Source organism: Carettochelys insculpta, chromosome 1 (assembly GCF_033958435.1).
Source record: "Carettochelys insculpta isolate YL-2023 chromosome 1, ASM3395843v1, whole genome shotgun sequence".
Taxonomy (NCBI): domain Eukaryota; kingdom Metazoa; phylum Chordata; order Testudines; family Carettochelyidae; genus Carettochelys; species Carettochelys insculpta.
In genome coordinates this window covers 286,589,593-286,733,425 of record NC_134137.1, presented here as the reverse complement: position 1 = coordinate 286,733,425, position 143,833 = coordinate 286,589,593, and the positions used below count along the sequence as shown (strand labels likewise).

The window sequence follows — 143,833 nt, the reverse complement described above, 5'->3', positions numbered from 1 at the left end:
AGTAACTTGTTAAGGAAAACCACTTGTACTAGAGATAAGGTGTTCTGTAAGCAATGAGCGGGGACACTATGGAACCTTTTTAGATTATTGGCTTATTGTGCTCATTTCATCTTGCTGCTAGGCTTATCCAGGCTTGGATAACACCCATGCTGTAGTTTCCCTCCCTCCCATCCCCCAGCACATCGGCGTCCTATATAATCAATTGTAACCTATTGTCTGGCAATGCTCCACTGACTCCTGATGGGCGAAGTGGCACTCCACCAGTGCCCCCAACTCAAACCACTGCAACGCATTATTAAAGACCTACAACCTATCCTTAATCAGGATGCCACACTCCAGAAGGCCCTAGGTGACAGGCCTGTTCTCTCCTACAGACAACCTCCCAGCCTTATGAGGATTCTCACCAACAACCACAGACTGTACCACAGGAACACCAATCCTGGAATTTTTCCTTGCAACAAGGCCTGTTGCCAACTTTGTCCACCTATCTATTCTGGAGATACAAGCACTGGACCTAACCAGGTTATTCACAGAATCACAGGCACATTCTCATGTTCCTCAACTATGCCATCATGTGCCAACAATGTCCAGATGCTTTGTATATTGGACAGACTTCAAACTCTCTTAGACAAAGACTTAATGGGCATAAAACAGATATAAAACCACTCCTGATTCACAAACCTATCAGCCAGCACTTTAATACAGTGGACCATTCTGTTAATGACCTGAAAGTCTGTGTTTTACTGAAAAGGAACTTGAACGGCAGTTTGGAAAGAGAGGCTGTTGAACTCTGTTGAACTCTCTTTTATATTCAAATTCGACACATTAAGACGTGGTTTGAACCGGGATGGTAATTGTCTAGCTCATTATAAGGACTCTTTTACATACTTTGCTTTATCTAATTCTTGACTTCCCCCTGCCCTTCTTCTGCCTCTCTACTCTCTGATTTGCTCACCTTGATAATAATTTTTCTGATTTTTCAACCTTGATTACTATTTTGGGTTCTCTGTGCCTTAAATATTGAGTCTGTTCTGGTATGGCTATGGCTGAAAAATTGAGTCTGTCCCACAAAAGCTCATCACCTAATAAATTATTTTGTTAGTCTTTAAAGTGCTACTGGACTCCTTTTTTGTTTCCACCAGCACTGTATGTAATAAACCCTCCTGCTTGCTTCTTACACAGTGTTCAGACTTTGTTCCAACAATTGGAGGGTTGTCCAGGATCCAAGCTCATGAGCTGCATGGGAGCCAGAGACTGATGTCCAACAAGGGGTGAGTATGTTTACTTTACCACCCCACTAGGCCAGGATAGAAGTCTCTCTCTCCCTGCAGACACATCTTGGTTCTGCTTTTCCAAATTTAAAGCAGAAGGAACCTGGACGTGTGTGATCCAAGCATGGAGTTAGAAGTCGGGGGAAGGGATATCCATGAAAAGGGGAACGAGTGCGAGAGGGCCGTATAGTGTTTAAGCTAAAGCATTTGTTACAGAGGGAATGGATAAACCACCAGGAATCAATTAAGCCGCATGTTAAGCCCAGGACTGGCTGGGTGTGCAAAGTGACAGGCAGTGTGAACTGGTGGTCCCTCTCCCTCTTTGCACACAACATGCAAGTCCTGATGGAAGGACCCTGACAGGCACATTACATATACTCCTTCAAATAGTACAAGTCTCCATTAAGGCTGGCATTCTGTGTACTAAGACCACAGTAAAACTCTATACATAAACATCTATATAGAAAGGGGAAAATGTGCATCCCCATCAAAACCAGACACTTGATCTGGGAAGCCTGAGCTCACATGACCCAAAAAGGGGAGGCAACACAGGTCCCCAAACAATAGTCAAGACAGACAGAAGTCATGACATGTAAAGTGAGAGCAAGAGCTGACCCACAAGAGTATTTAGAGTACAAACACATATGTACTCAGCAAGCGGCAGCTAAGAAGGCAGGAGGAGGAGGATTTGATCAAGTGGTGGACTGCTCAGAAAAGGGACAAAGCAGATCAGGCAGTGATAACATTACTGGATATCCTCAAATTAAAAGAAAAGGAAAAACTCCTCAAACTCCTAGCTACACAATAGGTAGCAGTGGTCTCAGTGGCTGGAAACACAGGCGACCCAGGGATGTTTCTAAATGCATGAGTGGGGTGGCCAGACATGCAAAATGTTAATAGACACCAGAGCCTCAGTATCGATAACCAGCCAAGACCTTCCCCTTACATCCCATTACATATGGCTTGAAGGCACAGGGGAGGTGAATTAAAAGCCACCCTAAGCCAACCAGTAGAAACTGAATTTGAAGATGTAATTACTGTGAGTCAAATGTGGGTCTGCCTGGTACAAGGAGACCCAATGTATGGCATAGATCTCCTTATGGAGCTTGAGGGAGTGATCAACCCCAGAGCCAGCAATATCAAATGGACATTGGGGAAAGCCGCACAAACGCAACAACCCCAAGATATTGCTACTATCTGCAGTAAAGTGACAACTCCGAAGTGGGGGAGGGGGGCTCATAGAAACCCTCTGAGCCTTCCATCCTGGGGTTTGGGCAACAGATAAACAATATTGTGGGCTAGAAAATGTGAAGCCTGTAGTTGTGAAAAGACCTACACATAAAGCCCTAGGCAGTACCCAATCAAGCCAGAGGCCTTAATGGCAGTTAAGAGTATAATCAAAGACCTGGAATCCAGAGGAGTGGTCTGGAAGACTACCTCTGCTACTGACTCTCTGATACAGCCCATCCGGAAACCTGATGGGACACAGAGATTATCCACAGACTACACCCACTTTAACCAGGAGACCCCCAAGGCTCAACCTGTTGTGGCAAGCCTGACCACTATCCTTAATTTGCTGAGCCTGAGTCACTCTGCATATACAGTCCTGGATGTGGCAAATGGATTCTGGAGCTTTCCCCTTGCCAAAGAAAGCCAGGTTAAAGTTGCTTTCACCATTGGGGACCAACAGTACACCTGGACTTGTGTACCCCAGGGCTATCATGGCTCACCCTCCATTTTCCATAAAGCAATGGCAAAAACGATAGCGCTGGTCCTGCTGGAAAGAGACACAGCAATACTGCAGTATGTGGAATGACCTGCTAATAGCCAGCTCCAGTGAGAAAGATCATTTAAAAACCCTGAACCAGCTATTAATGCACCTCCAGGAAGCTGGATTCAAATTAAGTGCCAAAAAGGCTCAGCTGCAGCAGCCAAGAGTCCTGTATCTAGAACATGAAATATCACAGGGAAGAAAGGCTCTCATGGTGGACAGAAAGCAAACCATCCAGGAGTTAAAAAGGCCGCAGACTGTTAAGGAAGTCCACAAGGTACCGGGACTCTTAAACTACTGCAGATCATACATATCTGAATATTCACACAGAGTGGAGCCGATTCGGGCCCTCATGAGAGGAGGGAAGCCTGCCAATTAATTAGTACAATGGGGAGAACTCCAGGAGGAAGCATTCTAGAAAGTGAAGCAAGTCCTAGGCTCTGCCCCTTGCCTTGGTTTGCCAGATGTGGAAAAAGAACCATTCCACCTTTAGTGCAATCATAGTAAACCCAATACTCCACAGTGCTGACCCAACTCCACGGTGACCCACAGCAGCTGGTAGCATACATGTCTAGCCCAAGACCCCCGGTATCGCCGGGATTACCGGAGTGCGTGGCTGCCCTGGACTGTGCAACTTGGTCTGTAAAAGCCTGTGAACCATACACCCTTATGGGCACCCTGATACTGCATACCCCTCACATTCTTATTGATCTCTTCAACAGCAGGAGATTAAAATCTGTAACGGATGCCCGCTGGAGTCAGTGGGAATCAACCCCAAGCATGCAAAATTCCAATTTCTCCACAGTAAGAGACAAAGGAATCAATGTGGCCCAATACTTAAACATAGACTGGAAGTGCATATGTGTCTGGTGGATAGAGAACAGGAAGTACTGGAAGGGTTTAAGGAAGAGCCCTTAGAGAATCCAGACTTAATCCTGTATGTAGACGGATCCAGGAAATATGAAAATAGGGTGCCAGCCTCTGGTTGGGCAGTGGTACTTGGCGATGGGGCAATAGTTGCCTCAGGTCAGCTGGACAGTTCAAAATCCATAACATCACCATTTCTGTAATGGCTGAGAGCCCAATCATTCGTTGGTGCCAAGTGCAAGAAGTTATGGGACCCAGTGGGAATACATGGGAGGAGTCATGGTGTTGCCCTGGCCCTCCATTTAACAGGAAGGATACTCATGAACCCTGCTATGGTCCCATAAAGGGAACAGTAATCCCAGTCAATGCAACCAGCCTCCAAATCACCTATACGGGAAACAAATGTGCACTAACATTGAGGTGGAATACAAGGCCCTGGGACTGTATTGAATCAAGGCTGGCAGATGCAGTAATATCCAATGCCCATGGAGGACTAGACACCAGCCAGGCCAACAGACTGATCCTAAGTAGCCTCAAGGATTTGTCAGATTCGGTGTCTACCTTGCTAGGTATAACAGATTACCTAGACCAAAGGCTATTATTGAATGGCACTGAGGAAGAGGTACTCGAAAGGAATTGCTAGCAAATAGGACAGACTCTAGCTATCATCACCCAGGGTATTTTAACAGATCTCTTAGATGGCTGGGTCCTTCCAGCCCTTATGAAGGTGGTGAGTCCCCATTTCCCCAATACCCTGCAGGGGAATGGGGACACAGAGAATCGATGAGAGTCCAGCAGCCCACGTGGACAGGATATAGCATAACCTTCAGTCTCCTGGTACCCTTGGTCATTCCCCACTCACAACAAGCTAGAATGATAATCTCCCTGCCTGTGCAGCGGAAGGGCCATATTACGAGAACAGAGGGTATTGCTTACTCTGAGAGTACTGGAGGCACCTTGTACTCCAGTTAATGCTTCACCCATTCCGATAGGTAGATTTTGTGTACATGCCCACATAATGTCTTGACGAATCTGTCTAGGTTGGAAGTGGTTGTCACCAAGAACCAAATGCATACAGAGCTGGTCCAAATGAACAATAGCTACTGGTGTTTGATTGCCCAGACTGACCACTCCATCAAATTGAATGGAAAGCCCTGCCCCTCCACATACCCATCTGTGTGCATGATGGTCCCTCACCAGGCAGCCCTAACCATTGATGGGATAAAGCTCCACTGTATTCCGGCAATGACAGGTAACCTAACATGGGATCCTTAGTGGCTCAGCGGAAGAAAGAACCTAGAGGAGGGTCTAGTGGCCCTGCAGGCGAAGATTGAGGAGTTGGTGGCCGAGGCACAATGGCATATTGGGATCGGCTGTCTGAGGTACACAGAGATAGAGGAAACCGTGGACCAGGCGAAAATCAGATACTCTGAGGCACTCAACCTGGCAGTAGAGGTCAAGACAATGATCATGGGCAGTGCCTTCACTGGCGGTGGCATTCCCTGGGGATGGATTTGGGTGGTGTTTTGCCAAGTTATGTTGGTAATGTCTATCCTGACATTCCTAGCAGAACTGGTGCTGTACCACCACTTCCGAAATAAATGCAAAACACTGAAATTGTTGTATCTAACCTGGAGGGTTCATGACCTCTGAGGTTAGGAGGAGGAACCGAAGGATGAAAATATCTGAGGCAGGCCACGGTTTTGCTTAAGACCCCCTGTTACTGAATGTCTGCATTGTTTAAGTAACTTGTTCAGGAAAACCACCTGTACAAGAGATAAGATGTTCTATAAGCTATGGCGGGGACCCTAGGTAATCTTTTTAGACTATTGGCTTATTGTGTTCATTTTGTCTTGCTGTTAGAACCTATCCAGGCTTGGATAACACCCATGCCATAGTTCCCCCATCCCCGCTCCATCCTGTATAATTAATTGTAACCTATTGTCAGACAGTATTCACTGAGCCTAACAAACGAAGTGACACTCCACCAGCACTGTGTGTAATAAACTGTCCTGCTTGCTTCATACATGGTGTCCAGACTTTGTTCCAACAGTTATCCAAGCCTGGGTAGTTTCTAGCAGCAAGACGAAATTAGCACAATGAGCCAATAATCTAAACAAATTACACAGTGTCCCCGCCCATAGTTTACAGAACATCTAGCTTATCTCTTGTACAGGTGATTTTCCTTAACAAGTTACTTAAAGAAAGCAGACATTCAGTAACATATATGTGTCTAATTGGATGAATGATACACCCACAAGTGTAATGATGGCACCTTCACATGGGCACATCCAGGGGTCCATGTCTAGAAGATGAGCGCAAAAAGACAGTAACAGCATAGAACAATAACGTGTTTGTTTAGAGTACCAGTCTGGGCTAGCGGAGGAGAGAACGCCATGTCTCGGTTCTCATACACAGGGCCTCTCCTTGGAATGCAGTTGCTGGACAACTATTCCTCCCTCCAAACTTCAAGGCCCTGTTCAAGTTGGCACAACGTTCCCGGGCTCTTGCGAGTGCGAAGGGGGTGGGGAGGGGCCAGCTAGTGTAACTTTCCACTCATGCTAATTGGGTTTCTGTATTATAGGTTTACAGGTCTACTCCAGATGTTAAGGTTCAAACAGCAGGTCTTAAGCAAAACCATGGCCTGCTTCAGAAATTTTCATCCTACAATAACACCCAGGCTGCAGTTTCCCCCCACCCATCTGCAACCTATATAATCAATTGTAACCTATTGTCTGACAGCGTTCACTGAGCCTAACGAACAAAGTGACACTCCACCAGTGCTGTGTGTAATAAACCATCTTGCTTGCTTCAGACACGGTGTCCAGACTTTGTTCCAACAGTACTTGAACCATGGAGATACGCTCACAGCAGGACCCTATCACTGTCCCTGACAGATTTTTTTTTTTAATCTAACCTGCACCAGACCTTAAAAGGCCTGTCTTGGGGATTGACCTCAAAACTGTGGGTTTACAAGACCAAAGTACTAACCCCAAAGATAGTCTTCTCCTCACCCATCTGTACACAGTCTCCATCCTCTTGTTATCCAACTGTTATCTCACTGTCTCAAAGCTCATGAATGGCCATTAATGACACTTGTCTTCCCAATACATTTGGGAAGTAAGGAAGTATCAGCCCAGGCATTTTGCAGGTGGGGAACTGAGGCACAGTGCAGATTAAATAATTTACCTCAGCTCACTTAGGAAGTCAGGATGGGTGTGGACTCCACAGATGGGATTTAGGCATCCTGATGCTGAACATCACTACACCTAACTTTTAGGCCTAGAAGCTCATAACTTCAAGAAAACTGGCTTATGAATATAAATATGCATAACTTGAAGTTGCTTTTGTATCGAAAACTAATCTATAACATATCAGTTTGGATGACAGGAGAGGGCTAACTTTGATGATTACCTATTCTGTTCACTCCCTCTATGGCACCTTGCATTGGCCTTTGCTGGAAGACAGGATACTGGGTTAGATGGCCTTTGGTCTGACCCAGTATGGCCAATCCTATGTGCTAATTTTAAAGCTACAATCTGCTGAATCCTATCTTTGTGCATGTATCATTCTTGTATGTGAAGTTAGACTTACGAATTGTGAATCTGCTTTTAATTTTGAATGTGCTAATGAGCGCCATTAGTGATAATTTAAGAACTTAATGACTCAATTCTCTGATCCAAGTGTTTGATAAGAATGTGGTGTGCCACCATGCAGGGCAGGGAAACATCTTAAATGGATGTTCAGCTGCTTAAGTTCTGTGTGTGGGGCCTGATCTCACAGGCTTATCAGATTGAGCTCCCTCAGGTGAATTCACACAAAAAAGCTGAGGTGTGCTCTTGTCCTTATAATCTTTAGTCCCATGGGTTAGGCACTCATCCATGATGTAGGAGGTATCTAGTGTAGGTCCCCTCTTTGCCTAGAGAGAAGAGATTTGAGTAGGTCTCTGCTATCTTTGGGAGAGTGCCTTCAGCACTAGGCTATGGAGTTCTTCTCATGCTTTTTCTGGACCAATCAATATTTAATTGAAGTGGGACAGTTTCAGTAGAAGAAACTGAGGGAGACTCACATCAGACTATTCCCAGACTTTAACAACAGGACTGAAAGTAACTGTTAATCAACAATGGAAAAGCCATAGATGGAAGTAAGTTTAGTACAGTCACCATTTTATTTTCTAAGCAGGATTCTACTTATCTGAATTACTAACCAAAAAAGGAAAAAAAAACCAACTCATATCTCCATATTAAATGTATTTATTCTATTTTTAAAATATTATGAGAGGGTTCAGTGGGCTAAGTAGTTTCAGGTCTGGCTAATATTTTCCATCTGTACAGACTCAGGAAGCCTGGCAGTGGGATCTCTATACCTGAACGATCAACAACTAATGAAAACTGATATTTACAGTGTCTCTTATCCAGAGATCCCAAAGCAGTCAACAGACTTTAAAACCATAACCCCAGTCATGAAAGCAATCTGTGAAAGACACTACCACTAAACAGAGTGGGCGTTCTGTGCAATCATATAGCTGATGATATAATACAATATATAATGACAAAGCAAATGCTGAGATTATCTTTATTTACTTTTATTCTGGTGAGTCATTTACTTAAAAGAATTATGAAAGGTATTACTGTGCGGTTCATGACAAAAGATGAAGATGCATTTGCTCAGAGGTAAAGTATCATGTTCTTATCAGCCTTTTATGTTTCCTTAAATTAAATGCAAACAAGTATTATGTTGTCTTTCTAGCAGTTTAGCCAATCAACACACAACGGTCTTTATCTATTTTTCATATGTTATTCCGTTCCATCCTTTAATAGGGTTGGGGGTTTATTTTGGTGGTGGTTCCTCCTTGAATTTTCTGCCACTCTACCAATATTTCTGGTGTACAGCTGACTAAAGGCTAGTATTGTAGGCAAATTTCACTATTGCTGTACACGGTGGGATAAATATTTTTGGACTACTTTGGATTACTTTAGACATCACTTTTGGTAGCAATACAAACGAAAGTGTCACTGTCCTTTTTGTAGCAAGAATACTGCTGAGAGAAAAACAGTTATTTCCATTACCTTGTTTGTTCTTCTGTGGCAGAGGGTGAGGGGTCAGCTAGTTCATCATCACTTTGGATAAAAGTTATTGGATAAAAGTCACTCCCACGGAGAGGGTTCACAGAAGGGCTGTGCGCTCCTCACATCCCACGTAAGTCATATTTGAGGCTTTATCTAGAACCTATGTCAGGCATAGGTTCTGGGTGAGCCATCTGACTGGTCCAGAAATCCACATTAAAATCCACTTACAAACAAGCCTACACTTATAACCACTCTATTTGGTTATCATAGGCTCACATCATTATAGATCTATGCAGTAACTGACCCAGAATTGCTTGTCAGAATATTTGGCTAATCCTCTGGTGACAAGCTGGAACCAAGCGAATTAGATGCCTAACCCATTCATGCATTTCTGAGAGTCCTGCTGGACTCCTACATGCATCTTCATGAGCCTAAATACCTTTGAAAATCTGGCTCCTGGTCTCCAAGGCCCAGATCTTCAACTTCTACTGAAATCAGAGTGAGTGAGATGACTTAGAGGATGTGGGCCCAAATAGCTTGATTGTCAATGCAGTGTCAAATCAAGCCCTACATTTGCAAAAGTGATTAGTGATTTTTGGCACCCCTAAGTAGATGCCTAAAAGAGGCATGATTTTTCAGAAGGGCTCAGCATGTCATAAAAAACAAGCTCCACAGACAGTCTTAAAGTGCCCCCCGACAAAATCTGAGCCCCACCCCCAACCACTAGCAAAGATTGAAAATTTAGGCCCCGTTCTGCAATGCCTTGTGAAGTCCCACCTCCCTCGCAGGCTTTTAAAGCATCTGTTTATTAACAGAACATGCTTGATATATACAGTTTATGGACTGAGGCCAACATTTTAAAATGTATCCGCCTAACATTATGCAACTGAATAAAAGTGGTCTGGTTTGTTTTCAGAGGAGCTAAGCACCCAGAATTCTCCCTGAAGTCAAACACTCAGTACCTCAAAAATCAAGCTACGTCTACACTAGCCCCAAACGTCGAAATGGCCATGCAAATGGCCATTTCGAAGTTTACTAATGAAGCACTGAAATACATATTCAGCGCTTCATTAGCATGCGGGTGGCCGCAGCACTTCGAAATTGACGTGGCTCGCCGCCGCGCAGCTCATCCCGATGGGGCTCCTTTTCGAAAGGACCCTGCCTACTTCGAAGTCCCCTTATTCCCATCTGCTCATAGGAATAAGGGAACTTCGAAGTAGGCGGGGTCCTTTCGAAAAGGAGCCCTGTTGGGACGAGCCGCACGGCGGCAAGCCGCATCAATTTTGAAGTGCCGCGGCCGCCCGCATGCTAATGAAGCGCTGAATATGTATTTCAGCACTTCATTAGTAAACTTTGAAATGGCCATTTGCATGGCCATTTTGAAGTTTGGGGCTAGTGTAGACAAGGCTCAAGTCACTTTTATTTCAGTACCTAAGTGCAAAGTTAGGTGGCTAACATTTGAAAAAAAAATGATATGTATGATTTTCCAGCTCCTGAGTCCATAGAGCTCTGTAAAGTAGGATAGAGGGAAAAAGGTATCATCCTTACAGAAGAAGTGTAGCTGGCAATCTTAAGGAAATGGAGATGGGGCAGTGGGGTAACGGGCTTGAGTCAATATCTCATCACACATGGGTCACAACACAGCCTTCATCAAAGATCTGAGCAGAACTTGACCCAACATTAGACTTGAAAGGCAGCTGTATAATCCATAACTGCCAATCTTCTGAGGCATCCAACCCCTCACTCATACATGTGTTACTTTAGTCAGTCTGACAGTCTCTCATCGATAAAGTCTTGTAGAACAAAGACGGATAGAAATCTGTGTTATTTTTTTGTGGAAGACGGCTGCTTCCACGGAGCTCTCCTGCGGATATACATCCTCCTCCTCTGAAAAGGCAGTCTCCTCAGCTGCACACTTCTGAGCCTCTGGCCCCTCAGGGCATTGTATCGGACAGGAGACAAGGTCCTGCTCATTACATTGAGTCGTTCGTTCAGCTCCTCCAGCCTCTTCTTCATGGAACGTACTTGCCTCACAAGATCATCCAGCGCCGCAGAAATTGGATGGAAACTGTAGATAGAAAGGGCAGTACAGGGAGAATGACTACAGCCCTGGAACTGCTACTTAAGAGAGAAAGTAAAAGTACTGCTACCTTATACTTCCATAGTGTTTTTTATGATGGCAGATTCCCAAATGGTATATAAAATGGGCTCCAAAGTTTCAGAAGGGACCAGTGATCTACAGTCTTTCAGCTTTTAGGTGCCCAGCTTGAGACACCGTAAAGGGGCCTGAATTTTAGAAGAAAAGTCCTCAGCACTCTCTTATTATCAGGCTCCTTTATGATGTCACAAGTCAGGCTTCCAAAATCACTAGATACTATTGAAAATTTAGACCATATATAAATGTGTGTGGTGGGGTTGGGTGGCTGTTTCAGTGGTGAGTGAAAGGATATATGTCTCCAATTATGAATTTTTAGAGAGCTATTCCTTCACTCACCGCTGAAACACAGCTGGCTGGATTTGGACTGTGACAGGTGCTTTAACAAACACACTAAAATACGTCACAACCTTTTAGGGCAGGAAGTGAAGAATAGATTCTGCCACTGGCACTGCCAGAGTAATTTGTGTGGGCGGAAACCAGCCAAGATAACCAGGCTTGCACTTCTGTTCTTGTGCATGTTTCAAAGCATCTTTAATAGGCACAGGTATTCCCAGGCCAAAGTTTTTCATCCTGTCTGAAAGACAGCCCCTCAACAACGTATTAGACCATCAGAATCAGTACAGATTTAGAGGGAAGACAGCTGCACTGAATCACTAATGCTGCTACCTATACCAGCTTCTAGCTTCTTTTGGAGGTCTTCCATTTAAGTCTCAACCCTGCCTAATGGGATACAGCTGACAAACTCTAGAGTCTGAACTGTTATTTATTATTATTGCTATTAGTAATCCAGTGGCAGCCACCATCTGTTCAATTGTTTCCCCCTAGACATTTATGTCACAGTCCCTGCCATGAAGAATTTAAGAACTGTAAAATCACGCTTTGACATTGGAGGGGGGAACCCCACTATTGATACCAGCTTTCAGGGAAAAATTCATGCCCCTGTAAAAAGCCCACAAGTGATCTAACTGCGAACCAAATACCACTTAAACCTTAATTTGAATAGACATCATACAGGCTTTCAGCACAAGTGAACTTCATCCTGATACCTAGAGCTGGGCTGAAATAAAATAAATTGGAAATACAGTGATGATATTTTTGTACAGTATTTCCTATTTTTCTGACCAGCTGTAGAGCTTGTCAGTTGTTTTCCTAAGTTGGTATTTTGACAACACAGTAAAGCTGGGAGAGACCAGTTCGTAGATCCCTACCACCTTTTTTAACCAGCTCTGATACTAGCATTTCTTAGACAGCTATTTCTCATCGGAGAAAAGCTTCAGCTATGAATGAGAACCCTTGTTCTTCATTCTCAACATTCAGTAGCATTGGCCTGAGTGAGAGTGAACTTTTGATACCTTGTTCTAGTTTAGGGTTACCATATGAAAAAGAGGACACCCCTGAATGGGAGTGAATCTGTATCAGTATCAATGAACTCACCTTGTATTAATATGTTATAATATAGCTAGTACACTAATACAAGGTGAGCTGGCCGATACTGATACAGCTACACTTTCTCTCAGGGGTGTCCTCTATTTTGAAAGTTTCAAATATGGTAACCCAGTTCTAGTTTCTTTCCTCTTTCTCTCTTTCCTATGGTTAGACTCATGCTTCACTCTCTTTCAGCAGGGTGAGGCTATCCCAACTTATGAAGACTATGTTCAACTCATCGTCGTTAGCAATTTTTGAAATACAAGCTGGGAAAGTGCGAGTTGGTGAGTTGGAGAGCAGTTTTGTGCAACTACACAAGTTACATTTACTAAAACCATATAAAGAGTCCAGGTCAGCTGGTCTCCCCTTCACTGCCCCCGGCTACATTTAGATTTTCCTTGCAGCATATTCCCAGCTCAACTACTTTGTCCAACCCAGTTTTGGGTGTCTCACATGATGGGGCTTCCTGCTCTTTAAGATAATTTTTCCACAATATAATAATGGTTTTTAGGAAATATTTAGTAATCTTTAACCTCACCATATTCAGCTATCCAAAAAGTATTCAGGAAGAGTTTCATAGTAAGTGAAATTTTCTCCTGCTTTGGTACGAGTGAGGTGGCTGAGGACAGTGAAATGATGCTGTTAACTAGTGAGAGTTACCTGGAGAACTCTGGCAGCAGAGTGTTCGGGTGACTCAGCAAGGAATGTTTCATTTGCCAAAAGATGCCGTTCCCCCATTTCTCCAGCATGCGTGTGACACTATTAATGCCGTGGATGTTGACTTTGTCTGCTGCATTAGCAGAATGCCATGGGAGAGGAGAGAGGAAATTTGAGCAAACAAAGAAATACATGAACCATTGGTAGGAAGGTCATTTACTATTTCTCCCCTTAACTCTGAGGAAGCCCTGGATGAGACCCACATGCTCATTCTCAGTAAGCTACAGTGATGTACTGAATAATCCTCTTGAGAGACTAAATAAATATGAGTTAACATCTCCCCAGCAACTACCTTCCACTGCCTCCAGCTGCTTTAGCCTCCTACTGTCGCCAAACACTACTCTTCCAGAGCTACACTGCATTGACTAGTCACCCTACAATCCCTGCTCTCCAGAACGTCCCATACAAACCTCCCCTCTTCAGACAAGCACCTCTCAGCCTGATTCCCAGCTGCCAGGGTCCTCCTGGCCAAAAAAAAAAAAAATTCTTCCCCAATCTCTGAGTTCCTGTCTTCTAAAAAGTGCTCTACACAGCACTCCTCCTGGATGCACAAACTCTCTTGTTATCCTCATGCATGGTGAATGGTAGATATTTTCCTCAACTGCAGGTTTCTCTGCATTGTCTGCCTGAAAGTAGAGTAGTGTTCTCAAGGCTACTTGCCTCTCTCAAAACCCCTGCATCAAACTGAGCCATCATCCCAGACAAAGGGGCCCCAGTTCATTCTAGCTTCTCAGAAGTTTTATGTTTGTTCTGACCATTTAAGGGATTTGTAAAGCATCCATCCCCTGGAGAATCCCTTTTATATAAGCAGAGTATCAGACAGGTCTGGTGTCAGTGGATCCTGGAGTAGTTTCTGGGGGTGTTCCCAAGAGGACATAGATAAGTGTAAGCATTTCTTTTCCCCAGCTATTCCCAGCTGCCAGAATAGCTAGAACCAAGAAATGCAGTGAAACCCACACTATGGTTGTGCTGGGCATGGAGTGAGGGGTATTGTGTTCTGAGTGAAAAATTATATCTGTTCATGTTTTTAATCATGACCACATCTCTCTGGTTCCTTTTGATAACCTCTTGTCTACCCTGCACCTTCTTCTGTCAGTAAGGACCCTAAAAAGAACAGTCCAGATTGAGGATTGAAGGTTTTACTAGAGGTAAAATAGAACTAACCTAAAACTGCATCAACCACTTGAAGAGAATCTTATCCATAAGCACTCTGATTCCCCTGTCTGTGTGTCTTACCTCCTTCTCTGTAGTTCCAACTCTGAAGCTCATTCAGGAAGTCTTTTTGACAACTACAGCTGAGCAGGAGCAGGAAGAAGAGGAGAACTGGGAGAGCACCCATGATGGAGAGTAGCCAGGCCTTCATCTTAACTTCTGCAGTGAGACAGATTATATCATTCATCCCTTTTATCCATCTTTCTCTCTTCTCTTTTGGCCCCTCTGATGGTGAATCCTTCAAGAGAATGTTGAGGTCAGTTCTGTTTGTGTATAAGCAATGGGGGCTGTCCTATTCTCAAACATTTGCGGGGTACGGATATCTCTTAAATATTCAGTAACAGACAACATTTTTTCTTAATAAGTCTTTGCAGTTAGATAATACCTTCTAGCCAAGGTCCTCAAAGAGCTTTAAAAATACTAGTGAAGTAAGTCTCAATTAGACCACCAGGAGGTGAGGAAACATTTTATCCCCATTTTATAGTTAGGAAGATTAAGACACAAATTAATGAAGTGATTTGTCAGGTTTATAGAAGAAGATTATGGTAGAGGCAAAAGTGCACTTCACATCTTTTGGGGACTAACTTAGTGTCCACTGAACCCAATAGGATCTCTTCCATTAATGAATTTGGGTGCTCAATCAAGCCCAGCATTCCCACATTATATTTTACCCTCTACATTGTTCTTCCTACATGTAGATAATCTGAACAATGAAGAGTAACTGTAATATTAAGTGTAATTTAATGCTGGTGAAAAGTACTAAGAAGCCCACCTCTGAAGACCAAAGTCCTCAGTTACTCTCCAGCATATATATATGACTACAGGATGAACCTCTCTCTAATCCAGAACTGGCATGATTTTAGTTAGCGGGTGAACACTTACCATGGGTGTGGCCAAGTTTCTTGTGGCCCCATAAAGTTTGTTTACAGCCATCAGTCCTGGCTGTCAGTGTTCTGTGCTGTTACTTAGCTGTAATTTACCCCTAACTGTCTTCTAAGAGCCCAGTAAGCAGTGGAAGTGTTGGTAATGCTGCTAGACAATAATGACCTCCTGTGATCCAGAAAATTCTCTCCTTTGGCACTGGTCAGGTCCCAAGGATGTTGGACTAGAGCGGTTCAACCTGCAAAAGATTTACCTGGTGGTGCTCAGGCCCTTAACTCAATTCATTTTTGGTTTTTGGAAAATAAAATGGAAATACTTCATTTAAATAATTGCTCTGGAGTAGGGTTGGGGATGAGGGGTTCAGTATGCAGGCTGCCCAGGGAGAGAGGACTATCCCAGCACTCTCTCACCACAGCAGGTTGGAGCCAGGTGAGAATTGCCTCTCCATGGCTGCTGTAGCTCCAGTGGGCACAGCTGGGGGAAAGATGCATGTCCCCCACTTGGGTCAGATCCAGGTTCTGCCTCCTATGCTCCCCAGCCAGAGTGAGGATTGCAGGAAACTGTGTACTTTCCCCTGGCTCCCTGATGAAGGGGAGCAGCCAGCGATGTTCCTGTAAGAATGGGGTGGGGCAGAGATTCAGGCTTCTGCCTGCCGCTCCCTAAAAGGGCACCAGGGGTTAGAGGCTTTGGCCTGGGTCAGTCCTGGATGGGGAGTAGGCCTCAGCCAGCCCCTTTCACCTGCCTGGTGTTCTGTCTCTTTTCTGTATGATTTTATGAGAAGAAATCCCATTCCAGGCACATCCCTTTTTCCTGGCACAACCTTTACCTTGCTTTCAGTTACAAGAGGAAGCTGCATACCGAATTTGGTGGTCCTACCTCTTACTGTTTAGGAGCAGTTATTGAACAGACAGACACATGGACATTCTCACAAATGTTCACAGATATACAGTAGATGTAGAGAGCAGTGGGAAAAGCTCCTCACATTGCTTCTCTTCCAGGGTCTTTCCCAGTCTAACTTAATTCATCCCTAACCTATAGACCTTATTGTGTAGAGATTGTGAATAAATGTAAGTGAACAAATCAGTGTCTATGACCTGTTTATTCCACACCTTTGTGATGCTGATAGTTTTCGTAACATAGCTAGAAATACCAGTTCTGTGTAGATACGCGTATGTACATAAAATAGAAATCTGCTCCATTGATGTAATAGTACACACCCAAGTTCGCATTACCATTCAGGATTACTAGCAACGATTTACATAATCTGTAGCCTAGATCTTAGTCATAGCCATGGAGCTGCCCATTTGAAAAGTGGGAACATTTAGAAAGCCCAAATTACTGTGACATTCAGGTCATACATCAAACCTGAGACCTTACTGCAAGCCTTGATGAAATTACATTACCTTTCCAGTGACATATAACCTTCCTCTCCTAATAGACTGGGAGGAGTTCCAGTCCAACTACTTAGCATGTTCCATGTATTTTAGAAATTGAGCTGAAGAAGGAAGCATCTGAGTGCACCATTTTATTTCACTATACTTAACTACTTATTTTAAATTGTGCGTATTTTTATGCATGTAGTCATATTAGCAATATAAATGCAGCAATATTAATATTACAGTTATGCACTATTTTAAAATGATACATTGCACGTCAGGGACATATTTTGTGATCAAAATTCATTCTCTTAATAATTTTAAGGGGGGAAAAGTACATTTTCCTCCCCATAGCAACCCCCACATAGGCATGCATAGAACTATTCTCAACAAAGGCAGCCAAAATGCAGAACTCTTTTAAAAAACATTATTTTGTTTTATCAGAAATGCATCACTGAGACCTGTGGTAAAAACAATTTCTCTGGCCTTCTCTGCACTACTCAGTGTTGGAACCCTGGTTCCCCATCTCTTCTTCCTGAATGAATGAGCCCCAGCTTTTTGAGCTCACTTTTTTATTGTCAAAATAAGAAAATCTCTGTTTAAGCATTCCCAAAAGGAAAGCATTTACCAACTCTGGAGCTTCTTGTTCAGACTGTCTTACAATGCAGCCCAAATCAGGGAGGCTGGCTAGCTTTCCAATTCATTTACAAACACCCCAAAGAAAATCAACCATTACAATCCTTATCCTCAGCCTCTGCCTGTTTCTGTACTGGGTTACTTTGATCATTTTATATGTGTGAAATATACTCATCTCACATCTGGTATTGAAAATCCAGCTTGTTTGATTTCAGGCTCCTAGAAACATCAATGGTTCAAATAAAATTAAAAATAAAACAGATGTTGTATTTCCAGGGCCTTTTAGACTAGTTCTCCTACCTTACTCCTTGAATTCTTGAGAGGCAGCTATTACTGATTATCCTTGTAAGTATTATTTCCTAATAAGAAATATTAATTTAGGGTCAGATCCTTACCCATGTAAATAATTTTTACTCCCTTAGATATTCCCATAGAAATCAATTCACTAGTAAGGGTTACTTACATGGGTAAGAGCTTGCAGGATCATACCCTTGATGGGCCCAAACCAAAGAGTTTCGCAGACATGGCTGTGGATCAGACATTGTATTCTATAGGAAAGCATGCCCAAGGTAGAGTTAACACCATTATTGTTATAATTTAAAACAATGTCAGTAGACTGCTCTATTTATAATAATAATATAATAATTAATACATCCCTAAGTGCTAGAAATTCAGAAAATTTCCTGTAAGATTCCAACTCCAGCCTTAGCCTTCATCCTTTAGCCTGACCAGCTTCCACACCTGCCCTTTGTAGCATGGTGTGTGTTGTGGGGGAGGACGGGACCCAATACTCTTTCTCTGTACATGATGATATAACCGTTCAGCCTACACCAGGCCTGGGACATCATCTGCCGTGTTTCACAAGGGAGTGAACATTAATTGAGGACAGACCATGCAGCACACAAACACCCCCACCCCCACGCCTCTTGGTTTCGTAGCAGATACCTTAGTACAAAATGGATGGCTACCAGTGCCACTTGGAGGGCACAGATTGGTACAGGCAGGTTGTGTCTGGCTTGAATTCAAATTCCTTTGTTTGATTTAATGATTGATCTGAGAGACTGGACGTGGGGCAGATGAGCACTGTCAGCCACACTCTGCCACAGGTGCAAGGAGGGTTCCAAGCAGTGTGAAAACACTCACCATCTCCACTCTCTGCTCCAGAAAAGGGGCAAAAGTAAAACACCCATTTAAGGGTAAGGGATACTCTGAGGTTTGTTAAGTGTAACATGGACGAGTCAGAGAGGGCTGTATCTGAGGGCCAGGCACCCCAGCCTGTGTTAGGAGAATTAACACAGGGATTGGTAGTGTGCCCATATGGGGGTGGGAAGGAAATGTTCTCCTATCCAGTCTGCGTACAAAGGGAGGGTGAGGAAGGTAGACTGAGCTCTGTAGCCTACAATGAGATAGCAGGGAAGAGGGAGAGGGGCAATGGACTATGTAGGAATGGCAAGAAGCTAAATGTTGTAGCCTCTGGGTATGTCTACTCTACCAGGAAGATCAACCTGGACAGGGTCGATCATCCAGAGTTCGATTTCATGTGCCGAGTAGAGATGCATGAAATTGAACTATCTGGGGTAGACAGTCGACACCTGTACACCTCGATATCGCAAGTTGACGGGAAGTTTCTCCTGTCAACCTCTGTCTGTGTAGACAGCCAGATAAGTCGATTGCAGATAAATCTATTCTAGCTATGCAATTGCTTTAGTCAGACTTGTGTATCTGCAATCAATTTAACTCCCAAGTGTAGACCAAGCTTCTTCTATGTACTGCCAGGGTGAACTGGTGGAGTGTTGCAACTGTTCCACATGGAGTGCCGGGGTGGGTGTTTCCTCCATCAGGAGGCAAAGTGTGGTTGGTGGTATGCACAGCTTGGGGCCATAATGAGAACTGGTAGCTGAAAGCCACTGCTGTCACACCAGTGTAATTTGTAAAGACATCAGTGCCAAAAAGCCCCAAATAGCTGAGAACTTAAAAACTGGCCAGTAACAGATCATGCCTGAAATTTTATTGTATAGGCCATAAGTGACCAGCGTTTTAAAAAGGGCCTCTCAGTCAAAGATGAGTAGTGATGCAGGATAGAATTAAAGGGCTATTACGCTGTCAAAAGTGCATTGTGAATGCCACGGCTATTGTCTGTCAATGACTCAATTTAAAACAATTGTTAGTGTGGAATCATCATCTAATGGCAGCGTGTCTAGTATGCACCCGCAGACATCTGTTCCTGGCCTTTATCAACAACTTGCAAGAAAATATAAGCCGACTACTGCTAATATTTTCAGGGGTCACATATTAGATTACTGGAGCAGTAACTAATGATTAGGACAGGGAACTTATAGAGCAATCTGGATTGTTTCATGTGCTGGGCTCATTCCCATAACATGTTTAATAGCATAAATACACATCTGGGAACAAAGAGTGTATGTCACATGTACAGGGCCATGGAAAACAGCAATTCTGAAAGGGTGTTAAGAAACATGGTGGATAACCAGAACAAGAACTGCCAGTGTATCACTGTGATCACTGAAGTATATTTATAAACAGATTAAAGTCTCTGAGGTCCTTGGATGAAGAGTATTAGTAAGTGCAGAGTGTTTATTATTAGTAACAGAGAGGAAGCCGTGCTAGTCTATACACTATCAAAACAAAAAGCAGTCAAGTAGCACTTTAAAGACTAGCAAAATAGTTTATTAGGTGAGCTTTCATGGGACAGACCCACTGAAGAAGTGGGTCTGTCCCACGAAAGCTCACCTAATAAACTATTTTGCTAGTCTTTAAAGTGCTACTTGACTGCTTTTTGTTTTGATAGTGTTTATTATTGTTGTTTTGTTTGTTGATATGTTCTCCATCAGTAATTACAGCCTATTCTGCTCATATAATTAGATAGACTGAATGATCCAGTAATAGGTCTTTTTCACTTACAGCTAAGGGTATAGGTACACTGCACTTTATCCCCTGTGGCTGGCTTGTGCCAGTTGACTTGAGCTCACAGGACTTGGGCTGCAGGGCTGTAAAATTGTCTCGGAGGTGTTTGGCTGAAGGCTGGAGCCTAAGTTCTGGAATCCTTCTCCCTCATGAGGTCCCATAACTTGTGCTCCAGCCCAGTTCAAGTATCTACATCTCGGTTTTACAGCCATGCAGCCTGAGCCTGGTGACCCTTAATCTGCTGACACAGGCCAGCCATTTAGGTATATTGTAGGCATGCCATAACGTATCAGTATCCAAAGAGCAGACATTTGTGTCCAAACATTAAACTTCAATAATCTCTCCTGCTCTCTGGCTTCCAAATTCCCCATCCCCACATGATCAGAGAGCTGTGTGAGCTCACTATCTAAAAAAGCAGCACTTCCAGGATCAACACTTGGCCTCTCCAAGTCTCCTTGAAGTCATTCTCTAAAATAAATTAATGCTGCCAGGATTTTAGTTTCCAGACCCATGTTTCCCACCAATTCACTCATTCTTGTTTGCTTTAAACATTAGTCTCCAAGATACTGTATTCCATAGCACAAGACTCTATGTTTTGGGAGGTTATTTTATTTAAAATTTCCCAGGAATCTATTGATGTTTATTACAAAAAAAAAATTAAACGAGGTGCAAAAAATTAACACCAATTTTCTCGGTAAATATTGAGATTGAAACTCTCTAGTCTAGCACTCTCTGGTCTGGCAACATCCATGGTCTGGCGTGATTTTAGTTAGCTGGATATCCACTCATCATAGATGTTGCCAAGTTTCCCATGAAGTTTGTTTACAGCCACCAGTCCTGACTGTCAGTGTTCTGTGCTGTTATTTAGCTGTAAGTTACCCTTAATTAGTTTGTAAGAGCCCAAGAAGCAGTGAAGTGTTGGTAATGCTGCTAGCCAATATTGACCTCCCACAATCTGGTAAACTCTCTCGTCCGATCCTGAGGGTTCCGGACTAGAGAGGTTCAACTTGTACTAGGAGATGGGAAGTCGGGAAAATAGAAACAAATAGACAAAAGTAAGAGTATTTCTGATCCTGCTCCCTACTGTGTAAGGAGAGATGGCAACTCGACAGCTGGGTAGGGTTACCAAGCCACCATTTCTCCTTCACGGGCAGTTCCAGATTAAGCCCACAAGTGGAAGAGAAGGGGGAGATAAGAGTGCCATGTCTTCATGCTGCCTCCTCCACCTCTTCCATCCTTAGGCCTGCTCTGGAAGTAGAGACAGGAATTTGGTTACCTGGACTACTCACATTAACAAGCCACCCTCTCTCTTCCTGCCTGAGCAAGCAGCCATGTCTGGGGAGTTCTGGCACCCCATTTTTTTTCAAGTTGAGCACTAACATATACACATGTGCATGTGTCCATCACTGCAGTGTCTTGCTGAGACAGACAGCCTCACATTTTCACTCCAACTAATTTATTACTAAATGTACTAATTTATTGCTATCACTGCACCTCACAAAAGTCTCAGGCGGGTAGCCATGTTAGTCTGTATCTTCAAAAACAAGCAATCCTGTGGCATCTTAAGAAATTAACAAAGGTACCAGATCATGCACTTTTGTGGGTAAAACTCTCTGCACCTCCTGTAATGACTGGATATTCTTAACATAATCAGTATATTCATGTATCTGAGTGGTCCAAAATTTGAATGCAAATGGGTAAAAAAATGAAAAATAGCCTTTTTAAAACCCAGGAGTTTTTTGGTAAAAACTGCTTTGTTTCCTGCTTCAGTACTCGTTAAATATTAATTGTAATAAATATCATTTTGTTATTGCACACACACACGTGCACACACACACCATGGAATACTTTATTGAGTTTAGGTGGAAGTAACATCAGGTTTTGGAATTTCTTGAATTTTAAGGGCTTGCCAGTTCTGTGTTAATGGTACGTTAAAACTAATGGAGGGTTTTGCATTTAATTATACATGAATTTGCTCATTTTACTTATGGTCATTTGAGAGCAGAGCTGTCTGATCCTGCAAAAAATAGACTGACCATCCTGGTAACCATACAGATCACCAGACCTTAATGGCAGACCTGCCGGCTGGCAGCTAGAGGAACTGATGCTTCAGGCAGACAGGCATGCTGACTGAAAGGAGTGAGCTGTTCTGGTAGCAGCCTGGTACCAAAAGACACTGCTGGATAGTAAAGCAGGAGGGAAAATATTGCTGCCCTTCCAGTGCTGAGGATGTGTTCACAGCTTCAGCCCCTTCTTCAAAATATGGACACTTTTTGCAGAGTGCATGTTCTCTCTCTCCTGCAGAACACAACATTTTAGGTCTCAGAACATACACACACAGACTCTTTCAGAACTTGCACTCTCTCTTTCCCTCTCTTTGGAATTTGCACACTCTTTTCTTCCTCCTTCCAATCAGCACATTAGCACAGCCTGCACCCCTCTCTTCCCCCGCCCATCCAAGCCAGAAGCACTTATACACCCTACAGGTCTAAGTCAGTGCCACACAGGCACAGGTATTGAGACACATTTTCTCTCCTTTTCCTGCATCTTCTTGCAGGTTCATTTCCCCTCTACCGACCAGGCTTTTTAGGAACTCGGCTGTGTATCCCAATAGAAGGCAGAACTTCTTCCTGGTAAGGAAGGCAGAGAATTGCAAATAAACTTTACCTGGACTCCAGATGGTAATCCTCCTGAGACGAGACTTCCAAATATCTTCCCCCTTTTCTTCTCTCCTCATCACCCTCTTTGGATTTCAGTTTGTAATGTGTGACGTGTCCCTCTTCATAGCTCTGCTTTACACATTTCCCCAGTATTTCTTTGGAACCTATTCTAGCTGCTCCTTCTTACCCTCCCCTCCCACCCATTCAAGCTGAACTCCTCGCACACATGAGAGCCTTACAGCAGTGAAAACATCAGTCATTGGCCGTGGAGACCCTTTTTAAAGTGGACCCTCTGTTGCCAGGCCTCCTCTAATCCGTGCCCCAGGTTCCTCTGGGGACTGGCCCTAGCTCTTTGGCACCCAGCACGGCTGTGCAACCTCTCTTACCATCCATAGTTTCCGCTATGCCGTGTTCCTGTCTGGCAGCTTGCACCCCTGTGCTGGCCAGCCTGAGATTGGCTCCTCAAGTTGTTTCTGTCTTTGAACAGACTTGTCAGTTAATTCTCTGCAGATTAGCTCAATCCTGAAACACTGTGCCAAATCTATTCTGGTCAGCGTAAACAAGGAGGATACATTGTCTGCACTGTTTTTTCTGTGCTTCCAGGTTAATTGGCTGCCAAGCCAAACAGTCAGGTTTGGACAGTACTTGACTTAGAGACCTCCAGAGAAACACCAGGTGTCACAATAAGCAATGCTGGTGACTTAGTAGGTGGTGATCTTGTTCCTCCCTGTGTACGTATTGAACTAGTACCATTTTAGGATGTGTTACACTACTGCACACACTATCCCTTGGAGAAAACACCATGTACTGGCTTCCTGTGATTAGTACCCTATCCATGGCATGACTGGCTAGTTCCCTGGACAAATTTGATTTCTGCCTATTATTAGTCCTACAGCATCAATTCACTGCAGTGCTTTTCTCACTTCCAGTGCTATACTCTTTGGTGGTGTTGCTGTGTGCTCTTAGATAACTGCATGCTCCACCCCTGCTGCAGCTGCATGCCCGTGATAGGGACAATGATCCCCTAGCATAGAGTGAAGCACTGTATGAATGTGTGTGTGTGTATGCACTTGAGTATATAGGGTCAGATCGTGAACTGGTGTAAATCAGCATAGCTCCTAGCCTGACTTTAATGTAGTTTTGTTGAGCTACACCAGCTGAGAATATAACCCATGGTTAATAAATCAGTGAAGTGCTTCAGCTTCTTCTGGGTGCAGACATTATAAATGTCAGTCATTATTATTACCATTGTTTAGTCAGCAGGTCAAATATGCTAAGCATCAGTGGGGAGGTGCCCCAGCAGAGAGCAGATCGTGATTACAGAGGACGGGCTCTCAGAGACAGTACCAGAGACACATGACTTCAGCTGTTTACCTCACTCCATCGCTTAAAAAAATAGTGCTTGCATGAGAAGTGAGGCTTCTTTGTAAATGTTATAGTTCATTGCACTGGAAAAGCAGGACACTTTTACAGTTATAAAACACCAAATACATAAAGCCACTCACAAGAAACTTTAGGACTGTCCAGACAGCGTCCAAAAGTGTTAGCAACCCACGTTGTCAGGGATAAAAACAAACAACAATTCTACAGCTGTAGCCCTAACATTAATTGGTATCACGTGGATTTCATACAGCTGTTCCCATTTGAGAAAGGATTAGCACTGTCCAGATGCACTATCACGACACTTTAATTGAAAGTAGAGGAAACAAACCCCCAGAAGGACTCACCACTTTAAAGCTCAGGGTATAGACACTTGATAGTTCAGTAGACTGGGAAAGGGACCAGGCGAAGTTCTAACGATTCACCCAAGTCCCAGTCACTTTTTTTTCCTAGTAACTAGTGCCCTTGGTACCCAGTTGGGCTCTCTGCAGAGTCAATGGCAAAGCTTCCATTGATTTTAGTGTGCAAGTCTTCAGCCTCTAAATTACCAGTTCAGATGCAGCCTATTAGTGAATCAAAGTTAGCTTTTGGCCCTTCTGGCTTTGTGCAATTAATTGGTAGTCTCTTGCTATTGTACATCGGTGGCTCTCAGCCTTTCCACATTACCGTTCCCCTTTCGTATGTCAAATTTGTCTTGCATACCCCCAACTTTCACCTCACTTAAAATCTACTTGCTTACAAAATCAGACATAAAAATACAAAAGTGTCACAGCACACTACTACTGGAAAACTGCTTACTCCTCCTCTTTACTATATAATTATAAAATAAATCATTTGGGCTATAAATATACTCTTCCATTTCAGTGCACAGTATATGAATCAGTACAAATCTGTCATTATCTGTATGAAATTTTAGTTTGTGCTAACTTTGCTAGTGCTTTTTATGCAGCCAGTTGTAAAGCTAGACACATAACTAGAAGAGTTACCATACCCCTGGAACACATCTGCCTCTGTGCACATCTGGGGCTACGCATACCTTTGGTTGAGAACCACTTGGTCGAAACTTCAAAGATTCTGCCACTACCGCTGTACAAGAGCTACATCAGCTGAGCCCCATAGCGGAGATGCAGTTTATACAGACAAAAGGATGTAGTTAAACCACATCCCTGAACGATGCAAGCTATACCAGCAAAAGGACACGTTAGCCGTCCAGGTGGAGGGATTGCTGTCATAGTCAGGTCCATACAAAGGGTTTTTTTTCCATACCCCTGACTAACACAGCTGTGCCAGCAGACATCTGTATTGTAAACCTGGCCTCAGTTCAGTTCATAGCACATGGGGTGTCCACATAACAAAAATCCCAGATCTGTTCTCCTGTTCTATACATCACTGAACTGACTCTGTAACAGCCATCACCCATAAACAGCCTGAGCAAAGAGGTCAAGGATCTTTTTTAAAAAATCTCCACGTGTTTTTTGCTGCATAGTGGTGCTATAGTGGTGCATAGTGCACAGTGGTGAAAAGTGGTGCTGCATAGCAGCTCCAGACGCTTTGTTCTGCTCTCCTTGGTGAGGCTGGCTGTTTTCAGAAATCTTTGTGGCTTAAGTTGAAAGGTAGTTTATATGTTCTCTCCTCCCCAATCTACAAAAACTCAGAAGAGTTCTTTGAGTGTGATCTCTTCAGGGCAGGACCAGTGTCTTTGTGTGTGTGGTACATTTAGCACAACCAAGCCCCAAATGCTGACGGGAGCCTCCAGGAACTACTGTAATACAAATATTAAACAATAATAACTTTAGAATTCATAAATGGTGCAGCATTCATGAGGCAGAACTGTCTGCAATTACAGGGTGCATACTTGTTAAAACCCCATATGAACCAAAAGGGAAGTCAGTATTAAATATGTCTACAGCCACAGGTTAGGACACTCCTTGAAAGTCCACTCATGAGTCACCAAGGATGTTTACAGAATTGATAAGTTCCACAAAGATTCTGTTTATGTGAACCTCAGGGTCTACTAAAGTCTTTACAGACATCAAGTGCTTTTTTGTGAAGGAAAAAAAAAAGTGGACCTGGTACTCAGCTGGCTCCCTACCCCTAGTCACCAAGCAATCTTGCAGCTGAGGCTGCAGAGGTGCCTAAAAAAAAAAAAAAAAAAAAAAAGAGAGAGAGAGAGAGAAAAGAAAAACCACTGGAAACATCCCAGGGCTGTGCAATGTGTTTATGATTGCCTCAGAAAACCCTCCTTCTCTGCTCCAAGTTGTAACAATTCTACCTACATTAGTGATGGGCAACAAGGGAGAAACTATAGGTAATATGGATTCAGTGCAAGCCACAGCCCCATGAGTTATCCCTGCAGAGACATGGGACCCATGCGTTAATGACCCATTCTTATCCCTAAAGGCCTGGCCTTAGAGTAGGGAATGTGGAACTAACTGGATGTTCCAGGTTCCAAACACAGGGCTGTGGGCTGCAACAAGGCTATGGGTTAAGCACTTCAAGAGAGCAACCCGGTGTCTCCGTGCATACCTGGAAAGAAACAAACGCAAAAATGGCAGCTCTTTGTTGGGACTGGATTTGGAGTGATGCCAAAGGGCACAAAATCTGTCACCCAAAACCAAACTCAGTTGTCAGGAGAGACTCGGTTTCTTTCATGTGCAGTAAATAGGGGCTTCTCTTTAGGCAGAAGAGAGTAAGGGCGGGTAAGGATGAAGAGATGAGCATTGGTGATGGAATCTGAGCAAACATTTTCAGACTTTGTGGTATACTTTAGTTTTATGAACTGCCTTCTAAACTCCCGACATTGAAACTTTTAACTCTTCAAGCTTAACTGCACATTTCTTGACTTTCAAACTTTTTTGAAAAACATTTTAATATTGTTGAAAATTAATGGCCTGTTTGCATCCTTACTGTTATTTCAGCAAAATTTGTTGCTTGGGCTCAGTAAATTAGACATGTTCAATTTATATGTAAATCAGTGCATATCACTAGAACACATTCACAATGTAAGGTCAGTAAACTTCATTTTGCATGCTTGGTATATCTCTAATGTCCCGAACACTATACTCTGCCATCCATACATCAAGTTGCATGGATTTGCAGCACAAATTATTTGCTTTTGCTGGAATTTGACCCACATAGCACTCCTGCCTAACTCTGATGTTGGAGAAAGCCTTTTTTGCATTTATATAAATTTTGGAATACTGCCCTATACATTGACATGTATAGTAAACCAGGGGATTTCTGAGGGCAAGGGAGCCAGATGTCCAGAACACAAAAATAAATGGTCCAGATTCTGTGACCCTTCCATCTGGCTGCCTGCTGCTGCATTCTTCCTTTCAGCTCCAATCTGTTCCAGAAGCTTGTCCTTAGAACGTACTTCTCTGCTGGAATGGCTTTGACCTTATTTATCACCAGTTTTCCTAAAGGGTACAGGATTGAATCTGTCAGAGTCTCTTCAACAAAGCCCTACTTTTCTATGGCTGTGTCATTCTAAAAAGGCTTGCATAGCCAGAAGACTGTCAATGCTCTTAAATCAAGAGGGGAATGGGGAAGGAGCATATGAAACTGTATGGCTATGTCTACACTACCTCCCTAGTTCGAAGTGAGGATGGTAAGTAGGGTGTTGGGAGTTTATTAATGAAGTGTTGTGCTGCATATGCAGCACTTCATTAAGCATATTCCCCCCCGCGGCAACTTCAAAGTGTTAAATTTTGAAGTGCTGGCTCGCGTCTAGCCGTGGCTCACCCACCGGTACTTCGAAGTCCCTTTACTCCTCGAGGAGTCATCCAGACTCTGAATCATGTGCCCACATGCTCATGAGGCATGGGAAATTTACATCCGCCCCTCATTAGTATCTTCTGGACGGCTCATTACCATGCCACTTCCGGAAGAAGCAGCATGTGCAGACGTAGCCTTAGAACCGAGGAAGCTTATTCTGTCCTACCTCTTGTACAGCCAATTGCTCAAACAAACAAGTTTGTTTACATTTGCAGGAGATAATGCTGCCCACTTCTTGTTTACAATGTCAGCTGAAAGTGAGAACAGGCATCCATATGGCACTGTTACAGCTGGAGTTGCCAGATATGCTAAAGATTTATATGTCTCTTCAGGCATCAACCACCATTCTAGAGAACATGCATCCATGCTGATGATGAGTTCTGCCAGATAAGAGTCCATAGTAATGCTCATGTTCATTTTCACTGGAGTTCTGTAATTTCTGCATCAGAGAACTGTGGCTTTAAGACTTCTGAAAACATGCTCCACACCTCTTCATTCTCAGATTCTGGGGGGCACTTCAGATTCTTAAACCTTGGGTCAAGTTCTCCATCTCTCTTTAGAAATCTCGCAGTGATACCTTCTTTGTATTTGGTAAACTCTGCAGTGAAAGTGTTCTTAAGCATGCTGAGTCGTCATCCACGACTGCTATAATATGGAATACATGTCAGAATGCAGGTAGAGCAGAGCAGGAGACATACAATTCTCCCCCAAGGAGTTCAGTCGTAAATGTAATCAGTGTATTCTTCAAATTAATGTTGCCAGCATGGATTGGCCTACTGATGCAGGGAGTGTGGGCGGTGGCAGTTTCCCCGGAGCCCAGTGATTCAAAGGAGCCCAGGGTTCCAATTGCTGCCACTGCTGCAGTAGCAGCTTGAACCATGGGCCCTTTAAACTGTTGCCAGAGCATCATGCCATGGCCGTGTCTACACTAGTCCAAATCTTCAAAATGGCCATGCAAATGGCCATTTCGAAGATTATTAACGAGGCACTGACATGCATATTCAGTGCCTCATTAGCACACCACTGGCTGCAGCTCTTCAAAATTGCCACTTTTCACTGCCGTGCGGCTCATCCAAACAGGGTCCTTTTCGAAAGGACCCTGCCAACTTCAAAATCCCCTTCTTCCTATCTGCTGGAATGAGGGGGTTTCGAAGTTGGCAGGGTCCTTTAGAAAAGAACCCCTGTGTGGACGAGCCATGCGGCAGTGAAAAGTGACAATTTCGAAGAGCCACAGGTGGTGGCATGCTAATAAGGTGCTGAATATGCATTTCAGTGCCTTATTAGTAATCTTCAAAATGGCCATTTGCATGGCCATTTCAGAGATTTGGGCTAGTGTAGAGGTAGCCCATATGCTCCCAGTAGCACTTGATGAGGAATAAAGAAATGCTGCAAGATGAGTATATATACTAGGGCAGGGAAAAGGGTGGGGTAAAAGGGGGTGAGTGAGAGCCTGAGAAAAAGGGAGGTGGTGAAGGCCAAGTGAGAAAAATAATGCGGCCTTGGAAGAAAGCTTATCAGGAAGCAGCCGGAGACAGATGCATTTAGCTCAGCATGAAAATGTAACTGGAAGACTGGTTTGTGCCAGAAGATTCAAGCTTCCATATCTGTGCAGCCCACAACGGGACTATTGTTGTATGGGGTATATAAGGAAGACTGTACTTTGTTTTTTTTAGAGAACTGGTCGCCCCTTGCCTTTTCTCCCGTGGCCATGTTAAATAAAGCGCTTCTGTTACCCAAACAGTGATCCTGTCTGAATTTCTACATCACACTAAGGGCTGGAACAAAGCATGGGGCATTGTACACTCTGGGCAGCTCTGAGGGCTGGCTGCCTTCTGCCCCACCCCTTCTGGGAGTGCAGAGCCACCCTCCCTCCCCGCTGCCCCCCACCACTTCAACTTGCCCAGGTAGCTGCAGAGACTGTGTTTTCCCCTGGGAATGGAAGCATGTCCTCTTGATTGGAGGCCAAAGAATGAAGTGGAGTATGAATGTTTAGCACATCTGGCACGTAAATACCCTGCAATGCCAGCTACAAAAGTGCCATGTGTATGCTTCTTCTTACTTTTTGGTCACCTTGTAAATAAGAAATGGGCAACATTATCTCCCATAAATGTAAACACACTTATTTTTCTTAATGATTCGCTGAACAGGAGGTAAAACTGAGTGGACTTGTACGCTGTAAAACTTTTTGTTGTTCTGGTTTTAAATGCAATTATTTAACAAAAAATCTACATTTGTAAAGTGCACTTTCAGGATAGATTGCAATACAGTACTAGTATGAGGTGTATTGGGGAAAAAATAAAAACAAAAATCCTCTTTCTACTATCACTTCCATAGCCCTAGACCTCATGGGCATGGAAAATCCTGGAGAATAGGAATCCTCAGGCATGAAAACGTGGAAGGCGAATACAAAGAACTTCATATTTCCCCTCCAATTCATGATTCTGGAACGCTTGGGTCCGGCCCTGCTGACTGATGGGGGAAAACGTGACTCTCACTTAGCACGATCCCAGGGGTCTCTCCACGCTCCCGCTGTCTGAGCTGTGCCCGGCTGTAGAGAGCAGGGAAGGGCTCAGCAGCTGTGCCTCTGCAGCACCTCGTACAAGGCGGTCTCAGAGCCGGGTCACGCTGAGAGCATTCCCACGTACTGTGCAGCTGCTGAATCTCCCGCTCCCTGCCCCGCCTTGCGTGAGCCCTGCCTGAGCCGCCAGCAGGAGAACTACATTTCCCAGCAGGCCTTGGGCTGTCGCGCCTGCGCACCGGGCGCTTCCAGCATGGCCACGGTGCTGTCTCGCGCGTTGAAGCTGCCAGGTAGGAGCCCGGGGCCCAGGCACAGGTCGGGGCAGCTGGGCGGGATTGACCCGTGTCTCCCTCGGGGGCCAGAACATCCGGGGCTTTGTGTAGGGAGGGAAAAACTCCCCTCTGGGGTATCCAGGTCTGGGCATCTGCGGGGAAGGTGTGTACTGCGGGGCGGGGCGGGGCGGGGCGGGGAGAGGAGAGAAGGGAGGGGTCACTACTCCTGGGCGGGAGGGAAGTGGGGGTGGTCACTGCTTCTGGGGGAGGGGAGAGAAGAGGGGCTCATTGCTCCTGAGATGTTACTTTGGAAGCAGATGGAGGGGGCCGCTCGTAGTACCCCGATACTGCTTTTGTGAAGTATCACTCTGCGCCCTGTCGCGCCCTCTTACAAACACTTGCACGGTGACAAGTATCAGAGAGGGACCCGTGTTAGTCTGTATCTTCGAGAACAACAAGAAGGCTTGTGGCACCTTATAGACTAACATATTTTCGTGTGCGAAGACCTGACACAGTGGGCCTTTGCCCACAAAAGTTTATGCTCCAAAATTTGTTAGCCTATAAGGGGCCACAGGCCTTCTTGTTCTCACAAACACTGTGTTCTGTGATGAGGTAACAATGCATTTTTGCATATACTTTGCAGTACTTTGCTCTCTTATTTCCTACTGCACATATTATGTTGAAACATATTTGATTTTAATAGACTCAGAACAATGTTTAAATTTGTGTCTTTCAAATATCTTTTGCATAAACTGATGCACGGGGGGGGGGGGGGGGGGGGAGCCATAAATAAATGGAGAATGAGAACAATCCAAGATAGCAAAGATAAAGAAATGTTTGTCTCATCCTCTGGTATGTGTCATTCCTGTAAATAAGCTGCTTTTGGAAACCGGGCTCCAAGTTCAATTTCTGTCACTGCATTTATCTGAGTAAATACGAAAATCCTGCCAAATTTTTGTAGTTTCTAGTAATACCCATTTTATCACCTGTGTTAAAAATGTGGGGGAGAGAAAATGTATTTACATCCTGGTCATAATGTATTCAAGCAAAGGGGTTGCCTTTTGGAAAAGGACATAGTGCAGAGACATAGAGGTACAACCCATTTCTGTGAGGACTTGAAAAAGGAATCATACTGAAAATACATCCGGAGAGTCTGTATTGTGCTACAGATTAGGCTGCCAAGGTTTGCTAGAAGATGGGTGGAGCCAATGCAGGTAGCAATATTAAACCAATGGGAAAGTGCCTCGTCAAGCTTCATGTCTATTGCTTGCATGTAGAAAAATCCTGGAACAAAACTAGCACACCAGTTGCTGGTGGCTGCAGCTTGGACTCTGTCTGCTCCCTCCTGCTAGATCTCACCAGTGTCTTTGTGCTCCCATGGCTTGGAAGTGGAACCCGCATGGCTGCCTTCTACTGGTCCATGGAGACTCTGATGGCTCTTATCAGCTCTCATCTTGAGCATTAATCTAGGGCAATGTTGCCTTAACTTTTTGAGAATGTGAAATACCAAACAATATTTATTATGCGAAATGCCTATGAAAATTTTCTTCCAAAAAAGAATTGTCAGACTAAAAGAAAAAAACCCCAAACAACAACATATATGGCTAAAACAAAATGAAGTAATTTAATCAGATATCATAGCAATGAAGAAGTAATATTTTATCTGGTTTTAATAACAGAAAATATAGACCATCGTATGATAACTAAAAAGTGTCAGATTATGACAGCACACGTATGAGTTTGTCACAGAACCCCAGTGTTCCAGAGAGTATAGTTTTAAGAAACACTGTTCCAGGGTGAAGTCTTCCACCAAACTGAAGAAGTACTCCAGTGATTTTTTCCCAGTTACAGAACAGTTTGTTCTCAATAGGTTGTTGTTTTATTAAAGAGGATGAAACAGCTGTTTGAAGATGTTTTAAGTGGAAAAAATAAAAGTACAAATTATGGGAGTTAAGCAGCATTGTGAGCAAAGGGGCACCGTGCAGCTGCAAAGACAAACTTCTCCCTAAATATCTTGACATAACTAATAATATATATTTGTCTGAACCTGGAAGGCACTAACTTGGGTAAGCAAAAGAAGTTGTTTTCACTCGAAAGGCATTGGTTGAGATGAACTTACACAAAATAATCCTCATATCTGCTCAAATTAATTTGTACACCTAACCTCTACTTGTGAGACAAACATGTTGTCAGAAGTTAACTTTCAACAGCAATGAAAAATCTGAAATGTTTTACCTATGGCCGTTTTCCCTGTCACTTTTAATTGATTTTGCAAATATGTGCAATCTTATCTCCTGATATAGGTGAAGTGCCCAGAAAGCAGTCAGCCAACTCATAACAGCAAGAAAAGGAAATATGACACCAAAGAGGGTTCAAAGAGTATTGGAACCAAATACTTGCATTTCTTCATGATTATAAATGGGAATTTAAAATTGTACTGCGCTGAAGTTCAGGATTTGCTCTATTCCAGGGGTGTCCAATAAGAATTCAAAATTGCTGCACTTGTCATCGTCATTCTTCCATGTTCGCCACAGACTCTCCTGTTCTAAATAAACACGCTCCTCCCTGCCCCCCCTCTGAGCCAGGCACTTCCACCTCCCTCTAAATAAATGCCCTCCCCCAGACCCAGGCACCCCCAGGCCCCTTTTCTAAATAATGCTGGTGACTTGCTGGAGCCACCAGAGCTTCTGCGGCAACCACCAGTGGGGATGCCAGAGCTGCTGCCACCGGAGTGGCCCAGCCACCGCCACTGAAGCCTCTGGGGCTGCTAGAGTGGCTGCTGATGGGGATGCCGGGTCTGCCGCCATGCACTTCTCCCACCAAGCAGTGGGGCCTGTGTACTGAGTGAGCAGACACCACTCCCCTCATGCAGCTCTAAGAGCCACATGTGGCTCGAGAGCCAGAATTGTCATACTGTGCAGTGTCCTGTTTGCCACGTCTGGCAAGTGGCGAAAGTACTGGATGCCGTGGCTCTGTTCAGTCCAAAAAGAATGCTAAAAAGCACTGCTCTTGTGGAAGAGATCTGTGATAGCTTGGTATCTCTCAAACCGGCACACTCAACTTTCCATGTTGTTGACATAGTTTTAATGCAGGCCTTAATGGATGTCCCCACCCCACCCCCACAATTTATAGTTGCATGGAGCACCTTTTGTCTCATGTGGGGTTATAGAACACCCCTATGACAACCGTAGCAGTGCCCTAGAGTGAAAAATAATATTAGGAAAGTAGGAGATTTTTAAAAGTACAAAGGGCTGCTTGGTGCCCAGATCCCACTGAAAATCAGCGAGTTGAACACTCAATGCTGTCTTTTGCCTTTGAAAACCTACTCCTTAATATTTGGTAATTTTTAGTATGGGGCGGGGGAACACCCAGTAGCATATAACCAGTAACTTGGCTCCTGACTGTTGCAATTGGTCTATGGTCCACAATTGTTGAATTTCTGCTTTATATAATTGGAAATATAAGACTCTTTTTTATATCTGATACTATACATTTTCTGGTCCTTGACAATCCAACCTAGAGAATTCTAGATATTTCTGGGAAGACCAGTCAACTTCTCCAAGTGCTGGTCCTTTACAGTAATAGGAAAGCAAACAGTTTGATCTCTGAAGAGCTTCTCAAAAAATCGTAATTCCTTAAGTGGGTGAATGCTTTAACTTATACAAATCTTAGAAATATTTTTGTCTTTCTGCTTAAAGTTCAGATGGGGACTTAAACAGACGCCCTGAAAGCAGGGCTCACCTACTTGTTTACACAAGTTTGGTCATCTGTTGGGTTTTACATCTTTTAAGTCTGGTGAGCTGGCAGTGTAGCTGCACACATGATCTTACCTGAATGTAAAACCCAGGCATATCAATAGGAAAATTTGGTCCAGAGTTGCTGATAACCTTATAATACTTTAAAACAGCCTGGAGAGCAGCAGTCATATGTCTGCTGCAATAAAATCAAAACACTGACAAATTATAACAATATAATTAGAATTAGTGTTTTGACTTTGTAGAGCATCATATTTCATTAGTAATGGAAAAATAGAACCTTTCACCTTCAGAGTGGATCCTGGTCAGGGAGCTAGTTGATGGCTCAAAGGGTTAAGAATGTAACATGGAACTTGTAACCTATAGGTCATCATTTTTTTTTTTAACCTAGGTAATGAATTTGAGCTCTTAATTACTGTGTCCATTAGCCTGTGTCAAATGAGTTGGGGACGTCAGACCAGTTTGTAGCAAGAAAGGTGTGCCCATCACAGAAGCTTTACCACAGTTGACACCTCTGCGGGCACATCTAACAGGGAGCTCATGATTTGGCTATGAGCTCTGAGGTCTTCTCTGATTTCTGGAAGTAGCCCTTCCAGGACGAAGATGACTGAATGGAGAAAGCTTGCACAGCCAGTGTTGTAACTGTTTAATAGTTTTCAGTCTCCAAAGTAGACAACGTGAAACCTTTGATCAGCCCTAAATTCTCTTTAAATGAAGGACCCGTTGGACTGAAGCATGGCATCAGGCACGACAGGAGATACATATTTATATTTGTGGAACTATAAGTTCCTATTCTGCATTTAGATATCGGTGCACTGACTGCTTTGCATATACAGAGCTCCATGGCAGTCAGTAAGGCTCCATACCAATGCCATTGGAGAACTGGGGTGTAAGAGATAGTCTCTCTACGGGCATGCACCAAAGTGTCCACAGGTGTGAGTGAAAAGTGATTTAGTTTGGTGCACATCTGTGTGTGGACGTGCATAGGTCACAATAGAAGTGGCTTTAGAAGTCAGTTTAGATAACTGACCTTAGCTAAATGTGACTTACCTCCTTTTGTAAGGATACATCACATAAAGCAGTGGCAAAAATACTAAGTTAGGACAGAGGTCATGTTGCTTGTTAGTATGTCCTCCTGTGGCTGAACAGTGAGTTGAGCAAAGCTCAAACATCTGAATAGTAACAGAGAAGGAGCCGTTGTTAGTCTATATACTATCAAAACAAAAAAGCAGTCAAGTAGCACTTTAAAGACTAACAAAATAATTTATTAGGTGAGCTTTCGTAGGACAGACCCACTCCTTCAGACCATAGCCAGACCAGAACAGACTCAATATTTAAGCCACAGAGAACCAAAACAGTAATCAAAGTTGACAAATCAGAAAAAAAATTGTCAAGGTGAGCAAATCAGAGAGCCAGGGGAGGAGTGTGTGTCAAGAATTAGATTAAGCTAAGTATACCAAAAAGCCCCTATAAGGTCCCAGAAAGTTTGCATCCCGGTTCAAACCATTTGTTAGTGTGTCGAACTTGAATATGAAAGAGAGTTCAGCCGCTTCTCTTTGTAAAGCAGACTGGAAATTCTTCTTCAATAAAACGCGGACTCTTAAGTCATTAACAGAATGGCCCGCTCCATTAAAATGTAGACTAACTGGTTTGTGGATCAGGAATGTTTTGATGTCCGTTTTGTGCCCATTAACTCTTTGTCTGAGAGCGTTTGAAGTCTGTCCAATATACAAAGCATCTGGGCATTGTTGGCACATGATGGCGTATATGATGTTAGTTGAGGAGCATGAGAATGTGCCCGTGATTCTGTGAGTAACCTGGTTAGGCTGCCAGCTTTGTCCACATATGTGTTCACTTTAAAGACTAACATATGTCCACATATGTGGACAAAGCTGGCAGCCTAACCAGGTTACTCACAGAATCACGGGCACATTCTCATGCTCCTCAACTAACATCATATACGCCATCATGTGCCAACAATGCCCAGATGCTTTGTATATTGGACAGACTTCAAACGCTCTCAGACAAAGAGTTAATGGGCACAAAACGGACATCAAAACATTCCTGATCCACAAACCAGTTAGTCTACATTTTAATGGAGCGGGCCATTCTGTTAATGACTTAAGAGTCCGCGTTTTATTGAAGAAGAATTTCCAGTCTGCTTTACAAAGAGAAGCTGCTGAATTCTCTTTCATATTCAAGTTCGACACATTAACACGTGGTTTGAACCGGGATGCAAACTTTCTGGGACATTATAGGGGCTCTTTGGCATACTTGGCTTAATCTAATTCTTGACTCCCCCCACCCCTCTGCTCTCTGCTTTGCTCACCTTGATAATTTTTTTCTGATTTGTCAACTTTGACTACTGTTTTGGTTCTCTGTGCCTTAAATATTGAGTCTGTTCTGGTCTGGCTATGGTCTGAAGATGTGGGTCTGTCCCACGAAGCTCATCACCTAATAAATTATTTTGTTAGTCTTTAAAGTGCTACTTGACTGCTCTTTTGTTTTCAAACATCTGAAGAACAGCAAATGCACAGGGAAGGTTGCCTGTGAGATCTTAACTCAGCCTTCTTCCTCTAGTGCCCCACTAATATGCATACCTTTGCTTGCCTGCCCCACGGTTGCTGAAATGTAAAAGTGGGTGAAGTACTTGCACAATCCATTTATTCAACCACTAGATTGTGTATAATGCTGTTGGTGGAGGTGTGGGTGGGGAAGGGTTTTCCATTCCACCTTCCCTCTACCCTCTTTCAGCAATAGGTAAATATGTACATACTCACAATAGTCCTTGACACTGTCAGATTCAGGAGCCTGCAGATTTTGGTGTGCGCTTACACACTTAGCCAGCTCCCAGAAAGAATGCCATGTTCAAGAACTACTCCATGGCCTTTTAGAATTCTGCTTGCTCACAGAATGCCTTCTCAACCTAATCTTTCACTTGTTAGTATGAGAATCCCCTCGTCTTCCTTCTCATTGCTGGTTTCAGCTGTAATCAAAGCTCTGTACAGTTTTGCACAGCAATGGTGCATCCCGCATGCTGAAGGTACACATGTGCACCTCTTCCCTTTCCTCTCACACGAGAGGGTGCTAAACATGGTACTTCTCATATCACAGTCACTGATCTGTTACATATCCCAAAGTAATCCACAGATCTCACAAACACCTCTCTACCAAGCAGAGCTAATCACTGCCTCCACCGCTTAGTTCAGTTGCATCTGACGCGCACACTACCTGGCATGCACACAGATGATAAATACTTAGACTGCTGTCGTGTCCCAGCTTACTGCTAATAATTGCCTTCTCAATAAGACCCCTGTGCCCTGCTAGCTGTAACATGTACACAGTTCGGTATTGCAGTGATGCATACTGGATCCTGAAGATCATGTGTAGCTTTGGAGTGTATGTGAGTGATTCCCATGGACGACTGCCAGCTCCGAGGGAACAGAGGAAAGATGATGAGGGCAACATTACTTGTTCTTTAATCATTTTGTCAACTGGAAGGTTCGAACAGTAAAAGTATGTATGTTAATGGTGTATTGGGGCATCGCTGAAGGAAGGCAGAATTAAAATTTCTTGGGAAAATTTAACACGGCATTTCCTATGTTTCAGACGTTTTGATTTCTGCTTTTGAATTGTTCTGGCTTTTTGAACAGAAAACAGAAGATGTTAGTCACGTAGGCAGTTTTGCCTGTGCCCCATCCCTTTACCTGCACTCCCCATTCCAGCTAGGCTCTCAATCCACTACTGTACCCAGGATCCCCCCACCACAAGCAGAGAAAACATACCCCTGAAGTCTTTACTCCCAGGTATAAGAATATTTCTGCTATTACTTCCTCTTCTAGTATAACGCAGGGCAGTGCTATGTTATGGGCTGGATTCACAGATCAGCAGTCAATCCAGTGGAGGTTGATTTATTGCATCTAGTGTAGACACGATAGATTGACCACCAATCACTCTCCCATCTACTCTGGTTCTCCACCTCAGCGAGAGGCACAAGGGTGCACACACCGTGGTGAAGACACTGCAGTAATTAGACAGATTCACCCCCCTATACACACACCAGTGTAGGCAGATGCTCGGTCAAATCAGGGAAGACTCTCACAGGTCCTAGGTTTCAGGCCAATGGGAGCTGCGATAATTGGGCTGGGGGCAGTGCACGAGGTCCTTCCTCTCACCCTGCCTCCCCTCCCCTCTGGCACGTGGCGCAGAGAGGTACATGGAACAGCCAGCCACTTTGAGCAGCCTCAGGCTGTGGCAGGCCAGGAACTTACCTCAGGGTCTCGGTGGGGTGGACCACGGTCAGGATCCACAGGTTTGACAGGCCGAATGTGGCCTGCAGGCTGTATCTTGCCTGCCCCATGTTAGACACTGCATAGATGGCAAAATATGGTGCCCAGTGCAGGTCACCTCTTTCCACCCAACTTGGTCCATAATCTGCAGTGCCTATGTTATGGTGTATTTCTTGCTCTCCCATAAACTGAATGAGCCTTGCACCAGAATCCACACTCTGGTAGCCCTGACAGCACACACATTTCTTTACCTTCAGCAGTTAGGGTAACTGCCATCCGTCCCAGACCTCCATGCTGTGGTTCTTGGGAAGCACCACGTTAATCTGCTCTGGGATCAGGAAGTAGCCACTTGCCCCTTTTTTTTGTCTAGTAAAACACACATTTTCACAAATCCCCGATGCAAGGATTGCCTACACATATCCTCAATTCCCACCTCCTCCAAAGCAGCAAACTTTACTGTCTATTTCCTGGGTTTCAGAAGTTTTGAGTTTTGCTCAACTCAGCATTTTCTGCAAGGCTGAACATCTCATCAAACAACTGTAACTGTCTCGTTAGCTGCCTGCCACTGAATTTCCTAGTTTTTTGAAGAGGAAGAGAGATGCTAGTGATAGGAGTTTGTAGGAATTCAGGTGTTTGTCCACAATACGCCCTGCAGTTGGCATACTGACCCCAGAGAGGCAAAACCTTCCATATCCCAGCTCATACGGGGGGCTTAAACTACCTGGATGGTGCAAGATGTCCCCCTTCCCCCTGCAATCTGAGCACACATGGAAGGGAAGCATGTGCGGCTGACAGGTGCCCTTACCCCTATAGTATCCCACTCCTCTGTCATGCCCTCCCAAACCTTCTTCCCAGTATCCCACACCCCCCAATCTGTGTTCCCTGTAAGCTGTGCACTTGTACAGCTCTTCAGGAGAGATTCAGATGCCACCCAGCTGATTAGCAAATGACCCACAGCTAGGTATTTTGTTTCTACTGGTGGTGCACAATTTTTTGTGCACTGAGACATGCAAAATTATTCTGCACATGGATGGAAAAAATCTGTACATGGATGGAAAAGATTAGAGGGAACATTGCCCCAAACTCCAGGTCTCCCTCACTTGAGACCCCGACCTCTCCCACTGTCGTCTACCACTTGTCCTCATTTAGCTTCCTCGCTATAAATCTGCTTTCTTTGCTACAGCCTCCAGTCTTTACCCATCCACCACCTCTCACCCCGCCCCACATCACGACAATATTCAAATAGCTGTTTTTCACCTTCAGAAACTTCCATTAAATTTCCTCCAAAATAAAATTCCCATCAATGACTCAAATTGTAGCATTCTCTAGCCACGGGCTGCAAAACGCCTTTGGTGTTAGCTGGGGGCTTGTGATTACTTTATGCTTTGCTATGTTAATTGAAAGGTTAGTTGAAAGCCGTGAATGTCAGTTAGGTCTGTGGTTTATCCAGGCATTAGTACCTCTCAGTTCAAACAGTACAAGGCAGAAAAAGGAAACTGGATTTCCAGGAGAGCCTGTAAATCAGGAATCCTTCCGTCAAAGGATCCCAAATTTGGGTCACTAACCCAATTGTGCATACTTCCAAGGTACACCACATTTCAAAGAAAGCTGATGAAACGCTTGGATTTTAGAGGACTGACTTAGAAATATCAACCTTTAAACAGAATTTCAGATGCAGTTTCAGCTTTGACAGGACTGTCATGTCACTATAACGTTGCCTTAACTAAAGCTGTTTCCATTTAGAGTGAAGCAGTTAGACTTAAAAATGACTTAACTGTGGCTTAACAGTGTTGTTTACCTTTACATTACAATATCCTATAGTTTACATTGAAGTTACATTTCAAACATAGGTGAGGGGAGGAAAAAGTGAAGGTTCGTTTATGGTATAGTGAGAACACTTCCAACATTTCTACTGGTGGGAGACAAATTACTAATCTGGCTGCTCAAACTGCTACAATCTTTCCTAACTGAAGAATTTAAGTTTGGCTGCTGCAATATGAATTCTGCTGTGTAGCACATGCACAAACTGCACATTTTCTACAGTTAACAATAGAACAGGTGTGAACTAAGTTGTGCTTTTACGGAGAAGAACAGAAACAGGAAAAAAACTACTTCTGTGCCATATGGTCGAATTAACATTGCCATGAGAATCCAAAACTTTCTAACTTCTCCTCTTTGGACCATTCCCTTTTATCATAGTATGAGAGTGCATACAATACGCATTTTTGCAATTAGCACAATGTATTTTGGAAATATTCCTGTAAACAGCTTGAAGCACATTTTAGCATGTGGCAACACAGCTGCTTCCCATGGAAGCAACTATGATGTCACAGAAATGTGGTTTGTGACATCACTGTGGAGCAGGGATGAGGAGCAGATGAAAAGTATGATGCAGAGAGAGGACCCTCCCATGGAAGGAACCTGCATGATTACAGCTTTGACTTCGGAGGTTGCAGAAAGGATAGTCCTGGGACTTAGGTATGCAGGGCGTGAAGCATGGAGTTAGGTAGGCTTGGCAGAATCCAATTTTTTCTTTTAAAAAACATTTGACAGGTGATATCCATGTTTATTTTTAAATATTTTTATTATCAATTTACATTTCCTAGTTGTGGAAAATTATAGGGAGGTTGGACCGGAGGTTGGACCATAGTGCATGTTCAGTAATAAGTGTTTGACACCTAGATGTTAACATTGGTTATAAAGCTTTACAATCTTCATTCAAACACAAATTGTGAACATTGCATTAAAAATACACTGAGCGTAAATAACCTTAAATCAGATTCTAATACAGTGGTGTCCAGTAGAATTTTAAAGATCTCTATGCTTGTGATTGTTGTCTTTCCATATTCGCCACATTATATTATTAAATAAATAATTATCTAAATAAATGCTCATCCCCAAGCCAGACTGCCCTAGAACCAGGCACTCCCAGCCCCCCATCCTAAATAAATGCCCCCTCTTCCTCAGAGCTAGGCAACCCCAGTCCCTCCCTACATTCTGATTCCATGCTGGCAACTCACCAGAGCTGCCACCGGGGCTGCCACTGGTGCCACCACGTGCTTCTCCCATAAAGGGGTGGGGTGAGTGTGTGGAGCAGGCAGATGGTACTCCCTGTGTGCGGCTCTCAGGAGTAGCTGCATTTAAAGCTTACAAGAGCTATGGGTTGCCCCCCACCAGCCATTTTTGCCACAACAGTGTCCTATCGGTCGTATGTGGCGAGTAGAACACATATTGGACACCGCAGCTCTAGTAAGTTTATAAGTAGTTTTTTTTTTCTCACTTTCCCTCTCTGTGAATTTTTAGTTGTGAATGGAAATATCTTTTCATGAGTTTGTTGTGTGCGATGAGATCAGTGCTGCTTGATGTATGCCAATGAGATTCTAATCCGTCCAAGTCTAAATATATAGTGCACTAGCTCCAGGGAACTGGTTCTCATTACAGATCCAGACAGCGTTAGAGGAAATTAAGCACATCCTCAGGGGTTTGTTTGGTTGGTTTGCCTTGAGAAGCGAAACTGTGGAAAGTTCTCGTAGCTCCTGGTGGATGTGCATTGAGCCCACTTTCTCCCTTACACCACATCCTCTCCACCCGTGCCCATCACCTGGGTAGACAGAAGACACAGACATCCTGTCTCCTCTCTTACGCTCACCCTTGTTTGGAACCCAAAATTGCGGAGAGCTTGGTCTCGCTTTCATTCCTATCAGCTATGCTTGATTCTCTCTCTTTTTGCTTCTCTTCTCAGGGAAAAAGAGCCCAGACCTAGGAGAGTATGACCCGCTCACTCAGGCTGACAGTGATGAGAGTGAAGATGACCTTGTACTCAACTTGCAGAAGAACGGGGGAGTCAAGAACGGGAAGAGCACACTGGAGGAGGTGCAGGACCCAGACTCAGATGTGGAGGTTGAGGTGACAAAGCAGCGGCTGGCAGAGAGTGCCCCAGATAGGTACCCTGCCAAGGCCACTGGCAGCCTGGAGCAGAAGGCAGCCTCTTCCCTGATGCCTTACCTGCGCACAGCAGTCTTTTTGCTTACCATGGTTATCTCCATGATTCTGGTGCTGGTTTGCGCCTTCCTCATTCCCTGTCCTCCTAGAGACTTGCATAACACCTGGAAGCGTAACCTAGGCCAGGAAGCAGGTGAGAAACCATTAGGAGCCGCATCTGTCTATGATTGGGAAGGGGGTCGTTCACGGGCTAAGGGTGGAGCGAGACCCACCTGGGAGAGCCTGTTTAGAGAAGAGGAGCACAAACTTAATCCTCTTCACCATTACAAGCACTCTGAGGCCACAAACAGGCATATGTCTGGTGCACCCAGCCTGCCTCTGGTTCCTGTTAAACACGGTCCCTCTCAAGTGCTAGTAGGAGATAAATCTGTTGTCTAATAAAGACTTTTTCCAGAAAATAGCCTCTTGGTTGGGGAGAAATGACTTTTTACTTGTGTCTACAAATTGGCTTGACTAACAGGATTTCCTCTGCGTGTTTCTCCCCTTGTGAAATCTGTCAATCAGTCATTTAAATGTGCTGAGATCTTTGGCTCTCCTCCAACAGTCACAGGATAGCTAGCTCATCTGTGGGATTGTCTAACATGCTTCTGCTCTTGGTATCTCCACTGAGACATCAGTGATCTGTGACATGATTCTGTGAGGCCCAGATGTGATTCTGCTCCTTTTCCTTCTTTCCTCTTCCCATTTCTGGGCCCTGAGAAGTCAGGCAGAGGTGTGGGGCCAGATCATTGGGGGGGGTCCAGATAACTCATCTCTGCTGGCTCCCGCAGGCCCTTGCTGGATCTTTGGCTGAGCCCGGCACTGGAGCTGTGCTGTGTGCCGAGGTACATAGCTGGGGAGCAGCACTGCTTCAGTGGTCTCCTATGGATGCCATGATGGTTGGTTGTTCAGACCCCTGTTGTTTCATGCTTGTCCTCATCCCCGTGGTGCGGAGTGGGTCGGGCAGCCGTTCTGCTAACAGCTCCTGATTTGCTTTGAATGTCGCAGGTGGGGTGCTCTTCCCGCTGGAGCTCTCAGACGTGAATGGTGATGGGCTCCCGGACATCCTGCTCTCCTTCACAGCCCTGATGAATGCTAGTGTCTTGGGTAAGATGTGAACTGCCAACTGCGCTTCATCAGGAATTCCTGCCTGGATGGCTCTTTGGTCAGATTGTCCTTTTTTTTCTTATTTTCTGCATGCCAGCCTTTACGCCTGGGCATTGTCCTACCTGTCTGCAGAGCTACCCCTCTGTCCTCCTTCAGACCTCTCCTTAAAGCAGCTCACGTCTGCTGTGACAGTCCTGGCAGGCATTGATTACTGATTGACAGTAGTAATATTACTGCACCAGGCTCTTTAATATGAACCGGTCCCATGTTACCTCCTCAGGCTGCTTTTCATTTCTCTGCTAACCTTTGCCTGGAAACACATGGGAGAACATGTGAGAAGCATAGAAATAAGTTGGCTTGTCACTGAGTCCGACTGGTTTCCCACTGCTCCGAGCTTCATGTGTGTGGAGCTTCCCAGCTGCCATTTCACTGCATCTCTGCAGCTTCTTTTCACCTCACAGTGAAGTGAAATATATTCCAGTACCAGAGACAAAGTCAATGAGCCAGGACTTATTTTGTTGGTGTGTACAGTCTTCCCCTGCCTTACGAGGGTAATTCGTTCCTGAAAAACTCCTCTTAGGGCGAATTCTTATAAGTTGAAAATGTAATTACCATTCATTTCAATGGGAAAAAATTTTATGCGTTCCTGAGCCCCAAAATTAACACCCACTTAGGTTTACCTGGCAGAGGGCACAGCTGTGTAGAGCAGATGGTGGCGGCCCCCTAGCCGCCAAGGGAGCTAGCGGCAGGGGCGGGGCCAGGATGGACTGTGTGGCCAGCAGCCTCGTCTCCCAGGAGCACCTGGGAGCCCGCAGCTACCAGCTGGGCTGGGGCACGCTGCTCCTGCAGTGCCGAGGTGGAGACCAGCCCAGCTCCAGGTAAAGGCTTGGCTGGGGGTTCCAGGAAACCGCCGCCAGGCGGTGAGCAGTGTCCGAGGCACAGCTGTGCAGGGTAGGCGGAGGCAGCCCCCTCACCGCCCAAGGAGTGAACGGCAGGGTTGGGGCCAGGATGGGCTGACTTTCTCCAGCTGCAGGGTGTCTGCATCCTGCTGAGGCACTCGTAAACTCGACTAAATGCCTCGTAAGGCGAAGAAGTGGTCCTTAATCAAGCTGCTCGTAAACTTGAATTCTCGTAGCCCGAATGGGCGTATCTCGGGGTATGACTGTATTGGAAATATATGGTAATAAAAATAATATAATTGGAGATGCACATCTCCTAGAACTGGAAGGGACCTTGTGAGGTTCTCTAGTCCAGTCCCCTGCCCTCTTGAGAGGACCAAGCACCATCCCTGGCATCTATTTGCCCCAATCCCTAAATGACCTCCTCAGGGATTCAACTCACAACCCCGGGTTTAGGAGGGCAATGCTCAAACTTTGTGCCTCAGTATTGCAGTGATTGGTGTAATATGAATACAGATAGGAAGGAAACTTTCCCTTCCTCGTGGCACAGGTCTGTACCTCATTACAAACGAGAAATAAATTCCACAGCAGGGTCCCTGGAGTCCAAGGGATTCTGGTGCAGCAGATAGAAATCTGATGGCAGATTAGTTTAAATTAAAACTTGTGATTGAATGGAATAAAATATGAAGATGAATAATTCAGCCTGTCCTGTACTCCCCATGTTCTTTATTTTATACTGTTCCCACATTTCCAGTTTTCAGCATGAAGCCGACTTTTGTACTAGCCTCACATTAACTGCACTTTAGGCGCTCTTAGGGAGAGGCCCTCTGGATAAGATGCATTTGGGACTCTTAGCACTTTGAAATATGGGGGGGAGTTTGTTTGGGGGTGTGACATCAGCATACAAGCTGGAAGTTTCTGCTAAAACAATCAACAGTATGTCTGATGCTAGGCTGATGTTAAAGTTATCATTAAGCATTTGATTAAAACAAATTGGGACCTGTCATTCTCCTTTTAGCTGCTATTTGGTGCTGCCTGCAGACTCAGGAAGACAGCACATTGTTTGATTCTGTTTGGATGATTTTCAAAACAAGAAAGGCTGGAAACAGTTTGGGTTGGGTTTTTTTTTTTTTTTGTTTTGCTGGAAAAAAGGAAAAACACTTAGCATGTGGAGCAAAATCCTGCTGCCACAGAATCTTAGAACATGCTGGGTCTTGTGCCTAATTAGCCAGATACTTTACAAATGGTAAATCCAACTTCTTCTAAGCATTAAACATTAGCCAGCAGAAGGATGAGCATTAAGAGGAACAGTAGTGTGGTATGACTTCAGGTAGGGTGATGAATGTACCTGTGGTGGATTGAGGAGAGTAAATATTGTTCCTTTGCCAACTAAGAGCAGAGACGTAGCATCACATATTTCTAGAGATAGTTTATGTCAATTCCAGTCGTGTGAGCTAGCAAGGAACTGCATGGGAGTCTTGTGAATGTGGCTGCTTTAAATTTTTTCCACTTGGGAACCAGCACAGACTGGTACCATAAGTGAACAGTAGCCTGAGATAACTTTGCCTCATTTCTCTCTCTCCTTTGCTTGCAAGGGATCTCACTTCCCCACTTGTGTGTCTACAGGTGTCTCTAGGCCGTGGGTAACTGTGATGGCCCTTTCGGGTGTGAATGGCAGCACCCTATGGTCCAGCCACATTCCAGAAGAGGCACGGAGCGTGCAGTGTAAAGGACTGACTCTCACGGCTCCGACTGAGCCTGTCTGCCTTGTGACTGGAACATCCAAATTCCTCAGCCTTCTCCATGCCTCCTCAGGTAATTCCAGACATAAATGTGGGGATGAACTGATCACCTTGAATAATTCAATTCGATAATTCAGTAATAACTCCTGATGGTAGGAGCAAGTCCAGAGCTAAAACAAAACTGAGAGTACTAATACAGAAGATGTCCTACTCATTAATGCATATCAAGTTACAAGGACAGTAACAAAGAGCTAGCCATGCTAGTCTATATTCTATCAAAACAAACCAGCTGTCACGTAGCACTTTAAAGACTAACAAAATAATTTATTAGGTGATGAGCTTTCGTGGGACAGACCCACTTCTTCAGATCTGAAGAAGTGGGTCTGTCCCACGAAAGCTCATCACCTAATAAATTATTTTGTTAGTCTTTAAAGTGCTACGTGACAGCTGGTTTGTTAAGTTACAAGGCATAATACATAAGTTAATTTTTACACTTCATTGTTATAGCCTGTACCATCCCAGTGATATAGATTAAGGACATAGGAGTCATTTCACCTGCCACTGAAATGCAGCCACCTCTTAAGTGGGATGCGGCAGCTGTTTCACAGAATCACAGGGCTGGAAGGGACCTCAGGAGGTCATCTAGTCCAGCCTCCTGCTTCAAGCAGGATCAACCCCCACTAAATCATCCCAGCCAGGACCTTGTCCAGCCAGGACTTAAAAACCTCAAGGGATGGAGACTCCACCACCTCTCTAGGCAACGCAACAACAGAGAAGCACTACCCATCTTATCTAGAGAAGGAGGCAAGGAAATATGCTGTAGCCTGTTACATCTTGAGGAGAAATTAGGTTGATGAAAGTATTTACTAGATCTGAAATAATATTGCATTTTAGTCATGTCCACAATCTTTTTGTGTTTACTGTTAGTGGACATCCTCTGAAGTGAATTTGCTAGCAGAAGCATTTGTGGGAAGAGAGTACTTTACGCAAATGTTGTAGAATATTTTTGGCGCTATAATGAGTATTTGCAGTGGAACCATGGGTCAAAGGTGGTTATATTCATTCAGTTAGGGAACATCGAAATGTCGCATGAGTTCTGTGCCCAATGAAAACTGACCAACACAGCATGACTTTCAAACAGTTGTAATGAATGAATCTGGTGAGACTGGTCAGATACCCAACTGTTTGCTATGTCAGGCCCTAGGTAGTCTCATTTTACTTAATACAGCAAACTCTTTCATAACTGGCACCCCTGGGACCAGGATGATGCTGGATGTTCAAATGTGCCAGATGGTGGAGAGGTATCCTTGCCCAGTCCCTGACACAGCTCCATGCCTGCCTGCAGGGGGGTCTCATCCTGCTGCAGCATGGTGGTATCACTCAGCTCCTCCTCCTCTGCCTCTTGGCTCCTCCTGCTGCCAGCTGCACCGCTGGGCTGCCCTTCTTCACCAGCGCCTCCTTCTCCTGGGCAGCCTGCGGTGGGGCCTCACTGTGCTGTTCCCGCTCCCGTTGTGCCTGCCCCGAATGGTGGGGTTCTTCCCTGCTCCTGAGGTCAGAGTGCTGCTCTCAGCCACCTCTAGCTTCAGTGCAGCCACGCACTTGGGGGCACTCATGGGAGTCTCTGGGACCCTGGAGCAGCCCGTCCCACCCAGTAAACAGAGAGCCTCCCCTTCGGGGGGGTTAGCTTAGGTGTGCCTCATCACCAGGGGCAGCGGCTGGATTCTGCTCCGTGTTCGACCAGTGGGTAGGAGAGAAGTGGGAGTGGGAGGTGGCTGTGAGCAGCACAGCCCCCTGGAGGAGGAGGCCTAGGTGCCAGTTGTTTGAGAATTCTGGTAGATTGAATACCACTTAAAGAGCGTTTACTGCACTGCTATTTGTATGAGTACAGGCATGTTTCTGCAGGACCTAGCCCCAGCTTTGCCTTGTCGTTTAGGCAGGTGGGAATGCTTTCCTTAGCAGAAGGGGGAAAAAGCATTTGTAGAAATACGATTGTCAGAGTAATTGGCAGAGGGACCCAGAGGGCAGATGGAGCATCTGGAGCTACTTTGTACTTCTTTTTAAAATTTGTTAGAAAATTTGTGAATTCTCGTTTATGGGACCCTCATGCAGGTTCCCCGTGGACTGACAAACTGTGTTTAAAATCGCATGCCTTTATTGGAAGCTTAACTAAGACATAGATTTTCGCTTCCAATATCCATCCCTCCAACTATGAGTTCCCTCCCATCTATTGTTTTCTCTCAGGCTGACCTCAGCAATCAGGCTTTGTCACTGGCCAGTTAGGACAGCAGTTGCCCTGCAAGGCTTTTCTCTTATGTAGGATCTGAGCCTGCCAGTTGAACTCCAGAAGAGTTGCAGACCGTGACAGAGATTCCAGGATGCTAATGAAGCAAAGCAGCGAACTGCGACTCGAGCATTTTGAAGCAATGGGGAGGAAAGAATTCTTCTCTCCGCTGTGTATGAATTCCACAGTCACCTGCTCGCGGTTGGGTTTATTTCTCATGCTGTTGGGCCGTAGTGCCTTCTCTTGCTTACTCCTTTGGGAGATTTCATTGGACTCCCTGGGGATTCTCATGAATTCTGCTTTCTTGAAGTGCTGCAGTGCTCAGATGTTCTCTCGTCCTACAGGAAAAAGCATCTGGACACTGAACCCAGCGCACCTGCCGAGTGGAACCCTGGCTGCCCCAGCAGTTATGTTGCCGGATTTGGATGGGGATAAGGTTGGAGATCTGGTGGTTCTGGCCATTGGAGAGACCCAGGTATAATACATCCCCACCAGAGCTCTGACTTGGCCTGGGTCTATGGACGGGGAACAGGGACGTGGTCAGAAGAGAATGTAGTATGGGAATGGCATGTTCAAGTAGTTTCCACACCTCTGCTTCCCCTGAGCTACAAACCTGTCGTCTTTCTCTTGGTTTGGAGAGGAGGCTCAAGCAGTAATTACATTGCCTGTATCTTTTATCAGCTAACAGATTAATGTCATTGTGGAATTAATCATTGCCCATTGGCTGAGACGTGAGAATCACTCTCTTTTTTCCTGTGCTTCTCCCTTTAGCAGTTACTTTTTTGTTTTTAAGGTGAATATTTAGCACCAGTGAAAGCTGACTCTTTGATAGCCCAGGAGAACAGGCTTAGCTACAGAAGAGAAGCCCCTGACTGACGATAATGATATACAATTCCCAGTGGTGCTGCTCCTTGCACAGTACCTTTTAGAAGGTACTGCCCTTAAAGCTCCAAAGTCCATTCATTCACTGGCGCCTCTCCCGAGCATGTTCAGGGGTTTTCTAACAAGGACATCTTAACAGAAGGAGCTAGACCAAATGGAGGAGGTGGGCAGGAAGGAGAGAGATGCCAAAGATTCGTCACTTGACACATGTTGGTATGGGGGGAAGGAATGGCAGGTTTTCATTCTGCGGCAGAGTGGCTTCCTACTGTGTGAGACACAACTCCCAGAATTCCTTGCATCTCTGTCTCTCCTTCACAGCCAGACCTGTGCTTTATCCTGATATCGGGTAAGACGGGAAACCCGCTGGGTGGGCCTGTGAAGTATAGCATCAATGGAGAAGGAAAACTGATTGGCCCTCAAGCTCACATTACCAGCCGAGGAGCCATCTATATCCTGTTTGGCTTTGGTAAGACGGGCCACTGGCCACTCCCACTTCCATTTGATCTCTTTTCTAAAACACTTCAAATCTGGGATAGCTGTGAGCTCAGCCAGGATGTGCCCTGCATGCCTTGCACTGGCCCAGGCTGAGAGTGGAGAAGATGGGCGCCTCCCACGGCCAGTGTACAGAATGGCACAGGAGCACGGATACCTGCTTGGAACACCTAGGACTAGAGTGTCTTGGAGTTTCCCAAAGCCACTGATGCTCCCTACACCTCTTCCTAGACTGTCTCCTGCTGCGAGAGGCCAAGACTCTCCTGCTTTTGTATGATCACTAGCCACCTGCAAGCAGTCGCAGCCTCTTGTGCTCTCAGGACTCTCATCCAGCAAGCGGGGATCTCAGTCTTTGCTCTTCCTGTCACGTATCTGCTAGGTAATGTCCAAGCAGTCGCCTTGAGGGACCTCTTTGCCCAAGCCAGAAACCGTGACAGCTTCCCTCCTATGCTGCAGCGAGAGGAGCCTGAGTGGGAGAAGCGCAGATCTGTCAACTTATCGGAGCTCATTGACATTTACAGGTGGGTGTGCTCTCACCAGTCGGGTGACAGGCTAAGCCGTAGTTTTGCTGGGGCACTGTGGGCAATTCTCCTTCCACTTGAGTATCTCTGTCTCTCAGAGTTGCCTAGGCAATGCCTGGGACACCAAGAACTTCAACTCCCTCCCTGTCCCATTGACTGCACTGGGCAAATGCCTTGTGTTATAAAGAGCACTTCTTGTTCCTCTGGGCCTTGGTGCTCCCCTTACAAGCACGTGTCCAGAGGGTTGTGCCTGCACTGAGAAAAGGCATGTTTCTAAATAATTAGGAGTCCAAGCTAGCAGTTCTGTCTGTGCACAGCAGAGTGGGTGGGGAACATATAGGCCCTGGGAGTCCCTTTACTTGCCATACAGTGATTCACCTCCCAGCAGGGCCTGAGAAGTTCTTTCGTGTAGCTGGGAACAAGGCGAGAAAACAGCAGGCCCCAGTTTAGATGGGGTGGTGACGTGAGGATTCAGTCACAGGAAGAAAACTAGAATCCCCACACCTCTGTGGATTAGGCTCTTCCATATTCAAAGTTGCTTTGAGCTCATCATCAGCTTTTTACTTAAATAAGCAAGTAAAATCTGGGAAGCCCAATTGCTTCATGTCCACTTTCCGCCTCTCTTAGCGGGGGCGTTGAGTTCCTGCAGAGGGTGTTGGCCTCAGATACCAACTGCAGTGACCTCCTCATCGCCACAAAACACAGCCTGACTCTGCTGCGAGGAGACGACCTGGAGCCCCGCTGGAACCTGGAGCTGCAGGATATCCACAGGTTCGTTCGCTTTTGTTTTTTCTGTGTCACATTTTTCCATCTCTCTCTCTCCTCCAGGCACACCCGCTCTGGTGGGAATCATCTGTAGTTACTCTCCAAGTTCACAGGGATACGAGGGATCATGGGCATGGTATGTCTGTCTGTGCTGTGAGGAGGGGTGAGTGGGTGGAAGAAGGGATGGACAGAGTAGTCAATATCATACAGCAAAAGAGTAACATACATCTTAGTATGTCGAAAGAGAGAAACTTATGCCTGTCCAGGCAGCCAGCATGCAGTCTGTAGCAGTTACTGCCCTCGAGATGTTGGTGCATGTGCTCTGTGATGGCCCTCTGCACAGGGATATATTTATCTCACAGAGCTGGAAGGGAACTCCAGAGGTCATTGAGTCCAGTCCCTTTCCCTCTTGGCAGGACCAAGCACCATCCCTGACAGGTTTTTCTTTTATAAATCTATTTGCCCCAGACTTCTAAATGGTCTGCTCAAGGCTTGAACTTTCAACCCTGGGTTTACAAAGCCAGTGCTCAAACCACTGAGCTGTCATTTCTCTCAGAGAGCATAAAGAAGCTGCACAATCTCCTGGGACAATAACAACAGATGGTATCAGCAACCCCTGTGCTAACTGGTTGAATGTACACCTGGGCATAGTTAGCAGAAGTTATTTATTGACCTTCTAAACAAGAAATTATTTTTGGTACCTACCAAGGTGGAAACAACTCTGAACTTACTTTTAACTAATAGGCAGGAATTTATATGGAGGCCAGTGTAGAATCTTCATTAACTGCAGTGATTGCTGGACTAATGGTTGTGATATCCTAATAGACGGCAGTATGCCTGTGGGGAAATGGTGATTACTTGGAAATGGACAGATTGCAAAACGTACACAGGAAAAGGATAAAGAGGAAGTGAAAGATAAAGGTGGAAAAGTAGTTAGATCGTAAAATCATCTTATAGCCTGTACAGAACTATTGTGCTAAAAGTCCAGATTGGCTGTTTTTTCTCCCTGAGTAGACACAAAGAGTAAAAAAAGGAATAAAACCTGCATCGTAAGCTAAAAAGAGGGATGAGTTTATTCGGGATGAGAGAGCATCACTTAGTGAATGAATACCCTGCTTAAACATCACAGTGCGAAGTACAAACTCTGCCATGAAGTGACACACAGGAAACAGCAGGGCAGGTGCTGTCTCACACATACAATATTTAAGTCCGACAACTATTCCTGAGGGGTTCAGGGTTGTGCAAAGGGGAGCAAAGGAAGGTCCTGGGGCTTACAGCCAGTGTTCCGTGCAAGTTATGCACTTGGACAGTCACTCACAACAGATTCAGATGCCGCCCAGCTCACTAGCAGAGTGCCCACAGCTAGGTTGTGTTCCTGCTCGTATTTCACATTCACACATGCCATGGTGCACGAAGGGAATGTATTCCATTCGCGGATGGGGAAGAGTCCACACAGGGATGGAAGAGATTAGCGGGAACATTGGGGACCAGCCTGGAAGCCTCAATGCGCTAATGAGGATAGTTATAGCCAGGGGTTGGCAACCAAAATAGCAAGAGGAGCCGTTTTTTTCCGAATTCATTAAAAAATGCAGTAATTCAAGAGCTGCAATGCATGTGAATACAAGATGGTCCTTAATAAATAACATCAAACCATATGTTCTTCTTCGAGTGTCCCCGTGGGTGCTCCACAATAGGTGTCGGGCTTGCCCGGCGCCGCAGATCGGATCTTCCAAGCAGTTTCTGCTGGACCGCGCATGCGCCAGTGCGCGCCGCTCCCTTGCGCGCTCCTGGCCATGTGCGCGATCCGGTCCCCGCCAGTTCCTCTTAACCGCCGTCGGCTGCAGACAGAATCCGAACTAGGCTAAGGCCAAGTAGCGTATTCAATGACTTTAACTGTTTTTCTTTAAAGTTTTTCAAGTACTTAGGCTACTACAAGTTAGCCGGTTGTTATTTTTGCAAAAAAAAACAAAACAAAACAAAAGCAACAAACAAACTACAAGCGGGACAGCTTCAATCCAGTCCCAGTAACAAGCGCCGGAGGCCAGGAGCATAGGGCCATCAGCCCTCCTGCTGCATCAGGCCATCGGAAGGGGAAAACAGCACAGAGAAGGTGCTAAGTACCCGTTTAACAACTGAAAGACTCACCAACAATGTCCTCTTCAGGATTTAAAAAATGTGAGTCCTGCCGAGAGGCGATGCCAGCATCTGATGGGCACAGTCTATGCATAAGGTGCCTTGGGGAGTCCCATGTTACACAGAAATGCTCCTTCTGTGCTAAATTAACAGCCAGAGCAAGGAGAGACAGGGAGATGCGGCTTAAAATGCTGCTTTTTGATAAGGCCCTCCAGCCAGACGTGCCGGAGCGGCCGCAGCAGGAGGGACCCTCCGGGGCCCATAAAAGGAAAGCTGCCTCCCTCACCCCATCAGCGCAGAAACGGAGGAAAGCCTCCCCAGCCCGATCCCTGCCGGCAGCAACAGCGAGCGGGACGGGAGGAGCGAGCAGCCCCCAGCCGCAGCAACAGCTGATCGGCGGCGGCACGGAGAGCCACGTGGAAGCGGCTCAGCCTCCAATAATCAGCCAGCCGCCCCGCACCGCAGGCAGGGCGGCGGCTAAACAAGCGCCGGTACCGGCGGCACCGCAGGCAGCGGCACCGACCCCCGGGGAACCGGCGGTGCAGAGCGCGCAGGCACGCGGCCTGCAGGCACCAAAGGACACCGCACGAGCGGCACCGCCTTCGAGCGTGCCGAGCACGGTGCGGACGGGGCCGGGATCCCCTGTGCGTCAGGGGGCGGAGTTACCTCCTCCAGGGAGGGGGAAGGCTGCACACAAGAGGAGGCATTGCAGCCCCTCTCCGGACAGGGCTGTGGAGTTGCTTTCTCACAGCCCTCCGCTTATGTTGCAGACTCCAACCAGAAGGCAGGGGTCCCCCCTAGCCTACCCGGAGCCCCCTTCTCCATTTTTGCAACCAGCCTCACCCTGGCTGGGACCACCTTCACCCTTCCTGGGGTTTGAACCGCTGGACTATTATGCAAAATCGCTCTCTCCAGTGTCTCGACGATCTCCCTCCCCCAGACTCAGAGGGTATGCACCAAGGGAGTGGTCTAGGTCACCTTCCCAAGAACAGTGCCTATACTGCCATGGTCGCCCCTACCACGCGGGGCATAGACACCATCGGCAATCTACTAGGGAAAGATCCCCACAGACGATCTCGTACCCCCGAGGGCAATTGCGACCGGGGACAGAGACTCAAGCATCTCAGGGGGGACTGGTTATGGAACCCCAAGTTTTTCCCTCGCAAACCTCTAGCGAGAGGGTGTACCATCACCAGCAGGAACCGGAAGGGTCCAGAGAGACGTACCCCAGCGGTTCCTCGCTCTCCTCCCCGGACGAGGCTACGGCCCCGGGGGACGTCCATCCTCCGGACGATCTCAAACAGTTTCAAGAGCTGTTTAAGAGGGTGGCCTTCACGCAAGGCATCCAGACAGCAGAGGTGCAAGAGAAACACCATAAACTCCTCAAAAATTTGAGACCTCCGGCCTCCTCCAGAGTAGCAATACCGCTTAATGAAGCGATCTTAGAGTCCGCCACTACGATATGGCAGACCCCTGCGACTATTCCGCCTGTCCAAAAGAGAGCGGATAAGAAATACTTCGTGCCGGCGAAGGGCATGGAGTTCCTGTTCAGCCACCCACAGCCAAATTCCTTGGTGGTGGAGTCGTCGCAACAAAGATCAAAGACATCTCAATTCAGGACAGGGGGAACAGACAAAGATGCCAAGAAGCTAGAGCTGTTCGGCAGAAAGGTCTACTCCTCCTCCACTTTAACGTTGCGAATGGCAAATTACGCAGCACACTTAGCGAACCATAATTTCGACAACTATTCCAGGTTAACCTCCCTCATGGACTCGCTTCCAGAGGACAAAAAGCCGGTGCTCAAGGCCATAGTGCAAGAAGGCTACGCGGCCTCGAGGACGGGAGTTCAGATCGCCCTGGATGTTGCGGACACAGCAGCACGTTCCACAGCAACGCCCCTCCATACACAAAGAAAAGGTACTACCCTCAACAAAGACGGTACCAGTACCAGCAACAGCGCCCCCAGTACCACAGGGGTTACGAGCAAGGGCGACATCAACAGCACCAGCAGTACAGAACTCCCAGGCGACGTTCACAACAGAGCCGTGCGTCCTCGGGGCGGGGCCAAAGGCCACAAGTTTGACATACAGATCCAGGGCTGCGCCATCACTACCATCGCACAAGGTCATCCGAAGCGACTATTCCACCATCACCTCCGACCATTCTACGACCAGTGGCAAAGGATCACCACAGACAAATGGGTGCTGGAGATCATAGCCACGGGGTACGCCATCCCCTTCCAGTCGCTCCCACCGTCACGACCTCCACCCAAGCCCCACCTCCAGGAGGCCTCCCATGTAGCGAGGCTCAGGCAGGAGGTGGACCATCTCATGCTCATAGGGGCAGTGGAAAGAGTGCCGGAGCAACTGCAAGGGAAAGGGTTCTACTCCAGGTACTTCCTCACGGAGAAAAAGACAGGAGGCTGGAGGCCCATCTTAGACCTTCGCAGCCTCAACAGGTACCTGCGCAAGCAACGTTTTCGGATGACCACAATCGCCTCCATCCTTACAGCACTGGACGATGGAGACTGGTTCGCAGCCCTCGATTTACAAGACGCGTACTTCCACATAACTATCCATCCGGCTCACCGGCGATTCCTCCGGTTCATGGTAGGCAACGAACACTTCCAATACAAGGTCCTACCGTTTGGCCTCTCCTCGGCCCCCAGAGTCTTCACCAAGACCTTGGCAGTGGTGTCAGCCTACCTGCACAGACGGGGTATTTATTTTCCCGTATCTGGATGACTGCCTGCTCAAAGGGGCCTCGAAGGGGGAGGTTCTGCTCATGATACGTGTCACAGCAAACACGTTCTCTTCACTCGGCCTGGTTATCAATCTGGCAAAATCGAAAATAGACCCCACACAGGACATAGAGTTCATAGGGGCTCGCATAAACTCGGTTACAGCGAGAGTATATCTACCAGAGGCTCGCTTTCGGGCCATCGGTTCCCTCGTGCAGGTCATCACCTTCAGCCCTATGGTGCCGGTCTTGACGTGCTTGCAGCTGCTGGGCCACATGGCAGCGGCGACGTTCGTAGTACAGAACGCCAGGTTACAGATGCGCAGCATGCAGCACTGGCTGGCGAGTGTATACAAACCGGCAGTACACACCGTTCACAGGGTGGTGTCGCCCACAGCCGGGGTGCGCAAATCCCTACAATGGTGGGTAAACCCCAGGAACCTGCTAACAGGGGTACCCTTCCACCAGCTGCAAATATCGGTTTTTCTCACTACAGATGCCTCCCTCATAGGGTGGGGAGCGCACATGGGCGAAGAGGTGACTCAAGGTCTGTGGTCACCCACGGAACAGTCACTACACATAAATATACTGGAGTTCAGAGCAGTGTTCAACGCCTGCAGACACTTTCCAGACCACATACAAGGCAAAGTCGTCGGGATCAGTACAGACAATACCTCCACCATGTTTTATATAAACAGGCAAGGAGGAGCTCGATCCCGTGCCTTATGCGCGGAAGCAATCCGCTTATGGAACTGGTGCATCGCCAACAATATAATCTTGAAAGCCTCATACTTGCCGGGTGTGCACAATGTGAAGGCAGACCAGCTGAGCAGGCGTTTTGCACTCACACACGAGTGGCAGATCCGTCCCGATCTGCTACGGCCGATTTTCCACGCATGGGGTTTTCCCCAAATAGACCTGTTTGCCACTCAGCACAACAAGAAGTGCCCACGATTCTGCTCCAGGGCAGGACTGGGATGGGGGTCCCTGGGGGACACGTTCGCGATCCCGTGGAGGGGCCCCCTGCTTTATGCGTTTCCTCCCACAGTGCTGATCCACAAAGTCTTGCAGAAAGCCAGGAGGGAAAGGGCCCGGATGATCCTGATAGTCCCAACGTGGGATCGACAACAATGGTTCCCCCTACTCCTGCGCATGTCGGACCGTCCACCGATGCCTCTTCCGGTGGCGCCGGATCTGCTCACGCAAGCCCAGGGGTCCATAGTGCACCCGCACCCCCAAAGCCTGCGACTGCAAGCGTGGTTAATCCATGGCTCAGCTCCCTAGAGAGCACATGCACAGTGGAAGTACAGCAAGTCCTAGAAAGTAGCAGGAGGACTTCCACCAGGAAGACCTACAAGCAAAAATGGACTCGCTTCACGGCTTGGTGTTCTACCAAACAGCTGGCCCCCCTTTTGGTGCCTATACCTACAATAGAGTATTTACTGGACCTCAAGAGAGGAGGACTCTCGCTATCCTCGTTGAAGGTCCACCTTGCCGCCATCTCAGCGTTCAGACATGAGGAGGAAGGGCACACGGTGTTCGCCCACCCTATGGTTACCAGGTTCCTCAAAGGGTTGGTAAACCTATACCCCCCTCGGAAACCAATTCCACCTTCGTGGAACTTGGACCTGGTGCTTACCACGCTAATGGGACCACCGTTCGAGCCCTTGGCCACGGTTCCCCTCCGCCTCCTTACAGTAAAGACGACCTTTCTTCTTGCAATTACGTCAGCTCGTAGGGTGAGCGAGCTCGCGGCAGTCATGGCAACGCCACCCTGCACTGTTTTTTTTTCCAAGGAGGCGGTAACCATACAGCTGCATCCAGCCTTTGTTCCCAAAGTTTCTTCCGAGTTTCACATTAACGAACCTATTGTTCTACCCTCGTTTTATCCAAAGCCTCATAACTCCAACGAAGAGGCGCGCCTACACCTCCTGGACGTGAGGAGGGTGCTAGCCTTCTACGTAGACAGGACCAAGTCCTTCCGGAAAACGGATAGACTCCTAGTCTCCCTCGCTCCCAAATCGAAAGGAGAAGGTCTCTCATCGCAGAGAATCTCAAAGCACATTGTATCCTGCATAAAAATGTGCTACGAGCTCAAAAAGACTCCTTTATCGGCCACTCCCAGGGCTCATTCCACTAGGGCGGTGGCGGCATCAACAGCCTTTTTCAAGGGCGTTGCGTTAAAAGACATTTGCAGAGCGGCGACCTGGTCATCCTACGACACCTTCGCCAAACATTACGCCCTTCACAGGGTATTCCAAGAGGATACCCGTCTCTCGACAGCGGTCCTCTCGGGGACAAGCTGCACATAATCCGATTACCCACCTCCTATCTTGGGTTACTGCTGGGTAGTCACCTATTGTGGAGCACCCACGGGGACACTCGAAGGAGAAAGACAAGTTACTCACCATAGTAATGGTGGTTCTTCGAGATGTGTCCCCGTGGATGCTCCACCACCCGCCCATCCTCCCCGCTTCGGATCTCTGTTAGTGTTTTGCAGGGGCACCCGAGGTGGTTGGTCGAGGAACTGGCGGGGACCGGATCGCACACATGGCCAGGAGCGTGCAAGGGAGCAGCGCGCGCCGGCGCATGCGCGGTCCGGCAGAAACTGCTTGGAAGATCCGATCTGTGGCGCCGGGCAAGCCCGACACCTATTGTGGAGCACCCACGGGGACACATCTCGAAGAACCACGGTTACTACGGTGAGTAACTTGTCTTTATGTAACCGCTATTTTAAGCCCAGCACACACAATGGTTTGTAACGTGATACGTGTTTTCTGCAGGACATTCACGAACTTTTTACATATCTCATGGTTGCATTTTTTGTTGGTGGTTAATCTCTCGTTGCAAATGAGACACAAAGGGAGCCAGCCAAATTGAATATAAAGGCAAAGGACTGGGTCCATCCCATTTGACATTCTCTGTCTTCAGCTTTGATTTTCATCATTTTTTGAAGCCATTCCAACCCTGCTTCAGTTATGCCAATTTTATTTCATATTTCAGTTTTCTTTCTTAATGTGTGTTGCCCTTCTCAGCAGGAGTGCTGCAAGCTTCCTTTTCCTTTTCAAAATCAAGGGCTTAATAACAACATGATCAAAACACAGCTATAGGATCTTATCCCACGATGCACAGCACATTATTAAAGGGGCAGTTATCCAGCGTTCTGAGAGCACATATTGTTTGCTATTTAGATAGTTGTTGTTCATTTTGGAGCCTTTGTATGTTCACCATTTATCAAACACAATCAGGAGAGGTTTTTTTATTTTGCGATTATAGCTTCAGGAACCACACAGAAGTCCTTATAGAGACACATGCAGCTCTGGAGCTGCAGGTTGCGGACCCTGGTTGTGGAAATGCCTAAGTCTTGTCTTCATTGGCACTTGGCTCCAATTGCAGCTGCCAATGTAGCCCTACCAACACAGTTGCATGGGGGAGACAAGCTAAGCTGCAGTTTCCAAATGTGCCACTTACACACCCCAGGTTCAGTTATGGACAAGCTCCACAGTTTATAGTGCTTTGGCCATTCACACTAAGGTTTGAGTACAGGTGCAGCTACACTGGTGACTGGAGTCAGCACAACCTCCCAGTATGGACAAGACCGAACAATAAACTAGTATGGGTTCAACCTCCCTGGTCCAGCACCCTCGGGACCTGAGCCACCCCGGACCAGGGATTTTTTCAAACTGGGGTGGTCACTTCGGCCCCCTGCTGGCATTCTGGCCCCTGCTTCAGGTCTTCCCTCCCCACTGTCACGTGCAGTTCCTCGACTCCACTCCCCCGGAGGCTCCTTGGCTGCCAGCTCACGGCTCCAGCCACCGTTCCCCAGCTGGACCTTCCCCAAACCCAGACCCAGCTGTGGCTTCATGGGGCCGCAGCTTCCTGCCCAGCCCCTGGGATGAGCTGCCACTCTCAAGCCCAGGGGGTTTCCACTAAGCCCCTACCAGGGCTTCCCCGCGCTGGCTTCTATCTCAGCCAGCCCTCACTACTGCTCCCAACCAGGGTGAGGGTCTCTCACTGCAGCTCCCTGACTGCTGCTGCTGGCTCCCCTCCCCTCTTGCCACCAGACTAGCTGCGGCTGCCCTGGGCTCCTGTCTCTAGTCTGACTGGCCCCTCCTCCTCCCTAGCCCTGGGACCCTCTGATCCTACAAGATCTGTGGTCCTTCTGGACGAGGGATATTGCCAGACGAGAGTGCCAGATTTGGGAGTTTCAACCTGTAGTACAACTTGGACAAGTGTCACTCAGTAACATAAAACCCTCACAGCTTCTGTAAGGGAAAATCTTGGCCTTTGGGGGGAAAAGCAACACATGCAATCATTGATAAAGGGGTCCTAGCTGATGTAATTTTATTGTTTTTTCAAATAGTCTGCGATAAGATTCTTTAAGACTGTAAGGGAAAATCAGTAGTCAGAAGGTGTGGGACAAGGTCTGGTGGAATAGAAATTGGCCAAGTAATTGAAAGTTGTGTTGTAAATCTCCAGAGGAGCGAAGGAGTAATAGCAGGCTGTCGTAGGAGTTGGTGTTCTGACTGAATTGGTTTCTTACACTACTGACTTGGAAGAGGGAGTTGATGTCGACTGATGCATAGAGCCTAAAATATACACTCATCCCTCGCTCTATGAGCACAGTTGGTTGCCAGCTTTATGCTCGTAGGCAAAAACTCTTAAGAGGGACACTAAATTCTCATTAAAATACAATGTAAAAGTCTCTGATTGGTTCCTAGAGCTCAGTGAAGGAGTGGCAGAAGGTGGTGCTGTTTTTGAAAGGTAAGTGAACCTTGGGTTTGGGGGTGGGAAAAGGTTAAAGGCTGGGGGCAGTTTAGGGCCATGAGCGGGAGGGAGGGTTAAAGCCTGGTGGCTGGTTGGGTCTGTGGGGTGGGTGGGGGATTCAGGCTGCTGAAGGTTGAGTGTGTGGTTAGGGTCAGGTGGCGGGGGGGTCAGGCTGCAGCAGGGCCAGTCTACAGGCCCAGCGGGGGGCGAGAGGGTTAAGGTTGCCACAGGTTGGGGCTGTGGGGCCGGCACAGGGGTCAGGCTGCCACGGTGCTGGTCTGCGGGGCCAGTGGCTGGGGAGGGGGGTCAGGCGGCTGCAGGGCTGGCCGGGGGCTCAGACTATGGCAGGTTGGAGCCACCTTATATTAGTGGGGGGGAGGGGAGTTCACTCGTAGAGTGAACTAAGGTAAGTAAATGTGTGCCTCTTAAGTGAGTACTTGTGAGTGAAGTACTCGTTGAGCGAGGGATGAGTGTACTTTCAATTTAGGAGAAACTACAGATGAATTCAAATTCCTGGGGGACTCAGGAGTCGTGATAGCAGAGAAAATTCACCTTAAATAAGTGTAGAGTAACACAGGCAAAAAGTAGTCTCCATTTCTTGTTTATGCCGGTGTATGTTTATGGCAAGAGATAGAGCCCTCCAAGGTAAATAACTTGGGAAAGACTAATGTTAATTTAAAGATATCTGGTGCTGGGTTCAGAGGCAGTGAAAAAGTGAATAGCATGCATGGTGCATTACAACACACGTAAGCAAATATAGAACAGACTGTGATGATACTGTATTGAAGCATTGTCTGTTCTTAGTTGGAGCATTGTGTCCGGATCGGTCCACTTTAAGAAAGATTCAAGAAAGCAGAAAGGCAAACAAGATGGTTATAAAGCTCAAGAGTTTACACAGAGACACAAATCTAGGATTATATAGCGTAAAAGGAGAAAAGTGAAAGGGGCTTGAACTGAACTATTAAGGTTAAGAAGAGTTTAATTAAAAACTGACAAGTGACTCTCACACTGTGCCGTAATAAGGGAACAAGCAGTAATGTGATAAAATGAATGGTAGGTATATTTATAACAAGTGCTGCTTCATACATCATAAAACCAGGCTGCAAAACTTACTGCTGAAGGTGATCAACAAAACTGTTAATGGATTTTAGATGGCCTGGGTAACTTTGACATAAAATTATATGTGCTAAGGAAAGGGTGATAAAATGTCAAGCTGCATTGTGATAAACTGATTACCATATGACTCAGCCAGGAATTTCCTCCTGTGTTTATGGCATCAGAGACTTGCTTCAGAGCACTGTGGTTATTTTTCCCTCCTCTGATGTATCTGCAGATGGTTGCTGCCAGTCAAGGACTATGGTTGATTGAAGGTCTGATGTGGTTTGGCAAATCCCATTTTAGTAGTAGTGGGATGAGTGTCTATCAGAGAGAGATTACCTAGAAGTGGGTGCTCTGTCTCACTCAGTATCCCATGCGTCTCCAGTCACTGTTACTTTCTCAATATTCACAGCCAGCCTGCCCCTGGCTACTTCGGTGCTGACCAAACCCTGGACTTCCTGGTGCAGGCTCAGAGCAGAGACAATATGAAAAAGGTAAATTCTGGGAAAACTAAAACTTGCGGGGGACTGTGGTGGGACAGAAGAGAGGGCAGAGCATGTGCTAGTTGAAAGCTTCCAAGTCTGCCATAATCAGCTGTCTCTCCCCATTTCTGTGGCGGCTGGTAATGACGCTCTGTGTCCCTCTCGGTTTTCAGATGCTGGTGGTGGATGGTAAATCAGGCCTCCCTGTTTGGAGCCACGATCTCCCATATCACATGAAGGAATCTGATGCACTGTCAGTGATGACTTTGGAGAGGAAATCTGTTTTTCTCTTCTGGGCTGGTGAAATGCAGCCTGCATTGCAAGACTTGGTAAGTGAGAGTACCGTTCCCATTTCTGCCTGAGGAATGGTCAGTCCCCCCTCCTTTTTCTTATTTTTTCCATCAGTTATAATGCTCCTGATTGTCTGATCTCCCATACGGGATGGGTCGCAAGAGGAGGTGGTCTCTTGGTTCTAAATTCCGAGTTGTGTGTGCGTATGTACACTCACACCATCTATTATTAAATCCATTACTGAATTAATAGGGCCCTACCAAATCCACAGCCATTCAAAACACATCCTGGACTGTGAAATCTGGTGTCTTCCCATGAAGTTTGGCCTTCTGTGTGCTTTTACCCTATACCACACAGATTTCATTGGGGGAGATCAACATTTCTGTAATGGGGGTCCTGACCCAAAAGGGAGTGGTCAGGGATGAGGCTTGGTCCTGCCAAAAGGGCAGGGGACAGGACTTGATGACCTCCCAGGTCCCCTCCAGCTCTATGAGATGTGTATCTCCTTATATTAGGATGACAAGGTTGTTTTAGGAGAGTCACATTGTTGCACTCCTACTTCTGTGCTATGTGGAGACCTGGGCCGCTAGAGAGGGGTGGTTGTAAAGTTGGGTGGGGGCCCAACTCTGATGGGAGCAGCCTGCCAGCAGCAGTGCAAAAGAAAGGGCAGTAATAGCATACTCATGTCACCCTTACTTCTGTACTGCAGCTTTCAGTGCTGGGCACATGGAGAGTCGCAGCTGTCGACTAAGGTCCTAGCCCTGCTGGCAGCAGTACAGAAGTAAGGGTGGCAATACCACATCATACCTTCCTTACTTCTCCACTGCTGCTGGTAGTAGCTTTGCTTTCAGACCTTTACTCCGAGCCAGCAGCCAGCACTCTCCAGCTGCCCAGCTCTGAAGACAGCATACAGGAATAAGACTAGCAGTGCCACAACCCTCCATACAGTAACTTCACAACCTTCACACAACTCTTTTTTGGGTTAGGACCCCTATGATTACAGTGCCATGAAGCTTCGGGTTTAAATATCTGAAATCTTGAAATTTACCATTTTAAAAATCCTTTAACTGTGAAATTGACCAAAATCAACTGAATTTGTCAGGGCCCTAATTATTAATAGTGTTCCTTAAATAGCTGCTGTTTTTGTAGGCGCCACATAAATGTGAGTCCCCGGCACCTGTTCAGCAGTTGTGACCCATACTGTCACTGGTAACAAGGTGGAAAGTCATCCAGCTCCTCAGGCAGTAGTTTATGACATGAGAGACAAGGTGGTGAGAATAAAGCCCGCGTGGGCTGAGAGAGAACAAAATGGGAAGGGAAAGAAATTCCTCCATGTGTAGATGGTGTTGCACGTACCCACATCTACACAAGGAGAAGTAACATAATGAAGTTGTCCTCCTAAGGTCTAGTAAAGTCACTTATCACCATCTGCAGGGAGAGAAGTAAGTACACCAGGCTGTCAAGCCTTCTCACTAGTGCTGCGGTGACCGTCAATAGCAGTTGAGTCTCACCCCCTAGTGGTTATAACTAACGGCTTCAGTGTTTGCTGTATGGCTAGAGGAGAAAGCAGTAAGAGAGCTATGTGGGGCGCTGCAGAAGCATTTCCCAGCCTACGTTTCACTGGGGCTCAGTGCCATTGGGCTCTCTGCTAAAATACATTGTTCCTAAGCCCAGAACTCTTGTATATGGAAGTGTGTGAACATTCAGCTAAGCATATATTTTCCATGAACTCCACAGCTTAGCCTCCAGAAAGGCTTAAACTAGCATTTCACAGCTTGCTGCCCAGGCTGCTACACTGATCCAGGAGGGGGAGGGTCAGTGTAGAAGGAAGAAATAGTAGAATCAAAAAAGCTGCGTGGTCTTGGATCAAAACCACAGCCATCACTTGCCCTGTGACAGTTCTTAACAGAGACAGCCCCTGGAAGAGCTCACATGAACCAGCTCAGACAGCAGCCTGCCAAGCTAAGCATCCCCTTTCTGCTGTTCAGCAAGTGGGCAGGTGCAGCCTGGCACTAAGGAGCCACCTGCGGACAGCAACACGCAAGAGAATGTAGCTCTCTAGATGGTGGGTGGGTGGGTGAGTGAGATGGAGGGTGACAAGGGAGGAAAAGCAAAAGAGCAAAAAGAAATAAAAAAAAAAATAAAAAATATTCCAGAGATCAGAAGGGGAATAAAGAAGAGAGAGCGCAAAGGAAAGAGCAAGAAATGTGCCAGGGTGAGATGTGAATGATATAGAGCTGAGATTAGGAATGTCTCACCAATGGCGTGCTAGCCAAAAGAATTTGATCAGTGGTGCTTTACAGCTTCTGTAAAGCCACTATCAGGACAGAGAATAGCTACAGAAGCCTGTGGACAACTCGCTGTCTGAGGAAGAGATTCTTTTTGCTCTAGGACTTGTTCTCGTAGGAGCTGGGCTTGCATTAGTCCCTGCCTATTGGATGCTTGTGCTAGTTCCCATAGATTCTGTTGCATTTTCAGTCTCTCCTGCTGCCCCCTTGCCTCACAGCGGTGGTCTCAGTTTTTCAGCTAGTTCACCAGCTTTCCCTGGCTGGAGGAGAGATGAGTTCTCAGCATGTTTCTTTCTTTTGCCTGTCTCCTCCTTTGGCAGGAGTCCATAGAGAAGCTGCTTTGGCTCACACATTATTTTATATGTTGTCCGGTGGTTCCTTTTCACATTGAGAGAGAGCATCTTCCACTGGGGAGGGCGCTGTGGAAGAGCTGTGCAATCAAAGGGAGACTGGTGGAGATGAAGGGATCAAGGGAGAGACCCGGTGTGTGCCCTCTAGAGCAGGAGAGCCCATCCTGGAGAAGACTGCTTTTTCATGTCAACAGGCCATGGATGATTTCTTATGCCAGTCAGTGTAACGTAAGGGTTCTCAGCAAGGGGGGCTCCTTACAAAGCAGGGGCTGTTGTGGATGATGTAGGCATCCCTTTTCTGCCTTTCTTTCAAATAGGAACCTGGCCCAAGAAACAAGCGTCCAAGGCTACACCACCTCTACCTCCTGCACCCTACTTTTCCTACCCTCCTTTTGGACCTCACCAATGTAACAGACATAGTGGCTGCTTCAGCCAGTAAGTACGCAAGTGCATGGGGTGCTTTTTTGCTGCTGGAGGAGAATTAGTCTGTGATGTAGTCTGGGGCTTTGCTGTGCTTCAGAATAAGCAGGGCCATTGGTGTCCACCAAGTTTAGGTCAGCCACAGAAAATCAGTGTATACTGTAACTACTGTTCAACTCCCACTCCTCCTCCTCCTGCCTAACACCAATCTGTAGGTAGGCAAGCAGAAAAAAGTACCAAATCACTCTTTACAGATGATTAAAAGCTAAGGCCTTATTCTGGTCTCTCTCGCTGGTTTTGCTTTGGAGTGGATCCACTAATTTCAGCAGAGATATTCATTATTTACCTCTGTTCAAGGGGAATTACACCCAACCATCTTGCTGCCCCCAGTACTGTATCCTAGGTAGTAACCTGTTCTGTGCTATGTGGTAGAACCTGCTTTGCTTCCTCCTCATTCTTTTGAAGAGGCAATTTGAAAATGAAGTAATTTGGTTAAATATTAGTTTTTCATTTGGTGGTTGAACCTGGATTTGCCTCCATACAAAATTAAACAACCAGAAAAGTGGAATGTGGGAGTTGAAACGATCTCCTAAGAGCATCAGGTGGACACCCAAGTGAGCGTGCCAGACCCAGTCGCCTGTCTGGTGTGGCAGGAGGCATGATATGGGAGTAGATGAACTGGCATTGAATGTGGTGTGCTAGGAGATGGGGCCAGTGCTAGATATGCTGCAGCCAGGTCTGCTATGCTGTAATGGTTCTAATATTGATAGCACTGTGGAAATAAATGACTGCCTTGAAAGTACGTGTAACCTTGTTGCTCAAGCAGGGAATTGGAGATGATTGTTCAGATTATTCTATTCTTTATGTGGCTTTGGACAAGTCTGTTTGTCCCTCTCTTCAGTGTTCATTTTCCTATATGTAAAATTAATAAAATGTGGACTGTCCCGAGGGTGAGCTCTGTGTAAACTTGAAAGTTCGTCTGTTTCTCCAGCAGACGCTGGTCCAGTAAAAGATACTCTCTCACCCACCTTCTCTCTCTAAAATGCTTCCTTACAGGAGTGCGGGTGGGTAATGTTTGTAAGGTGTCTTAAGAGGTGGGAATGAAAAGCTCTTTCTAATCATCTTATGCAAGTATGCATAGCTGGCACCATGAGACTCAAAAATGCCAGCTGGGTGGCAAATGTCACGTTCTGATCTGCAGTACAAGGCATTTCCTCTGCAGACTTTTATCATCAAGATTTTTGAACAGAATGATCCATATTTATATGACACAAGAGCCACAGTCCATACTCAGGATCTGTCTACATGGCAGTCAGAGGTACTTGAGCTAGCTCAAACATCAGATGCACCAGTAGCAGTGAAACCATGGCAGCACAATCTGGGGTCCCGAGGATGTGCTCAAGCGGCTGGCCTGCATTACCGTTGCTTCGCTGCAGTTGTTAGATCAAAACTAGCTTGAGTATATCTGTGAGGTAGATAAACCCTTGCCCGGACGTGACTCGCACTCAAGTTGAGTCGTCTCTGGGGTAGCTCTGTTTGTCCATAGCATCACAAAAAACAAGCAGTTCTGGAGCACCTTAAAGACTAAGTCTGTGTGTACGCTATGAGATAAAAGTGATATATAATAAAATCGATACTTAATCTCAATATTATGAATTCAAATAAAGTGTCCACAAAGCCTCTTGAAATTCGACCCACCTTTCCTCCGTGTTGAATCTCCGCATCCCCATTGCCCCATGCAAGTTCAACAGCATGAGCTCTGCATTGGGGGTACCTGTCCCACAATGCCTTAGCCCCGGTTGCTTGTGGGTGTTTCATGTTGGAATCCCAGAATTCACTGAATCACTAATCGTGTGAAAAAAGAACTGGAGATCGCGCCATTTCCTGCTGCAACATTCCAGCTCAAGCATGGATCCACGAACACCCCAAATCACAGCACGGATCGTTTCGGCAACCACAGCAGCTGTCACGCAATTTGTCCTTCAATTTCAAAGCTCAAGAACGCTTGGCTGTCCTAGTGGTGGTGCTGATGCTGTTGATGAGGGAGAAGGATGGCAGTTTGGAACAGCAATTGTGCCAACTGCTGTCCAAGAACTCAGAGCTGGTGGCTGCCTTGCTGACAGTGGAGCAGTGGTTTTGGACTCGAGACCAGCACACGCTGGTGGGATCACATCGTTTTGGAGTCCTGGGACAACCAGCAGTGGGTGCAGAACTTTCACATGCACAAGTCCAACTTTATGGAGCTCTGTGATGTTCTGCCCTGAAGCACAGCAACACCAACATGAGGCCAGCTTTAACGGTTCATAAGCAAGCGGCAATTGCACTGTGGAAGTTTGCAACTTCCGCCAGTTATCGGTCAGTGGCAAATCAGTTCGGGGTGGGTAGAACTACTGTTGGGTCCTTGGTGATGGAGGTGGCCCATGCAATCTGTTGGCATCTCCTCAGGAAGACTGTGAGCCTGTGAGATGTACAGGCCCTAGTGGATGGCTTTGCTGCCTGGGGCTTTCCTAATTGCAGTGGGGCAGTAGATGGCACGCACATCCCCATCTTGGCCCTGGCCCACCTGGCGTTGGAGTACATTAATTGAAAGGGATACCGCTCCATGGTCGTGCAGGGATTAGTAGATTTCAAAGGTTGTTCTATCGACATCAGCGTTGGCTGGTCAGGGAGGGTTCATGACACGCACATATTCCAAAATTCGGGACTGGACCGAAAGCTCCTGGATGGAACTTTTTTCCCTGATCGGAAGATCAAGAGTGGTGACATAGAGATGCCCATTGTTATATTGGGCGACCCTGCTTACCCTCTGCTTCCCTGCCTGATGAAACCCTACACAGGAGCCCTGGACCCCAGCAAGGGAAAAACTTGAATTCCAGATTGAGCAAGTGCAGAATGATCGTGGGATGTGCCTTTGGACATTAGAATATGAGGGTCAGATGTTTACCCACCTGTTTGAACATTTCTGAAGCTAATGTCCCCACCATTGTTACAGCGTGTGCTATTTTGCACAACACATTTGAATCAAGACGGGAAGGTTTCCTGTCCATCTGGAATTCTGAAGTGGAGGCAATAGGCAGGGCTTACTCCCAGCCGTCTACACTGCTGTCCTCCAGTAGCTACACTCAGGCTGTAGCAATAAGGGGCGCTTTAAAAAAACAGCTTTATGGCTGATTTGTAATGTACATGGTACCTGTATGTCTCTGCCATAATGTCAATAAATCAACCATGCCGTAATGAATGAAGATCTTTTTGGTGGGAGGGGGTAAAGTTGCAGTAAATAGAATGTGCTGTGCCTTCAGTGTCCGCCCCTGCCACCCGCTCGGTTCCCTCCGCCACGTGTCTGCTGCGGATGAGGGAGTTTCACTGGGCAGCTGTGCCTTCAGCTGCACTCACCCTCCCATCACCTGCCCAATTCCCTCAGGAGACGCGCTCCATCCCAAGAAACATTAACACACTGTTCTGAGGGGCACAGAAGCACAGCTGGCAAACCTGTACCTCTGCAAAACCCTACAGCTATACCTACCCGCAACCCGCTTCTAGCATGCAGAATGAAGACTTACCTGAACCGCTTGCTCCAGAGGACTTGGGGATGGCTGTGGAGGGGACCGGTTCCAGGTCTATGATGAAGAGCTCAGGGCTGTCCCCAAGAACTTCCTCTGTCCCCAGCTCATTGCTCCCTTCCTTCTCTCCTTTGCCCTGTTCCTCTGAGCCACGCTGTTCCGCTCAGCTCACCCCAAGCTCCATACCAGGGCCTCCACAAGTGTCATAATTCAGTTCAGGCTCCGTGGTGGGGTTGTTCCCCGTATGCATGTGGAGCTGTTGATAATAGCTGCAGGTCTGTGGAACCGCCCCTGACCACTGATTGGCTTCCTGGACTTTTTGATAGGCCTGCCAGAGTTTTTTCACCTTCACCCGGCATTACATAGAGTCCCATGAGTAACCTCGGGCTGCCATCTCATGCACCATCTGATCATAGATGGCCGTGTTTTTCTTGGCCACCCGAAGCCTCTTCGCCACCAATTGTTCTCCCCAGATGGCAATGAGATCCAGAATCTCCTGCTGGGTCCTAGCTGGGGCTCTCTCGCGAGCCTGAGAAGTGCTAGTTAGATCATTACCCTGAGTGCTCTTGATTGCAGTACAGGGCTACTGATAATTGCTACTTAAGCAGTGCGATGGCTACCAATGCAGTGCAATGCAATGGGCAAAGAGATTTTTTCCATAATGGATGCCCTTTTTATTTGCAGGACCAGGATGCTAAATTCCAGTTCAAATTTTCATTCAGATTCAATCCAGACTTCGTGGGCTTACTTTGACTTTCTTCCTGCACACCTGACAGCAGTGCACAATGAAATGGCCACACTTGGAGGGTCACCACGTAGCTTTGTGGGATACATAGGAGATGCTTCTGGAGGCTAAAATATTCAAATTAAGGACATGGTGCTTCTACACTAGGCTTGATTTGAGATTTTATATTCGAAATAGACGTTATACCCTTCCCGTAATATCAATATTCAGTAATCAGCATTATGGCTCAATAAATCGAGTTAACAGTATTATGTGTGAAGACAGTCACATTTTAATATCGAGCTAAAGCCTTGAAATTCGAATTTATCTCATAGTGTAGACGCAGCCTAAGAAATGTATTTATTAGGTCATGAGTTTTCGTGGATAAAACCCACTTTATCTGAAAATCTGAGGAAGTGACTCTTGAACACAAAAACTCATGACCTAATAAATGTATTTGTCTTTAAAGTGCTACTGGACTGCTTGTTTTTTACGAAAATCAATGGGAATCCTGGCTGAGCGAAGAAAGTCTGAGTCTGAAGGGTGAAATTTTCTCAGTGGTCACCTGTATTTTCTCTCCTTTTCCTATGAATCAGTTGGAATTAACGATCTCCAAAAGGATGCTTTTTACATCACCATGACAACAAGCCCAACCTCAGAAAACCAGCCAGGCTTCCTGGGCGTCAGCAAGCTGGGCCTGCGGTGGGCCATGCTCACTCAGGGCCGAATGGTGCCACTGATGGACACCACCCCAAAAATCAGCCGTGGGGAGGTGAGGAGGTTCCTCTCCAGGCTGAAATTTATTGATTTTCCTCACAAGGTAAGAGTGCCCAAAGGGAATCCTTTGCTAAATCATGGTTTGGCAGGGGGGACTGATAGAGCAGTGCCTCACCCCGCACAGTGACACGGGTCAGTAATCTCTGGGCATTTGAAGGACACCATCCCTTTGAGTGTAGACTGAGAAGACTGGTTTGTAAGGACCTGCAAATGCTTTAGTGGTTAGAACATGACAGTTGGACTGGAGGAGTCTTGGGAGCAAGGCAGGGACCATGGGGTGGTACTTGGAGAAGGGCAGCAGGAGGGAAGTGGAGAGGGACAGGGTCCCTGCCTCAGTGTTGGGCTAATCAAGTCCTGGCCATGAGCCCTTTCCTCTGCCTGGCTGATGCCTTTTGTCTCTTTCTCCAGTTCTAGCACTTCGGCCTCTCTGGTTTTACTAGCCGGCTGGACGCGTGGCCTGGGTGGGGTATGGAACGCTGCTCGTCAAGTCCTCAAGATGTCTGCTGTGCCCGGGGAGTGGGGATGGAGCACGCTCTCTGTCCCCCTACTTGTTGTGGAGCAGCAAGGCTGGGTTTGCCATTGCCAGACACTGCTACTGGAAGTAAACCTGTGTGAGCCCTTCCCCCTACCTGCATGCTCCTTCCAGGGAACAGGGCAATGAGAAGGCATGAAGGTAGAGTTGTGAAAAGAGGCATGTATATTTTTATATGTTTAAGTTATGAACTGGCTCCAGGAAGCTCCCGTTTGTATCCAGCCAGCATTTCCTGTTGTTCTGCTCTAATCTCTGTATTTTTGTAGTGGAGCCTCTGCCTGGTTCATACATGCCTGAGCTGGTCAAAGAGGCTCTGTCGGCTGTCCTACCTCTCTATTTTAAGTCGCCAGCCCACTCCCCTTTTCCATGGCCAGTTCCCAATCTCCTGAACTGTCCAGCTCTCTCTGACCCGGGCAGGTTGGGAATATGTGCTCCAGAGGAAGAAGGTTCCACATCCCCACTCCTTAACCCCAAGCCTGCCAGTTTTCCCTTCTAGCCACATAGAAATGATTGGTAGAGAGGTGAAAGACTCACTTGCCATTCCTAGGTCACCCCGTCTTCTTCCTTTGTTGGCAGCCCAGATGCCATAGAAACTTGCTCAGTATTCACAAGAAATCACACCATTCATATCCCAAAGCACTTACATTAATTCAAGTGAGCCAGATCCTCAGGTACAGGCATTGTAGCTACTTTATGCTGTTCCTCTGGCAGACTTTAGCATCTCAGATGGTAAAGAAGCTTTCCTGCACTCCCCTGCTTCTTACATAAGAGGGGCTGGTGGCAAGGGGTAGAGCCAGGAGACTGTCTTCTGAATTGATCCCGTGCTGCAGTTTTGGTCCCTTACAGTCACCATCAGGTGACATAAGATAGAATAGCCCCCTGGTTTAACAATGGGGATGTGTGCTGCACACAGCTGCCCCAGAATCAAGAGAGAGTTAAGGAAGCCTTTATATTATCACTTTCTCCTCAACTTCTTCCCTTAGTGCAAAAGCCATGAGCTAGGATCTGTCCCCAGCATCTTTTGGTTCTTTGAGAGGTAGCCTCTGTGTCTTAGGACATAGCCTCCTGTGCCATAGTGACAATGCATCCTTGGTGACTTCCCCCCCACTGACTCTCCCCATTACAGATTGCCCTCTTCTAGGAACTCTTTTCCCATCATGCCTCTCTAGGGCTGGCTCTTTACATTTGGCAGAGCCAACAGCTGTAGTCCTCATGTGGCCAACTAACTGTTGCTTGGTGCATTTTTCTCCTCCACCTAGTGTGTCCCTTTTGTTTTCCTCCAGTTCTTCTTTTCTTACTGCTGAGGAGAGGGCACACCTTTGAAAAGGGTACCTCAGCCCTAAGAGCTTGGCTCTGTCCTGGGCTCTCAGCCCAGCTCCTCGCTCCTTGTTCTTCTTGCGCTCTCTCCAGTGAAGTGTTTCTGTGCAGTCTCTTCAGGGGTTGCTGCAGCCCTGAGGCTGGGCCTTGGGCCTCTCCTTATTAATGCCAGAGCCTTTGAACACTTTGTGTATGTTTAATAGTATTTGTGTGTAAATAGGTTTGTAAATATTAGCACAACTGTAGCAAGGAGTTTGGGTCTGGGTGCCTGCCCCACCCTACTCTCTTCCAGATGGGTGTGGTTGGTTTATAACTCCGCTGGCTGATGGTGGCTGAATGTCTAAGTACCAGTGGCCATGTAGATGAGTTAGTTACGGGTGTGCTTCCTCCCCCCCTTGCTGGGAAAGCTGGCAAGCCACTGCCACAAGGAGTAAGTAATTCTGTGGTTCCTCCCTAGGCCCAATAGTCAATGTCAAGTGAAGCTAGTTCCCCTATAATGTGAATTCTTCCCCTCCATTCCCACTGTGAATAAAGACTCTGTATGTATATGGTTGGAACTGTGAACTGGAGTGCAATAGCTAAATATCGTGTACAACGCTCCCTTTGTGTGTGTGTGTGTGACTCTTGTTTTCCTGGGATGGGCTCTCTTGTGGGCATTTGGGGAGTGAGGAGTGAGCAGAACCTCACCATTGTACCTCTGAGGGGATCGTGTGGGAAGGAAATGGGTAGAGGCCCCACAGGGGGAAAGAATGGAGCGAGGAGCACAGACAGGAGCCCCAAAGAGAAGGGGGTGGGTGCACAGCGTGTAGAAGAGCCTCAGAGGCAACAGGAGCAATGTTCCCTCCAATATTTTCTATCCATATGTGGAATAAATTTAGTTATATGTTCTACCACGAGTAGAAACAAATGCTGCCAGCTGTGGGTGTCTATGGTCACTCTGCCAATCAGCTGGGCAGCACCTGAATCTCTCCTGGCTGGCCACCTAAGTACACAGCTTATAAGAACCGGTGGGTGGGAGTAGACAGGACTTGATTGACATTGATGGATTCCACAGGTGGTGGAGGCTTTAAAAGAGGGATTAGTGGGTGGAGGAGGGAAGAGGTGCCTGGGAAATTGTGGGAGGTGTATGGGGAATGAGACCCTCATTCCCTCCTCCTCCCCCCGCCCCCACTTTCCACTGTGAAACTCCTGGCTTACAGCAATTTCTCGAACTTTTCTGGGGAAGGGTCTGGAGTCTGTTTAACTCAAAAGGGCTGCATGGGATGTTCTTCAGCCCACTAGCTGTTTTGAAAAATTAGAATTATTTCAAGTTGTCTGGCAAATGGAGCTGGGCATATGTAGCCCAAAGTCTCTGGGGGTTATTAACTTGGAGGTCAAATGCTGTTGTGTAACGGAACAGTCCCAACCCTCACCATTATAATTACTGACAGCTGATGCTGTACACAGTGGATGAGCCCCTTTCCTTTGGTGGTACTGTTGGCATGGGAATGACTCCCATAGCATCTTGGTGGCCATTCAGGCGCCTTGGGATACAGGCGACAGTTTCCCTTGGAAACACCCTGTGCGTTGACCTTTCATGACTGACATGGTAACACTGCCGTCAACAGCTCCAACAGCACAAGCCCCAGTGTCATTGTGCGTGTCCCTGCCATGCTGCCCGGAGATGACAACATGCCTTCCCCTTCTACCATGCCCCAGAACTGTTAAGGAAACCAGAACCTCAGAGAACTTGTTAACACTGGTATCAGTATTTGGTTGAGACCTCTGTCTTCTTACCACTTCCCACAAAACCTCCTCCCACCTCCCTAACCGTGATCTTCCCCAATGGACTGTCCCATGACCTCGTCTAGCTCCAGCTCAGGTTCCTGCTGCAGCACCTCCTGCTGCAGCTCGGAGTAGAAGTCGACCCCCTCTGAGATGGAGCGGGGAGGCCTGTTTTGCTGCTGGTAGTAGCTGCTCATCTGTTCCCTGTGCTGCTGCTGCAGCACGAAGCACTGGTGATGCTGTGACTGGTCCTTGAAGCTGCCATCGTAGCCCTTGATATGGTTACGCTTGAACTCCAGCACAGTCTTGGTATAGGTGTTGAGGGTGGTGACAGCAGAGGCCATGCAGCAGGTGAAGGAGGCCCAGGCCATGCTATGAGAGGGGAAAGAGAGCGACACATGCAGTGAGGATCTTAATGAAGTCCTCCATAGTCCAAGAAGTGGGGTGGGTCAAGAAATGAACCAGATGCATTGCAAGGAGCTAATGGCTAAAGCCCTGCAAATCCATTAATGCCCACTTTATATCTGCTAGCGTCTGCCTCTGCGGATGTGGATGCAGATATCCACAGTTCATTGTTGTAGATACTGATGCAGATACTAATTGCATACCAGGCCAGGGCACTACTAATACCCTCCTTCTGGAACACCAGACAGAAGCCACTAACTGGAGATGGACATCAACTAGATAGACCAAAGCTCTAGCTTAGACTTACAGTGTTCTAGCACTTTAGCTTCATCCTGCCACCATTCCCTCCCCCCTGCCCCTCAAGCAATGGGTTAAGGGGTGGATAGCTCTGTGACTTACAGCATGGAAAGAGGTGGTGCGGGCGTCAGAAGGAAGAAATATGGATGCAGCATGAGAAAAGGACAGGATGACTCTAGAATATCTGCATCAGGAAACATGATTACAAGCCAAACAATTTAGAGAATCAGGACAGTCCAGGAGATGCTGAGTATTTTACTTATTCTGCAGCCCTCCTCTGTTATGTTAACCATTAGTACACTGTTTTGTCTTGTTTTCAAATTGCTTTTGAGATGCCCTTTTCAGAGTATTACTACAGAAAGAATATAACCATTCACATTCAAGTTAGTTAGACACAGGCTGTGTCTACACTAGCCCAAAACTTCGAAATGGCCATGCAAATGGCCATTTTGAAGATTACTAATGAAGCACTGAAATACATATTCAGTGCCTCATTAGCATGCGGGTGGCTGCGGCACTTTGAAATTGCTGCAGCTCGCCACTGCACGGCTCGTCCCAATGGGGGTCGTGTTAGAAAGGACCCTGGGAACTTTGAAATCCCCTTATACCAATCTGCTGATAGGAATAAGGGGATTTCGAAGTTGGTGGGGTCCTTTCGAAAAGGACCCCCGTCTGGCTGAGCCACGTGGTAGGAAGCTGCAGCAATTTTGAAGTGGTGTGGCCGCCCACATGCTAATGAGGCGCTGAATATGTATTTCAGTGCTTCATTAGTAATCTTCGAAATGGCAATTTGCATGGCAATTTTGAAGTTTTGGGCTAGTGTAGATGTAGCCACAACGGCAAAAAAGAAAAACACCTAAAATATAAAAAAAACCTTTGTAGGGGTATCTAGGTTTGACACACAAGGATCTTCCAAGTAAGAAAGGTCCCAATTGCAGTGTTCCCATGGCTCTGTCAAGTCTGAAAGGTTTTGTATTCCAAATCCCAAACCCCAGAGTTTCCCGACCCCTCTTTGTGCCAGACCGAGGAACACATAAAACAATGTTATTGGGACTACATGTTGCCTGTTTCCCACTTAAGTAGGTGGATCTTTTTCACCTGTGGAGGGGACAGTGTACCCTGTGACTCATGACTGTATAGGGACAAAAGTGAGCAGTAGGCACCTTGCTCAGCATTTCGGACGCGCCAGTGTTGTTAGTAAGTGTTCATTGCACTTTCAGGATCCTCTTTGCACAGTGCGTGTGGTGATGGAAATACTGTCGTCGTGCTGCACGTGCAGCAATGTGCTGGATTTCGCATTAGCATTAAGGGGGCTGTGGTCAGTAGTGCAGACGCAAATGCGGAGACAGAGAAATACGGAAGGATAGAGACAGACTGTGAAACCACATAAGAGGAGGGATTCTGGCGAATCATTTCAATGGAGCACCTAGCACTGTAGTGTCTAAACATGAATTTACAGACAAGATGCAAAATAACACCTAAACCATCTACATTGGTGGGCTCAGATGGCCATGTATGATCTCAGGGCAGGCTGAGCCCTAAGCTTGCCCCAGTTTGTGTTAAAATGCAGGGGTGTGTCAGTTTTGTGAGCAAACCAAAGGAGAAGATGGATGAATGTAATTCTAAAGAAAGGGTCAGCAGGGAAGGGCCAGGCACTGAGGGCAGATCTACACCACAGTGGAAGGTGGAATTAAGGGATGCAATTTCATCTAGGTTAATTACATAGCTGGAGTTGACATATCATCATTCGGGCTTCTGGGCCATCTCCACTAAGGGAGGTTGACGGGCACCTGCATTCCTGTCAACTTCCCTAATTCCTAACAGGACACAGGGGCACCCTGTGAGTTCAATTTAGTGCATCCCTATTAAGGTGTGCTAAATCAAACTTGGAAGATCGAGCAGGGCAGGGTCACTCTTCCCTGCACTGGAGACCTATCCTGACTCTAGCCTGCAGCTCCATGTGGTCACAAGCTCAGCAGGGCTGATATGGTCATTACATTAATGGGCTATGCAAGCAACATCCAGAAATGAATCTGGTGATGCTCACCACTCTGAGTACTAAGCCAGTGCCTGAGCATGTTGTTTGGGGGCACTATGCTGTGGGACAGTGTGGATTGGCTAGGCTAAGAGCTAGGGCTCTGATTTCCCATGCTCACGTAAATGTACTCGTGCTAACTCTTGTTGAGTTAGTGTGAGCATGAATAGCTGTGTAGCCACAGCAGCACTGGCAGCAGCAGCAGAGACATGACTGAGCTGTGCTGAGTACATACCCACTGGTTTCAGGTGGGTTTGTACATACAGTACAGCTTAGGCCTGCCTCTGCTTCAACTACCAGTAGCGCTGTGGCTACACTGCCAGTTCTCATCAAGCTGCCATGAGTACGTGTACATAAACAGGGAAAAATTACTCCTTTGCCCCGTCACATAGGCACAACCTCAAATATGAATACATGTAAAAGAGAGACCTTCACCGTGTGGTTATTAAAGGTCCCATTTTGTAAGCTAGCCAGTCTTCTGGCTAAGCATTAGTTTGTATAATTGCATTTAGCTTCTGTCCATTCCTCCAGCAGTCTCAGATGGGCAGCACTCTGTTCTTTTCTGAAAAGCACAATTTAGGCTGAAAACCATGAGACGTTGGGTAAAATGTTGGGCTGGAAGATACCTCAAGAGATCATCCTGTCCAGCACCCTGCACTGAGGCAAAACCACGGAAACCTAAACTGTCCCTGACGAGTTCATCCAACTTCTTCTTCAAGCCTCCAGTGGGGAGAAATCCACTGATCCCTTGGTACTTTATTCCAGACCTTTAACTGCCCTGATACGTCTGTTAACCGAAATCCCCCTTGTGGCAGATAAAGCCCATTGCATCTTGTTCCCCTGGCCATGGACATCAATTGATCACCATCCTTGTAAGAGTTCCTTGCATGTTTTAAGTCTGGAAATGATGCCCTCTCAGTCTCATTTCTCATGACTATCCACGCCTCTTTTGGTTTTTCGCTTTCCTGGTAGATCAGGTTTCCTAAACCCTTTGTTATCGTTCTCGGAATAGAGAGCTTTGTTAAGCTGTGGAATAGTTTCTCAAGGTAAGTGGTGCGAGCTCCATATCTTGTGCCATTTAAAATTGGATTGGACAAAACTCTGGGAAGCAGGCCCACAAATGGGGCAAGGAGGTGGGCAAATGCGCAGGGCCTGGGGCTCCCAGCTGCTGTTGCTGCTACTGCAGCCCCACACAGTGCACTCCAGATAGCTCTGAAGGCTGTCTCTGGGAGCTAGTCCCATCTCTGCCTCTTCCACCCCCAGTACCATTCCTTCCAGAGGCATGGAGCTGCCACCCTCCCAGGCTTGCCGAGGGGCCTGGAGAGTCTGTCAGTCGCTCTGCTGGGGACTATGTTTCTGGGAGTAATTCAGCACTGAGTCAAGGGAGTGGACAGGATGTGAATTACTAGTCATCCTCCATCCCAGATCTGTTATGTTACTCTTGTGATGCAAGAGTTGAGGCACAGACCTAAGGGTGAAAGAGAAGCAGCCCCGGGGAAGCCACACAGGAGCGCTCTTCAGGAGTAAGGGGGAGAAGGAGGGAAGTTCAGGGAGGTGGATTGTGAGTGATGCCTACAGCCAAAGGGATCTGAAGAAAGCCTCACAAAACACATACTAGAAAGCCCATCCATAGTCCCACGAATGTGGTCTCCAGTCCTCTGGCCCCAGGCTGACAGTCGCCTGAAAGACTTGTGAATACATCATGTGAGCCACCATCCCCAGCAGGCCTAAAATAAGAGGACAAGAAGGCAAAGTTGTCATAGTGGAGACCAGGCTCAGCTGCTTTGGTCTTCTAATTAGGACCTGAGGCTTAAGATCAAATTCATCCTGTCGAGCAGGTTCAGCAGCTAAGTAATCTCCACCCCGGGCCCTGTTCCCCCTCTTGGTGACACCATTTCTCTCCTGATTCCCCCTTATTGTCCCCAGCTCTGCCCATTTTCTTCTCACTCTCACTACATCCTCCTCTCTGTGGCCCTTTCCCCTTCAGCCTCCTCTCCCTGATACACTGAGGCTAGTGAATGTTTGCGGTCTTGGCTGCGCTTTCTTCCCCGAAGAACTTCGAGACCTTCCTCACTGAGCTTCACTCCCTGCCCTGAGCTGCTCATGTGGCTACCCAAGACTGCCTCCGTAACCCGCCATGCCTATAATGGTGTGGGGGCACCAACCTGATAGCACAGAGGAGACAGCAGCAAAGGCATTGAGCTTCAGCCCGCAAACTGGATTCCTGGTGTGCAGCATTTCTACCAGCAGCAGGATGAAACTAATGAGCAGCAAGCAGATGTAGACCACCTCTGACCCTAGCGACAGCCACAGGATTCCTGTCACAAAACAGAGGAAAGAAGAGACCTCAGAGTCAGCACAAAATAGGGTCATGAGCTGCCACAGCTCTCCTGACCCCGAAAGAGCCCCACCATAAACTGGGAAGCGAAAGAAGCCTCCAGACATTCCCCACAACCCACTGAGCAAGGCAGAGTGAATGCAAACTTCAGCCATAAAGAATGTGGCTATTCTTCGAATGGTCCCCGTGGGTGCTCCACAGTAGGTGTCGGGCTTGCCCTGGCGCCGCAGCTTGGAAAATGTTCAGCAATCTCCGTCGGGTCGCGCATGCGCCGATGCACGTCGGCTCTTCGCACGCTTACGGTCACGTGCGCAATCTAGTCCCCGCCAGTTCCTTCTCAGCCGCCAACGGCTGCAGATGGAATCCTCTCCGGCTCCAATGCCTGAGACAGATAAGTCTTATTTTTTCTCGTGTTAATAGTTTTTAACAGTTCATAGTTAGCAGTCCTATAGTTATTATTAGTTAGTTACTCTGTTAAAAGTTGTTAAAAATTAAAGACTATCTTAAAACCGCAGTGGCCGCCTCCGGGCGGGCCCGCTGCTTTTGTTTGTCGGCCTTCAAAGGCCAACGGTCATTAACATCACCTAACATACTGTTAAGTGTGCTATTAGCACCTAAGGTCTCAGAATTAAGTTTTAACAATGCCATCCCCCGGCTTTAAGAAGCGTGAATCTTGCCGGAGGCCATGCTGCTTCGGATGGCCATAGCAGATGCATATGGTGCCTTGGGGAGACGCACGTTCCCCAGAAGTGCTCCCGTTGTTCCAAGTTGACTAATAGAGCTACAAAAGATAGAGAAGTGAGGCTGAAGATGCCGTTAGTTGACAAAGCACTTCAGCCTGCCTCATCAAAGGCAACGCATGCGGAGGGCTCTTCGGGACCGCACAAGAGGAAGGCTGCCTCTTTGACCTCCTCTGCGCAGAAGAAAAGAAGAGCCTTGCCTACTCGATCCCTGCCCCTTACTGTTGGGAGCGGGACGAGTGTAGCAAAGGGCCCGCGCATGCTGGCTTCCTCCACTGGTAAAGCCGCGGCGCATGCAACCACTCAAGGCCCTGCAGTTACCGGGGAGACGGCACCGAGAGCCGTGCGGGCACTAATCAGTTCGGCACCAGCTACTGCGGCACTGATCGAGACTTCCCCAGAGGCACCGGAGACGACGGCACCGAGGACATCGGCACCGAGGATGACGGCACCGAACACGATGGCACCGGGATCCACAGCACCGAGGACGATGGCACCGGGATCCACGGCACCGGCGATGACGGCACTGACAACAACGGCACCAGGAGCAGTGGAAATCAGCATGACACCTGCTCCGGTACCAAGTTCACCAATAGGACCACCCCAGAGGATAAAGGCTAAAACGAAGACCAGGCACCACAGCCCCTCTCCTGAGGTAATTGCGCTGCCTCTGTCACCATGATCACCACCGGAGATTCGATGGGCAGCAACACCTTCAGCCTGCCACAGACGTCTTTCTCCTTTTCTTCGGAGCCCATCACAGGGATCTGCACGCTTTTCTCCAGCATCTAGCAGAGATCCCTACGAGTCTTCTCACAGAGGCTCTCCTCGTACGTCGGTATCATCTCAGAGGTCTCGACATTCCAGGCACCACCCTTACGTCCTTGGGTCATGGTCCAGGTCTGCATTGCCGGGCCCCTGTCCCTGTTGCTACGACCGCCATCATTATGCGGGGCGTCATCATAGGACGTCGACGTCTCACTATGGATCCCCGTCGACCACTCCTCAGCGCCACAGTGTTCTGCTTCCACCTGGGGGAACACCACGGGTTCCCCAATCAGAGGCTGGGTCTAAAGACATTGAACCCCACCTCGAAATTCCACAAAGACAATCACATCAATACGGCCAGGATCCAGAGGAATTGGAGGAGAGATACCATAGTGATGCCTCCTCATCCTCGCCAGACGAGGCCGTGGTCCCTGAAGACATTTCTCCCCCAGATGACCTGAAACAGTTCCAGGAGCTGTTCAAACGGGTAGCTCAATCCCAAGATATTCAAGTGGCGGAGGTGCAGGAGAAACACCACAGACTCCTTAAAAACCTCAGGCCTCCATCTTCTTCTAAAATTGCTATTCCTCTGGACAATGCAATCATGGAGGCAGCCACTAATATGTGGCAGACCCCAGCATCTGCTCCTCCTACCAACAAAAGAGCGGACAAAAAGTACTTCGTCCCTGCGAAAGGTATGGAATTTCTATTTAGTCATCCACAGCCAAACTTGCTAGTGGTTGAATCGTCCCAACACAGGTCCAAATCGTCCCAGTACAAATCTGGGGGATTGGACAAGGACATAAAGAAGCTGGATCTTGTGGGTAGAAAAGCCTACTCCTCCTCTACTCTGTTGCTCCGCATGGCCAACTATGCCACTCATTTGTCGAATCACAATTTCGACAATTATTCCAAGCTTACTGCCCTCATGGACTTCCTTCCAGAGGATAAAAGGCCGATTCTTAAGGCAATTGTACAAGAGGGCTATGCAGCTTCTCGAGCGGGCGTGCAGATTGCACTGGATGTGGTGGACACAGCGGCCCGCGCCGTGGCCACTGCAGTGGTAATGCGGAGAGAGTCATGGCTTCACACATCTGGCATTCCAAAGGAGTTACAGGTCAAAATTGCAGACCTCCCCTTCGACAAAATAAAATTGTTTGCTGAATCGTCCGACTCAGTCCTACACTCCAGAAAAGATTCCAGAGCGACACATCGGACTTTGGGGATATATACCCCACCGTTCAGTAGGAAGAAATTTTATCCTCAGTAACGCTGTTATGGTTACCAACAGCAACGTACCCAATTTCAACGGGGGTATGATCAGGGACGTCATCAACAAACACATTATAAGGGCCCTAGGCGCCGGGCAGCGCCTCCTCAGGGCAAAGTGCAAGACAGCAAGCTTGACAGATATGTCGAGGGCCGCGAAGCCAAGACCGTACCTCAGTGCCAATCTCAGTACATGTTCCATCACCGACTCAAGCCATTTTACCCACAATGGAAAAGCATCACGTCGGACAAGTGGGTATTGGAGATCATAAACACGGGATACACGATCCCCTTCCAGTCTTTACCTCCACCAAATCCTCCCACCGCACCCATGCTCAGAGACCCCTCCACCTACCGGAATTAAGGCGGGAGGTGGACCACCTCTTATTCATAGGGGCGGTGGAGAGAGTACCGGAACAATTTCAAGGCAAAGGGTTCTACTCCAGGTATTTCCTGAAGGAGCAGAAGACAGGAGGGTGGAGACCCATTTTGGATCTACGCACACTGAACCAGTACCTACGCAAACAGCGCTTCAAAATGACTACGATGGCTTCAATAATCACGGCACTTGACCATGGCGATTGGTTTGCAGCCCTCGACTTACAGGATGCGTATTTTCATATTGCAATTCATCCAGCCCACAGGTGTTTCCTCCTGTTCCTTGTGGTCACAGATCATTTCCAGTACAGAGTCCTCCCATTCGGACTCTCTTCAGCACCCAGAGTCTTCACCAAGACCTTAGCGGTGGTGTCAGCATACCTACACAGACAGGGAGTTTTCATTTTCCCGTACCTGGACGATTGCCTGCTAAAGGGAACTTCCCAGGCGGAGGTATTACGGATGATACACATCACCACAAACACATTTATCTCACTGGGCCTCATCATCAATTTCTCAAAATCAAAGACCGACCCCACGCAAAATATAGAGTTTATAGGGGCTCGGATAGACTCAGTCACGTCAAGGGTGTATTTACCCGAGGCTCGTTTTCGTGCCATCGAATCTCTTGTACAACTACTAATGTACAGCCCCACTGTTCCAGTTCTCACGTGCTTACAACTGTTGGGGCATATGGCAACCACCACGTTTGTAGTGCAAAATGCCAGGCTGCATATGCGAGGATTGCAGCATTGGTTGGCAACCATATACAAACCCTCAATCCACACCGTCCACAAGAGGGTGTCACTTACAACAGAGGCACGAAGCTCGCTAACATGGTGGGGAAACCCCAAGAATCTCCTAACAGGGGTGCCCTTCCACCAACCGCAAATTACGGTGTTCATTACAACAGATGCCTCCCATATGGGATGGGGGGCTCACATGGACAACAAAACCACTCAAGGATTATGGTGCCCCGCGGAGAAGACACTGCACATAAACATATTAGAGCTCAGGGCAGTGTTCAGTGCATGCAGGCATTTTCACAATTATCTGTGCGGAAAAATAGTCGGAGTGAATACCAACAACACCACCACGTTTTATATAAACCGACGGGGGAGCCAGGTCTCATACGCTTTGCGCGGAGGTGGTCCGGCTCTGGAACTGGTGCATCGCCAACAATATAACCCTAAAGGCTTCATACCTACCGGGGGTCCACAACGTCAAGGCGGATCAACTCAGCAGACACTTTGCGCCCACTCACGAGTGGCAGATCCATCCAGACCTACTCCACCAAGTGTTCCGCAGATGGAGTTTTCCCCAAATCGACTTGTTCGCCACCCGAGAAAACAAGAAATGTCCCCAATACTGCTCCAGAGCGGGCATGGGACAGGGGTCTTTGGGGGACGCCTTCATGATCCCATGGAAGGGCCCTCTTCTTTATGCGTTCCCTCCCACGACACTTATACACAAGGTCTTGGAGAAGACCAGAAGGGAGAAAGCATGCATGATACTCATAGTCCCAACCTGGGACCAACAACAGTGGTTCTCATTGCTTTTGTGCATGGCTCAACATCAGCCATTTCCCCTATCAACAGTACCGGACATTCTCTCTCAGGCTCGGGGGTCAATACTGCACCCGCACCCGAAGAGACTTCGGCTACAAGCATGGCTAATCCATGGCTAAGCGCCTTAGAGACTGCATGCTCAGAGGGAGTACAAGTCCTTGAATATAGTCGGAGAACTTCCACCAGAAAGACTTATCAGCACAAATGGTCACGTGTTTCCAAATGGTGTTCCTCCAGGCAACTAATACCCCAGGACGCCACCATACCTACGATTCTGGATTATTTGCTACAACTCAAACAAAATGGACTTTCGCTATCCTCTATAAAGGTGCATCTGGCGGCTATATCAGTGTTTTCGGCATGAAGAGGATGGATCAACCACATTTGCCCATCCTGTTGTCTCGCGTTTCCTAAAGGGGTTGGTGAACCTGTACCCCCCTCGGAAACCAATACCGCCGTCATGGAGTTTAGACCTAGTTCTACATACCCTCTCGGGACCGCCCTTTGAACCATTGGCTACGGTCCCCCTCCGACTACTTACCATTAAAACGGCTTTCCTCCTGGCAATCACGTCAGCTCACAGAGTGAGTGAGCTCGCGGCCATAATGTCCACACTACCCTGCACGATCTTCTCAAAAGAAGCGGTGGTCTCACGATTACACCCAGCCTTCGTTCCGAAGGTCTCTTCAGATTTTCATATCAACGAACCAATAGTGCTGCCCTCGTTCTATCCTAAGCCTCACAACTCAAATGAAGAGGCACGGTTGCACTTACTTCACGTAAGAAGGGCACTGGCCTTCTACATCGATAGAACTAAACCTTTCCGGAAAACGGACACACTCCTGGTGTCCATTGCATCCAGGTCAAAAGGAGAAGCGCTACCTTCGTAGAGGATTTCAAATCACATTGTGTCTTGCATAAGACTGTGTTATGAGAGTCGCAAGACTCCTCTGCCAGTTCCGCCAAGAGCCCACTCTACGAGGGCGATGGTGGCATCAACGGCTTTCTTCAAAGGCATCGCGCTGAGAGATATCTGCAGAGCAGCGACGTGGTCTTCCTACGACACCTTCGCCAAGCACTACGCCATGCACAGGATGCTTGATGAGGATACACGCCTGTCGACAGCAGTCCTTTCACAGGCAAGCTGCGCATAAATTGGGTACCCACCTCCTTTTTCGGGGGGGGTTACTGCTGGGTAGTCACCTACTGTGGAGCACCCACGGGGACCACTCGAAGAAGAAAGAGAAGTTACTCACCTGTGTAGTAACGATGGTTCTTCGAGATGTGTCCCCGTGGGTGCTCCACTACCCACCCGTTCCTCCCCACTTCGGAGCTCTGTTTGTGTGTTTTCAGGGGCGTCCGGAGCTGTTGATCAGGAACTGGCGGGGACCGGATCGCGCACGTGACCGTAAGCGTGCGAAGAGCCGACGCGCATCGGCGCATGCGCGACCCGACGCAGACTGCTGAACATTTTCCGAGCTGCGGCGCCGGGGTGAGCCCGACACCTACTGTGGAGCACCCATGGGGACACATCTCGAAGAACCATCGTTACTACACAGGTGAGTAACTTCTCTTTTTGCTGGTATGACACACACCCCTATATCCCTGTGCAGATGGCCTGATGGGGATGTATATACCACATAAGTTTTCAAATTAGGGTATATATTATACACATAGGTCTTATCTGGATCCTCCACATAAGTACATACAGAGCAGTTGAGCAGAATTCAGAAAACACATTTATACCCAGGAGCCTGTAATATCTCTGTTCTGGTGTCTCCTGTCTTCCAATCCCCTGCTCTAACCACTGTTATTTCTAACAGACACCCTGGCCTCAAACTGAGCTCCACATTCCACTGGAAGGGAGGGTGACTTTAGGACTGTCCAAGCGTTCAAATAACCAGAGTCCAGTGAATTTCAGCTACGCTCCTGCCTTTTCCCAACTTACCCACCTCTGGCATGACCCCATCCCAAGAGCTACAGGGGAGGGTGCAACAGAGATCCCTTATGTACGCCTTTTGTCACTCAAGGACACCCCGCACCCACCACCACTTTCCCCATTACCAGGGAGGGTGGACCACTTTCCTCCTGAAGTGAAAAGGGGATGGAAGGCCACCAAGATTTGCCATCCCACCTCTAATTTTATATTGTACTATATCATATCAACAGGTATTCAACAGATGTGACTATTGTATGAAACAGGAGATGCACTGTACACTACACCAATGTCTAGAGGTATTATTCTGCTCTCCTACAGGGTATTCCAATTATATGAAATAATATGGATATGACCAGGGATCAAGCATTCACCATCCCCTGTGCAACTCACAACAGATGGCAATGGGATGGCAGTTGGAAGCTTTGCCATGTACTTGACCAGTAACATCACAGTGTCCTCTGGGAGACCAGGAATATCTCTTCCAGAAGTTTATTTTCATAGAATCCTAGAAGCCTAGGGCTGGAAGAGACCTCAGGAGGTCATCTAGTCCAGCCCCCTGCTTAAAGCAGGATCAACCCCATTTAAATCATCCCAGCCAGGACTTTGTCAAGCTGGGACTCAAAAACCTCTAGGGATGGAGATTCCACCACCTCTCTCGGTAACACATTCCAATACTTCACCCCGCCTCCTGGTGAAGTAGTTTTTCCTAATATCCAGCCTACACCTCCCCTTGTGTAACTGCAGACCATTGCTCCTTGTTCTGCCATCTGTCACCACTGAGAACAGTTTCTCTCTATCCTCTTTAGAACCCCCTTTCGGGAAGTTGAAAGCTGCTATCAAATCGCCCCTCACTCTTCTCTTCTGCAAACTAAATAACCCCAAATCTCTCAGCCTCTCCTGATAGGTCATGTGCTCCAGCCCCCAGTCATTTTCCTTGCCCTCTACTGAACCCACTCCAATTCATCTGCATCCTTTCTATACCGGAGGACCCAGAACTGGACACAATACTCCAGATGTGGCTTTATCAGTGCTGAATAGAGGGGAACAATAACTTCGCTAGATCTGTTGGAAATGCTTCTAATGCACCTCAATATGCCGCTAGTCTTCTTAGCTACAAGGGCACACTGTTGACTCATATCCAGCCTCTCATCCACTGTAATCCCTTGGTCCTTTTCTGCCGTACTGCTACGTAGCCAGTCGGCACCCAGCCTATAACAATGCTTGGGATTCTTCCATCCCAAGTGCAGGACTCTACACTTGCTCTTGTTGAACCTCATCAAATTTCTTTGGCCCAATCCTCCAATTTATGTTGGTCCCTCTGGACCCTATCCCTACCCTTCAGTATATCTACCTCCCCCTAGCTTAGTGTCAGTTGCAAATTTGCTGAGGGTGCAAACCATCCCCACATCCAGGTCATTAATAAGGATGCTGAACAATACTAGCCTTAGAACCACTTGAAACCAACCGCCAACCAGACACTGAGCCATTGATCACTACCCGTTGGGCCCATCCATCAAGCCAGCTTTCTATCCATCTTACAGTCCGTGTATCCAATCCATGCTTCCTTATCTTATGGGCAAGAATGTTTCAGCCTTGATTAAATAAGAAAGCTTGAACAGGACTGCCTTTAAGCACAGTAGCTGAACTCCTATGTATCAGGAGTCTGGCTCTGAGCCAAGAATGAGAGCTCCAGCTCCCGGGACTAATGGAAAGTGCCTGAGCAGCCTTGTAAGCCTCAAACTAAGGAAGGCTCAAGACTGCAGTTGCCCAGCACCTCCCTGTTCCTACTCCAGTGAAGGAAGAGTGATCTCTAGGTGGTCCCCAGATCAGCCATAGAGACCCAATGCAGGAGAAGTTCAGGTTGAACTCGGAGACTATGCTCCCCATTTTGCAGTTTAGGTTTGGAAAGGGAGCAGGAAGCATTGAGTTATGTTCAGTTCTTGCATAACTGTTCCTATCATTTTCCATTCTGTCAATCCACAAGTAATCCCCACTGGTGTTTTTGGTCCATCTGTGGTAGAGCTGATTTAGCTTGTAGTTCTACTTATTGGACTAATTACCCACGAAAGCTCATTGCCTAATAAAGTATTATATTAGTCTTTAAGGTGCTACAGGACTACTTGTTTTTGATTTTGTTTTTTGTGGGGTTTTTTGTGAAGTGACAGACTGACATGGTTACCTCTCTGAGCCTACTGGAGTAGCCAATAACTGCAATTTAAATACGTCAAGCTTTCTGCCTTTGATCCTTTATAAGGAATCCTGTAGTGAGGAAGGATTGAGTCTAGTAGCGGATCATGGATAATGCGCTATTCTGTTAAAACTAATTAATACCAAAAGACTATGAAGACCATCTTGTGCTGGAATAATGTATCCATGCAAGGTTGGTTTGGGGGCAGGCACAGCACAAACATTTGTTACCCTGTAGAAACAGCTCCCATTGTGAATACAGGTCAGTTTTTAACAGCCAAGAGCTGACAGTAAAAGTACAGATTTGTTGTTCCCAAGAGCTATGTCTACACAGCAGAGCTATTTCAGGACACCTCGGTATCCTGAAATAGCTACTCCGAATCTTTGCAATGCGCCCGTTATTTTGAAATATTTTTTTAAATAACAGGTGCACTATTTTAGCAGCCCTGTACTACTCATTGCAGGAAGAGTGAGGAATGCTTTGAAATAGCACAATATTTTGGCATTTGACAGTATCAAAGCCAAAACAGCCTATTTCAAAATAAACTTGAAATAACATATGCAATTTGCATAGTGCAACTTGCACATCTTATTTTGAGTTTAGAGTGTCTTGTAGCTGTAGCCAAGGAGAACAGGGCACTCTATTATTTATTTAAGATTTATATATTAATGTAATGGACTACATATTCCAGGCTCTGGGTGCTGCTGGCACAAGTTGCAAGAATAAAGATCAAATGAAACATCATCTTACCTTCCCCTGACCTCCAACAGAACTCAGTCCCTCTGCAACAAAACATAAAACACCCATCCCTTGCACAGATCCTAACCTACAACAAACTTTGCCCTCCACAGCAGGAACATCTGGCCACAGCTTAGATTTTGATGCTACAGTGGGGAACTCTGGCTCAAGCTAATAATGGAAGCAGGTCGTTTGCATACTGCTGGGAGTGCAGCTTGTTAATACCAAGAATTCTTTGCTCATATATTCAGTTTTGCTTCTGTAGCTCTCCAGGTACTGTCCAGAGGTTGAGTAAGCATTATTAGCACCATTTTAAAGAAAAAGTAGGACCAATATATTCAAAAGGGAACCCCCCCATAATAGTGGCCAAACTGAGATACGTAGGATGACATTCTGGCCCCTCTGAAGTCAACAGAAGTTTTGCCAATTGGTTTCAATGGGGCTGAAATTTCACTCAGAAGGTTTAAATTACAGATGTTTTGATCTCCCACAGTTCCCATTCAGCTGGAGCAGTGAATGCTCTGCATGTCTGAAATTCAGGCACCATTGTCTCAGTGTAGGATCCAAAAATTAAAGTGCCCAAAAGGGTGGGCAGGTTTCAAATTTTTGACAGAAGTGGCATGCCCAAGGGCATATGGTGCGTCAATGGTACAGCTGTGTTTAATTACTGGTAATCATTTACACCGACCATCTGTGTGCATTCTGGGTTCTGATCAGGACTGGACATGCTGAGACACAGCTCTCTTTACCACATTCCAGTTGGATTGATAGCAGAAAGTATCAGAAATTATGTGAGGAAAGCTAAAATTTTGTTTTTTTGGGAGTCTGTGCTAAATATTTTGAGTAAACATTTAAGGTGAAATCCTCAATACTGTGACTTCAGTAAACCAGTATTTCACCCAAACCTTTAGGTGTCTACAGCACTTTCAACCTGCTGCAGTTCTCTGATCTCTAGAAGGTGTGTTGGCCAGCTCTAGTGAGAAAAAGAAAAAACTCATTCTTACCTCGCTCTGCAGGAGGTGAAAGCTCAATGAAGCTGCGACATTTCTCATCTGAAATGCAAACACACCAAGCTTAGATCTGTGGATTCTCAAAAGATTGAGAAGGATGGAGTGTTAAAAATTGCAGCTTAGTTGCCCCTTCCATTTCTCAAGCTTTTGCAAGATCTACCTATCTTAAGGTCTTCTAGAGTCTGCTGTCTTTCTGACCTAAGAGGTGGTTGCTCTGATTTGTTTTGGAAGTCCAGTGCACAAAGGTAGAGAAGGAAGGAAAATGGTCTCTCTATCTAGTGCAGCTGGGACTCTTATGAGAAAGCTGTTCTTCATTCACAAAATATTAAATAGAGTCACATATAAGAAAATAGCTGTAAATTGAAAATATTAATAGGAAGCTGCAATGAGAGAAAATGCCCTTATGCTTCCATAGAAATTCCACAAGTGGCTTTAACTCTATAAACTTCATCCCTCCTTGCTTCAGCTTGGAGATCACAAAGTTTCTTCCATCCCATTATCTTATTTCATGGTTTTCCAATATTAGCTACAAACCCTCAGACTCATCACATGGCCCATGCTCCATTTGTCTGACTGTTATTCATCAAACGCACCAACTCTTTTCCTCTTTCTCTCCATAAACAAACCAGAGAGGTGCCTCTTGTTCCCACTCCAACTTCCAACTCTATTAAGAAAACTCCCAAATATATCCTAATTTCCACATGCGGTCATCTACTTTCTTTCATTATAAGACACGGAACTTAACTGAGCCCGCCCACTTCCCATATATAAACAAGAAACACTGTTATAATTTTCATATATAACTTTCTGATGTGAGTCAGAGACATTGCTCCAGGCCACTTGTTAACTGTCATCCAATCCACTTAACACACACAGGCCAGAATACCCTATGCAACAAGCTAAGGTAGGTCATTGCTTATTGGCCATGGCAGAAAGAAGGGTATTGACTTGCTTAGAATGTATTCTGGTCTCAATAATTGGTCAAGAGTTTTGAAATATGCAGAGTTGTAAGAGTTGGAGACTAGCTCTGTTAGGCTGATGGTGGATAATGGTACTAGAATTGTGGTTATTTGTGAAACCTTAACAGTTATCCTCCCTTTTAAAAGTTATTTAACATAACTACCATCTTCTAATTTCTAATTATAGTTGAACGTAATCACTAATTATCCTCAGCCTTAACGCTATCTTAATTAAGCTTGTTGTAAAATAATTTCCTTAGTTTGTTAGCAGTTACACAAACACTGATCTCTTACCACTGTGTCAGCAGATCTTTCAGTAGAGTACGGAGTAATATGACATTTGAAGATCCATTCAAATGTTATGCCATCATAGTTATACTGTTGTTCCACCATACCGGTAAATATTGTCACTTCCATAAGCTCCTACTTATCCATAATGGCAGCACTTTAACTTTTGTGTGACAGCTGTTTTTGCAATATTGCAATTAGAGAGGATGAAACCCAGGTCATGCTGAAGTCAAATGCAAGGTTTCCATAGACTTTAGTGGGGACAGGATTTCACCCAGAGTTATTTTTTAAATCGCCTGAAACTATTTTAAGAAATCTCAAATCCAGGTAGAACTCGCATGGTGTTTGATTTTTGTTATAAACTTTAAATATGAGTCAATGGTGTGACACTCTTGCCAAAAAAGCAAACATGATTCTGGGATGCATTAATAGGAATGTTGTGAGAAAGACACACGAAGTAATTATTCTATTCTATTCTATTCTATTCAGGCTTTGATTGTAGTGTTGTGTCCAGTTCTGGGCACCACAATGCAAGAAAATGCGGAGACATTAGAGAGGGTCCAGAGAAGAGCAACAAAAATAAGTAAAGGTCTAGAAAACATGATCTATGAGGGAAGAATGAAAGAACTGGGTTTGTTTAGTTTGGAAAGACCAAGACGGGGCATGATAGCAGTTTTCAAGAACTTATAAAGGTGTTCTCATTGGCCTCTGAGGATAGGACAAGAAGCAATGGTCTTAAATTTCAGCAAGGGAAGCTTAGGTTGGACATTAGGAAAAGCTTCCTAACTGTCAGGGTGGTCAAACAGTGGAATAAATTGCCTAGAGAGGTTGTGGAATCTCCATCACTGGAGATATTTAAGAGCAGATTAGATAAACATCTATCGCTTATGATCTAGACGGTGCTTGGTCCTGCTGTGAGGGGACTGGAATTTCTGACTTCTTGAGGTCCCTTCCAGTTCTGTGATTCTATGCCAAGCTTCTGTGAAACAAAGGTTGGTTTCCACATGTTTTGGACAAGTTCAGTGGCTTGCTTGCCTTCCTTATAGGATGTTTCTGCCATCTAACTTCCAGCTTTTAGCTGTCTTCTGCAGAAGATACACAGAGGCTTTGGGGCAAACAACAAACCCACAAGATCAGGATTGTGGTTCTAGGGAGACAACCACTCACATTATGCAAATTCCAGTCTCTGCTGCACTGGTGAAGGAGACTAAACTCCACCAAGGCCCTCAGGCCAGTTCTAATCTCAGCTGCGTTCATCAAATTGATTCCAGCCACTGCTCAGGAGCTCATGCAACAGGTATGTGAAGAGCCAGATCCCACTTAAGACACAGAACTTTCACTCACCACTACTCCTGCTGAAAGTAGTGCCCACGGCTTCTTCCCAATGAAGGGTGTACCCGCTTCATTGGAAAAGGCCCCTCCTTCCCCAGGAGAAACATTGACTCTCCCCCTCCATACAGAATCACTGTCACCTCCCCACACTTAGGCACACACAATCCAAAATTGCTTTGGCCTTTGTGGCTGCCCTATACCAATGCAAACTTTTGTCTAATCCCCATATCTATCATAATCCCTAAAAGGCTCTTTTAGCATTACTGCTTGCCAGTATTCTCTTTTCCACTGGAGCTTTCCTGGGCAGATTATTTCCTCCCAGATACATTAGCTTGCATCTTTTTCCCCTGAGGCATTTCATCTTGTTATTTTCTGCCCACAATTCTAATCTCCATAAGCCCCTTGTGGTATTTCTTTCCTCTCAGTGGTGTTCAGGATTCCTTCCAGCTTAGTACCATCTGTGAATTTGCATTAACTCACTGTTTGCTACCTCATCTAGACTTTATTGAAGTTATTAACAGTGCTGGCCCTGATGCTGAGTGGTGCAGTGTTCCCATGGGGCACCTTCCCCCAACTCAATTCTTTGGAGCTGACCATAATCCTTTATTTGTGGGCCTTCAACCTGCTGTCGAGACATATAGCAGGGGTTCCCTTCAAGCCAATCTGAAGTAATTTTCAGAGTCTGATTTCAGGGAAGTTTTTACCAACTACATTGCAAAATCCAAAGCTCTCGGACCTCCTGATTTCCTTCATGTGTCACTGTTAGTCCAATGTCACCAAGAGGCCCATAATATCTCTGCAAACCCCTCAAACTCAGTCAAATGATGCAGTCTGATTCCTAACTCATCCCCTTTATTGCCCTGGAAATGAATCATAGCTTTAACCATTCCACTTCGGTACACCCTGTTTTGGAACACTGCTGGCAATGTCCAAAACAACCCAATCCTGTCAGCAGGACCTGAGAGTGACTGCAGCTTTTCTCTGTTGTCAGCTGGCTTTTCATCTGTGGCCTCTCTGAATTCAAAGGCTGATTCCAGCCAATCCCAGAAGCAGAAATAGTCACAGAATCATAGGGCTGGAAGGGATCTCAGGAGGTCATCTAGTCCAGCTCCCTGCTTCAAGCAGGACCAACCCCAACTAAGTCATCCCAGCCAGGACCCTGTCAAGCTGGGACTTAAAAACCTTGAGAGATGGAGAATCCACCACCTCTCTAGGCAATGCATTCCAGTGCTTCACCACCCTCCTGGTGAAGTAGTTTTTCCTAATATCCAACCTACAGCTCCCTTTCTGTAACTTCAGACCATTGCTCCTTGTTCTCCTACCTGTCACCACTGAGAACAATTTCTCTCCATCCTCTTCAGAGCTCCCCTACAGCAAGTTGAAGGCTGCTATTAAATCACCCCTCAGTCTTCTCTTCTGTAAACTAAACAAGCCCAACTCCCTCAGCCTCTCCTCATAGGTCACGTGTTTCAGCCCCCTAATCATTTTTGCTGCCCTTCACTGGACCTGCTCCAGCACATCCACACCCTTTTTATACCAGGGGGCTTAAAACTGGACACAATATTCCAGATGTGGCCTCACCAGTGCCGAATAGAGGGGAACAACCACATCTCTAGATCTGCTCAAAATGCTCCTCCTAATACACCCTTATATGCCATTAGCCTTCTTGGCTACAAGGGCATGTTGTTTACTCATATCCAGCCTTTCATCCATCATAACCCCTAGGTCCCTTTCCGCTGTACTGCTGCTGAGCCAGTCGGTCCCCAGCCTATAACAATGCCGTCTTTCATTTAGCAGGTTCTTTTATGAACTCCTTTGAGGGACAGGGGAGTTGGCTGGCACAGGGAATGAGGATAGGTTACAAGTCTGTTATTTCTGCAGGGTAAGTTTCAATCAGGCTGTTTGATTTCTTTGGAGCTAGCTCTGTCCCCTATAGGCCAGGCCATGCAGAGTGGTTTGGGGAGAATTCCCCCAGAACAGGTGTGATTTGGGGCTGACAAAAGCCCCAGCACAGGAGTTGAGGAGTGATGGGAGACATGTGTAAAGGGCTCTGGGCTCTGGTGCAGTCCCTGGGCAGCTCAAGTCAGGCTGCCATAAATTAGACCAGCCACTAACATGCTATATAGCACTGGGGGGTAGTGGGGGAACACCGGCCCCCCAGCACAGGCCGAATTTGGGTGACACAAAGGGGGCATAAAGCATATGAATGTCACATAGCTGGTCCCCTCACATACTTGACAAACCACAAACTTCTAAAGGTAGGCCACTTGTTCCTACACCTGCTGGCATTTGCATCTTTGGGATTCATGTTTGCAAACTTTTCTCTCTACCTCTGAGGGAGAGAAACTTGTGGTGGAGGTGGGGGATGATTTTGTAAATGACAAGCTGAAATCCTCTCTTATACACAGGCCTCCAGAGCCTTGCGGGGCGGGGGTGTCAGCAACCCCCTGCATGGATGCCAAGAGTGGCATGTGACCTGATTTTTATCCGCATGTGAGGCTGGAGCTCAGCCCCGCACCTCCTCCCCCATGCAGCCGGGAGCTTGCTCAAGGCCATGCCACCTGTGGATTAATAAAAGAGCAGCTAATGCTGCCAACCACCTGAACAGTAAAGCTCTGCATCGTCATTTATTTATTAATGAAGCTGCTATAAGTAGGACCATTAGTGACTTTAAAAAGTATCACCGACACTCTGATGTACCTGGAGGTCAAAAGGTCAAATTTCTGCACTCCACCTCAGAAAGGTTGCTGATCCCAGCCTAGGGCTTTGAGGAAAAACACCTGTCATGGTACTCGCAATGCAAACAGCAACAGTTGCCAGCATGGCATAAAGCTATCACCTTGTCTCTCACTGCATAGACTCTGAATATGTCATGAACTGGTGGGAGGGCAGGGAGGGATGACCGATGTGGACATTACCAAAAAAAATGATTGGAGATACATGTCTCCTAGAACTGGAAGGGACCTTGGGAGGTCATCTTGTTCAGTCCCCTACCCTCTTGGCAGGACCAAGCACCATCCTTGACATCTATTTGCCCCAATCTCTAAATAGCCTCCTCAAGGATTGAGCTCACAATGCTGGGTTTAGCAGGCCAATGCTCAAACCATTGAGCTACCCCTCCCCCCTTACCAGACCACTCCCTATCACAAATAGCGCTAAGTTGTCTTTTGTTGGCTCTCTTGTCTCATCCCCAAGGCCCATTAAACTCCCCACCCCCTCATAATTCCCCTCACTGAAGGATAGAGTAAGGCTCAATGGGGGCGGGGGGGGTAATGGGCTCTGCCCCAGCTCAACTTGGCTTGAATATTGCCCCTGTTATGTGTCTGGGGCTATGGAGAAGACACCTTCCCCAGTGTGGTCTGCCTGGCCACAGCACCTCTCATGGGCCCTAAATTCATTTTTCTGTAATGACAATGAGGCTGAGACTGCCTTGATGGAGATGCTACCTGGTCCTTCCATGTTCTCCTCACAGGAAAGCCACATGCCCGTGTGGAAGTATCGGAAGGCAAAGCGGTCGTCCCCAGTCTCCCAGCTGTAGTGCACTACGTCCTGGGGTGAAGAATTACTCACACCTCCCTCTGTGGACAGATGCACACCGATGCACTTGGTGGCTTTGTTCTTTCCACACAAAGGCTTGGGCACCTTCTGGGTCCCAACACACCAGTAGCTGCCAAGCAAGGCTGTGGTAGAAAGGCTAAGAGCCAACAGATTCAGGACCACTGCCAAGACAGCACGACGCCAGGGCGGGATCTTCAGCAGTTCCATCTGCAACAAACAAACAATAAGGATTCACATATGATCATCGCTCTATCTCCCTCAGCGTGCACAATGGCCCAGATCCTCACCTCCTCACTTCCAGTGATTTCACAGGCAGTCAGAATATAAATATCTCACAGACACTGGGCCCATGTTGTCTAGATCCCTCCAAATGGTGTGTGTACTTGTGTGAAGGCAGGGAGGAGAAACAGAGTGTCTCGCTGCGTCACTCCGGAGTAAGGAACCATCTCCTGACAGAATGACGCCCTGGATTGTGGAAGAGTCACTTGAGGGAAGTGGTTGCTTCAGACATATAAAATTAGACTGAACCCAAAACATTGGAGAATACGCTTGAGGAAATAATTCTTCAGTGAAAGAGGGAGTGGAGCCTCTCTCTTCAGCAAGAGCTGTGTGCACGGAACTGAGGGGAAGAGCTGGAAGGCAAGCACATTTGGGGTGGCATGCCACAGCCGTTATACAGCTCCCAGAAACACCAGGCACCAACTTTGGACAAGAGGTGAAGAGGACTACTGTATCCCAGGGAAAAGTGAATTTTCACTGCCCTTGCACAATTTGTTGAAGGAGTGCATGGCATTATTTTTTCGAAATGATTAACTAATTTAGTCCTACATTGCGAGAGAGGTTATCATAATTACAGTGGTTTTACAGATAGGGAAATTAAGGCGGAGACGGGTTACATGAATTAATTAGGGTCATACACCCTGTGGGGCTAACAGCCACAGCAGGCCCCAGGGCAAGGTGGGAAAAGGGAGCCTGGCTGTGCACCCCCAGAAGGGGTGGGTCCAAGGAGGTATGGGTGGGGCCCACAGCAGTCAGCTCTCAGAACCATTTGGACTGCAGTTCTGGCTCCCGCCTTCACAGCTGTGTGGAATGGGTCTGACACAGCAGTTCAAAAGGACCCAGAGCTCAGGCCACCACTGCTGCCAAAGTAGTGATAGAAGTGGCCAGAGGTCCAGGCCCCATGAAATGTCGGGCTCCTATGCAATTGCCCACGCTCATCAGCAGGCGACACACACCCAATGAGAGACTCAAGAAGAGAACCTAGGAATCCTGACTCCCAGCCTGATGTCCCTTTGGACAGTATTACCCACACAGGAAGTTACCAGCCCTTAAAGCAGAATTTGAGTGGGGCACTGGAATGGTAATATCCTGCTCTTGCAAACAGTCTAAGATCTTAAATGGCACTACAAGCCACTGGCTACGTCTCCACTAGCCCCAAACTTCGAAATGGCCACGCAAATGGCCATTTTGAAGTTTACTAATGAAGCGCTGAAATGCATATTCAGCGCTTCATTAGCATGCGGGCGGCCGCGGCACTTCGAAATTGACGCGCCTCGCTGCCATGCGGCTTGTCCCAACAGGGCTCCTTTTCGAAAGGACCCCGCCTGCTTCGAAGTCCCCTTATTCCCATCTGCTCATAGGAATAAGGGGACTTCGAAGTAGGTGGGGTCCTTTCGAAAAGGAGCCCCGTCGGGACGAGCCGCGCGGCGGTGAGTCACGTCAATTTCGAAGCACCGCGGCCACCCGCATGCTAATGAAGCGCTGAATATGCATTTCAGTGCTTCATTAGTAAACTTCGAAATGGCCATTTGCGTGGCCATTTCAAAGTTTGGGGCTAGTGTAGACACGGCCACTGTGTGGCATCTTATTTGAAATCCAGAGAACTTCAGAACCATCAGTATTGGACCAGGTCTCATTTTGAATAACCCTGATAAAGAATCCTGATCACTTCCCCCAGAATCCAAGAGTTTTGTCTCAGGTTTGCTCATCTCAACACTTTGTAGAGCACTTAGATGTTATCTGACTAGCTGCCAGCTTCTCACATAATCATTTCAATGCCATTTTCTCCCCAGTGCTCATTGACATGGCTTCTGCCTTTCTATATTTAAGATCTCATTTAAAGACCTGTTTCAGCTGTGCTGCTTATCACAGATATAGTCATAGAACCATAGAACAGGAAGAACCTCACAAGATCATCTGCACCAATGTTTCTTAAACTGTGTTCTGCAGAACACCGGTGTACTGTGAACAACTCACAGGTGTGCCACAAGCATTCAGAAAAAATACACTGATGGTCTATATTTTCTGTTACTAAAACCAGATATGATGTTACTTCTTCATTGCTATGATGCCTGATTAAATTATTTCATTTTGGTTTTGCTGCATATGTTGTTTGGGATTTTTTTTTCGAGAAAATTTTCATAGGTGTTCTTCATAAAAATTAGTATTGTTTAGTGGAAACGTGCTAATAGCCAAATTGGAGAATACTAATGAGGTGCTGAAATGAATATTCTGCACCTTATTAGCATGCTGCCAGCCACGGCACTTCGAAAGTGACGCGTTTCGCTCACGCGCGGCTCATCTACATGGGGGTCTTTTTTGAAAGGACCCTGCAAACGTTGACATCCTCTTATTCCTATCAGCTGAATAGGAATATCTGAGGCATAACAAAAAGTAATACTACTGTGAGACAGAGTGCTGCTTCTTTCATAATAACTTACAAAGACATGGCCCAAGGAGGCCACAACCTCTGCTCAGCTGACCAGAAAGCTTATTAAGCCTGACCAGCAAAGAACAGGGCTAGAGATGGATCAACTTTCCCTCTTGGGTGGGAGCAGGATTGGATAGCCTTCCATCACACAGAGGCCTTATCTGCACTGGTAGAGGCATGTAGAACATGTATAGCTGCTGTGAAAACCAGGCTGCATTCTCACTGCAGGATGTAGCTACACAAAGCAATGAAAGAACAATAAAGGGTCCTGTGGCACCTTATAGACTAACAGAAAAGTTTTGAGCATGAGCTTTTGTGAGCACGGACTCACTTCTCTAGCATCTGAAGAAGTATCTGTGCTCACGAAAGCTCATGCTCAAAACTTTTCTGTTAGTCTATAAGGTGCCACAGGACCCTTCGTTGCTGTTACAGATCCAGACTAACACAGCTACCCCTCCCATACTTAAAAGCAATGAAAGACTCTGGAAGGGTGGGGACAGCAGAGGAAGGTTTCAAGGGCAAGGAGCCTCTCACCTGCCAGAGCCTTTTCTTGTCAGCTGGAGTCCATAGTGGGGACAAGCTCTGGCAGCACTGAGGCAGCAGGACACTACAGATGCAGCTACACTTGCTTTCCTCTTTCAAAAGGGACACACAAAGGAGGTAAATCAAAAATGCAAATGAGATATAAATTTGCATATCTGACATGTCATTTGCATACTCTAATTTCAAAAGAGCTTCTTTCAAGAGGAATGTAGATGCTGCTTTTTCAAAAGTAAACCCATCTTCAAAAGAATCCTTCTTCCCTCTATCTAATGGGAAGAAGGATTCTTTCGAAGATGGGGTTTACTTTCAAAAGAGCAGCATCTAGACTGGCTTTCTTCTTTCAAAAGAAGCTCTTTTGAAATTAGACTATGTAAATGAGGTGTCAAATATGCAATTTTACGCCTCATTTGCATTTTTATTCACCTCATTTGCATACCTCTTTCGAAAGAGGAATGCAAGCGTAGACACACCCTACAAGTGTAGACATGGGAGGCTCTGCACAGGCAGAGAGCAACTGTTAGGATTATGTACTCTAAGGTCCTGGCATGTCCCCCCGTTTAAGCTGTGCCTCGCCATACCCAGAGCTGTGTACCCCCGTGGCAGTGAGTGTGTGATACCCACATGCTACAGACCACCATAAGCATAACAGCGTCAAAACATGGCTGGAAGCGCAAATGGTCCCAGGCAAAGTGCACTGAGCTAAGAAAAGAAATTATTCTACTTCTTGGAATTGCTCCTGGTGCCCTTTGGAATCTTTTGCACAGGCTTCTGTTCCCTCCCTAGAGCACCTCTGTTGACAATCACCTGCCTATTCAATGACACTAGAAAAGGTGTTGCTAACTCTACACAGTTACTCATTCAGTCTGATGATCTGAAGGCATGTGTCACCTGACCATGTCCCTGAAGCTGATGACTACCGTCTGCCCAGTGTTAGTGAAGGGTTTGTGACCACGGCAGATGGAATAAATTTCCAATAACACTTTTTTTTTTTTCCTGAGGAAGACAGGGTTATCAAGAAAACAAGCTTTTGTCTGTTTGTTTTTGTGGAAAGTGTCTGCTTTCATCAAAAATTCCACATTTTTCATCTGAACCAGAAAACTGAAAAATTTTCACTGAAAAATCAAATTTTCTATTTTTCAGCATCTTTTGGTCACGAGTATTGTGCTAAAAAGGGATTTATAATCAAATTATTATTGTTATGAGAAATGTTGCAAAAGCATTTTTTCATCTAAATTTTCCATGAGAAAAAATATTTAGCATCTTAGAATCTGCATAATTTTCTAAATACCATAGGGCTGGGTGGAAGGGAAGGAGAAGGGGCTGAAAATAATGGTGCCAGCAGGATGTGGAAGAGAGAAGTGAGAGGAGGTGGCTGGTTAGAGATGTGAGAAGGCAACCTGAATTATTTTCTCAGACAAACACACCCCAAAATGTTTCCTTCTACCAAAGCCAAGCACTTACTGCCAGTAACTGGTCAGACAACTTCTGGTATCTGGACTGATTCTGCAGCTAACCTGAAATAAAGCAGAGTAGAATTTACCTTGCTGGTGGGTTGTTGATGTGCTGTTGTTTAGTTTGCGGATGGCACAGCTGTAGGACTCTGCCTTGCTCTCTCCTGCAAGATCAAGCTGCTAGATCGTTCAAGAAAACAAACTGCAGCTGAAGCTCTTTCTCCTTCATCTCCTCCCAACTTCATTCAGCCCCCCATAATGCCCTTTGGTCATTAAATGGTTTCCCTTCCAGCCGGCAGCTGATTTGAAAGAAATGGACATTTAATAATCTACAATGCAATCATGGCACAGATGTTCTGGGAGATTATACAGGAAGAGATTGGTGTTGCAGGCTGGGATTAAGGGCCAAGAGTGACCTGCATTCAGCGAGGAACAAGTTTTGATATGATACAGAGGAGACTCCAGGTCTGGTAGCCTGTATAAAATGAGTTGGAAGTTCTCAGATGAACATCTAGCAGACCAAAAATCTACAACCAAATTTGGCACTAATTGACCCCCTTGTTGGCTATCACAACAGAGTGGCAAGGGACTGAATGGACCCTGGAGGTTGTGGTCCCTTGATCCTTAGAGATGTGTTCTCCTTGACAGAACTGAGGTATGCAAAGGGAATAGGACAAGGAGTGGGAGAAGCGGAGCTCTGCACCTGGTCTGAGGGTGGAAGATTTGAGAGGTGCCCAGGGACTTCAATCCAGAATCTGTCACACCCTCCTCCAATTTTAATTTAAAAGAAATAACTTGATGGCTGGAGAAATACATCACATAGCCAACAAAGGGCACAGGGAAGCTCTTGCTTTGACACAAGGAACTTGTTTTGGATTAGAACTTCATTGCAGCAAAGTACCTACAAGGCATACCATGCTCATCTGTCTGTCTGGGGTGAGGAATAGTCCTTCTACAAAGCAGGTGAGTCTCCCAGTTTTGTTCATGGGTATCACAATGCACTGTGAGTATAGCTAACCTACTCTCCTCCTATCTCCACACAAAGCAATGGCCTAGTTAGTCTGGGATCCTCTTTCTAGCAAATCACGTAGCTCGATCCTGCAGAAGTAGATATAATATACTGCATGGCTTTTGTATAACACATTCCATCCAAAGTACCCTACAAATGTTAATAAAAATGCTCCAGTGCCCCTGCGCACTCCATACTATAACTCCTTCCTTCTCTTGAAGCAAGAGTAGTGGTAGCCCTTAGATCACTTTAGTCCTAGCTATCGCAGAGGTTGATCAGATGTGTATATTTCTTTATGAGGTTAAGCAATACTGAATGTTTGGACACCACAACCACTGTCCTCAGATCCTTAAATGAATTACAGAATTGGGTTGAATGCAGATTTCTTTGTCTCATTGAAGAGAGAGAAGCACATGTATAATACTAGTTAGGAGTCTTCAAGGTCATGTCTACATGGCAGCACTATTTCAAAATAACATATATTGAAACAGCTATTTCAAAATATCTGATTATGAAATAACACAACCAAATGCAAAATGCATTTCAAAACATCACCCAGCTATTTCAAAATAGCATTTCTGAGTCCATAGCGCTATTTTGAAATACTACCATTGGAGCTCATTATGGCTTATTTCAAAATAGCACTATTCCGTGTCCTAATTTCAAAACAGGAATTCTGAAAAAGGCGTTATTCCTCATTGAATGCGGTGTATCGGAATCAGAATCACGCACCTGCTATTCAATTTTATTTTGAAATAGCATGTGTGTTGTTTGGACACTGCCAAAGTGATTCCTAAATAACTGCAGTTATTTTGTGATAACTTTGCCATATAGACACAGCCCGAGTGAGAGATGCAATTCTTTCCATCGGCCAAAATGTTCAAATGGGTGTACAGAAAGTTTGGCATCTAAATCTGTATTTACAGACCTAAATCAAAGTGGCCTGATTTTCAGAGAGAGCAACGATGACAGATACTCAGCACCCCTGAAAATCCTCTTTTAGGCCCTATGTCTGCTATGGAACATACACCTAGCTTCTAGCATGTTAGTAGTCCCATTATGGTACATGGAACACCCCCTCCCTCCACGTGCTGGAAGTTGAGCTCATGTCTAAATATATTGCTGAAGAGTCTCATGTTAGTTGGTAGCTTCACAAATAACAAGCAGTCCTGTAGCACCTTAAAGACTAACATATTTAACAGGTAATGAGGTTTCGTGGGTAAACCCACTTTTTCTTCTTCTCCAATAATCTGAACAAGTGGGTCTTATTCATGAAAGCTCAAGACCTAATAAATGTGTTAGTCTTTAAGGTGCTATAAGACTCCTCATTCTGTTGCTGAAGAAACTTACTTATGCAAGCAACAATGGATTTTAGGTGGATGCCTTTAGCGCCTTTGTTTGAAAATACTGGACTTAAGGACTAGAATTTTAAAAAAGCATTTAGGTGCCTAAATATCTTTTAAAATTTGGCCATTAGTGTTTTTGATGGAGGCAGAATTTATCCTGCCACAAGGTGGCAACTTTTCCTCACTCTTTTTTCTTTGGAAGTCTATTTGCTGGTGTAATTCATAGTGTGTGCACTGGGGAAAGCAACATACCAATTTACATCCATTTTCTCTCCCTTTTTTGTTCTGCCTTCTCTCAAAGAGCAAACTCGCTGTCCCTCAGTCTGCCCTTCCCCTGGGTTGTTCTAAGGTGCTTAGAAAAAGATAAGCCCCAAAGAATGATAAAACCATGAAGATTATCGAAGGCAGAGATCTAATAGGTCACCTGTTCCAGCTTTTGGCTAATACAGGATTGTTCCTGCAATATATTTTCCAGTGCTTGGTCAAGTATTTCAAATACATCAAGCAAGCGGGGTTTCCATTTGGAGATTATTCTACCATTTGGTAGATTTCAGTCTTGGAAAATATTTCCTGCTATTGATTGTAAAATTCCCTTTCTCAATGTTATGCTGTTGCTTCTCGAAATACATTCCCAGACATCCTAAATGATTCTGCTGCCTTAGCATGTCATAGGGAGCACAGTTTCTTCCTGTTTTCTCCTCTGGATATCTGTTTCACACCATGACCTATATAAAGGTTTCCTAGGCTTAGTGAAGTCAACACTTGAAGCACCCTGATTTCACTGAGTTGTCAATCAGGTGCTTTTCTGATACAAACATGAGGAGCTTCAATGCAAGACATGGTAATTGTGCAACATCTTTGAGAAGGCTGTTACATGTACTAAAGTGGGTATGAGTGTGCATCTCTGTAAGTTTAGCTGAGTGAACATGTGTTTTTGCTAATATGGCCATTTTCCCCTGTTGTTTCATACCCTTTCCATTTAAATGTCTCACAGCTTGACCCCATTGCACATGCACATTCAAGTCCAAATCCAGTCAGTGCCCAGAGACTACCATGAGATTTGAAGGTGCTGAGTTATAACTGGACGGCACCCTAAGGCACTGATAGTCAGCTGGTGAATCTCCAAATATATGTGACTTTTCATAGCCCTGTATGTAGTTCTCCTCTCGGGGTAAGTAAGGCGCCATGTAACTGACTGACATGGGTTCTTCAGTTACCCTGAGAAAAAATGACAATGGGAACAATAACATGCCATTTTCAGTTAGTTAAACTTACAGAGATGCACACTCATGTGCCTAAAGCATTGTCCGAGCTCCTCAGACAGTACATCTCTGTGTCACCTTCTACCTACAGCTCCTTCTGCTTTTACACAAAGTCCAGGGAGGTGGTCCCCTCCCTTAGGCTACGTCTACATGAGCCCCAAACTTCGAAATGGCCACGCAAATGGCCATTTCGAAGTTTACTAATGAAGTGCTGAAATGCATATTCAGCGCTTCATTAGCATGCGGGCGGCCGCGGCACTTCGAAATTGACGTGGCTTGCCGCCACGTGTCTCGTCCAGACGGGGCTCCTTTTCAAAAGGACCCTGCCTGCTTCGAAGTCCCCTTATTCCCATCAGCTCCCCGACCATGGCACTGGGAAAGGAGCCCCGTCTGGACGAGACGCGAGGCGGCAAGCTGCATCAATTTCGAAGTGCTGCTGCCGCCCGCATGCTAATGAAGCGCTGAATATGCATTTCAGCGCTTCATTAGTAAACTTCGAAATGGCCATTTGCGTGGCCATTTCTAAGTTTGGGGCTTGTGTAGACACGGCCTTAGTGATACACCCACAGTAGGATATCTCTGGGAAGTGGTGATACTGATGGAACTGGACTTTTCAAACAAATCAAGTGACAGATTGCAAACACCAGATTTCTCTCTGAGCCCTAAATAATTCTACTGAGCTTGCAGCCTTTATTTAGCTGTTGGTATGCCTGCATTAACTCTTACTTTGCGATGAACTAGTTAGACATATGTTTGGATTCCAAATCCATTTAAAGGTGAATTTTGGTTTAAAACCATTAAAATTGGTTATGTTGTTAGGGACACAAGCTAACTTAAGAATATGTATGTAGAATATACATTGGTGTAAGCATTACAAATATATTTTAAAGGTGAATAAACAAGCTTTTCAGCTCTTAGTACATGACTTTAATTTCCTGCATTGCTTCTGGAAAATGATCTGTTTGAGGGGGAATTGTTTCTTCATCATTTATATCTTTATGATTTTAACCCTTTTTAAGACACACACAAGGTTACAGGAAACATATGAAAATTAAATGCAGCTTCCTAAATTTTCAGAATTCAAGGAAATATTGTTGCCTTGACTGCTAAATGGTCAACTTAAGACATCTTAAAGTGATCTCAATTAGCAAAAAGGCTTGAGAGCCTACCTTCCTCAGTTCAGTCCCCTTTGATATGGCTCACATTTGGTATCAAAACCTGAGAAACTTCAAATCACTAGTCATTTCTAAAAAAAATTAGGCCCACCTATACAATATATATATTTAACAGACTAATGGGGGAGAGAGATGTCCATTAAACCCAAGGTTTACTGTATAGTACATGGAGAAAATTAAAAACAGTGTCTATAGCTACATTAAATCATATGGGCTACGTCTACACGTGCAGCCAACATCGAAATAGCTTATTTCGATGTTTCGACATCGAAATAGTCTATTTCGATGAATAACGTCTACACGTCCTCCAGGGCCAGCAACGTCGATGTTCAACTTCGACGTTGCTCAGCCCAACATCGAAATAGGCACAGCAAGGGAACGTCTACACGTCAAAGTAGCACACATCGAAATACGGATGCCAGGCACAGCTGCAGACAGGGTCACAGGGCGGACTCGACAGCAAGCCGCTCCCTTAAAGGGCCCCTCCCAGACACAGTTGCACTAAACAACACAAAATACACAGAGCTGACAACTGGTTGCAGACCCTGTGCCTGCAGCATAGATCCCCAGCTGCCGCAGAAGCAGCCAGAAGCCCTGGGCTAAGGGCTGCTGCCCACGGTGACCATAGAGCCCCGCAGGGGCTGGAGAGAGAGCATCTCTCAACCCCCCAGCTGATGGCCACCATGGAGGACCCAGCAATTTTGACGTTGCGGGACGCGGATCATCTACACGGTCCCTACTTCGACGTTGAACGTCGAAGTAGGGCGCTATTCCTATCTCCTCATGAGGTTAGCGACTTCGACGTCTCGCCGCCTAACGTCGAAGTTAACTTCGAAATAGCGCCCGACGCGTGTAGACGCAACAGGCGCTATTTCGAAGTTGGTGCCGCTACTTCGAAGTAGCATGCACGTGTAGACGCAGCTATCCAGATCCTGATTGTTTGGGCAAGGCTTTTGGATAGCACAATAATGTGGGCCATACCGGTGTTTACACAAATACATTAGATTAGACATTTATCTCCATCTGCTCTTTGGGGACAATACCCAAAAAGTAGGAAAGGTGAGAATGGAAACACACAACTATTTTTTTTTCATTCAGCAACCAGAAATCATGAATCTCCAGCAAATCAGCCCAGCAGCCTTGAAGCACTCCATATTTGTCATTTTGTTATGGGATAATTCTTTCTAAGGTTGCTAATTCATGCATTGTGTAATATGTAACAGAAGCTGAAGGATTCCCACTATTGCAGAATGCTTCTGTTTACATTCAGAAATTCTTTTACAATTAATTGTAAGGATATTTGTTCTTAAAATACACAATATCTATAATAGGCATAAATAAAACTGTCAACAAATGCCTAAACAGCACGAAAAACTGTCATAGATTCATAGATTTTAAAACCAGAAGGGACAACTATGACAATCTAATTGGACCTACTTCCTAACACAAACCACAGAATATCAGCCATTAATTTCTGAATCAAGCTTATAATTTCTCTTTGAGCTATAGCAGATAGTTTAGAAAGAGATCTGGCACTGACTGCAAAGGACTGCAGGTAATGGAAAATCTTCCATGCTGTTTGGTAAATTGTTCAAATGATTAATTGCCTTCACCTATTTAAAAAAATTGTGCTTTCTCTCGAATCCAAATCTGTTAAACTTCAGTTTCCAACCATTGGCATTCATTATGCCAGTCATCATCTGCACCACAGGAGATACAGAATCCTCAACTTGGCAGGTCACCCATGGAACAAATGATTTTAAATATTTTAAATGTCACAAACGAAGGCATTTTATTAGAAAGGCTTAGTGTGAGATCATGGTCTAGCAGGGAACTAAAATTCCTGGCCTCCTGGCTCTGACACTGAGATCTGTGTGGACTCACTCCTATTCTCTATGGAGCCTCAATGAAATCAAACAGATTCTTTCTTCCTGGGAACAAAAGTCATTCCTGTGGAGTTCATTGTAAGATCAGGATTTAATCTTTGCCTGCAGTTGTGCTATCTTCCGAATTAATATTTATTTATTACAGATTAGCATCCATGGTGTGCTCACTGATGTACAAAATGCAAAGGCAAAGGTTGCCACTGGTCCAAAGGATTTAAAATTAGAGCTAGTCAGAAAACAGAATTTCCACTCGGTAAAGAATCTGAATGTTTCTCTTTTTTTTCATTCCAAATCAACATGAAAAGCCTAAATTTTCCAAGGAACAAAAGTGCTGAAAACTTTTGATTCAGCACCAGAGAAGTGTTTCATTTATATATTGTTGAACTATTATAGTATACATGAAACAGATATACAGTTTTATATATAGTATAAAAAGTAATTTGAAGATAATATTAAATTCAACACAATGGCTGTGGCCACACTAGCCGCTCATTTTGAAAACGATTTTGAAATGGAGGGGCAATTTTGAAATGAGCAGGAGAGCAACTACACAGAAATTGCTTGTTTCGAAATCAACTTCGAAATTAAAAGGCATTCATTTCCAAGTCGTTATTCCACACCTGTGTTGGGAATAACGCCTCCTTTCGATGTTGATTTTGAATTGAAATGTGTGTAGTCACTCCCTGGCCCCCCTTTTGAAATGAAAAGTCCTCCACAGAGCCAGACCCTCCCTAGAACACAGGGGCACCCTGACCAGCAGCCAGAGCTCTATGGCTGTCAGTTACAGGTGCCTTAAAGCTGCAGGGACACAGAAACCCCTTGCAGGAAGCTGAGAGTGTGCTGGCAACCATAGGAGCATGAGGTGGCCAGATGACACTCCCTAGCACCCTCAGAAAGTGACGCCCCTCCGTGGCCGTACACATGGCCAGCAGCCAAGACCCCGAGGATCCCTGTGGAGCCAAGAGGTCTGGATCACAGAGCTCCCAGGGCTCTGAGAAGCCCCCATATAGGAGGGGGGCCTCTGGCTGGAAGCTGATGTCTGGGACCTGTTGGCTTTCTGGGGGGACGAGGACATCCTGCTCAGGGTGGAGGGGCAGAAAAGAAATGCGGATGCTTTTGCCCGCCTCACCAGTAACCTCGCCGCAAGGGGCCACCCCCTTTGGACCCCCAACCAGGTCTCTCCAAAAATGAAGGAGCTGCGGCAGGGCTATGCCTGCACAAGGGACTCAGCCAGACAGTTGGGGCAGCACTGGCCACCTGCCCCTACTTCAGGGATCTCCACCAGCTGCTGGGACCCAGGGAGGCTGAACCACCTGAGGAGACCCTGGACACAGCAGAGCCGGAGGGGCAGGGCAAGGAGCGCCAGCCAGGACCCTCGATGTGTCCCCCCCCCCCACTGCAGGCCCCAAAGTACCTGCTGGCACCGGGGACAGCAACAGCGGGAGCGAGGGACCACTGTACATATCCAAGCCCTCCAAGAGCCCTAACCAGGCTACCTCCGCTTGGGCCTCCCCTGAACCACCCGAGGAACCCTCAGGTAGGACCAGGCATGGGCTGCCCTGGTCATGCAGCGGGAGGGCGGTCCCTGACACAGCCGGCACAGGCCTGGGCACGCGGCCACAGAGCAGAGACCCGAGGATGACCATCATCACTGCTGGGGGCAGGGGGCATAGGTGGAGGGGGTCCCCACACGGGGCACATTAGCCAGGCCTGGAGTGGGTAGGCAGCATCGGTGACAATGCACGGGGGCATGGTCACGTCCCCCACTGGCAGCTCCCAGGGGGGATGTATGTGCCCTCTGCCATCCTGCGGCCGAGCCACGAGTTCCGCAGGACGCGGGCATTGTGGGCCCTGCCCGGCCAGCCCACACAAATGTCCGTGAAATGTCCCTGGGCATCCACGAGGGCCGCAAGGACAACAGAGTGGTAGCCCTTTCGGTTGGTGTACCACACCTGGCTGTGTGGTGAGGCCTGGATGGCAATGTGGGTGCTGTCCAATGCACTGATGCAGTTGGGGAATCCCAGCTGTTGGAAGCCAGCCATGGCAGCGTCCATGTCCCCAGGGCGGATCAGGTGGCACAGGAGGATCCTGTTGATAGCAGCGGCAACCTGTAGGGGGTTGAGGGCACAGGCGCCTGTGAGTGTGTGGTAGCATATGAGGGATCCCCCCTCCCCAGGGCCACACTCCCTGGGGCTCCGCTCCCTGGGACCCCGCCATGGGTGTGTGGCCCCACATGCCTTACCTCAAGGAGGACGAGCCCGTCGGTGGCCTTCCCCACCCCAAACTGAATTGGCGGCCGGCTGAGCGGTTGCTGTCCAGGGTCGCCAGCTGTCACACAGCGATGGCCACTCGTTTCTCCAGGGGGAGCGCGAGCCGCATGCAGGTGTCCCGGTAGCGAAGTGCTGGTGCCAGCCAATGGCACAGCTCCATGAACGTGGCCCGAGTCATCCAGAAGTTGCAGAGCCACTGGTCATCGTCCCAGTCCCTGAGGATGATGTCATCCCACCATTCCCCGCTGGTGGGGTACCGCCAGAGGCAACAGGGGGGCTGGAACAGGGGTTGCGCCAGATGTACTGTGGGTGGGGGGCCTTTAGGAGGCCAACCACGTGTTGGGCGGCACGTAGCCTCATATGGCATGCTGTCAGGATGGCCATCAGGCTGGCCATGATGTCCAGGGTGTCCCTGTCAGTGACGTGCTGCAGGTCCATGGCAGGTAGTGGTGGGGTGGCTAACCAAGGCTCTGCTGAGTGCTGTGCTGGAGGTCGCGTGCTGCAAGCAGCCTGGGTCCTCAGCATGTGCACAGGGGTGTGTGTTTAGGCAGGGCCCCAAAATAGGGTGGCTGGCCTGTGCTCCAGGAAGGGCTTGTTGGCCATTCAACCCTGCCCTCGCCATTTCCTGCCCCGTTATTTCGAAATGAAGCTGTGGCTGTGTAGCTGCTCCATTTTGAAATGAAGGGGTGTCTTTTCAATGTTGCGGATCACAATGTTGATCTGCGTTTTGTGTGTAGTTGCTTCCTTTCGAAGCGTCTCACTTTGAAGTGACGGATAGGGATTACCCCTTTCGACATCACTTCCTAGTGTGGCCACAGCCAATCCGAATCGAAACCAAAATAAAAATAACAAATCAAAGCAAATCAAAATAAAATCATTAAATATAGTCATTTTGATCTTATTGAAATGAAACAAGAAAGTTCAAACAAACTTATGTGAATTTCTCCCCATCAAATTTTCATCTACCATATTTTGATCAGCTTTGCTTTTAAATTCTAAAGGCTCAGATTGCATGGGAATAACTTTATTCATTGATGTCAGTTAAAGACATCTAAAGGCATTCATGCATATGTGTTTTCAGGATTTAGACCTTAAAGAAAGAATCTGAGTTCACAGAAGATACTCAGAGAATTCAGAGGAGCGAATAACTGAAGAATTAGTTTTTTAGGGGTAGGAGGTGTCATTTTTTCTTTTATTATTACAAACCTGTGGGGTTTCATATTTAAAAGACAGCATGGCAAGTGGTGCAAAGGCTAGAAGCAGTAGGAAATGCCAAAAAAAAAGAAAACGAAAGGCATTGAAGCTGGCAGAACTGGCACAGTGGAGCTGATGGAGGGCGCAACAAGAGTAAAGGCCAGGAATGTAGGACTAAGGGGGTGTGTCTACACTTGCAATCCTCTTTCAAAAGAGGTATGCAAATGAGGGAAATCAAAAATGCAAATGAAGTGCATATTTACATGTTCGACACCTCACTTGCATATTCTTTTTTCGAAAGAGCTTCTTTCGAAAGAAGAAAACCAGTGTAGACCGAAGAGCAGCAAGAGCAGGAGAGCAACATCTTTTTTATGGGAAGAAGGATTCTTTCAAACATGGGGTTTACTTTTGAAAGAGCAGTGTCTACATTGGTTTTCTTCTTTCGAAAGAAGCTGTTTCAAAATAAGAATATGCAAATGATTTGTCAGCTATGCAAATTTGTACCTCATTTGCATATCTTTTTCAAAAGAGGAATGCAAGTGTAGACACAGCCTAATGGCATAATAAGAATAGCCTACCTGATATGAGGAGAGACTGAGGGATTTGGGCTTATTTAGTTTGAAGAAGAGACGACTGAGGGGTGATTTAATAGCAGCCTTCAGCTTCCTGAAGGGGATCTCTAAAAGGGATGGAGAGAAACATTACTCAGAGGTGACAGACAGCAGACCAAGGGGTAATGGTCTGAAGTTGAAGAGGGAGAGGTGTAGGCTGGATATTAGGAAAAACCACTTCACCAGGAGAGTTGTGAAGCACTGGAATGTGTTGCCTAGAGAGGTGGTGGAATCTCCATCCCTAGAGGTTTTTAAGTCCTGGCTTGACAAGGTCCTGGCTGGGATGACTTAGTTGGGGTAGATCCTGCTTGGGGCAGGGGGCTGGGCTAGATGACCTCTTGATGCCCCTTCCAGCCCTATGATTCTATGGTTCTATGGCAAGATGGAGGAGGCTTGGTTATAGCTGATGTTCACTTTGAAAACAAAAGGTGCTAAGTCAGTGGTGCAAAGAGCTGCTGCGGTCCAGGGGCAAGGTGGGAGGGGGCCCCAGCTCTGTGCCTGGGAAGGGGCAAGGCCAAGAGTGGAAGGGGCAGGGCCAAGAGCAGTCAGCTGTCAGGGTTCCCCGACCATGGCACTGGGAGCTCCACATTCCTTCACAGTTGCGCGCATCCAGAGCAGCACTGCTACGGCATTTCAAAGGGTCCCAGGGCTCTGGCCACCCCTCCTGCTAAAGGTGCAGTGGTGGTGGCCAGATCTCCCAGCCCCTTTGAAATGCCAGGCTTGTATGCAACAGCCTCCCTTACTCCCCTCATGCTCCCCCATTGGCAGGCCTGCATTGAGCACATTAAAAGTTGTGTCAGCCAGCACTTTGCCAGATGGAAAGCTCTATTAACCAGCATTTCTGATAACTCCCCAAACACATCTTTAGTCTAGCAACAGGGGCCAGGTCTACACTAGAACTTAAAGTCAATTGTAGATATACAATTCCAACTATGGCAATTGTGTAGCTGGAATCAACTTCTCTGCAACTGAATTACCTGGCCGTCCTCACTGAGTTTCTCCCGTTAACCTTACTTACACCTCACGAGATTGAGGAGTACAGGGGTCCACTGCTGACCACACTAGGGCCGTGTCTACACTAGCCCAAAACTTCAAAATGGCCATGCAAATGGCCATTTCGAAGTTTACTAATGAAGCGCTGAAATACATATTCAGTGCCTCATTAGCATGCCAGCGGCCACAGCACTTCGAAATTGACGCGGCTTGCCACCGCACGGCTCGTTCAGATGGGGCTCCTTTTCGAAAGGACCCCGCCTACTTCCAAATCCCCTTATTATAGGAATACAGGAATTATTATAAGAATAAGGGAATTTCAAAGTTGGTGGGGTCCTTTCGAAAAGGAGCCCTGTCTGGAGCCCCGTCTGGACAAGCCGCGCAGCAGAGAGCCACAGTAATTTTGAAGTGTCATGGCCACTGGCATGCTAATGAGGCGCTGAATATGTATTTCAGAACTTCATTAGTAAACTTCGAAATGGCCATTTGCATGGCCATTTCAAAGTTTTGGGCTAGTGTAGACACAGCCCTAGTGTGGTTAGCAGTCGACCCCTGTACTGCTCAATCTTGTGAGGAGTAAGGAAGGTTAATAGGAGAAACTCAGTGAGGACGGCCAGGTAAGTCAGTTGCAGAGAAGTTGATTTTTGCATGGCCATTTCGAAGTTTGGGGCTAGTGTAGACATAGCCTAGGCATGCCAAATCAAACCCTGGAAGATTGACCCTGATCAGGTCTCTCTTCCAGGCAGTGAAGACGTAACCTGGGACTACCATGCCATCCACTATGCTATTCACTTGCACATTCAGCATTCTACTTCTATGCTGAAGAAGCAGAAGACAAGTAAGCAAGCTGATATCAGGTATTTATTCAAAAAAGCAGCCTCTAGGGTGTGTCATAGAGCCATTATAGATTCAGCCCCATCTCCTACACCTTAGATAGCTACAAAGATAATTGATGCTGATAATGATGACCCTGAGGCACTGCAAGATCCTCAAGTGCCTTCTGAATCAACAGAGAAAGATTAAATTATGTTCTGTGTAGTATTAAGTGTATTTTTAGTGATCTGGGCGTAGGCCATGCACTGCCCATAGTGATATGTAGTTTTTTTAGATAACCTACTATGTAGAAAACTTTACATAAGTGCTTCAAGAAACTAACCACTCTGCAGTGCAGTGCTACTACTGGATCAGTGAGTACCTGCCTATTATTGTATTATTTATATATTTTACTGTATTCTAATTCTTTAAAAATTGGTATCCCATTAGTAAGTAACCGGAATAACCAGCAAACCAAAATAGTTGATTAATTGGCAACTCCCCACCACGCATTTCATCAACATGCCAGATAACAGATCTTTTACTGTATTATTACTCCACATTTTGACTCGTGCAATCTGTTAATTATCTGGGATTATAGCTTTTGGGTGTTGTTTTTTTTTAAAATGAGGATTTCAAATGCTGTGTAATCCTTTCAAGGCTATCAGAGATCATCTGCTCATTGAGAAGTGCCTCCAGAGCTGGTAAATGCCACGTGCTGTGTCCTGGCATTGAAGTGTTCCTTTAACAGCACCAAGGATAACCCTGAGCATTACCTCCATGAGTGCAAAGGGACCAGGTTAACATGACAGGGAAAGGGAACCTCTCTGTTGGAAGTCCCTAAATTGTGTGAAGGGATGTCCCTAGAGGGGGCGTGAGCCAGGACAACCCCCTGACTACCTCTCTGCCCCACTTATTCCTGCCCCTGCCCCATCCCTGTCCTACCTCTTCCTGACCCCACTGTACCCTCTCCATCACGCTCCCTCCCCTCAGTGACATGACCCCAGGGTTTAGCAGGGTGAGGGGAGTTGGCACCAGCAGCAGGGGTTGTGCCTGGTGTTCCCTGGAAGCTGTGTGCTTGTCCAGCCACTCAAAAGAGAGTCCAGTGCTGCCCAGCTGCTTAGCAGAGCACCCACAGCTAGGCTTGTGGTTTCTGTGGAGGGTGCACATCTGCACGTCTTGGTGCACCCAACAAAATTTATTCTGCACATAGATGGAAAAAATGAGAGGGAACATTGTTCAGGCCAACCTGCTCTCCTCTCAGTGGCGGGAAGCAGAGCAGCCAGGGCCCAGCCCACTTCACTTCCCCACCTCCCAGCCAAGTTGTTCAGGGGCGTGGAGCAGGCTGGGGCTGTGCCGTACCACTTCCCACGGCTGCTGCTGCTGGTGGTGAGTGTGAGAGGCCCTGACTTCTGCTGCCAGTTCCAGCCCCCCCCCCCCGACCCCTGCATTAGTCCTCCACACCACCCTGGGTCCTGTGCCCCCCCCCGCCCCGCCCCCCCCACACAGTACGACATCCAGGGTGGCTGCCTTCAACCATCCAGTGGACAGGACAGCTTTGATGGTGAGTGCTGGGAACTGTAGCTCAGTGCTGCAGTAACATGGGGATCTTGGTACCCTATCTCCATCTGTGCGAGACAATTCTGTTAACCAAAAGAGGCCTGGAGAAGCTTCCCCCCAGCTATGTCTTCTGGCTGTGAAGCCTCCTCGCCCTGCCTTGGAGTCCCCTTCTCAGCAGCATGCAGTGGGCAGGAACAGCTTTCTATCCATGTCCCAGCCGGCCAGGGGGAACACACGCTCCCCTCACGTGGGCAGATGACTGAACTGGACAGAAACTTGTGCAGGGGGAGGGAGCTGGGGAAGGGAATGGCCGAAGTGAGAACAAGGAACAGTTGTGGGCTTGTGCATCTCCCTCCCTCTCTGTATTTCCTTCTCTCTGCTTACCCTGGAGTTGCCTAACAGTCAGCCATTCGGTTGCCAGGGCAACCCTAGTACCACACTGAACATGTTGTGACTTCTGGAGGCAGAGAACATGCTGACAAGTGTCAGGGGTAGCCATGTTCATCTGTATCCGCAAAAACAAAGAGAAGTCCTGTGGCCCTTTAGAGACTAACGGAAGTTTTGGGGCATAAGCTTTCATGGGCGAAGCCCTGCTTCATCAGATGTGTCTGATGTAGCTGACCAAGTGGGTCTTTGCCCACGAAAGCTCAAGCCCCAAAAAATCCATTAGTCTCTAAGGTGCCACAGGCCTTCTCGCTGTTTTGTTAGAGTACAAGCTATGGCTCTCCTGACTAGTCAGGCAGCAGAAGGGGACTGAAATGTGTGTGTGTGTGTGTGTGTGTGTGTGTGTGTGTGTGTCAGGGGATGTTTTCTCCTCTGTTTCCTGTGGCGTAGGGGAATAACGGCTTTCCCGGACCACTCCCCCGGCAGACAGCGTCTAGAGGGGGCAGGGAAAGGAAACAGGACAGAAATGCCCCCACAAGAGTAGAATTCAAGTGTAAGTGGACCAAAGTGGAAGGAAGAGAGCTGGATCAATCTAGGAAGCTGGCATAGACAAGGAGAGCTAGTGAGTAGCTGAGAAACAGAGATCAAGGCAAAAGGAGCCTTCTACTGCTGCTGCATTGGGAATGCCTGGGTGTGTGACCTGAAGGGGAACACCCAGCCGATAGTTCCCCACCCAGGGCGAGTGGGAAGTGTGCAGGAAAAGGGTGGCTGGAGTAATGGTCTCTGTTGCATAACCCGCCTCCCTCTCATTCACTCCTTCCACTCCCACTGCATGTACCTGTCTGAGACAGGAATAGTGTCATTTCTTAATGCAGCACCCCGTGGGTGTGTGATGTCAACACACGGTGTCACTGCCCAACTCTGGAGTTCACACCGCCTAGTAGCACAAGCTGCTTTGTTCCTTTTGGGTCTGTCTACTGAGCTAACCTTGTTATCCCCACCCTTGCTCTGGCTTATTTATACCTGGCCCTGCAGATTTCCAAGACCAGCATCTGATGAAGTGAGTCTGTGCTCACGAAAGCTCATGCTCAAAACTTTTCTGTTAGTCTATAAGGTGCCACAGGACCCTTCGTTGCTGTTACAGATCCAGACTAACACGGCTACCCCTCCGATGCAGCGTGAATGTGACTCAAGTCAGCTGACCCAAGCTAGGGGACCTTGGGCTTCAGTGCCTACGTTAGATTTAAGCTCCTCCTTGTATTTAAAACTTCTCTGACCTCTGCTGAAATCAAGGGCTTTGGCATTCACATTGCAGTGAGCCGACCCAAGTCAAAGTAACCATATCTCAGAGACCCTAGCAACTCCCACTCGCCAAAATTTAGCTGTGTTAGCCCCAGGTTTGTGGTGCACTGTGGGTAAACCTTGCAGCCTGCCCTCCAGCTGGGTGGGTTCTGTTTTTTGCCAATAGTTGGGATGGATACAGACACAACTGATGTGGGGGTTCTAGCGGGAGCACCAGCCATTTGCCCATGCCCTGCCCCCTCCTCACCCCTGCTCCACCCATGCCCCTCCCCTCCTGCCCTTGCTTCACCCCCACACTTTTCTTCCGATGGAAGCACTGCACCACGTCCAGTACATGCAGGATACCCCACCTCTGCCCTTCCCTGGAGCGGCACAGCCTAGGAGTAGCGTGAGCTAGGAAGTTTGCACTGTTTCCAGGTGGCATTGCTCCGGTGGAGGGGTGGGACTGCCCCCGCACTCATCAGAAGCAGTACGGCGCTGACAGTCAGAGCAGGGGAGCAGGCAACACTGGCGGGGGGGAGTGGCCCCTGTGCAAGAAGTTGTCCCATGGAATTGTGGGATACTTTTGTCTGACTCCCAGGAGCCAAGTCAAACAGGACTCCAACTGTACTGCAAAGCAATAGGGTCAGACCCTGGGTCCCAGCTTGACCTGAGTTTGGACCCTCCAGCCTTGCAGTTTGGATCTGTCTGGGACCCTGAGTCCGAGCCCTGGCTTAACACAACTACAGAGCTGATACAAGGGAACGAGGCCCAGGCTTGAGTCCTAGCATGGGCTTACGTCACGGAGCAGACATACCCTTAGGCTCAGAGGGCTAGTCTGGAGCTCGTCAACCGAGGGGCAGAGTTCACAGGACAGGATTGCCAAAGCCTTTGAAAAACCTCAGAGACGTCTATGGTGCCAGACCAACTTAACCCAACTGAGGCTCCAACTCTAAAGCATTATCAAGGTTGCAAGGTCAATCCATCAAGATAAGGAAATGCCTGAATCAAGGTTGTCCATGCAGCCCTAATGCACCCTGAATGCACAGGCACCAACTCAGGGGTGCTCTGGGATTGGAACACCCCTGAGGAAAAATGAGTGAGTGTGGCGCACCCACCAGCATCCATACCCACCCTTTGCCCCCCTCCCCGGCACCTCTCACCCACTGATTGCCCCTCTGATCTACCCCTCCTCCTTTGTCCCACGGCCTCCTGTTGCCACCAAACCGTTGTTTCACAGATTTCAGAAGCTCTGGGAGGGAGGAGAAGGAAGAGAGAGGCTGTGGCGTGCTTGGGAAAGAGGCAAAAAAAAGCAGGGTGGGGATGGGAGGGAAGGGGTGGAGTGGAGGCAGGGCCTGGGATGGAGTGGGGGGTCAAGCACCCCCCCAGCTACAGCAGATGTCAGCGCTTATGTCAATGCATTCTGATACAGCCAACTGAGTGAAACACGGAGAGCAACACAACTAAGACTTGCAGGGAGGCTTGTGTGTTGCAAGAATGTTACAACAGCTATGACAGGGAACAAGGAGGGCCATAATCACATGCCTTGCTCAGCTTGCCTCAGAGCCACTTCCAGGGAGAGCTGTAGACAGGGCAGAAGGCCCAGTCCAGACCTAACAGCCCAGCCTGGCTCTGAGCCCTTGCTTTTCCCAAGAGGACTTTTATTTTAGTTAATTGAACTTTTAATTCTGTTTCCCTATTTTCTGAATGTAAAAGTGATTAAACATGGATTAAAATCTACAGTGCAGATTTTGTTGTGCCAGTCCTTTGCTAACCCAGCTGAGGACACACCAAACAGCTCTGCTAAGGCATGCCAGTCCCTTGTTCTGCCAGGCATGGACGTTTGTCGGAATAAAGTCTGGATACTGTATGTGAAGCAACAAAGGTTTATTACAACCAGCTGTTGGAGTGATTCTGAACTTGGCTGAGTTTCAGAATGCACTGACAGGTACCAAGTTATGACTGATTATATAGAGATCTAATAGGCAGAGGAGAGGACAGGAGCAGACAGTAAGAAAATGAGCATAATCAATGAGCAATTCATGTGAATTAATGAACAATCTGGGAGTTACAGAGAGTTTTCCCGTGCAGTTTACAGAACATTTTATCTACAAACAGCAAGTCCTTTGAAGAGTGCAGCCCCCAACATCGATGTATAAAGTGATAGCTCGTCTGTAATACACTGGTGTGTACAGCAGTGATGTCTTGTCTGGCATCCTGATGTACTCTTCGCATGGACATGATCATTCGTGTTACCTCTACAGAATCAAAGCAAGTGGGCAATGCAGGATCAAAGCAGAAGATAGTGAAAGAATCGTGTCAGTCGCTCTTTCACTATAGTCCAGTTACCCTCCCCACAGGGTCCCTTCCTGGAATGTGGTTGCCTAGGGACTTATTTACATCGGCTGGGGTGGGGGGCTTACCAGACTCCATTTTGGAACAGTGGTTCTTAGCAAATATCATGGCCTACTTCAAATTTTTATCCTATAACATTGCTCTCAGCTCTGCCAATGCACCTCAGCAGTGGGTGCCCCAATCCGCTGCTCCCTACTTCAGCCTTGGCACGCTGGTATTCAGTGGCAGAGTATTGCACTCCAGAAAGGGCTTGTCTCACACCAAGCTGATGGACGTACAACTTAATTCCGCCATGTGTTTTATTTCACACACACTTAAATCTACTCGGTTACTGATTCTCTGCAATTATGTTCTGAGAGTAGCAAAGCTCATGAGAAAATTGAGTCATATGCCACATCTACTGCCAATGAAAGCTTTCTTCAGTCCACCAAATGGTCATCTGCCATCAGGTGGCCTGTTGTGGATAAGTTTATGAGTTGACTGGTCTCCAAAGGTTAGCCTTGGCAGTCTCTATCTGCGGCAACAATGAGGGATCCTGTGGCACCTTGTTGGCTAGTGGCTGACAAAGTGAGTTTTACCCACCAAAGTTTATGCCCAAATAAATCTGTTAGCCAACAAGATGCCACAGGACCCCTCATTGTCTCTAGATACAAACGGACAAGGATCCCCTTCTGAGACGTTGTTGTTTTTACCAGCTGAGATATCAATGGCAGGGGATGAATGGCCAGCTTCATGTCAGGAAAGCAAGTGACAAATAATTATTTTGGCTTGGCCCTCACCCAGCATCAACCCAGGTTTGGTTCACCACAAAGGTAATGGCCCTTCTGAACCAGTTTTGGGCTGGACATGGAATTTCTGCTGCAATGGAATTTCAGTAGCATTTCAGGCACAGTCCATTCTGTTAGTGTGGGCAGCCACAAACCCTGACATATACGTTTTTGAGGACAGCAAAATTACTCAGCTTCCTGGAGGTCTTTGCACCTTGAACATTGTTGATAAGAATGCTGTGGCTTGACTTGGCTGGATTGCATACGCCAAATAACTAACCTCAGTAGGCCTAAGGATGTCCCCTGGCTCTGCCAACATGAATTTAGAAATCTGACCTGCAGCCCTTTAGTCTTACTGTGCAGCATCCACACTCTTTCCCTCCCTTGGCCCTCTTGCTCCTCTTTACAACTAATATGGTATTATCAAGCAATGTCTCCTCCCTCCCTCCCTCTCTCTTATGATAGCACTACTGCAGGCTTGAGTGATTGTTACAGGATGGTACAGCAAAAGAGTCATAAGCAAATGGTGCCAGAATGCACAGATAGGTTGGTTTTTGTTTATTTATTTTGTTTTGTTTTGTCTGTCCGTAGGCCAGCAAAGCCCTTATGTACATGCATAAGAGCTTTGCTGGATAAGGCCCCTGTGCCTCCCCCATTATCTGGTTTCCACACAGAGGTGAAGAGCCACTTTCTAATGATCTGAATGAAAAATGAAAATCAAGAGTGAGAGTGAGAGAATTTCCCCGCAAGCTCTACTCACAGCTGTTTCATTACTTCTGCTTCAGCTAAGGAGACCTGGAGGCATTTCTTCTGAAAGCCCATTTGGAGTCAGCAGGTGCTTTGGGTTCCTTTCTGATGGATGGCACTGGAGAACTCTATTATGTATAGGTATTAGGAGAGACATTATTTCCCTGACACTTACAGGATGCAGCAGCAGGTCAACATTTTCAGCTAACACATTGACATTTTGCTTGTTGCCTGGGGGTGTCTGCACTTTGGCGGGCATTGGGGAAGGACCCTGGGAAAGCCACTCCTTGTACCTGAGCTTTGGCCTCATTCACTATGCTATGGGGGAAGAGGGTGATTATTGTAATATTCCCACCCAGGCCCCTCCCTGAAGGCTATGGCTTGGATACTTTACTGCTGGTGAATAATTTACATTTATATCCAGAGAAAATGACTCACTTCTTCGGGAACCTGGTCAACTACTTGATTACAGCTTGAAAAAGAAACGTCATTGATTTTAATGTCCAAATCCCCACCAAGAAAGTTTTGTCTCCCATTTTAGAGGGCCCTGGAGATCCTTTTTACTCCCAAAATATGCTTGTGCTGCAAACTTTCCAGGGGATGAATTTGCTGGCAAGCCTGCCTCACACCTTCTGGAGCAGGTGTGTCAAGAGATTTTATCAGAGCACTTTCACCAAAGCTCAGAGCTCTGTTTAATTAGGGTTCAGAATTAATTATTCTGTTTCTATTCCCCAGGGGTTTCTTGAAGAGTCTATCCCAAGCACCACTTCTCCCTTTCTAATATAAGCAAACTTGCTCTGTGGGAGTTTAGAGATTTTAAAGATACCCTTATGATGATCTAATCAGATCTTCACAATATAGACCATTGATCCTCACCCAACAACTCCTGACTGAAGGCTACAACTTGTCTGAGCTCAAATGTACCATTTCAAGAGACCCAGACCTGATTTATAAATTTCAAGTGATGGGGAATCCATCCTGTCCCTAGGTAGGTTATTCAACTAGTTTATTGCTCTCACCAGTCAAAAATACGTGTCTTATTTGTAGGCTGAACTTGTCTGACTGAATTTCCAGCCACTGGGTCTCATTAATACCCTTTTCTATGACACTGAAGAGCCACAGTCTATCAGCAATCTCTCCCCCAAGTAGGTCTTGCAGATCATAATGAAGTCACCTCCTAAGTTTCTCTTGGATAAACTAAATACAGTCGACTCAGCTTCTTACATCTCTCACTAGAGGCCTGTCTTCCACTAAGTCAACCTCTATTAAGTATATTTACAGCCTCTGCAGTACCTACTGCCATGGTTCATGTCCACAGTTCAGTCTGTGATGGATGTGTGTGGGAACGTGTGTGTTGGGAGCTGAAAGCCCAGGCTCTTAGTTCTACTGGCAGCTCCCTGTTGGCAGCCTGGCTGTCCCACAAGCTCCCAGTGGGCTCTGAGTTGACTCCCTGCCACTCCTCATTCCCTGCCAGGAGCAAGGAAAAGCCACCTAGGGCTTCTTGCCTCCCCATTCCCCACTGGGAGTGGATCCAGCCACATGAGCCCCTCACTCTGTCTCCCAGCTGGCAGGCCAGCTGTCCAGGAGACTGTAGGGGGGCGGAGGGGCAACTGGGCTCTAGCTGCCAAGCTTTTTTGTCAATTTCCTGGCTTCTGCCTGCCATGAAATTGGCAAGCCAGCCAACAGCAGAAGTAAGTAACACAATGTTTACACAATTGCTGCCTTGTTCTAACTACATGGACACAGTCCCTATGCGTCTTGTGGAGGGGAAGTTATGATGTCGGTGTAGTGGGGCAGTGACACCAGCAGGAGTCAGGTTATAGCACAGACACTGGCATAACTAGGTTGCCATAACTGTGTAGCGTAGACCAGTGTTTCTCAACCAGGACTATGAGCAGCCTTGGGGATATACCGAGGTCTTCCTGGTGGTACATCAATTCATCTAGATATTTGCCTAGTTTTACAACAGTCTACATAAAAGTTCTAGTAAGTCATTACAATCTAAAAGTTAATTCAGGCAATTACTTGTTTCTACTGCTTCGTATGCCTCACACTGAAATGTAAGTATAATATTTCTATTCCAATTCATTTATTTGATAATAAGATGTCAGAAAGTTAGCAAGTTTTCAGAAGCAGTTTTCTGTGATATTTTTGCATGTTTTTGTTAGTAGTTTTTAACTGAGGTGTAACTTGGTGGTATGCAAAACAAATCTGGCTCCTGAAAAGGGTACAGTAATTTAGAAAAATTGACTGGCACTTGTTTCAAGAACTCAGATTACTTTAGGACTATGTTTCTCAGCTGGTGGTAGGCATACCCTTAGGAGTACACAAGAGAAGTCCTGGGGTATGTATGTATTTGTTGAAAGGGGGATACTTTATGACAAAAAAGAAGATTGTAAAACACTGCGCATAGATTCTAAGACAGCCCATATATTCTAAACCCAGAAGAAACCATTGTGATAATTTAGTCTGACCTCTATTGTACCATACAGCCACAGAATTTTCCCAAAAATAATTCCTGAAACATACCTCTTAGGGGAAAAAAGCATCCCAAGTTGATTTAAAAATTGCCAGTGACTGAAAATCTATCACATCCCTTCATAAATTGTTCCAAAGGTTAATCACCCTCACAGTTAAAAATGTATGCCTTGCTTCCTTGAATCATTCGTGTAGTTCTTTCCTGAATCCTTTCCAATTGTTCAACATCCTTTTCAAAGCATGGACACCAGCACTGCATGTGATAGTCCAGGAATGATCTTGATAACAAAGTTAACAGAGGTAATACCATCTGCCTATCTTATATGATAATCCATTTTTATGTCCAAAAGCACGCTTCCCTCCTTAGCTCCATTGCACTGGCAGCTCATGTTCAGGTGGTTATCAATAATAAACCCTAGACCAGCGGTTCCCAAACTCTTCAGCATCACGCTCCCCTTTTGATTTTTGAGAAACCCTCATGCCCCACCACCTCTATTTTACAACGGGCCAGCCACCACAGCCGCCTGTGAGCCGCCTGCCTGAGCCCCTCTCCTCCCCCAAATCCAGGCACCACCAGCCCCTCATCTAACCCCAACCTCTTCTTCCCCTCCAACCCACACTCACTCACCTTTGCAGGAGGCAGCTAGCTCCACATGGGCCTTCGCCGGCTGCCGGCTTTTTATAGCAACTGTGCCAGGTCACCCACGTAAAATGGCAGGGGCTGAGAGCTGGAAGCAAGGGCCAACTTTTTCTTTGGGTAGGAGGAATGACTGGGGGAAATCTGGGTTGTCTCGCTCTCCCCCCCCCTGGAATTTTTTCATGCCCCCCAGGTTGGGAAACCATGCCCTAAATCCTTTTCAAGGGCTCTGCTTTCTAGATACTGTCACCTATCATGTAAATGTCGTGGACGTTATCAGTTCCAAGATGTGCGGCCTTGCGCTTGGCTGTATTAAAACACATTAAGTTAAAATGAGCCCACTGAAACAAGCAATTCAGACTATCAGGTAGAACTGAATGGTGACCACCAGTATCCACCATTTCCCTATTGTTTGCAACATCTGCAACTTACCAGCAATGATTTCTATATTTTCTTCCAGATGATTGATTGATTAATTTTTTGAACAACATTCAGCCTGGAACAGATCTCATCTGAAGCTTATTAGAAACAAGGTCCCAGGCAGATGATGCCAGATTTACAATTACTTTTTGAGATCTATCAGTTATCCTGATTTTAATCCATATAATATGGGCTGCACCAATTTTGTGTAATTGATATTTTCCATGTTCTAAACCTGGCTCGCTGGGAGAAAGTTTATGTTCTGTGACAGGAACAAGTCATTTTTCAATGCCTTCACTATTATATCAAAGTGCAACAAACCAAAAATAGCTGCATTATAAGGGGAAGGATGCCCTTATGGTTAAAGCACTGAACTGGCACGCAGGAAATCTGTGTCACATTCCAGACTCAGTCACCCACTTCCTGCATGTCCTTTTTACTTAATTTACCCTCAGTTCCTCATATGTAGAATGCAGAGACTATTTCTTTACCTCATAGCAACGTTGACAGACTCAAGCCAATTAAGGATTATGAGGAACTCAGATGACAAGCCACGTAAGCACCCTAGCAGAATGCAAATGTCACCATATTCTTACAAGAGCCTCCCATGATGTGTCCACATACTCATGCAAATATCATTATGTTGCAATGCAACTGTTACAGCCTCCAGCATGATTACCCCTCTAGCTGGGCTCAAATATCACGAAGGCCCAGGGCAGCTCTCGCTTTGTTGCTGGGCAACCGTCAAAATGCTGCGTCAGCCCTGAGTAGGACAGTTTTGATCCCAAATTTTCAGAAGCAGCCTTTAAAACGGCACCTTTGCGGTTATCCCTGTGTGCACCTGAAATGCAGATTTATCCTGCAAGCAGCATTTGCACATGCAGATCAAAAAGAAGACTCACTCTGATTTCTTTGCCCAATGCAGTCTTCAAACACAAACTCAAGTCTCCAGGTTAACAAAACTGTCCATGAGAACTATCGTGTGTGCTAAACTTCAAGCCAAGTTTTACACATTAGATTAGACCAAAAATCCACTTCGAACAATTCAGACCATAATGTTCTATTAACTATCTTTCAATATAAGGGCTCTCTTGACAATTATAATGGGGACGCAGAGCATTTAGGTATGTTGTGCCACCTCTGCAGGTTAGCTGGATGGAGCATTCCATCCCAGTCTGTAAGTGTAGCACTCCTGGGCTCGGTTGGGATGAAGTGCTGAAAGTACAGATAAAGCCAAAGGATGGGGATCATTGAGTTAGCTCTTATCTGGGAGAGCACTTTGACATGTGGAATGTTTGCTCAGAGTGATTAACTGGGTGGAGAGAGCCAGAGAGGTTACTGTTGCTGAAATAAATTCCTTATTCATGAAACCACAATATTTGCCATCACCTTTTCCCTCCTGCTATCTACTCCAGACACAAATATACCTTAATGCAGCAGCAGGCATGCCTGGGGAATACCAGGAAAGATTAGAAGGCAGCAGGGCAGTAGAGCTGTTCCCTGAGGCATGCCCAGAGAAGTCCAGGGAAGGAAATGTGTGTATCATTCAGAGGTGGGCAGGGCCAGGCATTTCAGACTGAGGCGTGAGTGAGAGGAAATCCATAAGAACCCACCAGAGGCGGGGTGGGGTGGGAGTGGGGAGAGGGTTGTGTTTTCGTGAATTGAATCTGTAGATCTCAGGGGATATCTAGGAAGGACTACCTGGGGGAAGGGCAAGTCCTCTCCCTTCCTTGCCTGTGGAAAGCAGCATTTGGCATTACTTTGAGCTTCGTACATCTTCTGTTTACTACTAAAACTGGCCCTGAAGAAAGGGAAGTAGAACTGAACAGTGTTTTCCCTGTCAACAGAGCACTGGGGCAGCTGCCCAGAAGAGATTCAAATACTGCCCAGCAGATCAGCAGAGTGCCCAAAGCACCAAGGGTGGGCAGCATGTTTCTATTGGTGGTAGACATCTACTCATGCTTTGGCACACGGAAAAAATTAGAGGGAGCACTGGAAGTGCACTTGAGAGTCTGGGATTTATTTGGATTACCCCAGGGAGAGAAAAATACCATTAGATCATAATGGGGCACAATCCTTGTGCATTGCCTATTGACGGTATTGGCAAAGTTCCTGTTGATTTTGATGGAGCAAGATCACACTCACAGTCTTTCCCCCCACCTCGTTTCACGTAGTCTTCCCTCTGTCCAGGCCCATTTGAAATTACTGACGTGACCGGGGTTATGCTGACACTGTTAGGAGATGTTTCCTGACAGCCAAATGCAAGTTCCTTTTGCTCAATTTTATTCCATTACTTCTAGCCACATTTTCTTGGACCACCTAAAAATAATCGATCAGTGAACCTGACATGCCTCAGCCCCAGCACCTTTCACTTTCTTCCCCTTGAAAAAGAACCCAGGTTTTCAGAAAAATGCCCTTCATCAGATATAAATTAAAGAAATCAAATCCACCAAAACAAACAAACAAACAAAAACCCACCCCCCAAAAAGAAAAGAGTGCTACAGGATGGCTTGTTTTTGTGAAGCTACAGATGAGCACAGCTCCCCCTCTGGAACAAATCAAAGGGAAGCTTGCTGTTCTGAGCCAGGCTGGCAGAGTTGCTGGGCCTTCAGAATTCCAGGTGATGTTACTGGGAGCTGCAGCTGCTCTGGAAAGCAGGTTGCAAGTGTCAGCAAGAGGTAAGTGGCCAGGGCAGGGTAGGGTGGAGGTGATCCTTACAACAACTGCAAACACATGCAGCACTAATTTAAAGGCAGTCAGACATCACCACTGATGGGATAATGAGGCCCCAGACTGCGAGATCAACATCACATGCCTGTAATAAAGCCTAAATTATTCAGGGTGATGAATATGGAAAATCTACTTGACTTTTCACCATTTAGGCCAGGGGTCAGCAATCAACTAACAAGAAGAGCCATTTTTTCCAATTCAGTAAAAAACAGTAATTCAAGATCTGCAATGCATGTGACTGAGACAGTCCTTAATAAAGAACATCAAACCAGGCCTTCGGTAACCCTTATTTTAAGAACAGAGCACACAATGATTTGTAAGATGATACATGTTTACTGCAGGACATTCACAAACTTTTTACATATTCTATTTCCTCACACTGTATGTGTGTGTTTGTACCACTGTCTTCCTGACTTTCACTCCCAAATCTCTCTCTGTGGGGGATGCTGTGGGAGTTATCCAGCGTTTCGAGATCACCTACTGTTTGCTATTTAGATACAAGCTGTTCATTTTTGGGCTCTTAGACGTTCACCATTTATCGAAAATAATCAGGAGGGTTTTGTTTTTTTGTTTTTTTTTACTTTGCAGTTATAGCTTTGGGAGCCCCAAAGAAGTCCTTAGAGAGCCACAAGTGGCTCCAAAGCCACAGGTGGCAACCCCCCGATTTAGGCTTTTTCGTTCACTTTTCCCCTGCAATTTCATAATTACCATGCTGGAGGAGCAACAAACATTCTCCCAGGAGCAGCCCCTCACACGGCTAATCCACGTCTCAGAGAGGCAGCTGAGTTAGTCTGTATCTGCCAAAACAACGACATATGGTAACTGCAGGACTACAGAGGCAGTTACTACACATCTCCCAGCCTCTGTCGTTCCATTCCAATGCATCTGGTGAAGTGATTTAAATAGTTACATAGATAGTCAGCTATATAGCTAGTGCCCTATATAGGTATATATTAGTGTATCAAAAGAAGGGAGATACTTATCAAGTGTAAGGCCACTGTTAATGGGGAGGGTGGGATAAGCAGTGCTGTAGCACCTTACAGACTAACAATTTTATTTATTAGGTCATGAGCTTTTGTGGGTAAGACCCACTTCTTCAGAAATTAGACACGAGCTGCGTCTACACGTAAGCATCCCTTCAAAAGGGCGAAAATCAAAAGAGGGCAGTCGAAAGTGCGGCTTTTGAAAGGGAGCAACCGCACGTTAAAAGTGGATCGACATGTCGATGTGCCCCTTCCAAGTGCTGCCGCGGTCTTTTGAAAGGGAGTGTCCACACGGCTTCAGGCACGCTTTCAAAAGAAGGGGGGCAGGAAACACTGTGGACGGGGTCCCATGGCCAAGCCCTTCCAGGGCTGCAGCCAGCTGCTCCCTTAAAGGGCCCTTCCTTCCACCCCACATGAGTAGGGTGCTGCCCAGCTGTCTCCAGCCCAGCAGAGCCCACTTATGCCCCAGGATGGAGTCCCAGCAGCAGCTCCTGCATGACACCCTCATCCTGGAGACCCTTCTGGCCGTGCTCTGAACCATCGCTGCAGCCACCCCCGAGCTACTCAGGTGGCTGAGCAACCCCTCTAGGTCTGTGGCCCCCGCCCCCAGGACACCACCGTCCCCCCCCAGGACACTGCCGTTCCCCCCACCCCCGGGTGCCCCAGTGCCTCTGGAGTCACCCCAGCAGCACCAACTGGTGGGAGTGCCTGGTGCTTGGGGAGTGGGATGATGAAAAATGGCTCAGGAACTTCCGTATGTCCAGGCAGACCTTCAAGGAGATCTGCCACTGGCTCGCCCTCACACTCCAGCACCAGGACACCTGCACACGGCCCGCTTTCTCCCTCAAGAAGTGGGTTGCCATAGCCGTCTGGAAGCTGGCCACCCCAGACTCCTACCACTCCGTGGCACACCAGTTTGGGATGGGCAAGACCGCTGTCAGGGCCATACTTATGGAAGTAAGCTGGGACCAGGTCACACGCTCCCCCCGCCCACCCTACCATGAGGTGGTGGAGGGGCCGGGGCAAGGGGAACTCTCAGCTGCAGGGGGCCAGCAGGGGGCCAGGAGGGAGCAGGCAGGGGGCTGGCAGGGGCCCAGGAAGGGGTAGGCAGGGGCCCAGGAGGGCTGGGCAGGGGGTGGGGGCCGCAGATGGGCTGCCGCGTTCTCATGGGAGTGCATGTACCCTTCCCCCTCACGTAGGCTGTCCGAGCCATCAACATGATGCTGCTGCACAGGGTCGTCCACCTGGGTGATCTGAATGCTGCTGTCGTGGGCTTTGCAGAACTGGGCTTCCTGAACTGCTTGGGCTCCTTGGATGGCATGCACATCCCCATCCGCGCCCCAGCACATGGTGCCGGCCAGTATGTCAACTGCAGGTGCTACTATTTGGTGGTCCTCCAGGCCCTAGTAGACTTAAGGGGCTGGTTCACCAATGTCTACCTGGGCTGGGTCAGCCACACACACAACGCCTGCATCTTCTGAAACTCTGGGCTCTGCTGGTGCATGGGGGCTGGCACATTAATGCCATAGCAGGAGATCCCGGTGGGGAGCGGGATGTCACCATGCCACTCTGCATGGTAGCTGACGCAGCCTACCCCTTACAGCCATGGCTCATGTGGCCATACATGGGCCACTTCAACCCCACCCAAGAGGCATTCAACCTCAGCCTCAGAAATGTTGTGGAGCAGGCCTTTGGGCACCTTAAAGGGAGGTGGAGGTGCATTCACTTGAGGTTGAGGTCAGGGTCCTCAACATGCCCCAGGTGGTGGGTACCTGGTGTACCCTCCACAACATCATGGAGGGAAAGGGGGATGCATATGTCTGGGGGCAGGGCCAGCACCAGCTATGAGCAGCCAAGCACTGCCCCCATCTGCCAGGCCCACCAGGATGGCCTGCAAATTAGGGAGGCCTTCCGACAGGGCTTCATGGCTGGCCGCTTGTGACCCACATCCACACCCATCCCCCCATGCACATCCACCCCTCACCATCCCTGCCACCACCACCACCACACCCGCACATCCGCCACCCACCAGCCCTCCCTGAGGAGCACTGCACATGGGGGTGTTAGCAAAATAAGCCATTTATGTATGCACTACTGAAATTCTGAGTGGGAAACTGTAGTGGGGAGCAACGTGAACCAAGGGAGGGATCATAACCTGGAGCGGGGTGGGGGGGCTCGTAACCTGGAGTGGGAGCGGGAGGGCTCAGTCCAGGGCTGGGGTGGCAGGCCACGAGCCCCGTCAGCCCCAAGATTCCCTGCCCCCGCCCCATGCGTGGGGTCCTCGGCGGGGCAGGGAGGGGGCAGGGAGCACCAGCAGGCAAGGCAGAGGAAGGGGCTTGGCAGGGGACCAGCAGCAGGCTTGGCAGGGTGGTCGGTGGCGGGGGGGGCCAAGGAGGTGGGCCTCATTGGCTGCATGCTCCCTGATGGTGTTGCTGATGCCCTCCAGGGTGATCAGCAGCCTGTCCCAAGCTTCCACCGCCACTCCAACTCGGCTTTGGCGAGCTGAAGTGCCACTCGGCCACCTTGGCCTGGCAGCGACTGGCTGGGTTCTCCTCTGCACACTGAGGGGCCCTCCAGCCGTGTCCCCAAAGGTGCGCCACATGGGGTGGGGCCTGGGTGCCCTCCACATCCACCAGGTGGCCCTCTGGGACGATGGACGGTGCAGGGCTCTCCCAGCCCTCAGATTGCGCAGCTGTATGGAGAGGAGGACAATGTGTCGATACTGTATTATGGCTGTGGGTAGGGGGTGAGTGACCATGGTCTGGTATCCCTCCCGCTCAGCCCACCTGCATCTCATCCAATGGCGCAGCAGCAGGGGGCATCTTGGGCAGGTGGGGGTTCCCGGCCCATGTGGAGCGGTCCCCAGGTGCTGTTCAGCCCTGACTACCCGCCGGCCCATGCGTGGCTCATGGTGCTGTCCTCCAGCAGGCCATCACAGGATGCTGTGTACCGTGCCAGCCTGGGAAGTGTGTGGCCTGGCACTATTGGGCCTGTGCGCGGCCGGTTGGCTGGTGTGTGGCCCCCCCACCCCATGGATCAGGGTGCGTGTCCCACCATGTGCATACCCGAGGGTCCCTCGACAACATCTGGGGATGCCTGGCTCCTGGTCACCCAGCTGGACAAGCAGGAGGGGATATAGAATGTCAGGGCTCACTCCTCGTTCAACCTCTCCATGGTGACCTTGGCCTCCTGGGTCCATGATCCGGGCTGCTCCTCTGCTCCGGCTGCAGGTCATCCACCAATGTCTCCAGGACTGCTGGGGGTGGTGAGCTGTCCCAGGTCCCAGAATGCCCCACAGTTCCCTGTAATAAGGGCACGTTGCCAAAGCCGCCCTGGAGTGGCCAGCCTGGTCCCAGGCCCGGGCATAGCCCTGCTATAGTTCTTTTACTTTATTGTGGACTTGGTCTGCAGTACATTCCAGGTGACCCCTTGTAAGGAGGCCCCAGGCCAGGCAGGTGAAGGTGGTGGCATTTCGCTGCTTCACTCCCATTGCATGGAGGAGTTCCTCCTTCCATAACCTGAGGAGGTCCCAGGCCAGGCGGGTGAAGGTGGTGGCATTTCGCTGCTTCGCTCCCATTGCATGGAGGAGTTCCCCCTTCCATAACCCGAGGAGGTACCTCAGCTACTGCTCCATCCAAGAGGGAGCCTTTTTTTTCCCTTAGTCCTGGGACCCTGCAACACCTGTGGGCCTGGGGGTGGGGAAGGTTCCTGCGGGGGCTGGCTGCTGGGCATCAGTCTCCGCCACTGCTCTGGGCTGTGTAGAGCGCATGACGGGGGAGTGCGTGCTGGGGCTGCTCCTAGCATGCTCTCAGCTTCCTGCCATGGGGTTCCTGCATCTGTGTTGCTTTAAGGGCGGCCGGAAGCAGGGATCATAGAGCTCCACTGCTGCAGGCTAGAGTGGCCCTGCACTCCAGCGGGCCGGCGCAATGGTGGACTCCGCTTTCAAAAGAGCAGGCCATGGAGTGCCTTCACGTGTATGTTTTTGAAATAGTTTTTCAAAAGGGAACACTCTTCCTGATACGGGATCGGGGGTTGGATTTCGATGTCTGCGCTGCATTCTTTCCATTGTTTTTTGAAAGAACAAGTTACATGTGTAGACGCTCCTCCCATTCTTTTGAAAGAGGGCTAGAGAGTTCGATGTTTTGTGCATGTGTAAACACAGCTATCAGGAATTGAAATACATATAACCTGTAAGTGAGCAATTTAATCTTGCAGGACATACTATAATGGACCTTAAGGTAACAATATTATTACAAAAAGATTTTAAAACCAGATTACAAAGGGAAACATGTGAATTGGAATTCTTTTGAAAGTGTGACACGTTTAACCTCAGGCTCAATAGGGATCTCAATTACCTGATGCATCACAAGCACAATTTCCACACCATTGATATTCACAGTGATGGCACCCATCCCATTTAACTTAATTTACTCTTCCAAGAGGTGCTTTTTATGATAGGGGACACCCCCCTTTTTTCTTTTCTTTCTCTCTTTTTCCCTTTCCACCTTCTTTCTCTCCTCCCTCCTCCCCTCCTTTTATTTCCCCTCATTGCTCATTTCTACTCCATAATCTGAGGAAGTGGGTCTGTCCCACGAAAGCTCATTACCTAATAAATAAAATTGTTAAATTGTTAGCCTGTAAGGTGCTACGGTACTGCCTTTTTTTGGGGGGGTGGGGGGGAAGCTACAGACTAACACAGCTACCCCTCTGGGACCAGAGTCAATGAGGCCACTTCAGTCCCCGTAGATGCGGCTTACTCTCTGCAGTAGATGAGGCGATGTGAATACTAGTGAGGGGAAATTGCCTTTGGAGGGAGATAACCATTCTAAATCCTTATCAGAGCCTGAAGGTAATTGTGTTACACTTGCAAACGAACTGCAGTGCTGCTGTTTCTCATTGCAGTCTGGTTTTGAATGTATGCGCACTGGGACAAAGGCTGTCTCGCTGTATATGGTCGCATCGTGCCTAAGAAGAAGAGTCCCTGCCTTCTGGTGTTACCACTAGCATCACGCTTGATGCCTCAGCCTGACAAAACTGGGTTTAAGCAGTGCATAGGCATCAAGCTGACCCCAGCAGAAAGGTAAGTTTCACCCTAAATGCTTGTGAAGCTCTTACTTTTGGCATATAACATTTCAGGAATATAGGAAACCTCCAGCTGAGCAACCAGGTGCCTTAACCTATTGTTGTAGAAAGCCAGACCTGCAGACTGTCCCATGATACAACCTGGAGAAATTTGGAGGCTTGGCTGCTCTCTGTTGAGGCCCTGTAGCCGTGTGAGGCTCACTTGTTGCATAGAGGAGTCAGCCTCAAAGGAATTTCTTTCTATGCAACGAATGTCAATGGCTCTTGAAGCAAAATTATGTAAACAATTCAAGAGGAAAATTCTTCAAAAGTGACACCAACACAAGAGAACAGAAACCACAAGATCCACACGCATTGGCAATGGGAGTGGCAGACCAGAAGCTGTGGTTTCAGACAGAGCAGTCGCTCGGTATCACCAATGTTTACCTTAACGTAAGACCATTACACACGCCGGGTGGCAACTATCAGGGACACCCCAGCATGTGGCAGTTTGCACATAGCCAGAGCAGTTCACTCAGCTATGAAAGGTTGCTCTGATCCAGGGTCTTTCGAGTGGAAGGCCACTGATGATAGCAGAATGTTGAAGCCATTGGATTCCACTCGGGGGCAGAGACCAAGTATTAGTGGGTTGTGATGCAGGATCAAGGTCAAAGGTATTACCCTGCCTTGACCACGCCTCCTTTTTGAACATGCTGACTGTGTCTGCAAAGCGCCAAAAGGCAAGCACAGCCCAGGAGCTGAATTATTCCTGTACTAGTGCTTGTAAGTGGGGCGTTGTTATTAACATTTGTAATAGCACCTAGGGGCTCAATCACTGGCCAGAGCGCCACTGGACTACACACCGTATAAATCTAGAACAAAAAGGCAGCCCACACTCCAAAGAGTTTACAATCTAATTAAGTTTTCCCACTATAATTTACACAGTGTTTGAGACGGTTTGATTTAACGGGTCTCTATTATAACCTGCTTGCAGCATACCAACTTCACTGTGTTTAGGTAATTTACCTTCAGAACAGGTGTTGTGTGCACTTAGAACTATGAAACTCAACTCTCATATAACTCCCACCTTAAGGAAATAAACATCACAGTGCATGTAATCCCAGTGTTTAATTCCTGCTAATCAAGCACACAGGAAGGGGCTCCTTTCCTGGACCCCTTCACGTAGCCCTTTTCCAGCCATGCACATAATTCAGGAGGCCCCTTTAGAGGGGAGGCTCCATGGATTGGATTTCAAAGGATGGAATGTCAAAAGAGATCTTCCAGATGCAAATGGCCTCCAGATGTGGCTGTTTCTCCTCCACACAGGAGGGGGAGGAGACTGCCGTGTGTGTGTGTGTGTGTGTGTGTGTGTGTGTGTGTGTCTAGTGAAATGGAAAAACATTTTCCACCACGAGAGGGAAGGTGTGGGGAGGGAGTGGGAATAGGAACAGAAGAGGAGTGGAAGCAAGAGAAGGACTGTGCTACAACTGAACCATTCAGGACACGTTATGTTAGAAATAATAATCCCTGTGTGTATATTAATAGTTCATCTGGCACGTCAGGCACCAAAAACCCAACTGCAAACAATTTAAAATGGGATGGGTCCAGTGAATGTGAAGGGAGGAACAGGAAGGTATTTTGCCAGCAAGAAGTTCACACTCCCCCTAAGGGGTGCTTCTGATTGAACCCTACATTCATAAACTCCCCGAGATCCTTCTGGGCCAGCCCTCAGACCGTGACCACGGTATGGTTCAAACCATGCGAGATGGCAACAGCCGTGTTTACAGAGGCTCACTGGTGGGCCAGCTCTGTGCATATTTTGGTGGACAATATTCATTTTCTCTGTACAACTGATGCTTCACTCAGATTCACAGTATTTACTACTGAAAATTATTCTCCCGAGGTGAAATGCCTTGGAGGGCAAAGAGTCAGTGCAAGACCTGTTCAGTTCTCAGAGGGGAAGATCACTCCAAACTATTCCAGTGAGTGGTACTCCTCGTCTGCCATTTGCTGTGAGTGTTCTGGAGGGCGTAACTCAGAGTCTGGCTTCCAGAGAAAGTTGTTCATATTTCCTGAGAGCAGGATCTGGCCCTGTTTATTTTGTAAAGTGCTAGCGGCCTGCAGATGCAGGTTCTCTGTAATATTAAAACTGCCTGGCATGGCATTTGCTCACTTTCCCCCCACATGTCCCCATCCATGCGTCATGAAGGCAACTCTCCTCATCCAATGGCAAGACCTAAGTGACATCGGATGATGTGGGAAGGGTTCACATGCCTTGTGGTAGCACACAACAATTTAGGCACCTCTAAAAATGTCCATAAGAGATCTCAGCTGCCATGGTGGTGATTCATATTTTCCTCCCGCTCATTGTTTCACTCACCCCAGTAGGCTCTGTGAAATGCTGGCCATGAGAAAGAGGGTTTTGCTGAGGGAAGCCAGCAGCAAAAAGGTGTGTTCTTTTCTGTTTGAGCTGACTACAGTCAGACCTGGCTTAGAGAGATCTCCTTGGGCAAAGCATCCCACAGCCTCGGTCCTATCACCAAGAACTTCCTAGTCCTAAGAGCCTGATGCTATGCTTCTCCAGCTTCAGTGGTCTCTGTTCTTGGTGGGGGCAGGGGATGGTAAGATAGTCAAGTTATCCAGATCCTAATCCATTTCAGTTCTTGAACACCAGTGTTGCATCTAATTTTTTTCCACCCAGGTGCAGAATAAGACCATAAGGATGGCCATACTAGGTCAGACCAAAGGTCCATCCAGCCCAGTAGCCTGTCTGCTGACAGTGGCCAGTGACAGGTGGCCCAGAGGGGGTGGACCAAAGACAGCAATTAAGCAATTTGTCTCCTGTCATCCATCTCCAGACTCTGAGAGTCAGAGGCCAGGGACACTGTTCCTACCCTTGGCTAATAGCCTTTTATGGACCTAACCTCCATGAATTTATCTAGCTTGTTCTTAAATTCTGTTATAGTCCTAGCCTTCACAGTCTCCTCTGGCTAGGAGTTCCACAGGTTAACTATGCACTGAGTGAAGAATAAATTTTGTTATGTGCACCAAAACGTGTGGATGTGCACCACCAGTGGAAACACATGCTGCCGGCTCTAGGTGCTCTGCTAATCAGCTGGGTGGCATCTGACTCTCTCCTGGGTGGTCACCTGACTATTTAGCTGATAGGGAACGCTGCATGGACACTAAGGTTTTGTCTGCACTTGCAACTGAGTGACAAACCTTTTGTCAGTCCCAGGCCCTTAAAAACAACCTCCCTCCCCGTGACAAAAGTTTTGCCATGGCAAATGCAAGCATACAAGCTGCTTTGTTGGTAGGGGCACTCTCCTACCAACAAGGCGAAAGCCACTCCCGGGGGTGGACATATTTTGTCAGCAAAAGTGTCAACAAACAGTGTTCACACGCCAACTTTCAGCAACGGGGCTGTGTCGACGCAGTCTTGGTGCTAACAACTGCAGAGTGTAGACATAGCCTAAGACTAGAGCACTCAGCCCTGGCAGAGAAGGGCAGCCACTCAGCATTGGCTATGGGTCCCTCATTCCGAGCCATTCAGCTCTGGGCAAGTTAAGGCTGCAGAGGGGCAACCTGTCACTGGCAGGGCCTTACACCAGTGGTGGCTGGACAGGAGCCCCTCCCCATGCTGCCAGCCAGGGTTCCCTCTATTTTTTCCATCCATGGGCAGAATACATTTTGTTACATGCACCAAGGCATGCACATGTGCACCACCATGAGAAACACACACTGCCAGCTGGGAAACACTGGGGGGGGGTCACAAAACCAAGGGCGGTGCCAGAATCTCTCCTAGGTGACTGCCCCAGCACTCAGCTTACAGGGAACACAGCTGCCTGCCCTCCCTGCATTCTGCCTGTGCCCTACCCCTGAAGCTCCCCAGCCTCATGTTGAAACTGGCCGCGCGGGGTGGGGAGCCAGGGGTTGGCCGGTGTTGGAGGCAAGGGACCCGCCTTTGCCTGATCTACACCAACAGGGAGCTCCCTGGCACAGGGCCTTACTTCACTAGTCATCTTGGAATGCTGCAAGGTCACTTTGCACAGCTTACCTAGTGCAAAGTACTTTTAGCCAGCTGGAAAAATCCGGCCCTTGGTCTGTAAAGTCAACGCAGAAGCAGACAGGAAGCCTGAGCAGTAAGCAGAGCACAGGCCAGCTCTTACTGCCAACGCTTAGGCTCCGTCGTTCAGCAGAACTCATGCACGCATCATTGTGTCTCCCTCTCTTCCAAAACAACTCTTCTCCACCACCCATCCCCCACAGGCTGGCGGCTGGAATGCTGGCCAGGAGGAGGGGGAAGGGGCACATCCCCTTGAAACGCTGCAGCTGTGGCTGACAGAAAGAGTTAAGTCACAGGACCTGCAGTCGCAGGGGAAAACAAACGCCCCCTTTGAGGGGAGAAGCAGCGGTTCCAGGGTGCAGCAAAGGGCAGCGTAACCCAACACCTCGGCCCTTCACCGCTAGGAATGTCTTCCAGACCCATCTCCCTCCCTCTCTGCCCAGGCTGCTGCACAGCTAACCGTAACAACAGACGTGTCCCCTGGCTGCTGGACTATTGAATGCACAGTCAGGTGGAAACCTAACCCAGGAGTTTAGAAAAGTGCCAGCCACAGAGGAGGAGTTTACCTACATTCCCTTGGGCTCCAGGCCAGGCCCTACCTACAGTGTTTCAACACTTCATCTGTTCACGTGTGAGCTTGGCAGGTGCCTATTTCGGCTGGGCAATTTCACCTCACATGCCTTTTGCATCATAGGTGGATGGGGTGGGGTGGAACTGCTGAGGCTGTTTTCTCTGCCACTGAGCTTGTGCACCGATCACCAGGCAGGGCCGGTGCACAAGAGCGCCTCTGTCTGCAGGTCAAACACTCCTGTTAGCTGTTCCTGCGTGTTGGCATTTGCAGCAAAGTGGAGCGTTCCGGTTACAATCTGAACCGGTTAGTCCTGAATTAAGGGCTCCATTATACGGCCCCGAGGCAGGGATGGGTTGATCAGCAGCCTGCCCTCACACTGCACAGCAGCCTGTGCTCCAATCCCTCCCCAGAGTCATGAGGAGTTCCCAGAGAATGAATGTTTGTTCCCTTGGTTTTGTGACACGCCCCCTCAGTGTTTCCATGTGCTATCTGGGTACAGCGTGTGCTCTGCGGGACTCCTCCCAGTTATGCCTGCTGGCCAGCAGCCCTTGTGCAGCTTGTGAGGGACAGCGGCAGCACACAATGGGAGTCATGGGGTCAGACTGCTGCCACTGGCCTGAATGTGAGTGGATTGGGATGGCTCCAGTTCCATTGAGAGAGCCTGTAGTGCGGGGGAGGGCAATGAGCAGCCCATGGGCCACATGCAGCTCTCCTGAGTTAGTCCCTGACGGGCCACCAGATACTTTATTTGCCTGTGTGTCCACAGCTTCAGCCACTCGCAGCTCCCATTGGCTGTGGATCACCGTTGGTGGCCAATGGGAGCTGCAGGAACCGGTGTCTTAGTTCATCCCACTTCCCACAGCTCCCATTGGCCAGGAACGGTGATCTGCAGCCACCAAGAGCTGCAAGCAGCTGTACCCACAGATGCACAGGTAAATAATGCCTGTGGCAGGTGCCAAGGTCTCTGGTGAACCTTGTCTGGCCCGTGGGCTGCTTATAGCTTACCCCTGCTCTAGAGAGGCAGCCTGTAGGTGCTTTTCCCCATCTGTTTTTGTTCACAAAATATAACACCAGGCATTTGAAAGAAACCCTCCTAAGACACCTGTCCTCTGCCCAGCAGTCAGGAAAACAGAGGCTTATTTTCTCATGCTAGCTCTCTCTGACCTGCTTTCATTATGATTATTATTTGTATTACCAGCACTGAGGTCCTCAGTCCTGGCTCAGTGCTGCCCCTGCTAGGTGCTGTGCAAGCACATGACAAAGAGGTGGTCTCTGCCCTGAAGAGTTTACAATCTAAAAAGTACTTCAAGAAACAACAGGTGGCACTAGAAGCAGACAGGAAGTGGCCCAAGAAAATGATGAGACAGTACTGGCCAGCAGGCTAGGAAGTGGTCACCACACAGCAACAGTCAGTAAAGGCAAGTGCAGAGCTCGATATGTAGGAAGGAAATACTTGTACACTTGTACAACTACAGAACGAGGGATGACTGGTTGCTGGCAGGTAGGGCTGCTGAAAAGGAGCTGGGGGTTGTAGTGCGCCACAAATTAAATATGAGTCAACACTGATGCAGTTACAAAAAGACTAATATTCTGGGGTGTGTTAACAGGATCTTGTATGTGAGACATGGGAGCTAATTTTTCAGCTCTGCTTGGCACTGGTGAGGCCTCAGCTGGAGTACTGTGACCAGCTTTGGACCCTTTAGGAAAGGTTTTGAATAGACAGGAAAGAGTCCAGAGGAAAGCAATAAAAATGCTAAAAGGTTTAGGAAACCTGATTTAGGAGGAAAGATTAAGGAAAATGGACAAATTTAGTGTTGAGAAAGGAAGACCGAGAGAGGCCCTGAAAATGTGAAACATGATAAAGAGGGCTATGGCAATCCATGCCCGCTCCAGGTAGGATACGCAGTAATGGGCAGGAAGAAAGATATAGGAAAAACTTCCTAACTCCTAGGCTAGTTAAACTCTGGAATAGGTTACTACCAAAGGCAGATGTAGAACCCATATCACTGGAGGTATTTAAGACCAGCTTAGACAAGCACCTGGCAGGGATGGCAGAGGTATCTGTGGGCCTGTTTCAGCACAAGAACCTGGCCTGAATGACCTCTGGAAGTCCTTCCCAACCCTGCTTTTGTAAGCTTTCACACAGCCTGTCCCTATTCAGCCAGAAGATGTTCTCTGGGGGACCCTCAACCACTATCCTACAGTCCTTCTCATTCTCCATACCGATCACAGACTGGTCCAGGAGCACTGGGTACTAATCCCTCATCCTTTCCTCTGGCTCCTGAAGCAGTTTCTGTACAAAGCAAGGGAACGCCACAGACAGGCTTGACTGTAGCCAGTGTCAACAGGGAAAGGCTTCTCTCAAGTCAGCCTCCTGACGGAAGAGAGTACTTAACCCATACAATCCCCTTCACAGCTGTCCTGTGGTTGCTGGCTGTAACCCTCTAGGGTGGGGTCTTTTACTCAGGCCTCTGCTTAACCCTTTCTACTAAATGGCCTGTAATGTATTTTGTTCCCACTGATGCCATAACAATAGAAACTGGGTGTTAAAGCAACTTCTTAGATAGTCTTGCCATTGTCCCACCACACACCATGTGCTCTCTCTCTCACTCTCTGTAGGATTGCTCCCCACAGTCTATTGTCCTTTGCCCACTCCATTTTGAAACAACTCCAGCAACGAGGCTTCCGTCCCATGGTATAACTGTCTGCTGGGGGAAATATCAGACCCGCCATTAGGAAACGTTTCCTGAGATGCTTTCCTTTGCTCACGTTCATCCTCTTACTCCCCTGGGACCAGTATCTGAGCGGATCCCCCCACAGTCGTCGCTCCATGTAACAGAGGAGGGAGTGCTTGTTCTGAGCCGGAAGCACCAGCGACGCCTGGGCTATCTAATTTGTGGCCAGATGATTGCTAAAAACTCAGCATAGGCATTTAAAATCTTGTTGCTTGTCCATTTATCCCTGAACATGTCTTTGGGCTACGCTCCCAGCCCCTCCTCTCCTCTAAGGCGTTTGCAGTATCACTTACCCAAGGTATGCATATTTTCTTCTGTTTACCTTCATACAGACCTGCCAACAGGGGCGGGCAAAAGGGCCAGGTGCCCCTAAGCCCAACATTTCAAAGGGGCCTGGTGCTCTGGCCACCACCACTGCTACTTTGCCAGCAGTGGTGGCCAGAGCTCTGGGCTTTTTTGAAGCACCACAACAGCATTGCTCCACTGCTGTGCACAGCTGTGAGGGAGGCAGGAGCAGGGCCCAGCTCCGCGTATGGGGCAGAGCCCTAGGCCCCGCTCCTTCTGCCCTTAGCCCCGTCCCTACTGGGGGTGTGGAGCCAGACCCCCCACCCACTTTGCTCCAGGGACAGGGTTAGCTGTTGGCCCCGCTGCCTTCACGCACTAGACCCTTCAGTCCGAAGAGCATTTGGTTGCTCTGTACTGAATTTGCCAGTGCCTCTAAGGCACTGAGTTAACCAGCACTGCACACGATATTCGGCATCCTTTCTAAGGAGGAGTGCTGAAATTTGACCTTTTGACCTCTATGTACGGTCCAGGTGCCGGTGATACTTTTCAAAGTCACTAACAGTCCTACTTACAACAGCTTCATTAGTAAATAGGTGAAGGTGCAGAGCTTTACTGCTTACGCGGTGCTTGGGAGAATTAGCTGGTCTTTTGTTAATCCCCAGGTGGCATGGCTCTGAGCAAGCTCCCAGCTGCATGGGGGAAGTGGGGTGGGGCTGAGCTCCTGCTTCATGTCCAATGAAAATCTGATCGTGTGCCACTCTTGACATCTGTGCTGGGGTTGCTGACCCCTGTTCTAGGGCAGGGGTGGGCAAAACGAGGGCTTTTTTGTGGGGGGGTGCATGAAATTCCAGTCAGCTGCTGGGTCTCAGGCTCATCCTTCTCATTAAAAATGCTGAAATATGTGACTGGTTTTATGTCTGTGTATTCACATTTATATACTGAGTAATAAAGTTTTTGCATTCTTCAGACTTACTTTCTTACACATGCTGAACGGGTTTTTAATATGAACATAACCGAAATTTCCATCAGTTTGGATTCCATTAGACAGGTTGGAAGCAGGGGGCTGATAATTGCAGGGATGGAAAGTGGGGTCCGATGTAAAAAGTTTGCTCAGCCCTGTGCTAGGGGATAGAATGAGCCAGCAACATTTCTGCAAGGCTTCTGTCAACTTCAGTTCACTGTCAGTGAAGCTCCATTGTTGATAGCTACAGAAGAGACAATAGCCAGGCAAGGTACAGGCATTTACCCATCATTTCATATACGCTGGCTGAGAGCAGCCTTAGACAATATGGTGGTAAAACCTCCTGAGCCTAGCCTAACATGAGAGTTTCTGCCATTGCTACCCCGAATGGAGCTGCAAGAACGGTGGATTTTGGCTATGAGGTTTGCAAATGTGATCTCACCTCCATGTATCATAGGCCTAGAAGACAATGTCACACTGGTGAGACTCCACTCAAGGCCATCCCATGCCACAGGTTTGGAAACACAACTCCCCAGTGACCAGGACCTGTAGCTGGAGGACAGTGGTGACCAAAAATGGGGGTGGTGGAAAAATATGGCTGTGAAATTTGCTAATGTTGAAAGGGCCACTGTACACACCATTTAGAATGGCATTTACCTTCTTTGAGCACACACCCCACCAGCCCCTAGATTCCTATGTCACAGTGCAAGGTTATAGCTAAAGGTCTGCCTCTTGTCCCCACAAGTCGCTTTTGGATGAATGCGTCTCATGTTCCAGGATCTCCCACCCACTGCATAGCCGTGTTTCAGTTCACTTCTCCCCAGATAATAGAGCTGCATTTTTCCAAACTGACTCTCATGTTAATGTTTCCTGTCCATATCCTGCCTCAACAACAAGAGAGCCGCAAAAGTGGCAACAGTATCTTACAAAGGAGAACTATGTGAAGCATGAAAATTAAGGGAGAGTTTTTCCTAACCAGGGAGAGGGGCATGGTGGAAAGACAGAGAAGGAGAGGCAAACAAGGGGAAGGAACTCAGAAGAGAGATACTGACCTCCCCACCCATGTCCACATTCGCAGTAAAACTCCAGAGTTTTCCTGCAAAGGCTTTAACTATCTTTAGTTTCCTGAACAAGAAGCACCCATTGAAATTCTGATCCCACCTAGGCTGGTGTCAAACCAGAGCTCCTTCACTGGTACCAGTGGTGTTGCCCCAAGTTTACAGGGTGTGAGTGAAATCAGACACTGGCCCACCCTACATCGTATGTTTTCTTCTTTAAAGAGAGGGACAAATATCTCTGTATTTGTAAACAGTCTCAGAGGGTTAGTCGGTAGCTTCACAAACAACAAGCAGTCCTGTAGCACCTGAAAGACCAACCCATTTATTAGGACATGAGCTTTGGCAGGTAAGACCCACTGCCTCTCCCCTTGCTGCATGCATGGTTTTTTGGTGGAGGGAGGGGTAGGAGCTTTTTTAGACTCATACGGAAACTGACTTCTCTCCTCTGCCATGTGGTGAACAGAAGGACTTTGAAGAAGTCAAGACCTTTCTGCCTGGGGCCATCACGCTTCACTCAGCTCCAATATTGGCTCCTCATTTCCTCTACCACCATTTGTTGTTCATTCTGCTTCCCCTGCCGCTGCAGCCCTTCAGCTGCCCAGGTACCCTTGCCCTGCCAGGCGGCTGTGTCTCTCCTTCCCCACCCCCTCTACTCTCCTCCTTTACCCCCACCTCCTCCCACACTCCCCTCCTTTTCCACCATTGCTCTCCCCAAGCTTCAACCCCAGCCAGTGACTCCCCACCCCAGCAAAGAAACCATCTCCATAGGCTGATAATAACTCAATAATGCACAGAACTGCTTGGGTCTG

General features: G+C 47.2%; 3 protein-coding genes across 6 annotated transcripts; 1 reads left to right on the top strand and 2 right to left on the bottom strand.

Annotated features, from left to right (window-relative positions):
* Nucleotides 1-10,352: 10,352 nt before the first annotated feature.
* LOC142007323 (uncharacterized) lies at nt 10,353-23,478 on the bottom strand. Of its 4 annotated transcripts, XM_074983936.1 has the most exons (5): nt 22,977-23,341; nt 17,848-17,932; nt 14,515-14,728; nt 13,222-13,351; nt 10,353-11,046 (listed from the first exon to the last, which is right to left on the bottom strand). In XM_074983936.1, the coding sequence occupies exons 2-5, from the start codon at nt 17,869-17,871 to the stop codon at nt 10,803-10,805; spliced, it is 612 nt and encodes a 203-aa protein (XP_074840037.1). In that variant the 5' UTR covers nt 17,872-17,932; nt 22,977-23,341; the 3' UTR covers nt 10,353-10,802. The 4 variants fall into 4 exon arrangements, 2 of the variants coding, with proteins under 2 accessions (XP_074840037.1, XP_074840038.1); XR_012643917.1 differs by lacking the exons at nt 17,848-17,932; nt 22,977-23,341 and adding an exon at nt 23,356-23,478; XR_012643916.1 differs by lacking the exon at nt 17,848-17,932.
* A 19,343-nt stretch (nt 23,479-42,821) lies between these two features.
* On the top strand, nt 42,822-74,166 carry FAM234B (family with sequence similarity 234 member B). Its single transcript, XM_075010757.1, has 12 exons — nt 42,822-43,095; nt 43,950-44,048; nt 46,574-46,762; nt 49,315-49,445; nt 50,171-50,318; nt 50,724-50,865; nt 51,493-51,636; nt 62,780-62,861; nt 63,023-63,178; nt 66,096-66,213; nt 71,079-71,302; nt 71,668-74,166. Exons 1-12 carry the CDS (start codon nt 42,957-42,959, stop codon nt 71,671-71,673), a joined length of 1,578 nt encoding a protein of 525 aa, XP_074866858.1. The 5' UTR covers nt 42,822-42,956; the 3' UTR covers nt 71,674-74,166.
* Nucleotides 74,167-74,787: 621 nt separating this feature from the next.
* Nucleotides 74,788-98,094, bottom strand: GSG1 (germ cell associated 1). The gene is made up of 5 exons (XM_074983935.1): nt 96,571-98,094; nt 90,540-90,587; nt 79,775-79,927; nt 79,225-79,336; nt 74,788-75,244 (listed from the first exon to the last, which is right to left on the bottom strand). Exons 1-5 carry the CDS (start codon nt 96,887-96,889, stop codon nt 74,914-74,916), a joined length of 963 nt encoding a protein of 320 aa, XP_074840036.1. The 5' UTR covers nt 96,890-98,094; the 3' UTR covers nt 74,788-74,913.
* Between the last annotated feature and the right edge of the window lie 45,739 nt (nt 98,095-143,833).

Coding starts and splice junctions, on each gene's coding strand:
- LOC142007323 (XM_074983936.1), bottom strand. CDS start 17,871: ATGATCCTGCAAGCTCTTACCCAT. Junction 14,729..17,847: donor TCCTGCAAGCTCTTACCCAT/GTAAGTAACCCT, acceptor ATTCTCTTGAAG/GATTCACCATCAGAGGGGCC. Junction 11,047..13,221: donor CTGCTGCCAGAGTTCTCCAG/GTAACTCTCACT, acceptor TTCTATCTACAG/TTTCCATCCAATTTCTGCGG.
- FAM234B (XM_075010757.1), top strand. CDS start 42,957: ATGCCTTACCTGCGCACAGCAGTCTTTTTGCTTACCATGGTTATCTCC. Junction 43,096..43,949: donor TAACCTAGGCCAGGAAGCAG/GTGAGAAACCAT, acceptor TGAATGTCGCAG/GTGGGGTGCTCTTCCCGCTG. Junction 63,179..66,095: donor AGCCTGCATTGCAAGACTTG/GTAAGTGAGAGT, acceptor TCTTTCAAATAG/GAACCTGGCCCAAGAAACAA.
- GSG1 (XM_074983935.1), bottom strand. CDS start 96,889: ATGGAACTGCTGAAGATCCCGCCCTGGCGTCGTGCTGTCTTGGCAGTG. Junction 79,928..90,539: donor TTCACCTCCTGCAGAGCGAG/GTAAGAATGAGT, acceptor GTTTTGTGACAG/GAATCCTGTGGCTGTCGCTA. Junction 79,337..79,774: donor TGTCTCCTCTGTGCTATCAG/GTTGGTGCCCCC, acceptor CTCTTATTTTAG/GCCTGCTGGGGATGGTGGCT.